The 137,634-nt window shown below is 41.2% G+C and overlaps 1 protein-coding gene across 1 annotated transcript; it reads right to left on the bottom strand.

The window, feature by feature from the left end:
* Window positions 1-22,587: 22,587 nt before the first annotated feature.
* Window positions 22,588-131,444, bottom strand: ZEB1 (zinc finger E-box binding homeobox 1). Its single transcript, XM_065731448.1, has 9 exons — window positions 131,356-131,444; window positions 43,253-43,453; window positions 39,385-39,444; window positions 38,576-38,737; window positions 35,684-35,886; window positions 32,118-32,223; window positions 28,790-30,600; window positions 26,766-26,946; window positions 22,588-25,069 (listed from the first exon to the last, which is right to left on the bottom strand). The coding sequence occupies exons 1-9, from the start codon at window positions 131,411-131,413 to the stop codon at window positions 24,501-24,503; spliced, it is 3,351 nt and encodes a 1,116-aa protein (XP_065587520.1). The 5' UTR covers window positions 131,414-131,444; the 3' UTR covers window positions 22,588-24,500.
* Between the last annotated feature and the right edge of the window lie 6,190 nt (window positions 131,445-137,634).

The raw sequence follows: 137,634 nt of genomic DNA, 5'->3' as shown, positions 1-137,634 counted from the left end.
ATCAGCATAAAGCTCCTTTGTGTGGACAGCAGAGCATTTTCAGGGGCTAATGTGCCGCAGTGGAGGGAACAGCCCTGGACACCAGGCAGCATCAGGCTTTCACAATCTCCCTTTCCCACTGTGAGGAGTTTTTCTCTGACATTGCTTCCTTTGCACCAAACACACAGCTGCACTGAGGTTGGAGAAACAAGCTACCAAAAGATGCCTCCTTGTGCATCCACTTCTTCTGCCAAGGCATGGCAGGAGAACCTCCATCGCCTCCTGTCAGGACACTGCCGGTGAGGAGACCACCCAACTGTGTCACCTGCCCTTCTCCACAGTTGGTGGCATGTGATGAAAAATGTGATGACACCTTGTGATGTGTGCTCGTCTCTGAAAGAGGAAGGGCCAAGGGAGGCTGAGAACTATGGCTGCACACCCAGAGCTGTCCTGGGGGCTTTGGGCAAAGATGCCAGGTGTGGCTGGGACACCAGGAGCCTGTATCTCCTTCTCCTGAGACCTCCAGTGCCAATGTTGCAAGTCCACTCAAATGTTCTGACACTAGTCCATCTCGTGAGCTGAGGGAGCTTCTCCTGCTGCTCCTCTCCAGACCAACAGTGCTCTGTCAGGACAGGAGCACTTGTGAGGCCTGCACTCAAAACCACATCTAAATTCAGACCGTGTCAACAGAATATCAAACCAGACTCTGGTTGCCTCCAAAACCACATGTGAAGCCTGATTTTAAGCTGAATCTGCCAAAAGTGCATGGCCAAATAGCTCATGTGACCACATTTCCTGTTGTCCCTGGGAGCAGAGTGCTCCGGTGCCATGAAGCAGAGCATTCATGTGTCTGGAGGATGGAGCAGCCTTGGGCACCTCCAGCCGCTCCCAACGCGGTGGGGCAGCTGCTCCTTGGGGGTGTCCTGGCCTGCTCAGGGCACCTGGCTCATGAGGTGGGAGGTGCGGAGGTATGGTCCAAAGCAGGCAGTTTGGAGCAGCTGGAGCAGTTCAGCAGTGACCACCCGCCCTGTTGCCAGCCTTAGGGCACTGGGCACTGTGGGCATTTTGGCGTCTTGATGAGCAGCAGAGAAAGAGGAAAGGAGGTTCTGAGTGGCAGCACACGAGGCGAGGGAGGGAGGCTGCCATGCTGCTCTCTCCCTGCCGCTTCGAGCAGCGTTTCTTTTCTGCACATTTAATATGCAATTATTTAATGGGGTGTATTAGAGCATAACGGCCATAACTTAAGACCTTTCAGTCAAGATTAAACAGGTGCCAAGGCTTTCTTTTCAAGGCTGGGAACAGCTGTGAGCCTCCCCTTCTCATACGTGACTATAGTACACGCGGGGGCCTTCCCCTGCCCTCCCCCTCTGCATCGCACGCTCCCTCAAAGGCCCTTTTTTGTCTTCCTGCAAGACACCATCCAGGCAATTCACAGGGAGCAGGAGAAAAGAAGCGTGATTTATGAGCTCTGGCGTGGAGGGCAAGGTTTTGACCTCAGGTGTGAATCTGAGAAAAATATTATTTTCCTGACAGCCAGCTCTCTCCGAGCGAATTAAAACTGCTATTGTGAGGAAATGTATTAAAGCCATTTCAGCTTTTATGACAACATCAACGCGGCTGCTTTACGGAGCGCCTAGGATGTAGACTTGCCCCAAGGTGCTTTATAATCATCTGTTTAAAGGGAGAGAATTTGCCTGCAGAGGTGAATCAATGAGTGCATTTTATGAAACATTAATGACTGCTTTTGTAGATGTAAATTCCCGGGTATGTTCCCGCATCGCTCCATGCTGTCCTGCAGCTGCAGCTCAGGCCCATTTGCTGTTAGTGAGGATCATCATCCAGCAGCACAGTTTCACTGGAGGAGCTTTACATCATCTCCTAATGTAAACAATATTGTAAGAGAGTCCGACAGCCCCACAGGATTTTCATTGGGCGATGATTGATGTGGAAAGGGATGGAGCTACAGTGATTCTGCATCAGTCACAGCACTCGCTTGGCTCTCAAACTGACCCTGTTAGCACAGTCTGACTTGGATCATTTGTCTCAGAAGTACCAAGGGATTTTAAAACAGCTGTGGATTCAACCATTTCAAATGGGAACATATTTTTGGTTTGTGGTAAGAACAACATAAACCGTATGCGTTTCAGAGCCCGGGCCCCAGCATTCCTGGCTTGTTTTGTCAGTGTCTCTTTGCTCTCCTCTGCAACATTCGCACATGCGGCTCCACAGCTGCTTTTTTTTTTAAGTTTTGTTTTTCCACTTCAGGTCTTCCTTCCCTCCTCTCCAGTCCCCCCCATTCCCCCCCTTCAAAAATGAAAGACAGAAAGAAAACGAATCCCCTCTGCTTTTTATGGCTAGGCAAGCATTTAAACTCCAGCAATGCTTAAGCAAAGGAAGGATTTGTTTTCCAATCTTTGGTGTGCCTCCCATCTGATGTGTTTTCCCCTAATTGCTGTTGATCACACAAATGCCCGCTGGTAAAAGCAACTACAAGATGTCGTGGCCAGATCCTGTGCAGTTAACAGCTCACTGCCAGCCCTCTCTGTGTGTCCAGATGGGTATCCCATTTCACTAATGCGAAAGTACTCTGATTTTCTTCTCCTCTCTCCAGGCCCATCCCACTGCTCCTCCCCTCCTCCTTCTGCAGGTCCCTTCCCCAGCGACATCTGTTCCCAGGAACGATGAGACGAGATTTGGAGCAATTTCCATAGTTTGTGTTTCCTGACCCAGCTTGCTGTGTGCATGTCAAAAACAACTGAAAAATGAACAAGGTGTAGAAGGTAACACAGCCCCCCACCTCAAAGACAATGATATTTTGCTATATGCCTAAGAGATGTAGATCATAATTTTCTGGCTCCATTCTCAACTGTACAATTTTCAGCTATTGCCTAACAAAGCACACTTGGCTTCCATAATGTTGTGTTATATTATCTTCATGCTTTTGTTATAAAGCCTTATACTTCACCCCAAACACCTGTGGCTGCTACGCAAGAAGAAAATCTCTGATGTGCCAACTGAACTCCAATGTTGTGGCAGGACAAGGCAGACTTTGGAAACACTTCTCTGCCTTCCTCAGGGCCAAGCACAGCAGAGAGCATGGGGTGTCTGGTGCCTGAAGTGGAGGAAGGCAGGCTCCGTGCTGCAGGATGGATGTCACAGCGAGAGGCAGAGCCGAGTTATTTCCGCAATCCCTTCACATAATGGATGGGGATGTCAAGATGCCGCCATCTGAAGTATGAGCACCTTGGAACCGAACAAAAAATGACTGGCGGTGTCAGCTTTCAGGAATGTACGGGCAGAGGTGGTGGGGAGCTGCACATGCGGCACAGGCTTTCTCCAGCATCTTCCTTTCAGCACAAGGGATGACCTTGGCCCCCCTCTCCTCTTCCTCCACAGGCTGTCACGCACAGATCTCCTGGTCTGAACCCTGTGCACGCTTGCTGCAACGTGAGCGGCTCTCAGCAGGCCATGCCTCAGGCAGGAGCCCAGCTCAGGGAGGAGTTGTGGCTCCAATGTGCGGATCTGCCAGAGGGCTTTGAACAGATCTGAGCATCTGCAAATCCTGCCTGGCTTCTGATCCCCCCTCTTTGCTGTCGACTGCTCGTGTGGGATGTGATACACAGACACACCGGGCAGCACTCCCTGTACAAACCTCCATCATTTTGAGTAACTCTGACGGTGAGCTCTGAGTACACTGCAGAGCCGTCTGCTCTCCATCCATCACAATCCTTCTCTCTCGGAGTGTGGACTCAGGTGCAAAAAGCCTCATTGCTCACATCTTGGTCTTGGACAAGCCTCACCCCGAGGCTGTAGCAGTGCTATATGGCATTAGTAGGAAACTGCAACTCACATTTTCCCTAGAAAAATGCTATGGACTGCAGTGCATCATAGACATTCCCCAAACGATGCCCAAATGTTTTTTCAGTAAAGAACCTTCAAAGCCTGGACACTGCTCCTGTCTGTCCCAGCTGAGCCACAAGGATCACTGCTCGTTAAATCCTCCACGCAAAATGAACAATGGATCCTTGGATCAGCCCCCACCCACAGCCTGACAGGGTATTCCAGGTGCTGGAGAGCGGTTTCGATCTGCAGCCCCATGCCACCAACAACCCCATAATGTAATGGAAGTTTATTTCTAGGCGAGTGGGGCTGCTCTGGCATTCAGATCAGATTCTGATTTGAATTCAGTTTATTCCATCAAGGTAATAACAAGGTCTAAGATCACAGTCTGCTGGAATAACTTAGTAAGCCATGTGAGGTCACTATTGCTTCTTGAAAATATGGCTTAAACATAATTTACCTGGCAGTAACTTGACCTGGAAGAGAGAGGTTTATCTTCTTGGCATGCTGTGTCTGGGTAGCTTGACAACTTCTACATAAATCTGAGATCTTTCATTCTACAGCTGGTTGTTATTACTTATAATCTCTTAATGCAAAAAGTATTCCTTCCAGAGACCCCTCTCCTTTTCTTTCTTTCCTTTTATTCATTTATATATATATATATATATATTTATGATTTATTGCATGTTGTTTTGTTTTATGATCTCAGGTCCACACCCTTGCAGCCACTGTAATTTGATCATTACACTAAAAACCTTTGTTACGTTTTAGACAGTTCTTCACTTCTAAATGTTATGCTATGTTACAGCATAAAAAATTGGGGTATTTATGATCCATAGATTAAAGGCCCAATGTGGAAAACTTTTCCTCATGGACATATCCTGCATTATTGTTTGGAATCTCTTTTGCAGGGAGACTGCAAAAAGAAATAGGGGAAAACTGCTGTAGGGGACCCAGCATAAGGTCAATTTCTGCTCACGCTCCACCACTGCACTGCTCTTTCCAGGGCCTGGGGGCACCCTCCTGTCACTCCATAGTGCCAGAAGGGACTGAATGACCCCTCACACTCCTCAGCCACTCACCCCCAGGAACCAGGTGCTCCTTTCTGACATCTGAGATGCTGCCCCTGCTCCCACACCTACAGCTCTGGTTAGCACAGCATGGGGGATTTCTGCTGCCCTTTGAGCCTCGTCGGCTGCCAGAGCACGAAACACCCCCTCAGCATTTCCATGTTCTAGAAAGGGTGGTTTCACTTCTCTTTTGGATTTTTGGGTGTTTTGAGCACAGGAGAGCATCATGTTGCAGGCTGTATTTCCCACTCTGTCTCCATCATGATCCAGCATGGAAGAGCTGCCTTGTCCCTGTGACAAGTGCTGCGGGGAACGCTGCACTGCCTGTGTCATGGCCAAGGGAGCAAGGCAGAGGCTGAGGCCCCCTGGAAGCAAGCAGAGCTTCTGGTGAACCCACGGCTGGCACCATGATCTGACTGATGGCTGCACGAACTGACTGATGTGCCTCAGTCACCAATGGGCCCACAGCAAGTCTATCTGCTGAATGGACACAGCTCATCCATGACACAGTCACTCCCAAAGTACAGAAAAGCACTCTGGATGTGATACTATTCATTTTTCTTGACATAATGACTTTTAATGAAATGTTTTGCCATGCAAACCTTCTTTGCTGTTTGATGGAGTGATTAAGGCCGTTGGCTGGAGTTCTTTAGTCTTTCATCTTTTCTGTTACTATTATTTGGGCCCCAGTCACCATCAGTGTCTTCTTCCAGTGAACACTGAAACTCATTTTAGCAGTGTGACAAAATTAAATAACAGTTTTAAAGCCCGACTAAATCTCCACCCACACTTTTAAATTGGGACAGCTGAGAAAGAACTTATGTAAGATGATGCAGACTCTTACAGCCATCCCATTCATTGTATATTCTTTTCTTCTCCCTCCTTCCTTGCCTCAAGAAGCTGCCATTTCAACATATATTTGCTTTTTTCTGGCTTATGATTTTACTCCTTCTGGAAGACACAGCCCTGGAGCACGTGGCTGCAGATGCTGTACCACCAGCAAAGGCTGCCAGGGAGTAGATGGCACCTGAGCAGGAGCAGCTCAACTTTAATCAACTTTAAGTGACTTTTACTTTTAAACCATGGGGCAGTGTCACAAGACAGGAGCATAATTTCGTTCTGATGAGTGCTGCCCACGTACCGTCTGCGAGGGCCGAGCTTCCCCTGCAGGCTGCCGGGCACTGCGGGCTGATGCGCACTACCAGAGGCAGAAAGCAGAAATGAAACCGCTGCTCCCCAGCCCGCCCTGCTCAAAGCGCTGGGAGAAAGGGGTTCCTCCTAAAGGCCTGTTGCAGTCTGCCCTGCCACTGCCAGTGTTACAGCTGATGGTGAAAAATGGAGCGGGGTTTGTTAACGCCTGTCTCATTCGGTGGTCTCTGGTGGTGGCTGCAGGTGGCCTCTCCCTGCCCCATGTGTGAGCCCCCGGCACAGGCGGAGTGCCAGCAGATGGCAAAGAGCTCAGCTTGGCTCTGCGGAGCCCTCTGGCCACTCCCCTAACACAAACGGCTTTGCCTCCTGGCTGCTTCCTCCTCCCACTCTTCAGCTCTGCTCTTTGTGGTTTTTCAAGTCCTTTCCCACCGTCCCTGCAGCCCCCAGTCGTCCCCCGCTGACAGTCCCTGGGGATGTCCGTGTGCTCTGATCATAAAGACACCTCCGCCCCTCCGTCACGCACTGTGATGTGAGTGTCCTCTGCACCTGCCGGCATCACCCATACCTGCTGTACACATCTGCCTCCCACTGTCACTGTGTGACTCACACTGTCCACCATGCCCCTCAAACACAAGGCTGAAGGATGCCCAGATCTCACTCCCGTGACTGCCAGCGTTTCTGGGCAGAAGTCCCCAGCTTCCTCCCCCCTTTCTCTGTCTCAGGACCATCTGTGCTTCTCCATGGGGCAGACGGGGAGCAGCAGCACCGCTCTCCCAGCTGGCATCCTGGCATGTTCAGCACTGCCCAGGCGAGGGGGATCTGGGCAGGACAGTTGGACTGCACATAGGGTGGAGAGGGGGGCAGGGAAGAAAACCCAGAGCATGCTCAAATATGGTTAAGTAGGGTTCTGGCTGGGGCTGAGGGGGTGGGGGAAATCAGGTCTTGTAGGCTACATGTTCAGATATACTACTGTGCTGTAAGAAATGGCAGTGGTGGGGGACCCATAGGAGGAGGCTCTGACCTTAACACCTCTCGTGCTTTGTTGGTCAATGCAAGATTCACGATTAAGGTGGGAGGATGCTGCCAGGAAAATGGGGGTGGACTTGTCCCTGGTCCCAGACAATCTTTGACCTGCCAGGCTTTCCATTCCTTCTTTTCCACCTCCCCTCCCTCTGTCATAGATTTGGTGTGTCAGCATGCCTCACTTTGATTTTTCTGTCCCATCTGAGGGGTGCAGTTTAGTCTTCTTCTTGATCCAGACACATTTTGTTTCCTTGGGAACTTCTGCCCCTGTTAGAAACCTCCTCTGTTCGCCCTTGCTCTTCTGCCTGCCTCTGGGCCTGCCTCTCCGGGGACTCCTCCCTCTCTTTATTCCTCCTCCTCGCATCCTGTGCTCAAAGCCATATTTAGATGAGTCTTAGTGATGTTGTAACAGATTTATCTATCGCCTGGGAAACCATGGCTCCCCACCTGCCTTCTGGCCCTGCCTCAGCTGTGACATGCACTCAGAGGCGGCCAGGCTTGATGTAATTATTCCTTCACCACGTCTCCCTGGGGTTACTATTTATCCCAAGCGCAATCCATGCTCACCCTTTTATTCCTGATACCAACCACGTCTCTCCCCCCCATGCCTGCTCCTTTGCTCCCATGTCAGCATGTCACTCATTTCTTAGCAAAAATTATGCTTCTTCTTAGGCCTCTAGCATTGTGCTTCTCTTTCCAGTCAAAACAAAACAGAGCCAAAACGAAACTGAATTAGTTGGCTTGTTTCCTTTTACATATTTGTAGTTTCCTCCTGCAGAGTGCTTCAAGAAAGATATGAAATGCCGTGGTGACAAGCCCAGCACCGTCATGCAATTGGCACTGTGCTCATTTAGTGATCTTATTTGATGATGATTGCTGTGACATCAAGCAAAGCCAGCAGAGCTTCCCAGCAGCAACCGGCAGGACAGCAGCTCACCTCCCCGTCATTCGGCCCCTACCCACAGGTGAGCTGCTTTGCTTTCGTAGCGTGCCCCATCCAGGAGCTTTTCTCTGGTGCGTGCAGTGTTGGACGTGTCAGAAGTGCTTCCAAGCTCTGCTTACTTGAAACGAGGCAATTTTTTCCTATCTGTACCTGGCAATGAAGCTGTATGCTTAAGGAGGATTGCTGCTCGTGTCATTTTCCAGTCCCCAGCCTAACTACAGACACAAACCTCCCCGTTAGCAGCACAGGACTCCACCACTCGGCTCCGGTGGCAGCACAGGCTGTTGAGGCCTCCTCCCAGCACTCAGCTCTCCTCGTGGCTCCTGCAGTGTTGTCCTGATGCAGCAAGGCCGAAGCAGGAGCACAGAGCGGGCGTTCTGTGGGAAGGCATCTGTCGGCAGTGCGGTGCTGAGGGACCAGCTGGGACTGCAGCAGGAATGAAAGTGATTTTGTGTGCCGGGACTCTGCAGGAGAAACATATGCTGCAGCGACTACGGGGTCTGGAATAGCAGACACTAGGGGGAAATAAAAGCACGTTGGTGGGTCGGCTGCAAAGCCCACACAGCCAAATCCTGAGAGGTCCTAGGCCCTCATGAGCGATTCCTGTTGACTGCAGGAGGGCTTCAGGTGCTCCTCGCCCCTCAGGGTCTGCCCACAAGGCTTTTACTTAACAAATAGTAAATTTATTTTGCCTTCTGCGTGGGGAATGCAAGGGTTTGCAGGCCACGAAATAGATGTGTGCAGCAGGGACTGGGGTTCACAGCAGCAGCAGCTGCTGCCCCGCACACAGAGGTGCTTCCTGGGCTCGCACTGCCACACGTGCACTGGGGGGAGCAGCTCCTGCCTGGCGCTGTGGAGGGCACTGAGTCTCCCTGCTCCGGCTGGTCAGGGCTTCTGGCTCTCCAGCAAACTGTGCAGTGCACAGAACAGAACTTCAGCAAAAGAGACCTCTTTGTTTCCATGTGCCGCCTTATACAACTCCTCCCAGGGATGCAAGGCAATCGCTAACCAGAGAACATTTCAGTGCTTGTGAATCCCACAAAGGGCAAATCTTCACCACGAGCCTGTCCTAGCATTATTTTTATCTAAAGACATTGAGCAGACGTGCACTAACTCACAGCATTATTTCAGTAGTCGCAGAGATGTCTGCAGCACACCTGTTCGTGTGGACATTTCAAGCCAGCTCCCGCTTTGTTGTTGTTGGCTCTGTACCAAGAGCCAGCAAAGCAAAAATTTTTTCACTTAAGCCCAAACTTACTGTTCTCCTGTCAGCTTCCCTGTAATGTATTACTTCACTCTGCCCTTTGACCCCTCGCATTTCTTTGTAGAGAAATATAATTAATTGTGAGCCACGGCTTAGCTCTAGGGGGTTCAAAACTGTTTCATGTGTTTACTCAAAACATTAACTTTTTTTCTTCATTTTTAATTTCCAGGCAGAAAGGGCGATGAGGGTTAAACAAAGCATCTCCTTCCAAGAGCTCCAAATCCCAACAGGGCTGGAAGGACCTGATGGGAGGAGGGGAGGAAGGATGGATGGGGATGGGGGTCCTGAGCTGGAGCCCAACAGTCTAAACTGTGCCTGCAAGCTTGGATCCAGCAAGAGAAGGGCACATCTCTATGGCACTGATAGCTTCAGAGCAACCAGAAGGAAGATAATGGTGTTGTTCCATGAACGGCACAAACCAAGCTGTGGTCCTCTGGTCTCTAACTGCCAGGGCTCTGGCAGGACTGGAGATACAACACTGCAGCACTGCAGGAAGCTCTCACCACATAGGATGGACAGCGTGGTCTGAGGAGGCACAGAGAGGGCTGAGGGGCAGCCCCTGGATGAGGATGCTGCACCCTAGCTGCTGATTGTCCTTCTTTTTGCACTATGGGGTGCAGGAGATGGTGAAGCTCTGCAGACCTCTCTGTATTTTCAGGGGGTATTCCTTCACATGCGTGAAAAGCTACAGCTACCAACAGCAGCACCATAGCACGTCATTCTCACATGGGCTCCCTGGTGGGGGGAGCTCAGCTGCTTCAGTGATGTGTCCCAGGGAGCCAGGCAAACATCAGTGTGTTTGCTTTTCACTGAGGAATCAGGACACGGAGGAGGTGTTAAAGTGAACGCCCAGATCCCTTACTAAAGACTAATTCATAGGGATTTGTCTTTCAAATGATGTCAAATCACAATGCTGGGGAAAGTTCTTATTTACTGATCACACTGGTAGCACTATTATAGTGTGGAAGTTCTTCGCTCCTACATTACTATGAGGTCAATAGTTTCTCTGAAAGCACAGAAGGATCCAGTTAACTCACTTCTTCCATCCTTTTTCTGCTGGAGGCATGCTTTTTTTTGCAGGATGTTCTCAAAGCCCATCTGAGGGTGGATGCTGAAGGTCCAGCAGAAGGGTGCTGTTAATCCCACCTGAAACAGTGGAGGGGAGGGAAGAGGCACATGAGTACAGGAATAAAAACAAAACAAAACTCTCTCATAACATATTTGTATTTCTCAGGTACCTGAAGCTTTCCAGTACCATAAGCAAACAGTAACTGGAGAAGCAGACACTCAGCAATCATACAAGGTGATGCACTTGTGGTTATACCTTGAGAGGGATGTGAGGTACATAGTCCAGATGGACATAACAGTCCCGTAGCTGATACTCCTCAGAAAGCCCTGATAACACTGTGCAAGCCCAGCCAGCACCTTTGAAGTCTGTGACAACATTGTCACAGTAATAGCTCTGAAGAGCTGCATTGGCTCTTATGTTTCTGAAAGCCCATCTGTGTGATACTGCTCAGATTCATCAAACACAGATTCCCACCCTCACAGCACCCGAGATCTCTTATCATCATGTTTCTTTGCTTGCTTCTTACTGCCTTCCCCAGCAGTAAGAACTTTTCCTTCCTTCCTTTTCCTTCCTTTTCCTTCCTTCCTTCCTTCCTTCCTTTTCCTTCCTTCCAAAAAAATATATGTTCCATAATAAACTCCATGTCTAACTTTGTTGGAATGTTACACAAACAATCTTTCTGTGACTGAAGCAGCAACCAGGTTCATGTTTGCACATCCTCTTGCTTTAATTCCTTTTCCTCAGTGCAGGATGGAAAACAATCACACATGGAAACCGGGAGGGAAAGGTCTAGATTTCATATCAAAAAAGGGGCAAAACAAGTTGGAAAACAGACTGTATCTTCAGTGTGGTATTGAGAGGATTAAGTAGTGTCCCAGCAAGGTTTGTTACAAAGCTGGCATGAAGTAGGCATAGGCAGTGGCCAAATGCTGTTATAAAAGCCAAAGCTGGCACTGAACATTGTGCATCAGCTAAGAAAACAAGTAACCTTACAGCACAACTCTGATATAACAGTGGTACATCCAAGTTATTATAACTTCTAACAGGTAAGGAAAATCAAGAGTAATTTAGCTGAGGTATTACAGTCTTTTGTGTAAACCAATTCTCCCTGCCTCTCAAGAACAAGCTCATGCATTTTGGCATCTCTTTTAGTACCCAAACTAAGATAAATGATCACCTTGTCCGTGAATCATCCATACTGTTTCCCTTTGGAATACAAGAGCTGAATTCAAACTGATCCTGAAAAACCGAATGTATGTTCCAGACAGACATCAAATGGATGACAGTGGAAAGTGCTTCAGAAAGAAACCTCAAATGCAAAATGTCCCCAGCAAACGAGCCCAGCCTTGTCAACCTGCCAGGCAGCAGCGCACAGAGGCAGACCCACAGCCTGCAGAGATCCAGAAAATGTAGGAGTCCTTGGTATGCCATGTCCACAGCACAGGAAAAGGAAAACAATATCCTGGGACACACCTGCAAGAGTGTTTTTTGTGTGACACAGAAGAAATTATTGTGCTGTACTTGGCGCCGGTGCAGTCTCAGCTGCAGTTCGGTGTCCTGTCTGAGGCACCACGCTTCAAGGAAAATGCAAGTTGGACAAGGTCCAGAGGAGCTTATATGAAAGGCGAAAGGTTTTGAAGATGCAGCCTGAGACAAAATGCTGATGGAGTGGTTGTCTTCAGCATGGTAATGGGAGGACAGGGAAACATAACTGTACTGCATCAGGACAGCTAATGACTTCTTGCTTCAGGAAACCCAAACTGGACACACAGGACTCGAGTTATTTCCAATGTGGGCATCTCCAGTGGTGCAGCTGGCAGGCAGGACATAGGATGTGCAGAAGGCATATGCATTTCTGGACCCGCATGGCTTAGGTGGCACTTCCCAGGAGAAATGGTAACTGTCTGCACCCATGCAGCTGAATTGTGCCCACCATCTCAGCAGGAAAAGAAGTACTGGAGCAGCAGTGAGTTTTTAAAATCACTTATACTATGGGTACAGAGTCTCCCAGAGCAAAATTGGAGCACTCCCAAACACAGCTTGTGCAAAGCCCAGATGCAATGAGGTGCACAGCAAGGCTGGTGATGGGAAAGCCAGGGAGAAGAGAAGGACTGCAATGGAGGCTATTACCTCAGCACACTGCTGACTGCACGTATCCTGCAGGCCCTGCATGTCTTTCCCTTGCTAGGTCCATTGCTCCCAAGCCTACCTGGGGCATGGAGCTGGCACAGAATCACTTCAAACTCAGATCCTGTTTCTGGGTCACGCTGACTACGAGTGCAGTCATGCACACTTCCTTCCACATTTATGCAAAAAGCATCCACCCCACATGTATTTCCACTGTACTCAAGGGACTTGTGTAGTCTTGGCAGAAGTGGATGGATATTGCCCAGAATACTCAATCTAGTGCTAATTATCTCTTCCTGCTGAGCTTTAGAGCACAGAGCTTTCAGTTCAGGCACAACAGCTATGAGAGCTAATGGATGGCTCTGTTACCAGGAAGCAAACCCCTTTCAGAGCACAGCAAGCTCTGCCCCACCGTGAGTCCTGGGGAAAGCCCAGCTGAGCAACAATAGGGAAACAGAATTAGCTAACTCTTCAGGGATGGAGAACACATCACCAACATCATGATTGCCTTCCACTGATGCTGCTATGGGGAGACCCCAGCACAAAGGAGTATCTTGCCACTCCCCAGGGCACAGCAAATTATGCTGTGTAAGTAAGAAAAGGAAACTCCTCTCTTCAGGTCAGCAGGAGGTGTAGAGGAGAAGAGGATGGAACCACTGTGGCTTAGATTAATTTCCTTCCATGTCACATAGACTAAGAGTCTGTAGTTTCTGCTCTCATTTGGACTGAATGCACAGGACACAGATGAAGCTTTTCCTTCCAAATCTGACTTCTCATGTGATCTGATGTCCAAGATGGCCTACGGGCCTCTCTGCTGATGATCCACTGATGAAGCATCTCTTTTTTGGTGGTATTGCCTGAGATGAGTAAGAGATTTGCACCACTGCTGGCAATTCATCTGCAGGTAATGAATTAACAGCATATGGAGTTGTACTTGGAGCCAATAATAATTTAATTCACCTGCACTGGCACTTAACCATCCAGTAATAACTGTTGCAGAGCTGCTCTTTGCACAGCTAATTTAGCAGCTTTATAGATCTACATGTGGTGATCATTTGATTTCAATGCTGACATGTTACCTGAAGGACAGCCCAAAGTGCCTCCTGGAACAGCCAGTATTTTGGTGGCGCTGACCACATCTGAGCGCCTCTTTCGAACGCAGTCTCTTAGGTGTAGGTGCTCATCTACTTCAATATTCTTACAAGTGTAAAAAATAAAATGCTGAAATATATAGCAGATGCTTCAGTACCTTGGACTAGGTCCATTATTGACACAGGACCAACATTACACCCTTCTCAAAGACACTTTCTCACTTACTCATATGGTGTGCAGATGTAGACACTGGCAGTGATCTACAAGGCAACGAGGGCAACTTCCAGAATCTCAGCTAACCTTTGTCTCAGTTTCTTGTGCAAGATTTCAGGAGAGTTTATTCTCATTTGGGTCTCTGTAGTTATCAAGTGTGGACTGCTGTATTTTGTCTCTCTCCTGGAAACAGAGTTAGGAAACACAACTTGGTGAGTGGGACAACACCCAGTGCTGGAGGCAAGGGACAGTGTCCAGCCCCAGAGTTATTGCACTGAGGCCATCCCGTGCCAGCAGGAGGAGGTCTTGGTGGCAGCTCCTCTAGCAAGCACAGTGGAAAAGGTCTTCACAGAGCAAAATTATAACTGCTGGCACTGAGGAGCAAAAGGCTGTAAGGGGTGAGAATTTTTCTTCATGAATCAGTTAAGGAAACAGCTGCGCAAAGAGCGTGACGCTCTTTTGCCAAGGCGATCACAAGGGTGCTCCATCACTCTCAGATGCAGTTTCCTGCCTCTAGAACACGTTGTCCAGCACTGACTCACTGGGAAACACTGGAAGAAAAACGAGAAATATCAGGTTGATTCCAGGGGGGACTTTCATCTGCGAAGGGAAGGTAAATAACTGCTGCTTTGTGACCAGTGGCATTACCCTGATGTATTGCACAAGCTTAAATAATGCTGAAGTATGACTGCCTCCAGTTTTATCTGCTGTAATTTTTCTCCTTAGCTCATTGCTTCTCAAAAAGGTTAGTTAAGAAGCACAAAAGCCTTCCAGGGCTGCAATCCATGTGCATACAAGCATATGAAGTACATATTAAAGTAATTCTTTATGATGTTTTATCTCATAACACTTGAAATTGAAGTGAGCTTTTTACTTTTGCAAATAAATATCGAGCTAATTGCACTAATAAACAGGAATAAAGACTATATTTTGGAGAGTAAAATGACAGAACATTTTCTTCCCATCTCACATGTAGACAGTATGAGCGACTCCATGGGAAACTAGCAAGATGGCACAGCCCCACAGTGGGCCTGCAAATGTCCCACTCTGCCTTACCTCTCCCTGGTTGGCCTCCCATCCCTTCTATATATAAACAGGGTTTATAGTGGCCCTTTTCTACCCACACGGTCTTAATGCTGACCCAAGAGACCAGAGAGCAGTGTGCTGCCTGCTTTGGTAGAACAGGAGGGAGCCGTGGTAGCTGCTGCCTTTGGAAGAAAAGGGATGATTTTCCTCTAGTCACATAGTACTGAGGTCACTCCACTAACACTTTCCTCACACATCTCAAAGGGAAGCACAGATTTCTCTTCTCCCTTACACTTTTTTTGAGACAGATCAATTGAAAATCTGATCAGAGGCAAGTCTCCATGTAGAAAATACAGCATTTGTAAAAAATGACAGACACCTCAAAATGTATCTTGCTGGGGGAGAGCCAAGGAGATTTGTCAGGCTGTAGGCACTGCCCTGGCCCAGAGACATTCAAACTGCTTTTGTGCCAGCTCTTCCAATCTGATGTCTCTGGCTTGCTGTATCTGTGCATTAGAGTTGCAGTGCATGTGTGGAATTTAATGTGCTGCAGGAAAGCCATGCCCTGTGTTTCCTTCAGGACCAGGGATGTGTGCAATGAGTACAGAGGTGTTGGCATTGCACAGGGCATCTGTCAGCTGGGTGCCAGGTGACTTCTGTACTACAGGTGATGCTCCAGCTCCCTCCACACTGTGAGAGCTCTGCTCTTCTACAGCCCCTATGCTTCACTGGCCATGCAGTACTGAAATCCAGGCCCGCAGCATGCCTGTGGATAGTGATTTATATTTATCCTTCCTCTGTAGACAGGGAAACTGGAACAAAGACAGACTTTTCCTGCTGTAGAGACGTTTCTATTTTTTTCCACCCTTGAATGTGGTGTTTCTGATCCAGGATTTCTGCCTCCCCCCATTATTCCTGCACTTGAGTAGAAGACAGCCACTTTGCTGTCATCTGCTTTGAAAGCAAGGGACAAAGTAAGGCATGAATGCTTAGGTTAAGCTACGAGAAAGCCATGGTTATAGGGAGTTAACTTTTTCAGGGCTGCCCACTCAAAAGCCTCTGTTCATCTGAGAGCATCCTTCCTGCCTGCCTTGGCATTCATCCACAACCCAGCTGATGCAGAGATACAGTGGATTCCTTTGTGCAATACAGTGGATTTTGTTTTGTTTGCCCAGGTAATACAGCAGACAGCAGCAACACGTGTTACTTGAGGAGAGAGTGGCTACAGGTCCTGCTTTACAATTCTGCTTAGGGGCACAGCTCTGGTTCTTGTCATCTCCTGCTGCATTGTGGTCACTGAATGTCCATGATCTGGTCCTTGGGGCAGAGTGCACAGGGACGTCTCCACCAAGGGACTGCTCTGCCCACAGGGTCAGGGGAAGGTTCCCTCTGGTGCATAGCTTGCATATACATTTCCCATCTTCCCCATTCACCCAAGCCCCAACTTGGTGCCTAGAGGGACAAATCTTTCCCAAGGAAAGGAAAGAGAGCCCACCAGCCCTGCCCTAAAGCAGCCTGTTTCTGCTGAGTTTTCAGTTTTCACCACATGAGAGGATGGATGGTTTAAATGCAGTGTGGGCTTCCTCCTCCTGACACAAATAACTTTGCTTTTTGGATGTGGGCAGCAGAGGGGTCAGCAGGTCTGGGAAAAAAACCAAACACAGATTCCCAGGGAGAGACATGCTTTGGAGCACACATGGCCAGAGGGCTGCAAGCACCCCCCTGAGCCAAAGCAGTGCTGGTGTCAGTTCTGCTGCACCCAACTGTTCCTCTGCACTGTGGAGCCTCCCAGCAAAGATCCTCAGACTTTATTTCAGGGTCAAGTCCTCAAGTCCTTCATTACCCTGAATCTGTCACCTCACATGGTGCTGTCCTGCTGCTGGCGGCTCATCTGTGAGCAAGGCAAACCCAACCTATTCTCTATTTGAACATGCTAAGTGACTAACAGTGCTAATTGCGGCCTCTGCTCTTGTAACAGCTTGAAAGTAAGGCAGAGGGGATGCAATGGGGCAAAGGGCCTTTTCTGGCTCTGACACTCACTCAGCCCGGACTAAAGCAGCCCGGAGCATTTGCAGAGCTCTGACACAGATGCTGCGCTGCCAGCAGGCCGCTCCGTTCTTGCTCATTTTCACCGTGTACTTCAGCTTTTGTCTGTTAGTATAATCTTAAATACAAGCCCTTGACTTCACTCTTGTACCTCACCAGCACACACAGAAACCCTGTGAAGTAAAAACGGAGGAGGACAATGCCTGCAATTCACCTCCCCTTGCTCACTATTGTTGCCAAAAGCAGCAGCATGCAGAGCACCGACATTAAAGTAGGAGAGTGGGGAAGCACTGCTTTCAGTTAACCAGCCGAGGAGTGGCTCTTAGCTGCAGACCAAAATGACCTGCTTAGGTTACAGAATAAATGATGAAGAAGCTTTTTGCAGTAGATGAAAACCCACACAGCCACACATTTGGGGAACAAAGACACTAGTTGCACTGAGCATCAGAGCAACGGGTGGTGGTGCGGAACTAAGAGCAGAGAATGAGGTTTGGGATTTACCTGTGAGCTGTTAAAGCCACAGAGCTGTTTGTCAAACCAGCTTTAGCTTGATATGGAAAACATTTCAGGAGGACGTAATAAAAGCCAAGTAGAAGCTGACGACTCTTCCTAGTAAGTATGGAGCAGCTTTACCGAACATTTTGGCTAGATCCACAAACAGGATCACGGCCTTCCCCCAGGGCAGCGATGCTCTGAGCAGCTCAGGCTGCAGCCCAGCACTCACTCAGTGTCACTGCCCAAGCTGCTTCCCCTCTCATGGCCAAAGCTGGGTTCTTCCCTGCAGCAGCGCTCGTTAACACTGACTGCAAGTGGTTGTTAATTGCAGATCCAGTGCCTGGAAATACAGTCCTCAGGAGAATTAAACATCTGTTGCTGGACATTTCTAGGAGCCCACTGTCACCGGTTTGCGGGACAGTTCGACCCGGTACCGTGACAATTGAGGCAGGGGACCCACGGGCCCACACCCCGGGGAAGGGGAAGGGGAAAGGGAAAAAGGAGAAGGGAGATGGGCCCAGGAACAAAACAGTGGCAACGATCTGAGGAGGAAAGCTAATTTACTAAATAAGATATCAGAAAGGAAAATAACACAATATAATATAATATAATTGGAATTGAGGCAAATGAATCAAATAAAATGAGCAAGAGAGAGAGTGTCCGATAAACCGAAGGCCTTACGCTAACGCTGAAGGCGGACGGCTGCAACAAACACCCACTGCCGAGCTCGGTCCCGAAGGGAAGAGAGAGTCCCGTGACTGCAGACAGTTTTTATCTTTCCCTCTGAGCGTAAACACGTAAGAACGCAAAGCATCGCAAAGTCCTCTGGGGAATGGAGTTCTTCTTCTCTTCTGAGACAGGCATACCTGGAACTATCGATGGTCCACGGAGCTGGAACATTAACTCTTTAACTCTAAATGCACTACATGATGTTATGATGTGGAATACCAGTACCAAAAATCATAAAACCATGACACCCACCAGCACTGACATGATGGCCAATCCTTAGGGCCCACCACCAGGTCTTCCTTCACCTGCACCGCCTGGGGAGCACAGTGAAACAGGCTTACCCTCACAGACACTGCTTGGTCTGAGCTGCACACTGATGTGGGAATAACAGGGTAAGGTAGGTCCGTGTTACTGCACTGAGGAGCAGTATGTTGTACTCAGCTTTTCCACCTATCTGAGAAGGTTCAACACCAGTGTGCTCTGTTCTGGCCCTCCTGAATGACAAAGGCTGGGTTGTTGGGTTGGGTTATTTCTATTTTGCATGTCAGAATTCCATACGTACTTGTTTGGCTGGTTAGTGAACAAATTAATGTTATCCCATGATGGGGGTGAGGGTGTCAGACGTGTTGGCAATGACCCTGGTGAGTGGTGGCCCAACACTGAGCTGGGACCGTATTTCAAGTCCAGAGGTGTCGCATCAATCAAGCAGCACGCTGGGGGCAGGTCAGAACTGCACTGAGGATGGCAGCCACTGGACAGCAGCTGCCCCTGCATAGTGACAGTGCTCCTATGGTCCTCCTCCCAAGGTGGACAATTTTCAGAAGTCGCACAAGGACTTCCCATCTTCAACACGGAACCTTTTCTGTCAGTTTTGGCCTGGAATATGACCACAGACTGTGTGATGATGGAAGGGAGCGCAGGGCACAGGCTCACAAACCCCATTTGCTTGGAGACCAAGGGCAGCACCAAGTATATGGTTACAAGATAGATACAGAGAGCAAGGGAGCAGTATTGATCAAGGACACTTAAGTTTATTATTGTGTTGGTTTTTTTTAATAACGAATACATTATTGTCACAAATTCGGAGCACCTGAGAGGTTATGTAGGGCTATGTAGTAGCATTTTTTCAGCCCTTGCCACTGTTGGTGATCCAGTGCACGCACTTAGAAACTCCAACAGGGATAACATCACAGCTCTGAGCGGGGCTGGCCAGCAAGGAGAGCACAGTGCATATCCAAAGCTATGGAAGGTGCTCATTTAGTTGAATTACAAGAAAAACTTATTTGTGAAAGATGAAGATATTAAACATCAGAAATCCCACAGGAGATTAAAATTTGTGCTTAGAAGGAAGTGTATGATTATGCTATGTTCAATTAGATGCAATTATCTGGTTGACTGCAAAAGCCAGTTCTGCTGTGACGACGAAGTCGGGCTGCCTCTGCCTGGGAGCTGTCAAGGAGCTCCTTTCCAGCAGCAGAGCTCTGCACTCAGCACAGCTGCTGCCCGTGTGTAAGCTGATTTATCTCCAGCAGTGACAAAGGGTGCATATGCAGCTGGGTGCACTGGGCCTACAGGACAAAAGATGCATAAAAACGTTGGGAGCAGAAGGAGCAGAGGATGGACTTGAGCAGTGCTTTTCAATATACAGCTTTAAAAATTGGAAACGTAAATGGTCCTTGTCTCGTACATGGTTCTGGTCGTGAAATATCAGCATTTTCTGGCATCAGATTCTCTCATAATCCTACTGAAAAAACTGCACATTGAGGTTGAAGGCACACGGCTCGGTCAGGTTTGAGACCCAGTGCTGTCGCTAAGCATGCCCAAATAGCCTTGTGCAAGCTCCTAGCATCATCAGTGCTCTGTTTTTCCCTAAACTGGGAAAGTTGGCCTCATAATAAATGCTGGGATAATGAAACTAACAGGCACCATGAGTACATATACTAGAATCGCTTGCTCCTTGGTTTTTGCTAAGCTGCGGGACATTTTAAGAGCATCTGACACATCAAATCACCCTGGAGATCAAAACACCTGTAACAAAGACAAATAAATGAATAATAACAACATAAAAAGGCAGTGCCATGTTTTGGGGCACATGAGCCACTCATTTCAGGAATGTGTAATGCACACACCAAGGGGTGGCTGCTCTGCTGGTCCATGTAACAGGAGCTGGCAGCTCCTCTGAAGCATGGTGGCAGCTCCTGCTGGAGGAACTCCTTGGAGCATCTGCAACAGCGCTCCGGCTAAAAGAGGACAGGAACTCCCAAGGAACGACACAAAGTCACCGTAGGATTATTTCATTTTTAAAGGATTTAACTCATTTATCCCTTTAATTCCTGAATTAACATGTGATGCAAAGCTCATAATTAGAGATCCCAGCTGACAGGAAGATGAGAAAAAGACATGGCCATTACAGAATGGTTGAAATCTAAAAGCTGAATCAGAATTTAAGACTCACCAAAAAAAATAAGTCCAAAATGGCATTGTTAGAGTTCTCACTTTATTTATTTTATTTGTATTGTATCCCGTTGTCCTCACATCTTTAAAGAGCTCCTGAGGGATCTCAAGCCGTGGAGAACAGTGCCCAGGTGCGGGTGAGCACCACCTGATGCTCACACACAGCACGGTACGGGACCAAAGCTTGCCGCCCAAGGGCTCCATGTGTCAGTGCACTTCTTGTAGAATCCCAACTGCAAGTTGATTTTCTAATCACAGTTTTAAGGGTTATTTTAGGTGAAACAATGAAATATATCATAGCGCATTGTTTCCCCCAGAGACAGCATCCATACAATGTATATGAGATCTAATAAGCACAATAAAGGCTGTGTGACAGATGTCTATCATCAAGGAGCACAGGGGTAAAGCAGAAGTAGTAAATGTTTGTTTACATTCAAGAATTATTTCCATCATAACACCCCTGCTGTATTCATTTTCAAACCATGTGAATATGAGAACAATCACCCATGAGGAACACAAGGAATAAATGATAAGATGCAGCTCCAAAGGAGATACTGAAATACTGAAGCTTCATTTGCACTGCAGAGACTTTTATAGTGAGAATCAAACAAGCCATTCTGTTGAGGAAAAAGGTGAATGAAGTTGTATGTAAGAAGCAGAGTGTGAATGGCAAGACACAACAAAATCTCCCTCTCAACGAAGAATCCTTACTAAGACGTACTAATTGTTAGTAACCAAATCAAAAAGACCAGCTCAGGTCGGCAGAAATCAGCTCTTCCCTGTTTCCTCCTTCACTTTCATTCACCTGATTACTTGTAATTCAATCCTGTTTCCAAGAAAGCTCAAATCAGTGATGTTTCCCAAATCAAACTGCTCAGGTTTCATCCTCTCCCCAAGCACAGTTCTCTCTCACATCATTTAAGGCAGGAACTCACAGCCATGGAGGGCCCTTCACGTGCAGCCTTCACCAGCAACCTCACATTTATTCAAACTCTTTGCCCTATTACTAAAGACAGGACAAGTGCTCTTTCCATTTCACTTTCAACAAATGTCTGGATTTATTGCTACAGACAAGTAATGTGCTCTTGAATTATGAATTAGCCAAAAATCTCCATCTTAACACATTTAAGAGGGTGCATTCCATTATTGATAGCAGAGCCCATCGGACCTGCAAGGAATCTCAGACTGCCCAATTCATTTCTGTTATAATAATGATTTCAAGGCAACACTATCGATGTAATACAAGCAGAAATTGTTTTCAAAACAGCTTTCTTATGTTGATCCGATCGACATACCACTGAGTTAGGAGCAGCCAGTTACTCCACTGAAAAGTACAATATTTTGCATACTGTATGGAAAACACAGAGCGAAACACTGAATATGTCACTCTTCCAGATGCATCAGTGCCGAGATATTAAGACTGAAAACTATTCAGCAGTTTAATATGTGAATATTAAATAACTTAGATAACATTTGTGCACACACACAAAAACAAAACAAACAAAAAAAACAACAAAAAAAAAACCACAACAGAAATCCCCCTTTAGGAACCACTAAGAGCAGAAATTTGCTTAAATAGCACTATCTCAACTTTGCAAAGACTGCAAAATGCTGTACAAATGAAGATTTAGATCTAGATCCAACCTTTCATAATTAGGTGGTGACTTCTGTCATGTTGGTGCTGTACCTTTAGACAACTCAGCAGCTATGCATAGCATCAACTCTCTCAGTGGCTTAGTGCTAAATCAAGAAAACAGCCACAGACCTATGTCATTTCAAAGCAGCCTTGTTTAAATAGAGCATTAAGACGTGTATTAGATAGATTAAGGAGGAAAAAATGACAGAAACATATGGCTCGTTTGGAAAACTTGGTTTCTCTACTTAAAGCTGAGGAATTGACAGCGTAACAGAGCAATCCCTTCCCTGCACAGAGTGAAACATTCCCTTCCTTCCACACTCCTTACGGAAGCAGAGCCCAGCAGCTATGCTGACACAGCCCGCGTCCGAACACGGGGTGCAGACAACTTCCAACAGCCACGTGAAGTCAGTGCAATAATGACATAAGTCAGACTTGTTGACGCATTTTATTGTGAGATGGGGAGTCTGGTAAAAAACTAGAAAATGACCATGATGTAACAAGGAACTTAAAAATGAAGTTTCAGATTTGTAACATACATACATGAATACAGGAACAAATTGGCACAAAAATGTTAAACGTTGTTCCCAACACTGTTTATAAGATTATTCTAATTTGGCTTACTAAGGAAATGAGAGTTTTATGGTTAGGCTAATCTCTTAATAAAACTGCAGAGCATCATGCTATTAGTCACACAGTGAATTTCAAAATTTAAGAGCTTTATATTAAAAACTGGGTAAAGGTAAAATGAATGGATTGCAATTGTAAAATTAATACATTCCCATTTTAATTCATCTGTTCTACAGTCCAAGGCAAGTATAAATGTTAACATAACACTGTTAAATCAAATCTCAATGCAAGAGAACCGATTGCATCTCTACTTTAAATCTTATCAACTTTCCAAATTTTCATACTAAAATATATTATTGTATTAATACAAACTACAGTATTATACACTACACTGTGTAATAAATAAAGAAATATAAAAATAAGACACATAAATATAAAAGTTTTCTAAAACTAAAAAGGTACATATGTCAGTAAGAAGGGTATTAATACTGCCAGGTTTGGAGACATACAGTACAAAATGTTGCACAGACCTATAAACTAAAAGAAATAAAATAATACTGATAGGTAAAAATCAGCTAACATTGTTAATAAATGGGGTCCATAATAACTAACATTTGAAAATACTTATGAGCCAGATAACATGTCATGTATGTGTCTGAAATTAAAGTAAACCGATAAAGCAATAAAGCAGATTAGAAAATTTCCCTTGTAATTATCGTAGAGAAATTCTGCAAGTCAGGCATTAACCCAAAATACCACCAAATAATTAAATAATGAAAGATACCAGTGTTCTTACTTCTCTGATGGCTGAGTGTTTTTTCCCCCATGATTAGATTAGAAGTTTGATACAAATCAACAAATGCTAGTTATTGTAGGCCACGCACTGGAGAAAGGCTGGTGAGAGCCTTCGTAATACTGATAAATGGCACTTACAGCACACAGGTCTTGCATAAGGCCAAAGGAGATACAAAGCTTCATATCATATCCTTCATATTGTTACTACATACTCAAAACACAATTACAAACACTGATTTTGACGACTTTGCTGTCCTTACCGGTATTAACACTGTTAGTCCCTGCAATCAGAACTCAACAACAATCTTTTCAACTACATTTTTAACCACATGAGTAAGAAACTGCAGTTCCTCTATCATCTGCTTTCTTAAGGCTAACAATACACTTTAAATGATAATATGCTCTACTACAACATCTAATGTTATAACTGCTACCTTCTAGGTCGAATTTACAAAGGTAGCCAAGCACTGTTATAGGTTTCTGCAAAAGGGAATTCTGTAGTGCAGAAGTTCTCACATTTTAAAAACATAATAAAATACTGAAGCGGATTTAGGAAATGTTTTGCCATTAAAAAAAAAAACAACATATAAATCTCTCCCAATTGTACAGCTTAAAAATTAATCAACATAAGAATGAAAATTAATACTGATGAAACAAAACAATGCCAGATGCTTGTCTAATAAATCAGGTTTCCTACAACCTGTTAAACCTTTGCTTCCAGAGTCACTGTATTTTTCTAATCTGCTTCATGTTACAAACTTGTTCCTAACTTTGAAAACTGTGTGAAAAATTACTAAGTTTGAGGTTCAGGCACACCTGGATTTCTTTTTTTTTTTCTTTTTTCTTTTTTTATATATATATTTTTTTACACAGTAGTGAACAGAAATCACAGTATGCAGGCTACCGTGTTTCCATGAAAAGCATGTATAATATAGAACGAACTCATTATCGACTTTTTTCCATATAGAAAAAACTATCATTTAAGCTTTATTTGTTTTTTCTTCTGACACCTGCCCGTTGCTCTGTATAACTTCTGCTTCTGCATTGCTTGCTTGATTTACAGCATCATCGTTCTTGTTACCTTCACTTTTCCCTTCCTCCTCCTCCTCCTCTTCTTCTTCTTCTGCTTCTTCTTCCTCCTCTACATCTTGTAGTTTTCTACTTTCTTTTTCTTCCTGAAGTCCTTCTATCTCCTTTTCTTCCTCCTCCTCTTCCTCTTTTTCGCTGTCTTCCTCTTCTTCCCTGGTTAGACTCTCTCTCTCGTCGGAGTCGATCTGTGATGGGGATGCCCTGGCACCAGCGTGCTCGCTGCTGAGCACCTCCTGTCCCACCTCCTCCTGCTCCGTGCTGTCACGCTCCTCTGCCTCTCTTTTGCAATAGGAGTAGCGATGATTCATGTGTTGAGAGTATGACCCCGAGTGAGAAAAGCGCTTTCCACATTTGTCACATTGGTAGGGTTTCTCCCCAGAATGAAGTCGCATGTGTTCGATCAAATGGTGTTTGTGTTTGAAGGCTTTTTTACAGATTCCACACTCGTGAGGTCTTTTACCTAGGAAATAAAGCACAAAAAACCTTAATACCTTAAAAATCTGTGCTGCTGCTTTCATTACAAAATGCTGCTGGTGACTGTGCTACCAACAATGAGTAACTGCATTTAACACCAGTATGCTCCTGGCATTATCAGCCTGGTTTTCTTGCACAGGGATCTAAGGTGCAAGGGCACGTTGTTAAACTATAAAGGTAATTTGTATTGTAACTTTCTTAGGAAAAATGAACACAAAGAGATAAACAGATTCATAGAAACAACTCAAAGCACAAAAAGCTTGAATACAAACAGATTAGAAAAGGGGGCATTTTTCTTGCCGTAAAAGTTATTCAAACTCAAAACCATTTCAGCTCTTCTACACTGATGAAAATTCAAAATCAACTGAGGCTTCTCATTAGTTTTTGTGCACAAGTACTTATATCACGTCACAGGTAAAAGGAAAATCATTCCAAAATACTGCCCGGGACAGGTGGGTATCTAATGTACCAAACTTGCTGACTATATGTATATCAACTGGAAAAATCCACTCTGTTTCATCTACTCCTCCTCTTGCTCTTCTTTCCAGCTTTCCACCTGCCTCTTTACTACTTGCCTTCCTGCTGCTGTGTTTAGAGACTCTTATAAAGATAGGGTGGACCCAGCTATGTAATCTTGATTCCAACACTCAAAGCTCTTAGGGAAAACAAACCGTACAGCCTCCGCCCAGACATAAAAGACCCAAACAATGAGACAGCGGCTCGCTGGTCGCGCTCCACACCACACTATGTCAAACAAGCAGCATTTCTGGACACTGCACTTCATTTAAGAGCGGAATGGAAAGCACAACTGTGTTATGAAAAGGAGGATTAGAGAGTCTTGGAGCAGAAAGGTATGAAAATAGAAGCCATTCGTCATGAACACAAGTCAGGAAGTTTAAACAAATGGTAAAAACAAAGGGGAGCCTTCTACCTTTTCAGTTCTATATTTAAGTAAAATGAAATAAAATCATTAACATGCAGAAACATAATGTAGGCAGTTAATAAGAAAAGACATTTTTTAAGAGACCACTGAAGAAATAAGAGAGTAACAGTTATTAAAAAAAAGACAAGGATACCAGAACTGGAACTAAAAGTAACAGTTATGAAAAATTAGAAAATCCAAACATTATGAAAAATATATGAAAAATTGATATATTGAAAAATATATGAAAATATATGAAAAATTAGAATATCCAAAAGGATATTACTTTGAGATTAGATTCCATGTTCAATGAATGTCTAGTGAGTTCAGATAACTACAAATTTGGCTCAATTGGAGAACCCTTCATATTAGATACACTTGCTTTCATGTAAATTATGATACATACACACGGTCCTTTTTTATAATTTGTAATTTTTCTTTATTTAAAACCAGGAACGTAAACAATAGATCCTCAATTGCATACTGTAGCACACACATGACTGTTCATGGGCCAGATGGAAGAAAATCCCTGTATTTCTATTTAGGGTTTAGATCTTACAAATTTAAACACAGAATTGCAGTTCTGTCAAATAAGTTTATAAACATGGGTTCTGAGCAAGACTGGGCACAGACAATAATAAGGACTATTACACTTCCCCCTGTTCCTACAATTCTTTCTGGTAACTGAATTACAGTTGAGCTTATCAGTTACTCAGTATCAGCAAAACAAAGATCTGAAACTGTGTTTCCCAGTACATACCTGTGTGTTCATACTTATGTCTCAATAATGAGCTGCTCTTCTGGAATATTTTGTCGCACAAATCACATGCATACATCCCATTTTCTGTCTTTCTCATCTTTTTCTTTGGGGGTGTTGAATCAGAATCATTTTGATCTTCTACATTCGATACTCCTTCTGAGCTAGTGTCCTGCCTCTCGTCCTTCAGAAAGAATACAAAAAAGGTTGGGTTCAAGAAAAAAAAACACGGATACAGTACACAATTTATAAAACAAAGCTAAAGTTGCAGTTATTTTCATTCCATTCACTAAATGGGCAAATGATATTGTCTGGACTTACATAGCCAACAAAATCTTTCACTATACCTACCTGCCATCATACTGATGCCCAATCCTCAGTAGGACTGAATGTAATCATATTCACAGAATCATCAAGGTTGGAAAAAACCTCCAAGATCATCCAGTCCAACCATCCACCTACCACCAATGTTTCCCCACTAAAACATATCCCTTAGTACCACATCTATAAATTTAACTTGGCCAGGGCTAAGCTACATTGGCATACTGTTTTAAGACTCCTAAAATAAATGTAATGTTAGGAAGGAAAATAAGGTTATATAGTTGTCAAGTACCTTAACCAGTGTTAGGAAGTTAAAAAGAGCCTATTAGATAACTGAACGCATTTCTGGATGAATGTTTGTCACCTACATTTTGCTACTTCATGACCTAATGGAAGATTTTTTAGACTAGGTTACCACAAAAAAGCTATCCATCATTCCTATTTGCACAATTGACCACCCTCCTCCTAAAAAATCTACCAAAATCCTAGTTCAAGCAAACTTTGGGGATTTCAAACACTTTATTAATAATTTTTTTTCCATATTTTGTAACTGTCTATTTCTGAGCATTTCAAGTGATGAAGCTCACTTCTAAGTAGCACAGTAATTTCTACTGACATTAGCGGTATCAGACAGAATTAATTTTGTCGTACACTATCAGGCCTGAACATAAAAATGTATGTATTAGCTACCTGAAATTTTGTCTGTCTCATAAACTTTAACATACAAGCAACCTCATAAATCTTCAAGTTTCCTCAGTTTCTGGCTATACAGAAGCCTGAATAAAACGCTGAACAGACAATTTTTAGGATTTAATTAGAAATATTAAGTCTTTATGTGATCCACTTCTGTTCTGCTATGTCCCTGCTTCCATATGCATGGGTAATGCTCTGCAGGACTGAGTCTGGTTAGGTAACATCTGGAGGCACTCAGAGAGGAAGAGAACATGGTACAGGAACAGAATACGATGAAGAAAGATAAATACCCGCCCTAGTTCCAATTTAAAATACTTCTGAATTTTGTTTAAAGTGCCATTATGGTTTAGGACAAATTCTGATACTCTGCTAGCTAAGGAGCACAGCAGAGTGAAGACTGTAGCAAGAATTTAGAGTTCATTTTCTGGATGTGGGGAAAGAAGTGATAAGGAGCCACCAATAAACATATGCCATGACTTTTCCTTGTTTTTTCATCCAGAGAACTAAGCTATCTTTAAAATATTGAGCACTGATGCTCTAGAAAACCCTTCTGAATGGTGGAATTTAGTGAAGAACTAACTTGTTCATGCACAGAACTAGACTGCTGCTGTCAGTCTTGACATGCACTATTTGAGCTGAGGAGCTCTGCAGAGGCATTAATGGTGACGTCTATTACCCCTAAACAATCACGAATAATATTCAGGATAGTTTGTGCTTACATTGTCGCAGTCATAGAACTACAGAATGGTTTGGGTTGGAAGAAGTCCTAAAGATTACCCAGTTTCAGCCCCCCTGCTGTGGGCAGGGTTCCCCAGCAGCTCAGGCTGCCCAGGTCTCCGTCCACCTGGCCTTGAACACCTCTACAGATAGGGCATCCATAGCTTCTCTGCACAGCCTGTTCCAGCACTTCACCACCCTAAATATTATTTATATTGACAATTTTCTGTAAATGTAATAAGGATACACCATGAACACATCGTATACAATGCATGGGAACACAGAGACTTCAGTACCTGACTTCCATTGGCTTGGGTCTGTTTTGGTGGTGTTTCCTGAACTGCAGGACTAACTGTAGTAGAGTACGTATAAGCCACCTGGGGAATCAAAATGGTTTGCTTATTGGCAGCAAGAGCTCTCAAGCATGGAACGCTGTTCTGGTCAGCAATGGCAACAATTGTAGGTAACTGGGCAGTGACTGTAGGTATAGCAATATTTATGGGATTGGCACTTGGTGGGATTACATTTACAATAGGATCAGAGTCTGTAATACTGTTGTCCTTTTGTGGTTCTTTTTTTGCACAAGTTAAGTTCAAAGGTTCTTCCTGGACAGAATAAACACTGTTCTGGTAAACACTAGTTATGGTAGATCTTTCCAACAGTTCTCCATGTTGCTTTGGTAGCGAAAGGTCAAGAGGTTCAATTTGTGGCTCTTCTTGTACACCCTCTGCTGTGTACGTATAACCCTGTGAATTTCTTGATGAGGAAAGGTTTAGTGGTGATGGGGATGGCGTGCTACTGCGTGAACCATTCTGAGTTGATCCTCCTGATGAAGTCTGAGATTTAGTTGTACTGGCTGGATTCTGAGAGTTGTTTGTGCTGTTCTGGGGTTCGCTCTCATTTGTAGTTGCTGCTTGATCGTCGTTATCTGTGGGACTGTTTAATTTAACTTGTTCAGGAGAAGATGGTCCAGAAGACTGCACAGAAATTTGTCCGGCTTGCATTTTTTCAAACCACTTTTTTACCACATCCAGTGGTAGGTTGACGGAGTCGGCTATTTTTGAAAGCTCTTCTGCGCTTGGCTGTGCATTTAATGCATAATATGCTTTAAGGAGCGATAAAAGGTTCTTTAAAGGCGGCTGACCAGGAGATAAGTTGCTCTCCCCAGTTTCTGATGGGGCAGGGGAGCTGGGCTTCTCAGCTTCTGTTCCACTGGACTGAGGAAGCTGAGGAGGATTTTTTGTTTCATAGTGCTTTAATTCTTGAAGTGCATTAAGATCTCCTGGACAGTCATCACAAAGAAGACAAGTGCTATCATTGGTCTCTCCTTCAAAGTTTTTATCTTTCTCAGACTTTACTGTAAGATCTTCTGGTAACTTTTCATTTTTGCAACTGTTTGTAGGAACAGAATGTTCTTTTTTTAGATTCTGGGGAACAACCTGAAGTTGACTTGGCTGCTCCAAGCTGTAGTTGATGATAATTTTGGTTGTCCCATCTTGGTCAACCAAAGGAAGACTGATAGCTGAAATGAGGGAATGGCCAGCTTGCTGTATAGATGCATTGCTGATTGTTTCTTGTTCTTTGGATGCAAGGTTAGCGTGATTGTTTTCCAATACTTGCCTTATTACATTACCATCCACTGCCACTTTAAGTACATTTTGAATGTCACTTAAGTTGATGCTTATGGGAGACACCAGACCCACTGTTGGCAGAACAACAGCTTGCACCACACCCTGAGGAGAACTGGTTGCCTGCAATGGGCTACCACCACTAAAAACCCCATTCTGCAAAGGGGTTGAACAATTAATTCCTGAAGCAACCACTATGGGCTTGAATTCATAATCCACAGGTTCAGTTTTAATTTGGTTAACGGGAAGTTGCTCTTGCAAGGGTTTGTTTTCTATCTTTTGTCGTATCTGTGGTCTTGCTGGGCTACCGGGCGATGCAGAAAGGGAAGGGGAGGAGCACTGAGACGTCTTGAGCCCTGACCGAGCTCGACCATTCACGGGCATCAAACCAATACACTTCTTACTGCTTATGTGTGAGCTGTATGAACCAGAATGGGAAAAACGTTTCTTGCAGTTTGGGCACTCATATGGCTTCTCTCCTAAAGATCAAAAAAAACCAACCAACCAAACAAACAAAAAAACAGAAAAAAAAAGGAAAGAAAGAAAGAGAAAAAATGCATATGCAATAGTTTGCTAGGTTACAATACAGCTTTATCAAACAATAGTAACTAGAAAAGAATATATTAAAATTATCCCTCAGAGTTCCAGGGGAAGAAATCCTTTACAGTGAATTGAACACCAAGAACAATTATATCATCTATAGCTCTGATCCCAGGGACCTGTGATAAGTTTCACTGTGACCCACCAGTACACACGGAATGGTACCCATGTGATCATTATACATTCTAGTGGCTACATATCACATAAATGAGTCTTATTCTACTTGCAAATTTCATTAAACTCCACTCCCAAAGTAATGCTACAAATGTCAGAAGCAGCATAAGCCACTTCAGAAAAGAAAAATACACAGAATATGTTTAACCAATGATAAAAATAGAAATGGCATAAATGCAAATCATAATTAGAATAAAGAGCTATATACATTTTTTTGGATCAAACTCAAATACAGTATATCTGCATCATCCTACAACACTCATCAGCTAAACAAAAACAAGCAAAGTTTAAGTAAAGGAAAACTAGACACATGCATAAGACAGACGAATATTTGCCTTCAGAGATGTACCCCAGCTTAAATGGTTGGCAAGATGCATACGAGGATGCAATCATGACACCCACAGACAGAGGTGACTTTTCAGGGGACCTGGGTTACAGAGGACTAAGAAAGAAAAGAAGGAAAGAACAGCTGGCCTGCATCAATTGAAAAGGCTGTTGGCTGAGGCTTTCCCATGCACAGTAGCAGATGCCACTGCTCTGTGGAAATGAAATGAAGATGAGGTTTGCTGAGGAAAGGCTTCTAAGTGCACTTAATTGGTATGATCATGGCTGAGCAACCAATATGAAAGGAAAAGATGGCCTAATGCCTTGTTTTCAGACTTACTGTTAGTGAGTAAAATAGGGTCAAATAGAGAAAATGAAGTATAATTATTATATAAAAATATATAACATTATAGGTTATTTATAAATTGCATCTGTAGTGAAAGGGTATGACAACCTCACATTTGTGCCCTGAGGCTATTTTAATCATCGTGTACTGGAGAAAATAGCAGCCACAGTAGGAAGTACGGTTGCTATATTCTGATTGCTATCAATTAAAGTTTTCTAGCTCGGCTCACAACAGCTAAGTGGTCTGTAAGCACTGAGAAAAACAGACAAGCAAGAAGGACTGGAAGGGTGTCCCGTTTCTTCTGCCACATGTGAAGCTTCCTTAACTGCTAGAGCTCAAGCTGCAAACGTAAATCTTCTTGATTTATCCTACATACTTTCTGTGCACAGTTGAAGGCTGCAGTCAGGTACAGAGGTAGGTACAGAGTCTTAGAGAGAGAAAGAGGAAAGCTCCAGTATTTTAAACTTAGACTTACAAGACTGATATTGCATCAAAGTTATACAGAGTAGGAATGGTAGCATTAGTACATAATTCAGTGCTTGTTTTATTTACCACTGTGGATTCGTAGGTGCTCCTTTAGATGATGTTTATATTTAAAAGCTTTTCCACATTCAGTGCACTTGAATTTTCGATTTCCACTGGACTGCGTCACATGCCTCTGCAAGAAAGGATTTGTAATTACTGCAAAGAACAGCATACTGGAAAAAAAGCCTTTATTTTCACACAGAGAAAACACAATAAAAAATTGAAAATTGTCACAGTTTTAGGAGACTGAAATTGGCAAGTGTATGCATGAAAAAGAAGCAAATTAGAAGTCAGGTTAAAACTGAACCCTGTGCAACTTCTGAATAAATATGGTACAGTAAAAGGGAATGAGAAGTATTTGCTCCTTCTCCTAACTTCAGGTGAAACTTGCACTGACCTGTTACGTGAGTAGGAAGTTCCAACATATACACAGGCTTAATGTGTGAAAGCAGAAACCCAACAAAAACCTAACAAAGCAAGCCCACCAGCCACAGAATATGTCACAAAAGACAGAGAAACACTGAAGCATATAAAAGCCTGTTTAAAGTTTAATCAGTTGACTTGATTTTTCCATTTATGTGCTTCCAGTACTTCCAGTTGGCCTGGGATTCCTTTACGTAACAGTGCTGCAGGATTGCTCAAGAGAAGATGTCTCAGTGACAGCAAAGGCACTCTGTCACAATTAATTCTCAAAATAAATGCAAAAAACCCCATCTAAATTAAAATAAATAACAGCATGGAAGGAGTTCCTCGGTACGCAACATCACAGTTCTTCATTGTTTGCACTGAAGCTCTGTAATTATTTTTTATATATTTCACCTTTTGAGAACATTTATTATCAAGTACTTTAAACTTTTAATCCAATGACATTTAATTTAGCTTTATCACTGCACTAGCTTCAAAGAAGCAGAAGTGAAGAAAGATGTGTAAATGTGTACAGTACGTGTGACATATGTATATGCTAGCTATAATTTTATTACAAACTTTATAAATCTATTAATGTGCACTTTTTATGACAAGAATATCATGTGCACTAAAGCTTGGAGCTACTTAATTACTGACATGAAATAGAGGAATTGGAGCTTTTATCTGTTCAAAGCAACTGCTTATTTAAAAAGCAGCAGCTGCTTTCAGGCAGCGTAGAGGAGCACTGGGCCATCTGGGTGAGCTGAGGGTAAGGAGGATGCCCAGGAGCTGCCCAACAGTGCCATGCCTGCACTGGGTGCTGCCAGCATCCACGCATCTTTGGGGTTCTGTTCAAGCATCTGGAAGGAGGTGCTCTGGGGGACTGCAGCTGACTTGCTAAATTTTATTGAGCCAACTCCCCTGAGTACACAGAACCGTGTCATGATTTACTTAAGACTGTAGAGAATCAGTTACTGCTGTTTGACTCGAGATTCAGCTAGTTAAAGGATCTCAGCACGCAAACAGCTACTGCAGATGCTGGATGACATTCTAATGCTTTTATTTTTTTTGTAAATCTGGAACATCCTCAAGAGTTACTCTCCTGAATCTTCTCAAGAACTGAGAAATCATGACTCCTCTCGAAATTACCATCTCTGATACTTTCACCTTCATTTTCTCAGATCCAAATGCTTTCTTCTCACTTTGGTACTGTTACATTTACATTTTTGTCCCTCTATTGTGTGATATATTGTATAATGCACTGCACATAACTGTCTTCTCTTCATTACAGAATGAACCTCTGCATTCAGAGAATAATCCTCTGTATTCATTTTAGTAATGAAAGAAGAAGCATCAGCATTAAGTAGCCACTAACACGGCTCTTTGTCAAATATTTACTACATTCTGAACATAAGTGCACTCTCTTCACATCAGAGAACTGGCACGGAATATAGGAATCACAGGTAGGTGGAGTATGTTCATAAAACCTCCTTGTTTTTGCATAAAGGATTTGAGCAGGATGTATCCAACTGTCTTCACGAGTTCTGCTGAACTCCTTATTTTACATCCCTTTATGAACAAAAAGAAAACAGTAAACAGTTTTGACGATGCTGCTGTTTAAGACGCACAGCCAGGAGGTCTATACTTTACTATAGCTGAAATTCAATTTTCCATTGCAGAAATGATGTAATCATGTATATAAAAATGTAGGCGAGCTGAAGACATGACAGCATCATGACAATAACACAAACAAATCAGCATTTCAACTTTACCAAGTATCTCAACTGTTATTGTTTTGACGCTGGGTATGTCTCTAGACAAAGTTACATATAAGCTGGTGTAATATTGAGTTCCAGAGACTTCATAGAAACAACATTCCTGCTTACCATATGCAGCCATATGCTTTCAAAAGTATAAGCCTATTAAAATATATCTAAAACTTTTCCTTCAGTGATACAATTTAAGTTTCCCTTTCTACTAATTCTTGTAAGGTTGGTTGTTCACCTGATGATTTTTTTTTTCTCTTTTCATTACAACTAGGTGCAAAAATGGGAAGTCCTCTTTTCTTCCGCTTGCAGGTTTCTAATTGGAAAAACTGGAAATAAATATGGTAGCTGGCAGCAACTAAATTTTATAATTCATGGGTTTTACAGGCATAGATATCAGCCATATATAAGATGATAGTACCTTTAAAGTGGAAGCTGAGGCAGTAAGAGAGCAAGGCAGAAATTAATTGTTCATAGGAAATACTTCTGAATAAATCAGAACCACTCTGCCAGAATATGCTGGTGAGGTTATTCCAAGCCCTGCAGAACAGCAAAACCCTTGGGCAGGATTGCCCATACTTCTTGCAATAATGTTTTCTGAAAGTATTCACTCAGGGATGAAGGACAATGCACTTTTAACCCTGATAAATTCTTTGAATTGGTGATAGTTTGCAGAACAATAATTAACATGCAATATGTAAAAGATCATCTTTTTTTTTTTGTTAATTTTATGTCAGAACATTTCAGTTTAATGAAAATACCGTTGTTTTGGAGCTGTAAGAAATAAATTCTCTTCACTATTCATGGTTTTTGGTTTTCTGCAACATTTTCCTCCCCCTTCAGATCCAAGGAGTACCAGTCTTTGCAGTCTGCACTCAGAAGGAAGAGTTCCCAAGCCCCTCTCTAACCTGGCTGTAAAAAATCTTTATCTGTTTTCTTGGCTAATTCCTGACTATTTCACTGAGCTTCACCTGGTTTAGTGAGCTTCAGTGCCTCTGGTATGCTATGGAACCATGTAACTGGGGCTGGGCGATGGGAAATTCTAGGGATAAAAGAAAAATCAAAAAGCAGGGAGAGGGGAAGCTCAGGCCACTCAGCAATAATGGGGTGGTTAACTCATCACGGGCATTCCAAAGAACTGTGTCCTCAGGCCAACAAATGAACAACAGAAAATGAGCTCAGAATATCATTAGCATTTTTGAGAACTAAAATTCAGACCCAACCATATTGCCTGGATGAATGGAAGTACAGCAACTCAGTTCACACCCTTTGCTAGCTAAGGAAGAACTTTGACTTCAAAGGCAGGCTTAAGTGCTCCAGAATTGGCACTTCAGCCTTCAAGACTGTAAGATGAATGTCCAGCATGCTCTGTACGTCTGTGCTCACAGAGGACAGCAGGGTCTCCACCCAACTGCCACTGACCTGATCTCGTCCTGACTTGTGTGACGTCATGTGGCGGTCCAGCTGTGTTCTGTACGCGAACGTGTAACTGCACAGGGAGCAGCTGAAGTTATCCTCGTTCTTTTCATGGCGGTATTTAATGTGTTCCTTCAGAGAGGTAAAACGCTTGTACCCTCTATCACAGTATGGGCAGGTAAGCAGCTGGGAAAATGCATCAGGTGTTCCTGCACAGGAGACAGAAAATAGCGTATTTAAATAAGATGTCAACTCTCAACCAACATTGACAGACACAATTTACATTCATATATTTGACTGTAAGAAAACGTGCAGCTGCTGGAAGGCTCCGTCTGGCTTAGAAAAGGAACAACCGTTTATATTTTTTCTTTAGGTATTATATTACTGACTGCAGCACAGCTGTCCCAGCGTGTGCAGGAGGATGTCAGCACAGTGACGTGCCCCAGAACCATACCTCTGTCCCCAGACAGCACCAGAGCCTCTGCACATGTCTCTGATGAGAAAGTGCTCTGACCACTGCAATACACGTTTTAGACCCAGCAACCTCTGTAGGCCTGGTTAGCCCTACCACTGGCAACACTGGAATCATGTTCACAAAATAAGTCTAGCACTGAAACACTTAACAGTCATCCTACTTGCAGATCCTTAGGAATTAGCAGTATTTTTAGGCTGCAGAGAATGATTTTCTTGTCTCTTAACAAAAAATCGTAAGAGAAAGGAGAACTGAAACACAGCTGATATTCTTTATAGTTATGCACAGCTATGTAGCACATATGATATGCAGGAGAAGCAGATGAGTGACAGAGAGATATCAGGTGTGATGCCATAAATACTATTCTAGTGCAACTTATGGGATTTATTCTATTGGCTTTCATGAAGTTACTTCTGTACCAGCAAAGAGTGAAATCAGATTGAAGCTGAATATTAATTTGACAAGAATATTTCTGAGAAGTTATCATTTACGAAGCTTTAACTTCATTTCTTCTTATCAGCATTTAGTTATCCCCATATATAGTAACTTATTCTATGCTAGGAAAGATTCTTTCATTGAGATTTATAAACATTCTACTTTACAGATTAATGAAAAAGAGCTCACAGAAATTCAGGGTTTGCTGTATTGGATCAAACTATCTGTTTATGAGGTCTGGTAACCTCCAGTGACCATGCTTAAGGGGAAATAGAAAGTGAATTATGCAACAAAGCATCTCTCCACTGAGCTGAGTGACAGCACGAGAGGAAAGTGGAACATCTGTACAGATTATTACTTAAAACAATCTGAAACATGAGGTGCAAATCAGGCTACAGATTGTCATTTGAAGTTGCTGAACTATAAGCAATTATTAATACTTATAAAATTAACCAGTAGTTTTTAAAGTAGTTCTCAATTATCTATCTTCATGCCCTCTTCCAGCACTTACTGCCATAGACTGAACATGTGCCCTATACAGAAGCAATCCCTATTTGTGTGGAATTTCCTGCCATTTTCACTGAACATGTTACTGCTTTTGCACCAGTGGAAAAGTCAGATCAGTTTTCATTAATACACAAAAATAACGACTTTTCTGTCATACAGGATCTTCTTCCTCCCTCATGTGAACAAACTGCTAACACTTCTACTTCTCTGTTTTTTGTGTTGTTCTAACCAGTTAAGTTTCTGTTTCTCCAAGACTAAGGAAAGTGAACATATGCCCATGTGTGGATACAGCATGCTTCCCTTCCATTCATTTTTTATATCTACAATTCAATTCACATGACATCAGGAATACTGCATTTCAGCACAAATACAAGTCAGTGGAAATGTCAAAAGCATAACTTAAATTCTGTTTCCATTGGAGCAAATGCCAAAGAGGCAGAGGTTTCACAAAGCCCAGTACCCAATGCTCTGATTCTGTTGCCCCACTTGTCCAGTCCCCTGCTTTGGAGGAATCAATCTTGACCAAATATCACCACAATTCTGTCATTTTCTCTTCCAAATTATTAAAACACCGACCATCATTGTTGAGCATCGTGACTTCCAGAGCACTACCTACTGAACCTACTGAGTTAGGTACAATTTCAATTATTAATGCAAAAGTGTATTTTTACTGATTACATGGAAACCATTGCATGTCTGTAAAATAAACCTGACAAGCTGTGCCACTGCAACTACAGATTAAAATTTTAAATTAATTCTTTAAAATGCTACTGTTGAGTATATATCTTAATAGAAGTTTACAAAACATGTAAAGTAAATCACAAGATATTAGAAATTCATGTCCTACTTATGTAATATATAGGCATGTACCCAGTTTACATTTCTTAAATATATATATTGCTAAAATGCCTAGTAGCATAAGAACTCTGAGAGAGTAGGACAAGTTTATCAGCAACACCTCTTTCACTGCTCTCCCTTAGACTCCAGTAAACTAGCACAGCCACAGTGACATCTTTTGTTCAAATATGTACATTTTTAATAAACAACTGGAACAGAACATCTCCAAACTATTTAGGTAGGGTGTTATTTTTAATTAAGTGTTTCACGAAGAATTAACTAAGAACAAAAACAAGTCATAACAAAATAAAAACTTTCTTATTCCAATATGAAACAATATTTTCAAAGTTTACTGGAAAGACAGTATTTCTCAATGACTCTGCTGAGAATCATACAAATATTTTGTATATATAATGTTTCAATTTTCTCTACTCTTGTCTTATTGGGAAAATAATCCCAATGGATTTATGACAGCTTGATTTTACTTCCAACTACCACTTAGGTACCTGTACAACTGACTCCCAGTGCATGTTTTGCTTCACAAAATCAAGTATCATGTGTTGTTGTCTTTCAAAACACAACAGAACTTTGGGGTCAAGTGCTTAATACCATCTATTTTGTATGAACTGAACTTGTGGCATATTTACCATTTTCATCCTGACCACTAGCTTCTGGTGTGCCTTGTCTCTGGTCCTCCTCGGGTGCTTCAGGGTAAATAACAGCTGTATCTTCTTGTTGAAGGAATTCTTCAACATTAGGGTCATGGTTCTGTTCATTTTCTGCATCAGAATCACATTCATCTTCTTTTACTAAGAGCAAAACAACAACATATGTCAAATGAAAACTTATAAAAAAAAGGAAAAGGAGAAGAGATCAATAACACACACTTCCAAATCAACCTCTGTCCGAAGACTTCACAGTTCCTTACAAATACTAGCATAGGTTAAGCTCTTTGAGGTACAGGAACATGCAAAGTTTTAACATAAAGAAACAGAGGCATAATGACAATTTAAAAAATGACTAAAAGCACAGTTCGCATTCTTTACAAACTTTGCAAAAATGCATTCTTTAATCGAATGCATTTTTACACCTTCCGTTTATCTCCCCTCAACTTCCCTAAAATTCTTAAATGATATCATGATTTAGGCCTTGTAGTTTGAAAGACAGCTTAACATCCTGCTTCCTACATTTGAAAAAGTCTGTCCTAGTTTGATTCTGAAACTGAAGATCCACATTTGATTTTGCTTTCTGTATAATCAGTACAAATAGAGGAGTGGAAAAGGAGACACTTACCAGCTTAAGTTTATTTTGGTATATTCTTTATTAATTTAAAACATGATCTACTGGTCTGCAGTTGTATTCTACCAATAAGACCAGTGTTATTCCCTCCCTAGTTCTCATTGCTGAAGCTCTGGCAGACAAGCAACAAGAATAAAGGATGCAGATAAATAAATACCTGTACATCCAACTTCATCTGACTGAGCTTCAGGCCCCAGGATTTCCTTTGTTTCTTTTCCTGCAGAAAAATTACATTTCAGAAAAAAAGCCATGAATATTCCACAAAAACCCCAAACCAACACCCCCAAACAAGAACAACAACAACCACAACAAAACCACATATACACACCAATGTAATGTAATTGAGGATCTATTTCTTCAGCATCTTTTTCCAGTCCTTTAATGGAATTAGAGAACAACATACTTTCAAAAATATGGATTCCACATTACTCCTGCTTAACTGGTTGAACCGCAGAGATATTTTACAGTGAAAGAAATTAAATTTTCAAAGGAAGCCATACTACACACTAGCCATTAAGGCATCATTTGAAGACAGGTAAAGACAGGTAAAGACTAAGACAGTGTGTTTTTCCAACAAATACAGAATGAGCTAACTGATACACTGGGACATAATTTCCAGAACACATAAATTTACTCCATTTTTTTTCAATTAGCAGTTTTTGGAAACAGTTGATGATTTGTAGGTCATGCCTGCAAAGCTACACGCTGCTTTCTCTTTCTTCAGAGAATCATAAAATGGCTTTGGAGTGTATAGTGAAGCTATACCATATTTCCACTCCATTATTTATGAGTACACTATGTTACTGTATGTAAATACCATAGCAGTCAATAGCAGCCAATAGACATAGCTTTATTTTGGGATGGTGCATGCTTCAGAACTATAGTGTAAAGAATGACTCTTATGTGATTTAAGATGCCAGAATATATGACTGGCAGGATCCAAAATTGCAACTGTTATATTTTTATTTACATTACTTCAGTCTAATTCAGTTCAGGGAAGATTTTTTTGCATGTCTAGTCACAACTGCAGAATGCGTTGAATTTAAATACAAGAAAAAACAATTCCTCCTTTATATCTGAGATGTTAAATCACAGGTCAAGTTTGATTTAAAGATACAAATGGCTTCCTCAAAGGAAAAGACTCTTAATTTGGTCTACCTTGACAAAACCCACCAGACTTATAAAGTGGAAGGAAGAACAGAAGCTCTATCTGCAGATATTCACAAACAAACAAAAAAAAAGGTAAAAAGGAAACTTAAGACATAAATCTTTCACTGACTTGAATTAGCATCTGAAAAAAACCACCACCACAGTACATAAAATATTAGTCAATACCCAACTGTAAAGTAATTGTATTTTTGGCTCCTGACACCACTGGCTTTGTTCAGAATTTGTATGGCAGTTGATGGCAGACAATGAAAATTCAAATCCAAAATTTCATTTCTTAAAAATATTTATGACACCAACTACACTATTCTTCATCCTAAAAAGGTTTGCGATTTTTCCCCATTATGAAATAGGCTATGAGGAAGACAGCTACTATCAGTAAGTTATTACCTATATATAGGGGCTTAAATTATAGTATCCCTACCAAGTTCCATTGTACTGCTGGCAAGCAGCTGAGGGGATGAGCAAGCTCCTTGCACTAGGTGGGAATAAGGACACAGCCACACTCTTACACATCTCTACAGCACTTGGTTGAGCCATCAAATTGGATCTAGTCAGCCACTCAGGAACCAGAACCAGGTGAAAAATGGCTTCTTTAAGGTCTCTGAGCATTGCCTGGCCCTGCCACAGCCACCTCAGCATGGCAGCACTACTAGGCTCTGCTCTGCATGGCATCCAACTATTTAACTATTTCTCATGAACCGCTGCTAAGGGATACACAGAACTTCCAGAGCTAAATGCTGCTAATTCCAGGTCACAAGCATGCTACCACAGTGCCACAAGCTGACCATAAACATCCAAAGATGGATAAGATAACTCACTAGAAAAATGGAAAATTTGGTCGTAAGCAAAAAACTTGAACGAGTTGATGCTACAAACATTTAATCTCCCATCGAATGTAACTGTAACAAAATAGTGCAGCAACCTTCAGCAGCAACCCATCACACTGAGAGAACACAATCCATCTTACTGTACATAAGCTCAACCTAACATGATATATATTAAATGTATTTTTTATTTCCAGAAGGACCTTACATGTAAAACATAATTAACACTAGTTTTTAAAGTTCATTTCACTGTTGGTCTAATTTTTTTTTTAGATGTTATATTTTTCAATCCTATCTTAGTTCTGGGCCTGAGCTCTCTAGATTTCCTACATATTCAAATACATAACTCATATTTTTTCAAGTTTATTGATATAATGAGTCAATAGAGTTTGACATTTCCTTTCTTAATTGAAGCACAGGGTTTAGTTGAACCTAAAGCAAAAGGAGCTTACATTATAGGATCATTGCACACACGAATGCTGGCACCCTGCCAGCAACTGGTGCCGGATACACGTGGTTCACTTCTGCAAACCGGTGTGACTGCTTCAGTTAAACCTCTGGAGATACACACCTTATATTTAAACCACCTGTTCTGAAGGCCCTGTAGAAGTTCGGTTAGAATGACTGGAAACGGAAGGAAACTAATCTGATAAAGAAATGTTACGTGTGTTGCTTCTAGTGCATTTGCAAACTGAATAAATGTGTAAAAAAAAATCCATTCTGACAAGTCTAACTAAAACTAGGGACTTACAGTACTAATTCAGTGACGAAACACAACTTAGTAAACTGCCACAGTGTATGTTTTCTAAATACAACTGCCACTCTCAGTGACGGTGTCGGCGTTGCACAGACACTACCTCAGCACTGCTTCCTTTGAGATGAAGATCACGTATTCAATACCCTACTCTTAGGATTTCTAATGTACAACCAAGACTGATTATGTGATTTTCAGCCTGCACCTTTCTTGATATGAAAGCCATAAAAAAGAAAATAGAGTTTTACCATAGCAAATCAAAGCTCCATGAAACATAATTTAGCCCTCATTTTTCTCACACAGCCTTTGCCAGAAGTTCAAACAATCTATTTTAAAAAATCTTACTATCAAATAAAAAATCCTTCTGGCTGCTACAAAAGAGGCTTCAGAACTCGAGAACATAAGAAATAACATAAGAAACATAAGAACATAAGAAATTTACAGTAATTTTAGTAAGCCCGTATGGCAATCGTCTGTCTGATGTAAGCCTGGCTGAGTAACAACTGACCAAGGCAGAGAGAATACCATCTGATTCTCACAACACAATTACAGTAGAGTTTGGTTGAAATGAAATCTTACCTAAAATGGCACATTTTAAATAGGAAGTTAAAAAAATTGTCATTATATATCTAGAGCTCAGAGACTCTCCAGAGGAAGCCTGAGGTAAGATATTGGGTGTAACTACCTGCAGGTGTAACCCCGAGAAACATCTGGTCCACATCTGAGCCCAGCCTCAGTCCATACCCCAGGCTTCCTACACCCATGCTTGAGTGGGTCAAGAAATAGTCTCCATGCAGCCCATTTTTATGTAACTGCAGTTCACTATATATATATATATAAAACAGCACAGGAGAACAAAGATTTTGCAGAACTAAGACAACTATCTACCTAATCATTTAGATTTGAATTCCTCAATTCACTGCACAGCACACCTGGCAAGGGCAGCTACATAAAAGCTGGACCACATTTAGTGGCCATATGAGTGCTTTCAGTTCGTTCAGATGTGAGGTCACACAACTATTCTAAAGCTGTAAGTTTTAGCAAAGTGGATGCTAAAGGATTATGGCTGGAATTAAGGTGCACACAGGGCTATATCTCAAATACTGAATAATGAAAAAGAAGTACAGCACAATAAATGTTACAAAATCTAATTATTTTTCAATTGTGAATATTACATGTCCACCACTTCTAACCATTTCAGTAACAAAGTGACCAAAAATTCTGTCAGGTCTTGGAAGCACTACTCTGCAGAGCATCATCAGTGAGAATGACCATACCTTCATCTTCCCAGCAGCTGTTTGTGCTCCCTTCCCTTTCGCTGTTTTCTGGTAATACTGTGTGGTCGGTTGGCAAGTCATCTTCTGGCACACTTGCATCACAGTCTGCAGCATCCGCTATACTTTCTTCTTCCACTATATGCAATTTATCTTCGTCATCTGAATCTGAGTTTGCTTCTATCACGTTATTGTAATTGGTGACTGTGGACAGACAAAAAGCAAAATACTGATCAATATACTCTTAATTTACTGCAAAAACAACTCCAAAGCTTTCAGTACTGTAGCCAGATGCTATATCTAGGGCATCTCTGTGGAGTCACATCTTTAATTCTTTCCCCATGTGGATGGCAGCAGCTTGAGAGCAACCTGAACATAATGGCGGCACAGGAGAAGGCACCCGCAGACTGCTGGGCTTCTGCCATGGCCAGGAACCAGATCGCTCCACTTGCAGCCCAGCATGAGGTTGCTCCAGGTCATTTGGATTTGGATGACAGAAGCGCTATACATTTCCTTTAAGAACATGACAGCCTACTCTATGAAATACTCAATAGGAGCACTAAGTGAGAACAACAGGGAGACTGCACTCCAAAGTGCTAAAGTGCTTCTGCTCCAGGCTAAAGTGCTCTTGCAGGTACACCCAGAGCACACTGGAGGCTCAGCAGTATAGATGAGAACGCAAAAACTCTCAGAGATGACTTAGGAAACATTTTCAGCGCTATGTCATAAAGAGGTAATAGCTATTCTTTGTAATCATGGAGACCATATGTTAAGAGTCTTGCAAACACAGGATCACACAGTGATACACACATTTCTGATGTATAGGAGCAGATTATTATTAAAATGCCTTACTATGAGCACAAAAGATCAGCTACGACTGATTTAAACTTAGACCGTACAGATTATGTATTAAGAAAAAATATCTTTTCACTATCTGTTGAAATGTGTTGAAAGTTAAAAAACTATTAAACATTTACGGAACCTCTGTGTATGTATTAATTATCCACCGCCAGGTTTGAGCTTCCTATTGCAATGCTTCAAAATACAGTTTAATAAAGAGAGTATACATATCAGTGACCAAACCAGAAGACTTCCCTGGCTGCAGAAGCACTTCAGTGGTTGCAGAACCTCTTCTGAGGTGCAGGACTTTGCAGCTCCTGCCTACTGGCACTGTCAGCACACTACAAGACAGACTGATTCTTTCATGGGAACCCTGCTTATTAATGTAGATAAATAGGAGATTCAACTCCAGCTTTTCTGAATTTAGTTCTTCTTTCTTTCTTTTTTTATAGATATTCTAGTCATTTAAAAATGCATTTAAGCAGGGAAAGTGAGTAACATTATGAATGGACAAGCTGCTATTTCATTTCCTTCCCATTTGGGAGAAGAATGTCCCATCTAAAATATGCATAAGCATGACAAAAGAGCCTTCTGAATCTAAAATAATCATGTTTTCATATTTTATACATGTAGCATTATTTGAAAAATGTAGTATGTGCCATAATTCATGGTATCAAGCTATTCTAAGGTAACAAATTTAGATAAAATTGCCTAAATACTATATTTGACCCATTTCTATCAATAAATTGATTCTCACTTAACATTCTGTAACAGATTTTGCAAGGTAAAACAAGTACTGAGGTAACATTGTGTGAAAGATAAGACATGCATAGATACCCTCACCACAGCAGAAGAGATTTATGAATTTCCTTGCCTGGAAAGTGGTAAATGCAAGTTTTAAAAAGGTCAGGAACAGACAAAAAATACAAGGAGGACATGGAAAAATCATTTTGTCCTGTTGGCAGTGAAGCTTAGATGCAGAAGACTGTGAATATAAAACCCCAACATATAGATTTTTGCCACAGGCAAAGGAGGTACCAGTAAAGATGAAAATTCAGACACAATATATATTCAGATATATAGCCAAATGTTCAGATTTCACAGTTACTCAGATAACTGATTCTTGAATTTCTAAAATTTCCCTGTTTGGTTTGGGAAACTAAGTAGAACTCTTTACATTGTCGGAAGTGTTCTGCAGGGAAGGCAAACAGCTAATGAGAATTAGGGCACGCTGTGACTGCAGCTGCTAGGACCCGGCCTCCTTGTCTCAGATCACAATGATCCTGCATGTTCTTTTTAGTCCCATCAGCCAGTGGTGTTCCCAAAGCCTCTTTATAGGAAGCTTGCGAGAATCAGAGTCCTTGTTACATGTGTGGTGTTTCCCTCTGAAGCATTCAGCACAAATGCTTTAAAGCTTTTAATTAATTTTGCTGTATCTGGGAGATGGCGTTTCCATTTTACAGATAAGAAACTGACTACTTAGAACTGAGAGGATTCTGTCAGCAATTCTGGTTCAGGTCAGTCTAAGGCCTTTGGGGTCTCACTTTCCAGAAGACATCACGTTTCTATAGCGATTCACATACCCAAAGCACAGAGGTGCTCAACTCAGATGCAGTGCATGCTCTGAGCCCAGGTAGCTGGGGTGGCACCTGGGATCAGATCACCTCCAGAATATGAAACCTTCCAAACCTCCTAACTGCTCCGTGAAAGAGAGAATGACAACCAGCTTCCCAGTGGTGCCTTCAGACCCTCAGAGAGCCTGTGTTTGACTCCTGCAGCCCTCCACTTCAATTACTGAGCTTTGCAGCAATTAAGGCGAGGGTTCTGGAGACAAGGGTTTCCTTTAATAAACATCCCTGATTCATTCTCCGGGCACCATTCCTCTTGTGAAAAATTTATGTGATCACATAATTAAAGATCTTATCATTATGCATACATGCAAGGGACAAATTAAAACCCTTTGAACAATCTCCATTCTGACATTTTCCAACTTTTTGAGAATGCTTGACTTTCAAAGTCAAGTGTTTGATTTCAAAGAATACATTAATAGAAATGATGGCTTAAAAACAATCAAACTCTGTAATTTACCGTATTTTTAGCTAATTGAAATTAAAATCCCATTACCTTGTAGCACACTGATGCATGCATGGTATTCCCTCCCTGGAGGACAGAGAGGCTTTGCAGAGAGATCTTGACAAACTGTAGGGCTGGGCAGTCACCAGTGCTCCATCTGGAACAAGGCAGCCCTGAGCATACACAGACTGGAGGATAAGAGGCTGGAGAGCAGCCCCATGGAAGGGGATCTGGGGGCTCTGACTGATGGCAAGGAGCATGTGAGCCAGCAGCGTGCCCTGGCAGCCAAAGAGCCAACCAAGCCCTGGGGTGTGCACCAGGCCCAGCACTGCCACCGGGCAAGGGAGGGGATGTCCTGTTCTGTGGCTCCACCTCCGGTACTGGGGGCAATTTGGGCACCACCATATCAAAAGGACATAAAATTAGTAAAGAGCATCCAGAGGAGGGCTGCAAAGATGAGGAAGGGCCTGGAATGGAAGACATGTGAGACACGGCTGAGGGCCCTTAAATAAATATTAATTATTATATAATTACTACTGCTGCAATAAAGATAAAATAATCATTAAAAACACATGAAAATACATCTTACAAAGCATATTTTTTTTCTGTTGATTGCCTTCTTGCTATACTATCCTGATTCTTAAACCATAAGTAAGTGTCTGCGGTTGAAGCTTTCATTGCTTCTTTTTCATTTTTATTGCAAACAACTGCAAAATGGATTGCAGAAAATGAGCTTTGCTTTCTGTATTTTTAGAGTCCTAAATGCTGAAAACACATGTGATGTTGCATCATTCTCATTGACAAAAAATACATTCAAATGGAATACTGGTCAAGGTGCTTAAACGGAGAAACGTTATTTGACTGGTTGAATATAGCTGTGAAACCACAATACACACGTGTAGTCAAATTCAAACATGGTACTTGAATGGAAAATAATCCTTAGTCCTCTGATTTAAAACTCACGTTCCTAGGAAATTTACGGTGAAGACCAACACTACAGTCATGAAAGACTACAGGACTGTCAGTGATGAAAGCCAATAGGACTCACTGTTTCCATAGCACATACTATATTGGGAGATTCCCCAAAACGGCAAGTACAGCTGTCAGTAGGAACCTGACCACCAATCACCAGATCAGAATTACTAGACAACATGAGTATTAACAGTCAGTTTACTTTACCATTCCCGGCAAGAACACCCCAGTTAAGTTAATAACACTCAAATTCTGATAGGACTTAAAATATTCCAACAAGAAAAACATGTATGTAGTGGAATATATACAGGAATAACGTGAAATCGGGTGGAAATGGCACAGAACAGCACTATAAACAGAAATGAATCCATAATCTCTAATCTGTATTTCACCTGGACATGGAAGCTACAGAGAGAAGGGCCTTGCCTTGTGGTCACCATCGTTTTACAGAGGCTGGCCCAACATTCTTACTACCTGCTTTTTGTATACCCCTTCATGCTTAATCTAAAATCCTATGTTTTCCCATAGAAAACAAAACCAAAAACAAGCCTTTTTGGGTTTTAGAAGTAATACAACCAACCTACATTTTTTAAAGGAGTTGGATACCTGTAATCAACACACTTAAGCTTCATGGGCTCAGTATCTCAGCACTGAAAAGGCTGGAGATCCAGAACAACTTGTGAGTGACTCTGATCTTTTACAAATCCCTACTTCTAAAAGCTCTTTCAAGTCTAATAATAAATTTTGAAAAGTTACTCAAGAGCACTGTCAGAAAAGAAACCTTTGATTCTACGAACCAGAACAGTTGCTGTGCTGTTCGAACAGCATTCTTGGATCACGGATTACTGCTCTGATGGCACACACTAATCCCTCAGAAACCATTTGCTGTCTACCAGTTCAACTGATAATCTGCACCTATGCATTCTTTTGCTCTAGCTCTAGAAATATTTTAAGAAAAATATACTGCAAAGGCAGAAACCTGCACTAGCATTCAGTATTTCAGGGTACACTACTATGTTTGTTATAACTGCTAAATGAAATGCTGTACTTTCACCACTTCGCTGATAAGCTGCCCAGTGTCTCTAGCACAGTGAGATCTTTCTGTTGTTGTCACATTTTTCCTCTCACTTTAACACACAGATTCAAAATTAGTAAGTACCTTCCACGCAATAAAATATACAGAACATTGTTACTACCTTATGTAGAAATACATGGAAAAGCTTAATGAAAGGGTAAGTGTATATTGATGCCTTTCCATTAATTCTCCACCGATTTACAGCAATCACTGTCTTTGGGATTCCTAAATGAGACACTGACCTCATGGCTATCAGCCTCATTTTCTATTAGTTTTTCTAGCAACTTTTCCAATTCACAAAAATGTTTGCACCCACAAACATACTCTGAGGCAAGCAGCTTCACAGCTACATGTTCTTCCTTGCACAGCCCTTCTTCCTGAGAGTTCTTGTCTACTTGTTGCTCATAGAGAAGCTGTTCAACATTTCTGTGCACCTCTTTGAATCTTCTCCTGTTTTGCTGCATCCCTGTTCACATGGGGACAGATGACTGCACGTAGTATTCAGGATGCAGATGCAAACAGGAATAGCAGGAGAACATACGCTGTTTTCTTCTCCATTCCTTGTCCAATGATGCAAGTAAAACGCTAAGACAGTGCACTGCACAGCACCCTCCACTCACATTGCTTTATCTACATAGATTTTTTTTCTGCTGTACAATCAGTTGGTTATTTAGAAACACTGCAATTATCTTCCCAACAAGTGCAGGATCCTTTTAGTGGAATTATTCTCTGCTTCCCAGCCCTGCCCTGGCCTCCCTGCAGAATTCCTACAGCACTGGGATATGCACTGGTGTTGCAGAGAACAGTAGGAGCTGCACAAAGCATCACCTGGGCAGCTCATTCAGCAGTAAAAAGACTTTAAAATGAGACCTCATTATGTAGAAAGTGTGAGGAAAATGTATTATGCTTTAAATTAAATCACTCAAGGAAAACTAAAAATAAAATCCCCCAAAACAGCCAGACTAGATCTTAAATTACCAATTTTAAATTTAATTTGAAAACCCACTTTCAATTTTCAGAAAAGTTATTCTGCTTTTAAAAGCAGTATATGCACTATAGCTGTGGAGAACAGAATTGTATGTTATATATAAAGGGTGACTCACTGCTTATTTATATACGTACACACATGTGAGCTGCTCGCACAGGAAAAAGGGAACTGGCTTCAGTTCCTTCCTCTGCCTGCAGGGATCAAACTTACATCTCCCACATGTGTTTACATAAACACATGAATATTTATACAAATGTAGGACTAAATATTTACACCTACTAAGCACAATTCTGATAATTTTGTTTAACTAATACAAGTCTGTTTCAAGATATTTTTACACCACTTAAATGAATGCCAATTCCCACTCAAATCCTGCCTGACACACATTCTGAGTGAATATTCTGACAAAACAGAAACCATCCTATCCAGTGCACTTAATGTGCACTATGGTTCATAAATCATCCCAAGACACATGGACTGAATTATCTGGTCTTTGGTTGATTCAAGGGAAGTTTAACACAGACACTTTGCAAAGGGACCACATACCACGTGCTCTACTGTGCACTACCAGGACACTATCAGTGTGCTACAAAGGGAGGCAGGGTGGTGGGGTTGTGCCTACACAACACACACTGTAGTCAATGGTGTAAATACAGATTTTCTGCTTGCCAATTATAAATCACAGATTTCAAATCAGACAGTATTTGAAGTTACAAATCCAAAGCTCTGCATTGAATTTCTTTACCAGCACTGCAAAGCCTGGAGCACAGCACGATGATGTGAGTCACGAACAGCTCCCCAGCATCATGCTAATGGCCACAGCTCTGGCATAAGGCTCTGCAATGCCATAAGCTACACTTGGAGCAAATGTGGTAAATATTCCAGCCTTGGTGATTACAGTTTTGCTGCTTGCCTTTGTTCATCCGATCATCGGTTTGATGTAGGTTTCCTCAGTCCCATAGGCACAATTACATCAAAGCAGGGCTGTCTGGTAGCACGCTGCTCAGAAGCCCAGCAGCAGCTAAAGTTCATCCCAGCGAGGTGGATGAATGCCAGGAGCAGTGACCAGGCAGCACTGCTGCCTCTGGCACAGGGCTTCAGCCAACGCCCTGCTTTGCCCATGACTAACATGAGCTCTGGGCACAAATATTCCCTCCATCCCCAGCTATTCAGCTACATACTTAAGGCATTAGATTTTACTTTTTTATCATTTTTTGGATGCTGAGCCCAACACTGAAACAGAGAAAGGATCTGAAAAGGAGTCTCACTGACTGTAAAGGCTTCGTAGGAATCTCTGCTGGTTCTGCTGGCCAGGGCAGCCAGGCTGTGCCCAAGTGAGCAGGCAGGGTGGGGGAACGCAGATGCAAATAGACAGTGAACTTGTTTCTGTGTGGTGTTTCAACAAAACTAGCTCTCCTCTGGTCTCGGGTTGATTGCCAGTGGCTGCAATGCACATGAGCGCTCTCAACTCAAAGCACAGTGAGGGCAATAAGCATTGGCCTGATCAGAACTAAGACCCTGAACAGTGTGCACCTGCAGACAAACATCTCTGGAAGGGACACACGGTTCTGTATGCAGAGACTCCAGGATAAAACTTCCTGAAAACTCATTCCTTTATAACATCAATCAAATGAAACTGGCACCAAAATCTATACCACCTATAGAGGGGAAGGACCTCTTGGGACACCTGTTTTCCTTCTCCTCTCTAGTACAATGTACCATGTAGCTCTTTACAATTTAATTATTGAAGGGATCAAGAAAATTCTTAACAGCTGCAGCTGGACACGATAGCACTGAAACATATGTGTGATCCTTTCATGTACCGCAAGAGTCAAGGGTTTGTGGTGACAGGATCCTGACAGAACCAGTAATAACCTTATACTGGAGATGAAGGTGGATGAGGACACGTGACAAGTTCTATGAACTGAAGCCCATCCTCAAAACTAATCTAGATCTGTAGTTCCAATTCACAACCTTACAGGAAAGCTGTAACACAGGAAAGCTGGCAATGCACTTCTGGGAGCCAGAAGGAGGACAGTGCAGATGCCACGGGTGCCAGGGAGTATCCAAATCACTCAGCACTGCACAAGGATAAAGATGTGTAGATGGCAATGGAGTTCTGAGACTGAGACCAAGTTGTTTCATGCAGTAGACACAACTCAGTACCAGTTCCTCTGTGATACACAGGCAGGCATCTCAGCACTGAGTACAGAGAGCAGCTGGGTCATCTAGTGGCAGAGCTTCCGGGGTACCCACACAGTTTTATCTATTCACCCATCACGCAAGCAAATAGACAAACACTGCAAGTACTCAGTTTTGGTACAATAATATGTTCTCCTGTATTTTAAAATTATGTTTATGTATCTTTGCATACCCAGGCTTGGCAACCTATAATTAGATTTGGAAATGTATAGCCCTACATATACCACTATACAAAAATATTAAATTTTGAAATATTTGACTTATTAGGGCTACTTTGGAAAAGTGACTGATGAAGAAACGTAATTTTCAGCCCTCTGCTTTGAGGCTTTGCATTACTCTGCAGTCCTTCCAGCTAAAAATGGAAGTTATACAGCTTTGCAAAATGAAGACCTTTGCTGAGACAGGGGGACGTGCAATGGTAATTTCTCCACTGTATCTTCAAAAGATGGTTCTTTCTCTAACAAAAAAAAAGCTAACTATTGAAGAAAGTCTCTCCTCATTGTCTCTGGATCCATGTAAATTCTACATGCAAATAAGAAAATTCTCAGTGGCAGCATAATTTGAAAAATAAAATTATTACAAGGTGCTTATGGGTTTGGAAATAGTAGAAAAGTTCTGAATGTTAATTTTTTTTTTAGTGAACAAGACAGACAAATGTACATGAGAAAATTAACAGTATCCTTTGCCTGTTACTGCAATTGTATAACCCAAGGTTGGAGAGCTTTCTACAAATGGGAACTTAAATCTCTATAATTCTGTGTCAACTCTTGCTGTCAGGAAGTTTTACATAAAGTATTAAATTTATTTAAGCTTAAGTATTCACAAAAACTGACAGTAGAGAACAGCAAGAATCAGATTGCTCTTCCTCCTCCCTCCCAGCATCTTTTTTTTTTTTTTTTTTTTTTTAAAGTTCAAGGGAGATTAAAGCAGTGCTCAATAATTTCAGCACAGCTTCAGACATTCATCAGGACAGAAAGCCTTGCCTTGGATCCTTTCTTTCACTCTCACCTCCCCCATTTCATCCCAGCTATGTTCACCTTTGCATTTCCAGTGCTGGTTTCACAGCCCACCGCTTTACTCAGAAGACTGGAAAGAAGAATCCTCCCCATCTGCCTGCTGTCTCTCCCAGCCAGGTACAGTACACAGCCTCAATGGTTTATGGCCCCAGAGGCAACTGAGCATGGTGAGCACTGAAGCTCAGCACGTATAGATGTACAGATACCTGGGAAGCCTTCCTTTTTCAGTACTTCTAATGACTGAAATAGCATAACAGTGAGCTAAAAGAAGGAAAGGCTGAGAGGAAGAAATATTTCAGAGTTGGAATGTTTTTACTCTTCAAAAAAAAAAATCTCTCCAACTGATGACTGTACCATGTTGCTGTATTTATATGACGACCATATTGTTTCTATGAGATTCCTATGTGAGATGCTTGACATTTTTCCCTTTATTAAACTCTTCACACAAAATAAACATTAACTACAAGAAGCATTTGATAGGTAAGATTATGAATTACCTTCCCAAAGACAGATTTTTAAAAATAGAAGATTACCACAGTAAAAAGTAACCCTTGAACACAGACAAATGTCACAAAGTTTAAGATGAGCAAAAAAGCCTGCCTCATCATTAACTGGTACTCAGTACTCATCTGGGAAAATGTGGTCAACGTCAAGAATTGATAGGATAGCAACAAGATGGAGAGACATATGGCATGTATCACAGTAGCATACATTCAAATTACCTACAAGTTCCTTCCTATTGACCATGGCACTAGGAAAACGTAGCACCTTATTTCTGTTCATAGGTGTAGCAAAAATAGAATAAAACTGCAATACATCTGCTTTAGGTTTATCCTCATTAAAACCAAGCCTGAATTACAGTTTGATAATTACCTTCATCCACACTCAAAAGCTGCATTTGTTTAATATAGAGCAGCTGGCCCATTTAGCATTACTCATGAAAACTCAGGTTAGTATAAATTATCAGTTGTAAACTCATTCCCTGATGCCAACTCAATTGCTGTATGAAATAATTCCACTCCTATGGAACCCCTACATGAGTATCACTTACAGACCATCCATCCATGCATGAGTTGATCTGAATCCAGTGGCATTAATTTGGATATCATTGGTTATCTTCACATGACACACGTCTGGAGAAAAGTGTATTTTGATAATACTGGTGATTTTATATAACACCATTACCTAGGCCTATATGCAGTAAATACTTCTTTACAGATACTAAAAAATATTGTAATAGGGGTTTATAAAGCTTTGAGATTCTCTTAGATGTGAAAGAGAAAAATGAAACTGCCAGTGACATGTTTTATAAACAAGAATAGTCTATTACAGCAATGTTCTCTAGCACCTGAAGTTTTATGACTGTCATAATGAGCTGTTAGTAAAGTCTTCAGCATTGACACAATCAAATACATGGTGGAGATATCACCATAATGAATCACACATCTTAGAAAGCTCTGACATTCTTCTTTACTCTCTCAATTCCTAAGTCAACAACAAATGTGCCACTCTGAACTGATGTTGCATAAATATAATCTGAATTTGAAGATTATCTATAAAAAGTATAGAAATACTTATTTCATTTCATGATGGTCTTCTGTAATCTCAACCTCAAATTAATTTCTTAAATGTACTTCTTGAAAGAGAGCTAATTAATCACACATAGGATGCTCAGCTGTTTACACTGATCCAACAATCAGTTTAAATACTCCAATATTCCAGTAGTTCCCCTGGCTAGAACTTGCTGCTTATGGCAAAAGAGAAGGGAATTTCCTTTTTTTTCCATTTTCCTTCAAATTTTCTCTTAAGTTGACATGCCACATTTTGGCTTTGCTTCGATTTCACATAATGACAGATGAACAATTTTAATGGTGTATTAGATTTCAGTTTCCAGAATATGGGTCCTGACTTTTAGATTAAGAATTCTAAATTGTAGATACTCTAAGTTATATAAAACATTTCTAGTTTACTTCTGAAAACAAAGAACACAAAGAGATGCAGGATAATAAAAACTCTGAAGAATGCACTTTTAGTACATAGATTTTGGGCGATCTGGTCTGCTTCATATAGCACTGCAAATTGAATAATCTGAGTTTAATATGCATGTTAATAAATGACATTTGTTTTTTTTTGCATTTATACTCATAGCTAATCAACCAAAACATTGGTAATATAAAATTACTGTCTGGGAGTGGTAGGAAAAATTACAAGTTCCTCCAATGTTTAATTATTCACAACACTAATTTTTATCTTACAGATTTTTCACACTTTCACTGATTTACAGTTCTTTTTGAAATATTAAATCACAGACGATTTCTATCATTTATTTGCGTGAAGTAGAAAACACACTACAACTGTGGCTTGTTCATTTCACAAGATAATGAGCAGCTATCATTCCCAGAAACCTACTGCAGTATAAGAATGTGAATAAAGAGACAGTCAAAAAATATGTGAAGGATTTACAGTATTTTTACTAGACTTCAAGGACAGACATTCCCTGGTGTTCTATTTAAACGGGTGGATACATGACATGATGAAAGGTCTCATTTATCCTGCTTAAATAGAACAGTACAACGCTTAAGGAAAGGTTTAATACTCCAAAGACGCGTGTCATAAGGAAAATACACCTTCCTAAAACGACAATGGGAAATTACGTTAGGGAATTTTCACATTTAAATAAAACTATATATATTAAAAACACATCAGTATGAAACCTAATGGACATTTCTGACATTATAGTAAGGAAATAAAAATGTCTTGCCACACTAAGCTCTGAACTTCAAAGGGCTGTGACTGTAGCCCACAGCACACTTTAGTAAGACCTTCATATTCTCTGAAGATCAAGTAACTTATAATCCTGTTTCCAAAGGCAGCATTTTTAACTTTCAAAAAAACTGTAATCTGGATTTACTGTTACATTCCTGTGCACATATTGTTCACATATACCAACTGAGTCTACCAGCAAAGGCAATTACATCTAGATTTTTGGATGCTGGGGTGAACTTGAAAAACTAGCTCTCCAGCTCCCATGCTTAAGAATAACCCTCATCACGTTAAATCAAGTTAAAATAGCTCATGAACATAGTTAACACTATATTTCAACGTAAACCAGCCTTACAAAGGTCTGATGAAAGAACAGGGTGAACTCTCAAGGTTGAGCACCATGCTGACACAGCAAGAGTGCATCTGCTCTCCGTAAGAGCCTTGACAAAGTACTGCAGGGATGAATGGGAGAATATTCCAGATCTTCTTGTTGAATTCGTATGCACAAATGGACCATGACACAACAAAATACTGAATTTATGATGTAGCCTAAATTTATCATTCGATTCTCAACAGATTAACTATCTGCACAAGCTAGCAAACTACTTCAGTTAGTGTAACATTACAATAATGTCAGCAAAGAATGGCAGCTAATATCCTAATGCTAAAACCCATCTTAAGTATTCTTAATAAAGATTTACAGTATGCAGCTACACAATATGCTGAATTTCCAAGAAAGCAGGTACTTAAGTATGAAAAGGATCAACACAGCTCAGTAACACTTGTAAAAAGTTCCTAACAAATAAATAAGTTAAAAAAGAGACCAGATGAAACAAAGATGATTTAAAATGCCAGTGCATAAAGGATAACAACAAGATTTTAACTATGATACTAGAATTGATCATACAGCAGGTATGTCCCATGACTTTTTAATGATGATGAATAATGGTATTCAATTTAGTCCAACACTTTCAAATTCTCACTGTCTACACAGGGAAGGAGCTAGATATTTTGAGACTTTAATTTAAAAGAGCTTATCTGCTTCATTTGACATTGCAGTTTATATGTAAGGTGAACTAACTGTAATAAAGAAGAATCTAACAAGGTATCACCAAAGGGTAGCTTAAATAAAGAGACTGATTCACTAAAAAAGCAAAAAAAAAAATCCAAACTTGCATTTAGTCACATAAATGAGTAGACACACATTATAGGCATTCTTAAATGTAATCCTGCCAGCCTTTTGTAAGTGAATGGGAAAGACAGGAAGGAAGTTAGCAGATGAGCCTGACTTCATACGAATACTGAGGACAGAAAGAAGCACCTGTCAGCCACTTCAATACAGGGACTTTCTCTTGGGAAGGCTATTGCAAAAACAGCTGAGCACTAATAAGCCTTAGTAAAAGTGTTTGCCATACAAATAAAATGTTTTGTTTCAGAGGCAAACGATCATTCATCTTTCCATACACAGTGCTATTTTACTGAAACACTTGCTGAGGTTGCATGAGACAATAACACCAAGTAATCTGCCTCAAAAGGAAGCTGAACCTTCCTTCCCCTTCTACAGAAGTATTTTAATATTTTATATGATGTTCTCTCAGGTTGATCCCCTCATCTTACATTCTTCCATTGGCTCTCACATCATGAAGATGGAACTCAGGCCAAAGACAAGAAACAACCCAAAGAAACTATGTAGGCTTGGATCGAGTTACAAAGAGACAGAACTTCTACAAGGGGAGAAAAACTTTCAAACATCTCATTAATTGCCACTGCTTCATAGGCAGTATTTTGAACATTTCCCAAGAGCTAAAATTGCAAGTTACAGATATCAAAGATAAAGGCATGGTGTTACCTGTAGCTGCTCTAGCATATGCAAAACTTTGATTTTATATACAAATATTTATGTAATTAAATCCTTAAGAATCTTTTTGCTCTATCAGATCGAGCTAACTGCAAATCACTTCACAAAAAGAAATAAAGCTCATAACGAAGCATTGTAATCTAATTGTTCCATTCATGAACCATAATAACGGACAGCTATCTGTTGGTATCTCAGACAGTAAACATCTCTACACCTCTAGACCCTTTATTTTCTAAGGGAAAATGTGCAAGGAAACATGGTATTTAAAAAGTATGAAGCATTACAGTGTCATCAGATCTGATTCTCGGAACTTCTGAAACAGGAGGAATACTTTTTCCAACCTCTGACATTTTTTTTTTCCAAGAAGATACCCAAACCCATTCTGACAATTTATCTATTATTTTGTTTTTAGAATATTTTATAAATACTTGAGACATCTTCATGGTTACAAAAGTAACCAGAACGACAATGAGCTAAGATGATCAGGATCAGGAAGGAATTAAGTCATTCCCCGACTTCCTCTCAAGGGGAATCCCAATACTTGCAAGCCACAATGCCAGTAGTGGAAATGAGGTGCTAGAAGCCTATCAAGGGCAGGAACTCAACAAAAGGCTATGTGAGGTGTCCCTGAACAAAAAAATCAGTATACCTGTGAAAGACAAACAGCTAAAACAAAGGTGGAAGGATGGGAAAATCCAGAATTATGCAAGGTAGTCTGACAGAAGTAACACTTCTGGGAAAGGCAGAAGGGAAAAAGATCACTGTCTACCATAAGAATGGTATGGAAAGAGACCACAGCTCCCAACCACCCTGGCCTCCCACCACAGCTGAGGGTTGGGCTCTCACTGCAGCCAGCAAGGATCACTGCCTTGTATGTCTCATGAACCAGCTAAAAATACCATGGTAAGCACAGAAATAATCAAAATGCACCCACACTGCTCGTTGGATCTGATGCCAGATCAACAGCTTTACTCAGCCTCTGGGTTGCTGAGAAGGAGAAATTCCAGGACCGACATTGGTGGTGAAAGATGCTGCATACAAGTCTGAGACATCTGTTGTGGGCTGGGAAAACTCTTGGGTTTTTAAAGCCTAATGTGAGACATGTGAGGTGAAAAACTCATTTTCATGAGGGAGTATTAGTACACTCCCCCCATATTCAGAACATTGATCTTTTTGTTAAATGACATATTAGATCTTTTTGGAGGATGAGGAACACCATGAGATAAAGGGCAAAAAATTAAGAACAGACCCATGAGGCTTCATCTTACAGTTAGTACAGCATGACCTAAAATATTCTTCAGCGTAGAAGCGAAAATTAACTTTGTTGTGGCAGCCAAATTTAGACCAATTAGTAACCACTGCACTCTAATAGGAAGCAACTGGTTTGGGCACGGCAGGTAATCGCTGTACTCCGGAAAGCAGCAGCTGTAAAAGGTACTGTAACAATACATCATCTGGCTTGCTTATGAGGTCTGCTGATTAACAAACTCAAGGCCACACAAGTATTCAGTAAGGAAAGAAAAAAAAGTAAGAGGGAGCAGGGTGGGTAATGAAACTTTTCCAACCTCAGCATTACTGCGTCGTGCACAGAAACACATGTGAGTGTTCCCCATGCTGGCCCCAGTCCAGGCTTCTCCTCTGCCTTATTGCTGCCTCATGCCACCACTCCCATCAGCTTAAACCCATTAGCAGCTGCAAAAGGAACCGAACCTTCTTAACACAAATGTCATCTTAAACGAACTGTGATTAGGAGTTTGAATGACAGGTGACTACTGAGATTAAGGTATTTTTGTGACAATAAACCATATAGAAGTAATATGAACGCAATGTAAAGCATATAGATGCTAAGGAATAAATTCCAAAGTTCCAGAATTTTCTTATTACAGACATTATATTTTAAACTAAATCCTGTATATTTTGCAAACCCACATACTCTTTTCTTCATGACACACTGCAATCTGATTCCGTTCTTCCAGAGAATTAACTCCCAGCTGCTGGGCACTGCAATGGGCGAGGACAGCAGCTCTGGAATAACATCAGCCTTGCAGCTGCAAAGTTTTGAGGAAGATGAGTGTAGAGCTATCACCAACCAGACCACAGAAAGGATGTATCGTCAACATCCCAGCACAGCCTGAGAACTGCATCCCTACTCTGTGAACAGCACAATCTAGTTCTAGAGAGATAAGGAAGGTTATTTTTACACTGTATTTAGTTAAAAAATACCATCAACTCAGAGCACAAGTTCTGCACTCATTTTAGAGACTCATGCAGTAAAACCTGTGAAATGATGTTCCAGCTCTTACAGGGAGATATCTATACAACAGCATTTCATTTGTAGCCACTTGCTCTATTAAGAAAGTTACAAATTCCAACGGGATTTGTACCACTAAGAATGACAGCTCAGAAATATCGGTAACTTCCTTAGCAATAAGCAAATGCAAAAATACAAAATGAGATGAATTTTTGCACCACTTTGAATACACAGTTCTGATGTGACTGGTAAGGTCTGAATTATGTTCAGGTCACTGATAAAGAAAATACTGTAGTGAAGAAAAATGAGTAGTAATTTATTTGTTTAGAGAAACTCAAGATGCATATGAAAGCCCTTGCAAAGTTCTGACACAACCTCTCCAAAATCATTTTTAGTTTCTTAAGTTTATGCTATCACTAGGGTGTCTACAGACTTACAAGGAACCATGCATTCTTCTAAGTCAAGAAGAGTCTACAGGGGCTTTAATTACTGTTTACCTTCAGAATGAGATCACGAGGTCAAGTGAGACACCAGCAATAGCAGTATAAGCCGTATAGTTATTTGTGCTTATCAGCTAGATAGATAAACACTCAGTATTATCTGATTATCAGCCTTACCTACAAGCTTATTGATTTCTATTCATGTTGTTAACAAAAGCCCACATTACTTAAGCATGATTTGCAACCAAAAAAATCACAGCCCTTTTTTGCTTGAATCTTATTTTCAATAGCAGTGAGAAAGCACTTGATGTCCTTTCTGGAGATATTTAGGATGCTGATCTAGGATCAAAAGCATCAGAAATCAGTCTAAGAAGCACTGCACTCATCAGAAAGACAGACGTCTGATTGCTTGGTCAAATTCCTTTGGAGTATCTGCTTTTATTTGGAAAGAACAACACTAAGTTTTCCAAGTAAAAACACCGGGCTTTGTTTTCAGTCTTACTTTAACAATATACTACAGAGAGATCATGAGACATAGGTAAGCAATTAATTAACCATATGTAGTTAAAGAAACGGAGGCAGAATTTCTTTAAATAATAAAAATGTCAGCCACATATCCCTGTTCTAAGCACTTGTCAAAATGCAGCCTCCCCTTAGAAAAATGAGGTACAACTGAGCAGCAGAAACGTTCTAGCAGAGGTTTAGCAAACAAGGAGCTGTCAACTTCCAATAAGCTATTATTCACACCTCTTTAATCACTGCCACAGAGTCGATTATAAATAGCCTCATACATTTTTAAATAAGGTCATTCTGAAATGAAACAACAAAGAAGGTAGTAAATATTCCAGTACATAAGCAATTTAAATTCTACAGCGTAACAGAACTGTGCATTCTCAAATACTCCATTTAAAGAAAGCCAACAAAGCCTTTTATTAACTGGTGCAAATAGTGTCAGATGCGTAATCTCTGCGAGATCAATAAACCAGCTCAATTACGTGATAGTTTGTAAACAGATTTGAAAGAAATGAAACTATTAAAACTTGCTCATAAAATCCAGCTCCGACAGCATTATTTAAAAGCATACAGTAATACAAATGAAGTTAATACAACGCATGCATTACAAGAGCCAATCTACTATACAGAGACTTTATATGAATATGAAACAGCTCCTCTGTGCTTTCCCAGAAGCAGAACACAAATAAAAGACTTAAGTAGGATCCTGACTCACAGCAAACCCTGGTTTCTACTTTTCTTGAGATTTAAAGCATTCAAAATGAACACAGAAAGAAAAAAACAGAACAGAATTACATAAATAGGAGTGAGTTCTTACTTTTCCTCTCCTCTCTCAAGTTCAAGAACATTTGATAAGCATATGACAAAATAATGGTAATTTCCAATCTTTACAAACTAGCTTAGGAAAAAAAGACAAACATTAGACATTTATAGTTACGTTGGCATTTTGTCCAGAAATGTTGTAATATACACAGGCATGAAACTGATGGTAATTTAAAGTTAATTTAGCAATATGAAAGAAAGAATTAGAAGTAAAAAGTAATGAAACAGTATCAATTTTACTGACACTCTACAGGCTTGTTATGGGGAAAGGGAGCAGAACGCACATTCCCATTACAGTTTTTGCTTTTCTAATTTGATACCCTCTTTTGTAGAAAGACACAGTTTTTCAAAGTCCTACTTCAGCACAAACTCATCACTCCTCAGTGCTCTACATTGGCCAGCTCATTTTGGAACATGTGTTCCCTTGACAGGGAAAGGAGAACCCTTGATTCTTAAAAAGCTAGTCATGCACATGGCAGCCAGCACTCCTACCTCTTCCTGTCCAGGAACAGACCTCAGTACTTGGTGTAATAGTTCCATGTTGAAGTTCCTATGTACTAGGATGGATGTGGGCAGGTGGGAGCTGTGCCTTCATGCCTTTTTGTGTTCTCTCTATGGAACCAGAGAGACCTCCCAGATAAAGGGCATTCAGGCCAGCTAGGAACTACATAACTGTCAAAGCATTTACCAACATCCCAAAACAGCCCAGAAATCAGCATAGAGGATCCACTGTCTTATTGTGGGAATAAATGAAAATGTATGACAGTATCCCTAAAAATACCAGAATTTGGTTCGTGCCTCCACGGCCTGAAAACTCCATTGTCGTAGATGTATGCATTCTGCCTACCTTGAGTTCCCTGCTTTTTTTTCCTTATAGAACAATACTTTTGATACCTTTAAGCTTCATTAATGGATTTAATTTTTTCTTTTTTTTTTTTTACCTGCATCAGGAAAACTGATGACTGTGAAACTTTTCTCCAAAAAACCTGAGCTATCACATGTTCTGAGAGTATCATTGTCTGTTGGCATCCTTCTTTGATTCTCCATTTATTTTACAAAAGAAATTTTTCATGCTGCCATCCCAACAACTTTTCATAATCCTCTCATGTACTGTTTACAAGATGTTTCTGGAAGAAGTACAGAGGCTATACAGCATTTTTCACCTGTAGGAGCATTTTGGGAGGAGGGGTTCAGACACTTGGTAATACTGAGAATGCATCTTCTTTGAACTATCAGCAGTGAAACAGAAATCTTACTTGTTGAACACAGAACTAGATTTGCATCCTTGCAATTGAGAGAAGTCTGGCACACGGTGGTTTCAGTGGTTGCTGTGAGTCTCACAGTAGTCTGCTTTCAGAACCTTGGAGAAGCCACAGAGTTCCAATAGATGAAATAAAAATAGTGATGCTTACCGACACTGTGATAAGAGTACAGTTGAGATCCACAAAGCCCAGTGAGCTGGAGAGCTGACAGGTTTGAAATGAAGATCTGCCGGCACACAGCTACTGAGCACTGCCACCAGAGACCAAGAAGCCTGCAGCCCTGCTGTGGCACTCCACCACAGAGGGTGAAAGGATCATGCAAAGAAAATGGATCAAACCACATGACCTCTGGGTACCAAGAGTGATGTTCCATGTTCTCAGCAGTACTCAAAGTGAGCACACCCCAAACTACAGGGAAGTCTAGAACAGAACAGGCCCCCAAACCAATAAAACAAGTAAAAGGTAAGACATAAAACACAATAAAACTATACCTGTTGTTTGTATTTGTATCAGAGGTGACCTCTATGAAAAAAGAATATATAGTTTGAGTTTTAAAAACTATATAGAAAGGACACACACATATGTACATATAATTTTTTTTCTATAAAATTCAGCCTTGAAAACTACTACAACCCATCTGACAGTGAGGTAAAGAAGAGAGGGCACCTTACTGTACATCCTGCACCCCTCCTTGTGGTGCTTCTATTCTATCCGAGTGGAGGGCAGAAGCAGGAGTGGAAGAAGGAACAACGTAACAGAAAGGGTCCATCTCAGCTAAGAACCAGGGTTTAAAATAAACTGACTCTGCTGAACAGCCCTCATATAACAAGAGTATTCCCAACTCAGTAGGTTGGGAACATGATACAAAGTGTAGCAGAGAAGTCAATGAACATGCACAGACACAAGTAGCACACTGGCTATGTATATGCAAATGGAATTGAGAATGAAAGACCAGTGCAGAGATACACAATGAAGAACACACCCAGGAGAGGATCCCCATGCATCACTTGAAGCAAACTTAACTTTTAGGGTTAAGGTGTACTTAAGCCTCTGCCCAGACTCTCACAAGTAAATGCGTTATTAGGTTATAACATCTCTTACACAAAATCCATGCAGTTCCCAGCTTTTTTGCCTTTCTGACTTGCTGGAGGATAACACAATTACAGCACTTCCATGGGAACATACTAAACACAGACACCTATCTTGATAAAAGGCACTGCCACATGTATGTAATTTCCAGGCTAGTCCTAACATTTTAATTTAAAAATATTTAGGAACAGATACCTAAGCTCCTCTATTTCTGCAGGGAACAAGTCATGCCTGCAGAAAGCACAAAGGAGGACAATGCTGCTGGAGCACAATGCTGGCCTCACCTAAGTTTTCAAGCTAGGTACACTGCAAAGAAAGACCTGTGCTAGTGTGTAGACTGCTTTACAAGCAGATGCAAGCTCCACCTGCCTGGATCCCAGACAATGGCAAGCCAGATGGTGATGCACCCTTGTGCCCCATGTAAACAAATCTAACCCTGCAGCCTAACCCCTCTTATTGGGTCAGGTGTGCCACCACACAGACAGGCAGGTACAGACAATGCTTTATCAAATCCCTGGAGAAACAGATCAGGATAATGATAATTTCAAGGCATATTCTTATTTTATGAGAACTTGTCACTAGATAAAACAGGTGGCACCTAACTCTTCAGTTCGGAGCTTTACTCCAAGCTTTGACAGAACAGTGGCTGATGGGGAGGTCAAATGCCATCCCATAAATCAGGCTGTGCTGTGCACATGAGTCTGTGCTCAGCATCCCAGCAGAGCTTGCTCAGCTTATCAGCAGGGTATTTCCAGGAGAATTTGGAGGTTTTCCTGCTGAGCAAAGGAATTAAGCCGATGAAGAAAGGACCAGTGACAGCATGGCTTAATGTGGTTCTTGCCAATAATCTGAAAAGATGAGCCACTTGTCAGAAAGTATCTCTGGAAAGGTCCATTTTGCTTCCTGAAGTCATCCTGAATTAGCCACACACTGGTGCAGCTGGTACGTCTGCAGAGAAGGAATATGACAAGACAATTTCTTCCTACTCTCTGTCTTAGAATTTATGCATGCCCAGATCCATATTTCAATCATCCTCAATTCACAAGACAAAAATACATCAAAGGATGATTCCTGTACTCATCTTAATTTTTTAAAATCACGATTAGCTCAAACACTGAAGATAGACCATGAAAAGCTTATTATTTGCAGGAAAACATTATTGAACTAATGCAATACTCAAATTTAACATAAAGCCTGGAAAAAAAGTGAACAGTTATCAAATGTTTTAGGATATGTACAATGTGATTATAAGGGAAGTAAAAAAACATTGCTGTTAAAAATACAAAAGCACTTTATTGTATATTAAATACTGGAGTAAGCTCTTGTAGTTTATGGATCACTTTTATACCTGTGCAAGAGATTCAACTCTGTGAACGTATACTTATATTTACTTTTCTAATTAGCATCTCAGAGTTTGGTCTGTATGCATTTGGTAGCCTTCTTATTTGAGTCTAAAAATTGTTCTCAAGGCTTTTACTTCCTCTGGAGGAATTTTGCCTGGAAGTTGCATGGCAGCTCCTCCTCCCCGAGATATTTCAAATCTGTGCAGAGAAAAATATCTTTTAAAATGTTCTGTAAGAGCATATTTAGAACAGTTCCACTTAAACATATGACAACTAGGTGTGAAGGTGAGAAAAAATCCTCATAATACAAAAGTGACTTTAAACTTAGAACTAAAAGGCGATCTTAGAGATTAGTAAAGAAGTGAAAAGGGAAAGCTGGTTTTGCATTGCATCATGTGAAATTAATTTCTAAGCATTTCTTTAACCTTTAACTTCAGCTCTTTACAAGTATTTGCTAACTACAGAAAACTATAGCGTCCAGTTCTGGGCTCCCTGGTAAGAAAAAGACTGCGATCTCCTTGAAGAGTCTAGTGGGGCACCACAAAGATGCTAGCGGACATCTTAAGAGGAAGGCCTGAAAGATCTGGGTCTGTTCAGCCTTGTAAAAGAAGACCCAGGAGGGATCTGATCCACGCCTATATATCTAAGGTTCAGGAGGCAAAGGAATGAGGCCGAACTCTTCCCAGCAGTGTATGGCAATAGGACAAGAGGAAATGGCCACAAACTGAGACATAGTAAGTTCTGCACAAATATGCATGGGAACTTCTTCACAGTGCAGTGACGGAGCACTGGCACAGCTGCACACAGAGGTGGTGGAGTCTCCTTCTCTGGAGACGTTCAAGGACTGCCTGGACACCTACCTGTGCAACCTGGGCTAGGGAGCTGCTCTGGCAGGGGGTTGGACTCAATGATTCTAGAGGTCCCTTCCAACCCCTACAGTTCTGTGATTCTGTGAAAAATCTCTGAAGACAGTTTAACAGTAGCAAATGCCAACAAATGAACTCCTCCTCTAGAATCAAGTAACAAGCAGCTAACAGATCAGCAGCCAGACATGTGCCATCTGTGAGCTGTACTAATTAGATTATTTCAAGGGAAGTAATAGCCTCTACACCCCAATCACTTGATCTTTCTAATTTCATCCAACTTTGAACAGTATCTCAGTAGGTAGCAACTCAGTAACACACTGCAGTCACAAATCAGCATTAATTCCATCCTCAGGAGCATCCTTGCTCACCACTTTGTGTTGGAAAACAAATTCCTGGTCTTGAAAGGAATTAATGTTACAGAAATCTTACACCTTTTGTCATAACGTTAAATTGTGAAAGACATGTTAATGTATACACTAATTTCAGAGGTTCAATACGTTTCAATGTGATGCCCTTGAGACAACTGCATAACATCATCTGACAAGGGGGAGGAGGGAGATGAGGTTACCACAGGCACCCTTAACAACACGGAGGAGGCTTTGGGACTGAAAGAATCTAAGGCAGATGACAATCTATCTGCTACAGCAGTCAAGTAAGACTTTCCCCTGCATGATAACTTCCATAAAACAAAAAGGGTGTGTTACTTACGGTCATACATTACTCCCTTCTGAGGGGGACAGTGGGCCAGATGCGACAATCAGACCCATGAGGTTGGAGCTTCCTTAAGGACTGGGTTGAAAATATTACAGGAAATGTTCTAGGCTGGTACAGCCCTCAGATTTATTATCTGCTCTTCCTTTTTCACGTGACTAGTGACAAAGCCCAAGAGAGTGACTGACTTTGGGGCCCTAGATTGGTAAAGGGATGAGGAGCACTGGTGATACTCTCTTCTCTCTCTCCATTTGCAGGGAGAGATATTGAAAGAAACAGATGGGCCCAGCTTATCGATAGCTGGTTCAGGCTGGTGATACCAGCAGAATTTGGGAATTCTTTTGATCATGGAATTATGTATGTGGTTTCACCTTTCTCAAAGTGGGAAAAATAATTTTAGTCATGTGTTAGTGGAGCTGATGCAAGAGTTTAAAGTTATATTTGAAAGGGAAAAGGGATAAGATGGCTTAACAGTCAGGTTTACTAATGATAAGTTATAGGATAGCGTAACAGTCACTTTCAATCTGCTCCACCACATTGTAAGTGCAATGAAACACACTTGAAATGTCATGGGTCCCTTCTGTCTCAGGCTGCTCTACTCTATAGTTCCATTCTGTGATCCTATGAGATAGCTTGTTGATTGTCCTCCACTGCAAAGATTGGTACAAGCATGCTGAAATATCATGCAGCTTTTTGTGTGGCAGTACTACCTCCCTATTAGCAGATTAAGGAAAGATTAAGGTTTAAATGGTAATATTTGATTCCAACAAACAGATCCAAGCGATGGATCAAAAAGCTAGAAGATTCTAATTGTCATCAGTTAAGGATTTTAACTGGTGAGAATTAAGTTAGATCTAATGAAGTTAAAAAGTAAAAGAAATTGTTGGATAATTCTGCATCCTACCTGCTATATGCACTTTTGAGAAGCTCTCTTGATGCAATACCTGCTCCTACTGTTTGCTTAATATCTTAGTCCTAAAAATCATCACAAAACAATCTGAAAATAATGCTGCATTAGAGACTTATGAATAAGAAACCATTTGATCACCCAAGTACCAAATGCTAAAGTTCAGAGAAGTGACAGTACTCAACTAGCATCAAGGTCAAGGGGTTTCTTGTAGCACAGCTTCCACCAATGTGTCAGCTTCCCAACACTGGCAGCACAGGACTCTACTTGTCTCAATGCCATCAGTGAATCTCATTTGCCTTTCTTGAAAAACAGTGGTGTCTACACACCTCCTCCATGACTTCATTTTGTCTCAAACTTCTTTCTATGATCGTTAAAGGTTTAGGGTCTCATTAGTTCTTAGTTTTCACTATCAGAAGGGAAAACTGTTGCCACTTGAATGAAGGCTGAGATAGGTTACTCCCCTTCAAAGGGGAAAGAAACAGAAATTATGGGTAAAGACATGGCTGGACAAATCAGTGACTACAGAGTAGGCACTATGAAAGTATGAAGAAAGTACAGCACTCTTTACTTTGTCTTTTCTCAGCTTCTGGACCTTTGACTGAACACCTCCTTCAAGGCACCAAACTGCACTTAACGTGGATAACAACTTCAAATGCAAACAGCTTTTCCACTGTTTCAGTATTAACTCAATGAAGTGCAATTGTCCTGCCCATAAATATTCTGTCCATTTCTATTTTTTTTCTTTATTAAAGACTATTTTTAGAATCAATTGCATAAAACAAGACCAAAAAAAAACAGCCTTTGCTTTGCCAACAACATCTCTACAAATACCACTCTTCATCTTAGGAATAAATCAGTGTCAGAACAAACCAAAAACATGGTCCTGCTCCAAAGAGTACTTGACAAAAATGTTCCTGGAGTTTTAAACATTATTATTTCAAAGCAGCAATACACAGTTCTTATTTTGTTCCTTTTCACACAGAAAGCTATTTTAATACTTTCTAGCTTATTACAGCAATGCATTGAAGTTCTTGATACGTACAGAAAGCAAAATCATGAAACCACTTTGCAATTCCGTAGCCGTTAGGTGAGCAAGCTGTACCTCAGAATCGTATGAAGAGATTTGAAATTTCAGAAGCTAAAAAAGCAGTTGGCAGCTTACAAGAAAAACTGGATATTAATAAACAATCTTAAATGTGCAAAGAAAAGTGTCATATCTGGAAACACTTCATTTTAATATCGATACTGTGCTAAATTCCAAAGTTCAGAAGGCTTGATGTAGCTGCTAGTTATGGAGCTGAAAACTCAGAAAATCATGCATATGAACAGAATGTTAAAGGAGGACTCAGATTTTGCTTTTTTTTTTTTATTATTATTAAAAAAAAGACTTAACTTTTCTTTAGGCCAAGGCACCATTTCCCTGATTTAATTAAGATCCTTCTAAATGCTGAATTTCTAAGGTTTTCTGCAGGACAAATTAAACTAGAATTTCCAATGAAAGAAAACTGTTGCTACAAGTTTAGAATTTCCTGAGTGAACAGGGTGGAAACAAGATAACTACAAGGAGCAAAATCATTAGTTTTTATATAAGATTGGTAACATTGACTGCCAATAGTATCTAAGAAAATACATTGATGAACTTGAATTGATAATACTGTCACCTGCATAGTGCCCAGAAAAGTTTTAGGATCTACAAATTGAACACCAAAACCCACTAGTAGCTGTGTGCTGAACAGCACAGGGCACATTAAAGTGTTCTGACTGAAACACACTTGTATACAGTAACACCAAAAGCATCGAGACTTGTGGAAGAGGAGAACACTCAGTGTATGAAGATAACTTAGCATAGATTATGCACAAAAACATAATTGGAAATTATATAAAGACGACTGCACAAGTGGGTTAGCCAATGAGAAAATCACAGCTGCTTCTGCAATGCCAGCTAGAATCCCCAATGGTCATCACTACAGAGGTTTCACTTCAACAACCACCTGCCCATGCTGCACAACTCCAGTCTCACTCAGAGCACAGGCCAGGCCATGCTCTCATTAGGCAGCTGGTCACTTTTCTTTTTCACAGGTATCACTGAGGGACTGATCATCCACTTCAGCTATTCCTTATTGGCATCCATGTACTTACAGAATATTCTTCACAACATCTCCCTGGCAGTTAGGAAGAACTAGCTCAGTATTTCGGAGAAATTAAGACTAAATTTCAAAAATCAAATCAAGAGCTCACTAAATCAAAAGTTAAATTTGAAGTAGTTTTAAAAACTTTGACCTAAATATTTGTCATTCTGACAGCCATATAAATATTCCAAATTTCAATAGAGGACAGTTACTCCTGAGAACAGTGCTCCTTCACAAGTGACCTACAGCTACACGGCCAGAGCAACCCCTGCCTGCTGACCATCGAATGGCTAACAGATGTGATTAAAGACCATCACAATCACCTCTGTCCCAAGTACGGGGAGGCCACACTTCAAGTTTCTTGCATGCTCTTCTCCTAGAGTTGTGACCAGATGGGTTCACTGGATCTTGTCTGCTCTGGGAAATGAGTGGAGTAACACGGCTCTCCTTTCCTCTCAGCACCGCCTGTAGTGTTAGCAATTTTATTTTGGCTTTCAACTATTTCCAGTTAGACACCTCAAATAATTTTGTACTGATGTCTTCAAAAGACACTACTAGCAAACCTCGAGAGATATGTGAGCAAAGGCAAAGCTTTACCTGCATTGGATTTCCTGGAACCTCAAAAACATTTTGCAAACATTTATGGCCCTCCTGCCCACCTGAGCTGGCACAGCAACAACATCCTGCTCCTTGATCGCTTCCTTAGAGCCTGAGGTTTGCCTGCCATTAATCCACGTGATTCCTTCTTATAACTGCTTTTCAGTTAAACCATAGAATTCACACAAGTTAGCGTAATACCAAAAATTAAAGAAGTAACATGACTGACTGTAGGGTAAATAACCTGAAAGAATAGTATTCACAGAAAATAACGAGGTGGACAGTATATTTTGCTTAGCTTATCTGGATGGTAAGCAGACAACCAGTAAATAAAGAAAGGCTCACCTTTTGCAGATGGTCAAGGCTTGCCAGTAACTCCACAGGGGAGGGATCTCTAACAAGAGATCCTTCCCCAGTAATGCTCAGCCCTTAAATGGGGTCTGGGAGGGGTGGAGCCAGACTCCACCCCTTCCAATCACACAGGTGAGTTGCCTTCACCTGTGCTCCTGCAGCTGACTCAGTGCACGCCTCAGGTGATCAGTGGTTCAGGTTGTGATTCAACAGTTCCCATACACTAGCATACAAAGTTTAGTATTAAAGAGTATTTTGCAAAGCTTTTTCTCAAGTACACACATCACCTGGCTGAATGAAGGTTTTGCAGGCAGCTATCCACAATCTTTAAAACTGTCCATGTTTTATCATTTTTCCTTTTAGATGCTATCCCAGGATTATAAGCAGATAAGGAAATTATGCTCAGCGGAACCACACTCATCTCTAAGGGTCAGCAGCAAGACCCTGCTGAGTGGACTGTTCTGTCAGCTGTTGACTGGACTTGAGAGATACAAAGGACACCTAAAAAGGATCATTTTAGGGGTACTTGTAACTATGAGAACTACTCTAAACAGTGGCAAAAATTTCTATCATTTAACTGTTTAACATGAACCATACTCCAGTTAACAGAACTCTGACGATAACTAAATCTTAACTATATATATATTTAAATTGCAGTTGAGAACGCTGAGTTTCAAAAACCAATGCATCAAGGGTGCATTCTCCCAGCCATATCAGTGCCATCTTTCCTAATCTTGCATCTACCCTCTTTTAAGAATGTATTTACATATTTTTTTAGTTAAAAGCAAATTAATATCCTTAATCAAATGGCAGAGAGCATTGCGTTTGGAGTGTAAGAAAAAAGATTTGCTCAAATTTCACTACAATGAACTTTGCAAAGTTCTTCTCAAGGAAGGAGGAACCTTTAGTAGTGAGACATTCACACGAGTGTGGAAACGTGGCACAGACATTATACAGAATAGGGAACTTTTTGTAAAAATGTAATATGCAACCAAAAAAGAAAAAAATATATCTTGTTTTCATGAGGTCAGGTGTTATCCAGGTGCTGCATCTATTTAACACATATTTTAAACTATTGGTCAGATTTTGGTTGTAGGATTAGACCATAGCTCAAAATGTCACTGACTGAACCACGCTGTTAGGAAGAAAAGCCAGTAAAGCAGATGTTTAAGAATTGAAAGGAAAGAACAGATGAGGGCAGTATAGATTTTTGTCAATTAATGCATGAGAAGATAAGGAAACATTTACAGCTATTTTTAGCTGCTGCTTCCTGCTGTTTTCCAGACTTACAGTGTTCAAATCTAAGTGCCACTTGCAGGGTGATGCTGAAGTTATGACAACTTTCCCAAGTTGAAGTTGTTCCAAGAAAAAGAAACACAAACAAAACAAAACCAAACCACTCAGGATTCTTCTGACTCCTTTTGCCTAAGTGATCTATGTCATGTCAGCTTATGTTAGTCAGGAAGGATCTCAAAGGGTCATTAAAGGGTCATGGGTGCCGTATTATAAAACCAAGCATCAAGAAACAGGGGAAGGGAATATCACTTTGTGCAGATAAATGAGGAGCAGTCAAAAATGAATAAATAAGCTGAGTTAAGAAAAATATAACCTAGAAAAATTCCCAAGTAGAACAGTTTAAGCTGACCAGTCATCAGCTAGAAGTGCACTGAAGTGCAGGTGTACAGGTGTAGTTAATTTAAAACAGCATGAAACTAGTAAATAGGCAAATTCAAACAGTCAATTTCATCAAGATAGTTTGTTATACCGACTGTCATTTCCAATTACAGTTGGTGTGCCATGTTAGGAAATCCTAAATTACCACCATAAAGACAAATTTAATTACTTTCTAGACTTGGTGAAATCATAAAAAGCTAATAGTTACGTTTTTCATTGTAGAGTTTTAAGAAGGAAGCAGAGAAATCCAGAAAGCAAACTGTTTTTACATATCAAAGGTGGGAGATACAAAATTTTCCTAAAGTACTCTAGGTTATGGTATGATTTACCTCTGCCACAAGGTAATTCTTTTACTTATTGAAATTAGATATCTAAAGAGCCATAATTACAAAAAATGTATATATACACACATGCAAACATACATGCATGCATGCATTTTAGAGGATACAATCAGCACACTGAAATGCTAGATTAGTTTTACACATAGTGAAACTTGGGTAAAAGCAACTGTCATTCCAGTAAGGGCACATAGAAACAACCACATCAAATGCCTTCTCACTACTGATTTGCTCCATTGGTAAAAAGCAAAACTGTGTTAACCAAGTTTCTAAAACACAAAAGGTTAGATGTGGAAATCAATTTTCATACATTCACATTAATTCAGAAAATGAAGATCTTTCCAAGCACCCACATATTCAATGCTTTCAGAATTTTTTAAGTTGATTTCATAATAGCTGTCACACTTTACAGAGCTGTAAGTGAAAACAGATGGGAAAATCACTGCTTACTTTTACACACTAAAACCAATTTGTTTTCTGTGTGACAGTTCAGGTAGAAATAACTGCTGGTACCCATTAAAAACAAAGTAAGTGGCATTTCAGTTAATTTATTACTATACAAAATAGCTGTTATTACTGTTGTTCTGCCACTACGCATTCTCTCTCTGCAATCAAAATCCCAACACTTTAGGAAAAGCAGAGTAAAACGTAGAGAGAAAATCAGAACATCAAAATAAAAAGCAAACACTCCCATACAGGGACAATGAGAAAACCTGGTAGAGTGACACAGCATGTCACATCACACAGTAGTCATTTCATAGAGCAGACATACATAAATCTTTCTGTTGCGACTTCTAATGAACATAGATATTTTTCCTCAGGAAGCTGGTGGAGCCACACAGCTGAATTCGGTCAGTTTGCAGTTTTCCTTTTAAATACTGTTCCCTTAGCTTTTGTGTCAGTATCTAATTTTCATGTTCTTCTCTTCTACAGTGGGGTATTAGTCCAACTTTAGCAAAATCAAACAGCCCAAATGATGCAGAGGAACACTGACTGAAATAATCAACAAGGGTCTGCAGGCTGGAAGGGAACTGGACAGAGACATCCGTAGAGCAGCCCTGACAATACCCTCTGGTCCTTAAAGATGTCCAGGGAGACGGTGGATGATGCCTGGTGGCAATCTGCCCAGAAATGTGAAAGAATGGCAAGAGGCCCAAACGTTGCCAAGATTCCCGTGTAAGGCTGCTTCTCCCAGAGGAAATGAGCAGCTGGCTCAGCCAGGGCCAGGAGAAGACCTTGTGAGCTTAAGAGACTTAAGGTGGAAAGGACAAAAACAACAAGCTAAGTGAAAAAGTACACTTACAAGCTCAGTGAGAGACAACAGAAGAAGACAAGCCACCAGTTGATGCATGTTAAATACACACCTGCCTTTGGGTCTTCTCACCAGAAAGGGAACATGACTCTGAGGACCCTGAGAGGTACACTGTGAGCACACTTACATCCACTTGGCCTCTGAAACCATCTTGGAGAGTTTTCAGGTTCTGAACAGATTTTGGTAAAGGCTGTCAGCTTAAAGTAGTGTTGTAAAAGAACTTTCAATGCAATAGTATCTATAGCTGCCTGTCACATTGCAGCCCTCAAAGATGACAGCCTCCAGTCTATGGTAGAATGCTCCAGGAGAGCACGTGCCATACAGGTGTCCCTGGTGAGACTGAAACTAGAAGGCAAAAACAGGCACAGACCACATCCTGTTCGCACTTTCAGGAAGAGGCTCAAAAATCACACAGAGAACCAGTGCAGGACACTCATTAAACCCTCACTCTGACTCAACACAGCCCTGAAGAAAAGATTTGATGATTAAGTTGAAGAAAAAGAGGGAATAATTTTGATGAATATGTTTTTAACGAGACACTAAAAATCTGAGTTCTAGAGCAGACTATTCCTTTGGCTCAGGTTGAACTGCATTCTTACCACTAAGAGTGAAAGAATAAGGGGAAAGCTGAGGCCAAGAGGCAAAAGAGAGGCTTCAATTATCCTGTCACCATGGTTTAAGGATATCTCCCTCTTCTAACTGACCACTGTGGAACCAAAGCACTTGTTGACATTCCAAGAGAACTGTTTATAATTATGCAAGATAAATTGAAATTTAAAGATTGCTCAATACTCAGGTTGCTGCTGAAATACTGTATTTTCAGTTGCTCATAATAGTAACATCAGTTAACTCTGTTTTGGTATATAATCTGAGTGCTCAACAGGGAGGCTATCCATCATAGAGCTCCAAACAGTTCAAGAAATGTAGATGAAAAAATTTTAAATCTAAGCAGAGCAAATGAACATACAAGTAGCCCTTCATACAAGGGCTACTCTGAAAGTACTGTTTCCTATTTCTTTATGTTGGCCCATGACATAATAAGTAGATGGTGGTTGTAAGGCAGTAGAGGCTGAAACCTCCCAGCCACATTCCTTGTTGTTGCTGTGACTGATGGGAGCAGAGGGACAGTCTGAAAAAATGGCATCTGACATAGAAGCGCATATGAAGCAAAGCTGTATCACTGCATTCCCCCATGAAGAAAAAATGGCACCTACTGGCATTCACTGACACTTGCTGACTGTTGATGGAGATCAACCAGTAGGTGGGGGCACAGCGAGGCAGTGGGTGGTGCATTTCATCAGTGGTGACTGTGGGACACCTCTACTGGTACAGATTTCAACAACCATGGTGCGCAGGCTCCAGTTTATTGCTGGTGAAAATGCATAGCTAGTGGTGGTGACTGTGTTAAAAAATAACATTTTGTAGCTGAGAATTTGCTCTATCAAGTAGAGTTGCTGTGCTCACTGCATCTCCTGTAGTTTCCATGGAAATAAATACAAGGCATTACTTTCAGAGCAATCTGTATTTGAGCATGGTGGCACTTCTACTTTCAGAGGGAACCTGATAACAGTGTGCAACTTATATGGTAGGAAATTGCCTTTGTTTTCTTTGTCCCTCACAACTGACTTAAAATACATCTTCAGGGGAATGCGGGAATATCAAGTTTGTGTATGTTAATCACATGAAAAAAAATCCTGAGATCCACAATATTCCATAGCAAGGCCCAGTGTTTTTTGGACTTTAAAAGCTAAGATTTCCAAAAACTGCAGATAGCTCCCACTAACGTTAAGGATTGTTATGCTTCATCTTTTTTCCCAGAGTAAAAATTCCCGAAGTTACCACACCCAAATGATTTCAGTATTAACATACAGGCACTGTCCCAACAAACAGATATCTTCTGTGCATTGGCATTATCTGGATGAGTACAGCCATCGTGGCACTACAAAAAGATTTAGAACTTGGCTTGGAACAAGTTCTACAATCCTATGTTAATAAAGTTGACTCTAAGGGTAAAGTTGGCCTTTTTAAAAAATGAATTTCCCCCATGGTTTCAGCCTGTTGGTGAGGTAAGCACTGAAAATACAATCCAGGGACCAGAAAGTTTCTTTTATGCTCTCAGCTATTCTGTGCTGACACCTAGGCAACATCGAAGGGAAAATGTGACTGGAATGTAAAGGGCATAAATGAAGCAAGGAAAACGAAAAAAGTAGATTGTGTCAGATCTAGTGAGTGGGAAGCTACAGGAAGTTGGCAAGGGAGGAATTTGAGCCTACTTGGCAAGCAGAGTGGGAACTGGAGGGAAGGTCGGTGGAAAGCCGCATTATTTGGGCAAAGAGGATGGAAGACAGAAGAGGCAAATGACTAAAAGTCAGCAAGAAAAGCAGCAGATAAAAGACCAGCAAGCAGTTGGATAGAGAGTGAGAATGGGCACTGAGAAGGTGGGAAACGAAGGGCAGAAGGAGGGGCACAAAAAGGGACTACTGCCAGAGATGGGAAACCCTGAAAACACAAGGAAGGAACAAGGAGGTAATGCCACTGGTGCTGGACACACAGCTCTGTTCCAGCACTCCCGACAGATGCATCTGAGGTGGGGACAAGACATGAAAGAATACACCAAAAGGAAAAAGAAAAAAAAAAAGTCAAAATAAATAAATAAATAAAATTAGAAAGAGCTCTAGGGAAGGAAATAAAGAATGGTAGCCAGAAAAAGGGAAAAGGGAATTGGGTAAGCTTTCATCATGGAGGTATTGGTACAGATTGAGCAAAAAGAACATTACTGATATAAGCTGTATGAATAATGCAACTGTGTAATCATGAACAAGACTAACACAAGGCCCCTAAGATGGAGCTCAGGTAGGGAGATCGAAGGGTGGAGAAGGAGGAACAATTTCCACAGTTGGAGTTGCAGACAAAAGCAAAGCATCTGTGTTTCTAATAAGCACTTCTCCAAAACTTCTACTGCAACATGTAACTCCCAAGCCTTACTTTTTTTCTATTAGTAAACACTGTACACCTTGCTAGCAAAACACGTCTTCTTCTATTCTAGGATAACCAATGCAAAGAGTAGCCATAGCACAAGCACTATCACCTCTTGTGAAATGTATGGGTTCCCAACTTGCTGATAAACTGTATACAGGCTGACAGTATGAATTTGCTTAGGAACTCCACTTTCCCAAACACATGAAAATAATGTGAAGCCATTACTTATATAACCCTTTCCACCAAACCTATATTACCATTTAGTGTAGAGAATGCACTTTCACTGCAAAAGAACAAGAATTTGCATGTGCCACCAGCATCTTTGGCTTGTTTACTGCAAAATTTGGGAGGTGAAGTTGTGAATGACACAAAGTGCCTGAAGTCTCTCAGCCAATATAACTGCATGCCACAGAGTCTGATAAGGCCAAGTTGGGCATTCAGATCATAATTCTTGAACCTTACTATTTATCTTTTTTCCATTTTTCAGATATCCATCTTAATTTTGCTTTTTTTTTTTTTTTAAGAGTTTCTAAAGCAAACAGCTACAGTCAGTGGGATTTGATCCTGGCATTACATACTATTTCTGTGCTTAAGTCACAAGTTAAGAATCTAGGAATGTTAAAAGCCACCCAAAATTGGTAGAAAAACTTCCTTTTAAAATCTCATTTCAAAGAAACACTGCAAAAAGAGACAAGAATTTTGACATCCTATGATAAACTACTTCAAAACAATTCCTATTTTGGAATAACATTGAGCAATATACTTTTAAGACACAAAGCAACCCATTGAACAACGCTATGGAAAACAGTTGTGACAAGCTTCCTATGAAATATATACCACACATCTTGCATTGCAGCTGGAGCCCTACGGAAGAAGTGAACACAATCAGGAAATTAATCAGAATTATACATACCCATTTAAAGAACGATAGGAGCATCTGTGCATGGGGGAGAAAGAACAGAGGGTAAAAGTGGTGGGATGCAACTTAGCCAGGCAGTCCGTTGTTTTGGACCTCTGAATGCTCTCTCTGTATCACCTAGAGAGCACACGCAAAGGACAGGAGTCTAGAGAGGGCATGCTTAAAGCGTTCTTTTCTCTTTTCAATAGGGTATGCCTTTTGAGCCCTAGAATACAATCTCCAGGTATTCCATTTGCTGCAGTGTTTCTTTCAAAGGAAATTACATTTGACAAGATTTGGATATCAACAATTAATTAAATCAGAAGTGGCAAATTATGTTCACAGCGCACTTAAAACATTAAAAGCTTTTTTTATTGCTAAAGTTTAATAAGTAAAATTAAGAGGAAAATGCCACAGATTTTGAAAGCAACTCTTTTCTTTGGTGCAAGCTTCCATTCCTTGGTTAGGAAGACACACAAATCTGCCAAAGACTGAGAACTAATCCTACGCAGGGAATAGGTCATCTGCTCTACCTCTCTGCTATGAATAAATAACAGGTGATAGTGACTCACTTTATATGCACATTGAAGGTATGACCAAGGATGAATCGCCCTGTAAAATACAGTAATCCTTTGTCCAAAATAAACTTGAATACCTGTCAATCACTTCTGGAGAATAAATATAAATTAGGAGAACTGTTGACAAGTTCATGCATTCTTCTCAACAGTACTGGCAAAGCCTGCTCTTAAAGGCCTTAACTAGCATAAAAAAGAAATCCAAAGACAGACTGGAATCCAACTTACAGTGCACAGTTACAGTGGGTGTGCTTCCTTTAAAACAAGAATTTCCATTCCCATTTGAAGGCCAAACAGAGAATATATTTAATAATAGTCATCTTGTATAAAAGTTATCAGAAAAGTGAACACTGAGGAAAAGTATGCCTCTTACCACTCCAGAAAAAAATAGATTTTATGGGAACTAGATGGACTCTCTGGAGTCTGCAGCACTCTCTGGTTCATATGAAGAGTTGCTAAAAACCCACTGTTCTCATTTCAGATGGTATGTGTAGTCTCAAGAGGAAAATTTGATTTGACAGTGAATTAATCTGTTCTTTTGGCTCTTGTAAGAAAAGTAATTCCGTGAAGCAGTAACTGTGTAAAGCACCTATACCCCAGGCTTTTTTTTTATCTTAGATCATCATTTTTTCCTTTTACTGCTCTTTCCCATTTTGTTTTTTTTCTTTTTTTACTTTTTAATATCACTTTTTTTGTTTGTTTGTTTAATATCATGCTCTTTTAAAAGTAGATTATGCTGGATACCAACTTAAAAAGTTGTTGGTACTTTCTCTTTATGCGACTCAGGAAACATGATCATTCAATACATAATGAAGCATAAAAACCTTCTCCTCACACAATGCATTACCATATCCATACAGTGGAGATGGAGACTAATCACAATCATTTGCCTAAATATATGCTTAAAACATAAATTGAGACTCTATAAGAAGACAGAAGTTTTCCTAATAGAATTTCTACCACATTTCTCTCCAGGTCCCTTTTCTCAGCCGTTCTCACTTTCTGTGCTTATGGAATTTTTCTTACAGCTGGCAGCAGTTACACAGCTCACATCAGCCAATTTCATACTCCAGAAAAATGCATTTTACGTACCTGATCTCACATTTAACTAGTAGAAAGTACTAATACCTAGTTTCAAAAATTAAAGCAAGAGGAAAATAGCTGAAAGTACAATTTCACTTGGGTCTAACTCCACCCGTTCTACATTCTGCTTTTCTGTATCTCTGGCATTTTGACTATTTGGATTCACGCTCCACCTTTTTTAAACCACAATTCTGCTTTTCCTACTCATCTTGCTTAAAACAGTACCTAATTTGCATAAAGATAAAAGTAGTTGTAACAGAACATTTATTTTCTTAATGTAGCTGCTACAACACTTGCTTCTCTGTTCTTTTAATTTCTTAGCAGGCCCATAGAGAAGTGGGTTTTCTTCTTGCCAGATTCTAGCACTAGAAAGATGAGACAGGTACTTGTTCTTTTGATACACGTATTACAAATTGCAAAGTGGTGAGTTTGTTTGTTTGTTTCCTTTTTACTTAATTTTCACATACCTTGTAAATTGTTCCCCAAGTTGTTGGGTTTTTTTTGGCCTAATCTCCTGTGCTTTTAAAGAGTGCTTGCCAGAACCAAAGATACTTTCTACTCCCTATACTGGGCAGCATTTCAACTTTATCAAAGAAGGGTATGTTCCTGCGCCTGTACTTCCATTTATTGCACCATCTAAGCACGTAAGCTTGTGTTTTAGTCTTTCACAGAAGTAAACCACTTGCAGGTTACATGAAGATTTTGAGGCTCAGAAAATACATATTGGATCTTTTAATTCCTCATAGGATTTAAGGAACATCCTCAAATAGATTTCTCATTTGGGGAGGACTTTGACACAATAAAAAGGACTTGGTCTACAGAGTTTCAGTACCTCTGCAGAACCGGAGCACGGTGTGATCACTGACTGAGAAGTTCTTCAATAGCAGCATTTAAAATATCAGCTCCAGTTCGGTACACTATTCAGGGCAAGTCTGTTACCCTGCAACCTCCCCAGCAAATTGGCCTATGGTGCTTACTGCAGCTTAATGTTAGAAGTGTCAAACTGGGTACACGGATACTGACAACTTCTTGTACCAACTTATCACTGCCTTCTCTAGAAAAAGATTGGATATCTGCAAGACTGCTAGATTCCAGAAAGACTGCAACACAATTTAAGTAAGGCCACTTCAGAGCACTCAAATCCTATTACTTATGTATAACATGGATATAACATTTCTGCAGGCAAATGATTTTTATTGAGGCCTCAATGGGGTAAAGTTCAACTGGGGCCAATGATATTGTGCATATAGTTACAAGTTCATGGCAGAGCATGACAGCGGCCTGAACAGAAAGCTCCATCACTCCCCTTCAGCAATCACTGCTTTATTTGCTCGCTTCTGCAGCTTATGTGTATGCTGCTCTCTCTGCTGCAAGTACCTAATTAAATATGTAGTAATTCCCCCCCACACTATGCTAGAACAAGAGTGCTGAAAGATTTTCCTCTTTGAGATCACAACAATGTTTACAGCCAAATTAAACATCCCTTCCAAAAACAAATTGCTTTGGGTTAAGTTTGGGTGTTAGTAATTTACTCTTATTTAACAAAAGCACAGAAAAATGTAAGAATTAAGTGACTCAAATTTTCTTATTGAATTATTTTATTTCCTTTAAAATATCTCCTATCAAGGCAGGCAACTACATTTAGCCTTCATATCAGAAGTTACACACAAGCCTTCCACGTACACATTACAAACATTCTTTAGGGACAGCTGCCAGCTGTATTAAACAAGAATCTGAGCAACAGACAGTCACAAAACAAGAATTGCTTGTAGGTGTCACAACAGCACTCACAGAGGTTAAAACTAAATTACACATACCAATTTTCATTAAATAAATTAATAACTATAATTTCCACATGGCTCTGTTTTCAGATTTTTGTTACTCCAGCACTTATTTTCTTTGATTTCTCCAAGATATGAGGTAAAATTTGAAGGGATTAGTTATATTAAATAAATAACACCACAACAAGAAATAATTCACCCAAATCTAAGCAACTTTAAGTTAAATAGAAACTAAAATTAAAGTTATTCACATGCAATTTTAAGAGCCTTATACACTAAAGTAGTATACATACAATTACTTTGTGCTCATTTTTAAAAGATATCATTAAACTAAAGAAACTCTGAATATCACCTTTTTAAGTATGCGATGTGAATCACAAAGGCCTGAATACGGTACTGAACTCTGAAAGAGAAGTAATTTTCAAGAGCCATATAAACAAGGAGGAAAATGTTGTATTCATTAACCTCTGTATACCTCATCAGAACTACTAGTATTCAGCAGTCCCATATTAGTAGCCGGAAATGTTTATCACAGAGAAAACAGTAATACGATTTCCAAGTGAAGAAAATTATTTTCTTCATTATCTAGTGAAAAGGTTAGCAGAACATTATTAGATTAGATCTTTCAAGTGGCCTTAATTCTGCCAAATCACACTACCTCCCTCCTTCCCCCCCTTTTCTGAAGTGTGTGTTTTCAATTAGGGCATCTCTAAATTTCATACTGGTTAAAAAAAGACTCCTGTCGACTTGCTGCTAAGTTATTTAATAAGGAAGCCGGCCGTGCTTGATGACAAACACTGGTAGTTACATCAACTTCGGCAGAAACTATGGACACAATGCTCTACAGCCACAGAAATTGAAGCGTAGCTTTAGAGAAAATAAAAAGTGTACCAAGGCTACCTGAAGTGATCAAGTTTGTTTTAAGTGTACATTTGCTTTTGTAGGATCTGGCGACTAGTGTCTTTTCATAGCTATATAAAGAGTTATTTCTTTCTGTTTATTTATTTTCCTCTTTATTTTACAGGTAGACTCATCTTCATCCAAGTCCACAATGCATTTTTCAAACACTGCATCCAAAAATTCACTAACTACTGATGTGATATTATTATTATTATTTTTTAAACATAAATTTGTTATTTATTCTTCCTCTGTGCATACATTTGATTTTCATTTATTAACCATATAATTGCATTGATATATCAGAACATGCTGAAAATATATGCCCCAACTTCAGGATATAGTTCTTTACTACTATAGTATGCTTGATAGCTATTTATGTACACAAATAAGTAGTATTTAGTAATACTTTACTCACTGCCATGAACACCTAGTCCCTTCGGCATTAGTTTCCCAAATGCTGTTGATTCCTATCTAAATACTTGGAAGTCATCACTACACCATAGCTGTGCAAAGTTACTTTTCACCTTTAATCTGAAAGCAAGAAGGAAATAACACTGGTTAAAAATGAAGCTGATAGTTCTCAGGATTTGCTGTGAATGAATTTGAAGGAAGAAGAGGAAAAATAAGAAAGAATGATTGTGTAGACTCTATTTTGTGGTGTTTTTCCTTTCATCTTGCATGGAAGGAAGGTCTTTTGCTAGAATTCCAAGTAGTAACTGGACTTTTTATAAAGCTTTTTATTAAGATGTAAAAAACCAAAGTTTAACTACTTTGCATCCAGACGTTTGAAACAGCTTTAGAAAGGGCACAGGAGGGAAGGAGAAGGACAGAAAAAGTAAGTAATGCTTTAAGAAGAAATGCATTTAGCTAAGAGGCCTAAAAAACATCCATGTGCCACAGTGATATCCACACCTTCACAAATGCATAATGGGATTTTCAGCGAGCTAGCATTCTTTACCTACAATGTCTGGTACGCTCCTTTTTCTGTTTGACCTTTCTAATTCTCTTGGAACTGTCTTATTTAAGTTTCTGTAGTTTCTGTAGAAGTGTGCGTGCAGTAAGTATGTAGGTCACTGAAACAGACTGAAGTATAACACATATTCAAGTATTTTACTTGTCTTTACTAATAAAGATGTAGGACAACACTTAATTAGAATAAAATCTACTCTTACTCCACACAGATATGTGATTATTAAAAGCTGAGTACAACATGTACATAGAACATTTACTCTTCCTACAAGATTCTATGTTTGGTGTCTATAACACATAGCAAGCAACAATTCATAAGAAAATGAGAATATGCAAACTGTGTCTACAGGGTTCTAGGCGCAGAACCTCAAACTGCAGTCTCTGTAAGTTTTATAGAAATTCAGAAAAAGAGTAGAGACATCACCCGTGACACCTGTAACATGGCACTTACTGTCTGTGACGGTGGAAGCCCTGCACGTTGCTCTGTAAGGTACTGGGTACTGTCCTCAAGAGCCATGCTCCTGAAGCTGCATTATACAAACAATAACACGTGTTTCCAAGAAGCTGCAGTCTTAGAAGGTGGTGTTTTTGTTTAATTTACAAATTATAAGAAGTTTGCTTCAAAAATAATGCTGCTTATTTATTTCCATGGATTGCTACAGCAGATACAAAGAGCACAATCACGCTACTTAATAAAGCAAATTCTCAGCTACAAAGCATTATTTTTCAACACAATCACTACCATGAGCTATACAATTTCACTACCATGAGCTATACAATTTCACCAGCAATGAACAAGAGTCTGCATGCCATACTTGTCCAAATCTGCACCAGCAGAGGCAGCCCACTGTTGCCACTGCTGAAGTCCACCATCCACTTCCTCTCTGAGCTCATCTCCACAGCTTGCTCTACACCAGTATTCAGCAAGCACTGATGAACGTCAACGAGTGCAATTTTCTCACCTGGAGGACTTCAATGACACACCCTTGCTTCATACACACTTTAATGTCAGGCGCCATTTTGTTAGACCGCTGCGTGACAGATGGCAGCAGATAGGGACAAAATGTCATGGAATATGGCTGGGAAGCTTCCACCTCTACTGCCATACCACCAACATCTGCCTCCAACACCATGCGCCAACATAAGGAAATAGGAGGTGTTACTTTCAGAGCAGCCAAGCATCAGAAAGAATGAATGTACTCAGCATGCACTGAGATGGACCAATGTAGGAAAGACAGAAGTTGCAGAGTGACATTCACAGAAAGCAGCTCTAGGACAGACACAAGCACGTACAGCGGCAAAGTTTGCACAGGCTGAGGAAACACTTGCATATGCATTTCCATACAATCCTGTAAGTAGGTCAAGACAAAACAGTTCAGTACAGTTACTCTTGGAAACAGCTTGGAACTTCCTGAAGAATCAGAGCAGATTTTTTTTCCCATAAGTACCTTAGAACAATAAATATAACTTGTGCTAAATAGATTTTAATCTCAGATTAAAATACATCCAAATACATGCCAGTGTTTAGAGTAGTAACATATAGGCAAGCTGCTGACTGACAAACCCAAGCCCTCCCTCTGCACCTAAGTGGGATGTTAACAGTGCCACAGCCCTGCCCCTGCCCACAGGGGTATGCTCTCTCCCTCCTCTCCCTGCAGCCCATACTCATCTCCACAGTCAATCGTTGGCAAAGAGCTACAACCACAGCGTTTAAAGGTTAAAAAACTGTTTACAGAAATCCCCTCTACTGAAGAGGTGATGTGGGAGATATTTTGGTTTTAATCTTTAGTACGCCTACAATAGCCCACAAAGGTCTGAAACTCTGTTTCAAACATGTTGCCAAGTTCTCTCTATAGTTAAGAAATGGTTTTGAACTTGGCAAGTACAAGAAGGTATGTATCAAGCGTATTCAAGATTCATCACTACAGATAAGTTTGCAGGTCTTGAAAAACAGGATTTTTAGAAAAGTCTTCGAAACTATATTTTGAAGCAGCAGAAAAAGAGTAGGAGCTTGCTGTCTGGAGAGCCTGAGTATTTTACAGTCATTTAATGTGGCCCAGCTCTTTGCTGCACGGGACTTCCACACCTCCTGCTGGGATACCTGAAAACAGACCGTAAGAGTCAGCAATGACTCTGCAGAGGAAGTTCCTGCGACACGTCTGCAGCTGAAGGTCCCATCCCTGCAGAGATGGCTCTGTCTGCATGCCGTTATATCACACCAACATCAGACAAGAGAGTCTGATCAGCAGGAGAGAGAACGTCTTCCCTTACAATGGAACGAGCAAAGAAACAGCATTATGCTCCAGCAGTTCGACTGCAAGCAGCACTCCCTACTGTCTATCCCAGTTTCAATTCTTCTTCCCAAGCTCTGCGTTAGGTATTATTGCCTCGATCAAGTTTGCTGCCATTAATTCAGACTTGTAAGAAAATGCATTATGAAGCTGTAAAGACTTACTTAGGGATTAAAGTAGAAACTAAGGTAGCACAATTTGAACATGAAGGTGCTCATTACAGAGTTAAAAGGCTGGTAAAGCACCACACCATCTTTTAAATTATACCCCAAAATGTTATTCCTTCACATAAGCCTATCCCTCAGTAATTTTCCTTTCACAAAAAGGACAGAGTATGCCAAGTATTGCACTATCTGTGCAACACCAGAAGAAACTCTGTATGGAGTACATATATGCAGGAAGGCTTAACATAATAACAAATAAGAACCCATGCAGTGCCTCTCTCAGTACAAGTGGCAAACCATCAGTTTGGTATCTGCCAGCAGCACACCCTGCCTCATCCCTGCTGCCAGCCCGCCTCCCCAGAGGCAGCTGATGGCAGGAGTACTGACTCTGCCTGTACCTGCTCACCCAACACAGCTGGAAGCCTCCTGGCATGTTCCTTCCAGAAAGGAACAGGTGAGATTCTACTGATTTATGATGCTTAAGTCTAGACAGTTGTAAGAGCATTAACGCTGAGGCTAAACATGACCCAACTGATAATTTTGGCACTGTTAGCTGACTTCTCAGTCTAAAGCTGTTTTCAGTTTGAAATACTAAAAACACCACTGAGCATAAAGATTCAAGACCTGCACTTTCTTGCTTTTAGCTCCCACTTCTGAAAGAATCCTGGTGTACTTTGGTTCTTAGAGCACAGGGCAGCTAACAGCGGCAGGATGGCCTGAAAGGAGCGCAGCATGTTTTCAGCCCACACCAACGAGATGCACACAGACCTGGGGCTAGAAAGCTGTGCACTGAAAACCTCACAGGGTGCACACAAACCTCATTCACAGGGATGCTGCATCCCACAAGGAGAGGGCAGAAAGCAAGTCATTCTATAGCTCCTTTTTGGACAGCTGCATTATAAAACATTAGGGAAAAATGATATTCCCTTACAAGATACCACAGATGAAGTGAAAGTGAACAAATGGGAGAAACAAGAAGAATTACACTGACAGTTTGTAGCAGAAAGCCCTCCACTGACTGACAGGTTTGACTGACAGGTTTAAGGCGTCTCAGAAGTCAATCCAGGCACCAGCAGAGCCCTTCTCATCCAGGGAACCTCGTGTGCACACTGCCCCACAGCACCCAGCTCCACTGACACACGCAGTCTGCTGGCAGTGCCGTTTATTCTGCCTGTGTACAAGCTTTAGAAATATCTCATGTTCAGTAACACTGCTCTATCCACAACATTACCTACTAAGTTTTCAGACTCAGAGAGCAAAAACCACCTCCTGAACACCCAGTTCACAAGTTTCACTTGAAGGTTTCTTAGAAATACTGTATGCTTCTTAAGAATGTGAACTGTGTACACACATGCATATACATGTCTGCATTTTGTGAATTATGTGACTGGAAAAAGCATGTGGCCCTTGTTAAGGTCACAAATCACTCTGTGAGGAAGGCTAGAATGACACCTTGCACTATGATCCAGAACTGCAGGCTTTCAGCACAGCAGTAGAGAAGAGATGAGAACACACTGGTTATGCTCGAGTTACACACCCTGCAAAGCAGAACCTGTACAGAGGCAGGGCACTGCTCCTGGAACACACATTTCTGGCTGCACACTGAGTGCACTGAGCACTTAACTGCTTCCAGCAAGATGCACTGCCTGCTATTTGTATGGCAGCACTGCTGCTGCTGTGCTGTTCCCAACCCAGAGAAATCCATCTGTGGTTGGAAGACGCAGATAAAAGGAGTCAAAAGGAAGAAGGATGTTGAGGATATACCATAACAACCACCCCGTTCTTTTTCAAATTGCTTTCCCTAGTCAAATCACTGAAAACTTTAACCTGCACCAATACTGGTTCTAATCTTTTTATAAAGTTATCAGGTTACCAACTAAGGCTGCTATTTGGGCAAAAAGGAGGTGTCATGAAAGCAATGCTGAGGTAGGATTAGAGCTTTAGATGCAGCTGTTGGGTTTAAGTGTTCAATACTCAATACGAAGAGTCTCCAGGACCATAAAACACAAAAGTTAACTTGCTGACCTGCTTCTGCGTAACTTAACATTACTACACAGCAACACAAAGCAACAAAAGCCACCTATTTCTCTTTCATAAGGACTCACTTTGCATTTCTTAGCAGGCTCAATAAATATCACAAACAGGACTGGAAAGATATGCTCACAGGCTGACATTCCTCCCCACCCTGCTGTCCCTCCCAAGCAGAGGGATTGGCAGGGTTTATTGTTGTTCTGCTGAGTAGAGTAATAGGAATTAATGCCATCACCACACTGGACTTGGACAGCTTTATTTCTGCATGCTTTCTAACCTCAGTATGACAATAGCATTACAGAGATGCTTTACTTAGTGTACAAAAAGCCAAATACTCTTGTTAATTACCATCAGATATTTTTAACTATAAGCCACAATTATTTCCCTGTTAACAGTGAATTCAGAACACATCTCACTTCCTACAGGTTTACACATTAAGTAATTCTATACACCAAACAAGTGCAATAGAAGCCTTCCCACCTGTTCCATAGGTGGAAGGATCTGCTACAAACGTTAAGAAGTTAAACTAAAAACAAACAGGCTTTGTAAGATTCATTACATATTGGCAGTGGTGTGAATTTAAGATAATCCAGAGTAGCATGTATTCAGACTGCCTTCTTGGTCCATTCCCAGCCAGCAGCCAACAGTTCTGCAGCAACCTGGTCGTGGGGAAGTCCTGCAGCAGCAGCCATTACGCAGCAAAAGCCCTGGACTGCTGCCACAGGCAATGCGGGGCGGGAAGCATGATGCAGCAGTTTCCATCAGCACCAATGCCTGCACAAGCCTAACAAGAACACAGCCTCTTTAAATAGTTCACGAGGACATTCTGTAACTGGTTCAGCAGAGACACATCCAGCTTCCTTTCCTCCTCCCTGCTGCTGCCCTACCCACTGAGAGGGAGAAGCAAAAAAGGGACTGGAGGATAGGGCAAAGGCTGGGAGCTTACACTCACGAGTACAGCTCAGTCCTAAAGGATTTTATTTATATCCCCTCATACTACCAAACTGACAGTAAACATGGACGGTACGATCTAAAATCACTCATTCCCAGCTCAGAGCAATAGCTGTTGTACGCAACTGAGTGGCATAAAGGAAGATGTTTATGGAAATGAAAGACAGCGCTTTCATCGGGCCCAGCAGCTTCACACACTATGGGTTTGTATTCGTCAGAGAAAAAAAAAAGCATTCACCATTTAACTCTACATTAACTCTTACACTAGATAACTGTTTGTGCTCCTTACAGGGAAGGACAGGAAGCTAGAAGCAAGCAGAAAAATGTGTGCCATTTCTTTGTCTTTTTTCAGTTTCTTCCTTATCCTAAGCCAAACTATTTAACTGTAAGCACTTTCGCTTCTTTAAGTTCACCTCTTACGTGTTCTTCTAAAAATCTGTTTGTGGCAGCTGCTCATCAGAACTACACTGATGGGAAGTGTCACAGGTGATGAGTAATTTGAAAGAAGCACGAACATGCATTTGAGGAAGGACAACAGAGATAACTGAAGAGTGAAGAGGGAGAGTGACTTAAAATGGTGAGGAAAAAAACACCCCACCGAATCCCAAATGCAGGATTTTTCCCACAGGAGAAACTCAACAAGACACGGGGCAAGCTATTATACAAAATGTTCGTGCCATTGAAATCTTTGCTTCATGTTGTGCTTTATCACCCGGACCAATAAGCCCTACTGAAAACAAAGCAATCCATGTAAAGTTTTAGCTATAGTCTGTTACAGTCATAAAAACCCTACTTTTTTAATGTAGTTTCAATTAATTTCAGCTTATTCACTATTCAGGTAAGAGAACTACAAGAACATTTGCTTGTTGCTTATGTGCAGCAGGCACGAGGGCTTGGGAAGGATACCAAGGTACTAAAGCACGTGCTGCTCTGTGCTCTGTGTCTTCTGCTCTTAAAAAGACAAACACTTCTTGCAGCTGGTGATACATTCTTCAGGGACCTGGTGTGCAGCTGCTATCTGTGACGAATATATATAGTTGTGCACTTCCCTCTGCAAGGACAGCTGTCTTTTTAAGAGAATTCCTGAAGTAGGCAGGAAAGAGACAGTTCTCCTAACGATGTTCATGACTGCAAAATGACTGCAAAGTGTGTAACACTTTTCAAGCAACACAGAGAAAAGCTATATGCTCAGAGATACAAGCATAGGCTACCTAAAGTCAATAGATGCCCAGATAAACACTGAAAGGCAGCAAACATTACATGAATAATCCAATGACACTCCCCTCAAACATGAGCAGCCTCCCCAAACACAGTGTATATTTAGCTTTATTCACTGAAATTAGACGCAATGAATGCCATTCTCTTGAAGATCAAAATTCTATTCTGAGAAGATTAATTTTGGAAGGATCACCTCCTCTAGCATTAATTCCAAGCCTCCCTGTGAACCCTGCAACTTCGCTGATATCTTGATCGCTACTTGTAAATACACCAATGGGCATACCAGGTTAGATACTCACGGACCTTCACTGCAAGAGAAATATCACAGAAATGTGGAAACAAACTAACTTAAAGAATAAAATGCTGACATTATATTATCTTTCATCCTACCCTCTCATTTCTGCATCTCATCTAAATTAGGACAGATGGATCATCGCTATTTAAAATGGAGCTATGGAGCCTCAAACCAGTTAATTGGTTCAAACTGACAAACACATGCTCTTCTTTGCTAACAAAACACCAGCAGGACACACCTGCTGGCGCCCGCACACGGCCCTATCAGTCACCGTGCCCCTCCGCTGCATGCCTGCACAGCCCATTACAGACCAAGGTCAGTTCCACATGCGATGCTGCTGAGCTGCTGCTGCAGTTACACTTCCACACACTGAGTCGCAAATTTCTCTCACTTCCAGTATGGAGTAAAATACACACAGCCCATGGCCAACAAGGGTCTAATGAATGGCATTAAAGTGTTTTCAGGTATGGGGGCAGATCTTGGTGGGTTTGGACCACTGAAGGGAAGCAAGGACAGCAAGAGCTACATTAGTATTGCTGGAAAGTACTTCTTTTAACAGGACCCCTGCAACAGAATGACAACCTCATCAATACGGCTTCAAGTCAGCTCCCTCCCCCTCCATGAGTTTCCTTGAGGAATACTGCAAGAAATATGGAAAGCTGTTTTCATAGCAGGCTAGTCTTCCCAGTAGGTAAACAAGGATCCTCTTGTCTGTTAGAACAGACTGGTGCAATTGGTGCAGAAGCTGCTGTACCCTCCCAGAACAGGGATGTGTGTGGCTGGCCACGCAACTCCACTCCATCCCACACAGGCAACTTTGTGCCCTTTCTCCCAAGAGCAAACTGCTCCATGGGTTGCCTTTCACCTGGAATTTCAAAAGCAGACTCCTAAGCACTATAGCAAGTGCAGGGGACCTCCACTGGTACTGCTGCGAACAGTATAGCACAGGAGTACAGTTCTGCCATCAGACTGCACAACCCACTGTGGAAGAGTTTTTCTTTCACATATTGAAGTGCCTTAGTATGGTACTTGAAAGCTTGACAAACATAACTACTATGCTTGAAGAACTCACATAAGCCGATTATTCCCTCAACTTTCTAAACAACTATACTGCTCAGCTCTTAATGACCTTTACACGTACTTACAGCTCTATAGCTGCCAGACTTGATAGCACAAGTACCTAAATTTGTTCAGTATTATTTCAATAGTTTGAGTATGCTGTCATTATTTGTTGTCCTGCACAGTGTGAGAGGAGGTTAAAACGCAGATACATTAAGGTTCAGGTGTTTCCGCAGATGGACATTCCTACATTGCTCAAAACAGAGCACTTCTGGATGTGGTCTTGCTAAGGTCTAGATTTAAAAGCTGAACAGGTGTGATTTAGATGTTTAGATGTATTAATACCATAAAAACCTTAATTATACTGACAAAAACTGCCACTCCAAGTCAGATTTACTTCATTCAGGAATTCCTACAACTTGCACTACCATAAAATATTCTGTAATATTTTATAGAATATAAGATGACTTTGAATTAGAACCATGGCTTCGCAGGTGCTAATGGAACCACTTCTACTTAGGTCTGCAATGTACCATTTCTCTCCATCAGGAACATTACTTCAGAGTTCCACAGTACTTCCCTAAGACTTCAACAAAACATACAGAAACGCACTGCAGCTCAGTGCTTAGTCAAACCATCAACACAAGCCGTGTCAGCTTCTTTCCCAAAGCTGCAGGTAGCTGATGTGTGCCCAGGTAGCTCACATCCCTGCTGCATCCCCAGCATCACTGCTGGATTTGATACTGGCAAAGACTATTGTTCAAATTCCTACTCTGTGTTTCATTTGGTAAAAACCTCCCTCAAATGCTTTAGTCTTCGTTTTATTTAGGTCAATAAAATGAATTAAGAGCAGTCATGGCAAAGAGCTAAAAATAATCATAATCAAATTTTAAAAGGCTGTGCTGGAGGGAAAGCTTGCAGTGCATCCAGTCCTTCACCATCCTTAAACCACCAGCAACTGCAAGATTAAATTCCTCCACCAATTTATGACAGCTCCCACTGAACCTAACCATACACTTACTGCATGCAGCCAGCACTTTCTCTACAACCACAGAAGATTCTGCCTTTTACACGTTTGCTTAAGCAGATTAAAGTTGAAACACATCCATCAGCTGTGCTCTGAACCACTGGCTGAGATATCTATACCCTGAGAAGGAATCAGGCTAGCCTGAAAAACACAGTACACCAAAAGCCAATCAATTCCTGATCTTGTATTTATCTAAAAGGTGTTTGACACCAGAAACTATAGAAGTTATCAAGAGATGAGTGCTGCTCAGAAGTTTCAGAGACTTCACAGAAAGCTATTTGCTCCATCATTCTTCTTAAAATGGCATAGTACTAATTACCATCTTAACCCATAGAACAACTGCCAGAGACAAGACCAATGAGCTACTGATGTTGATACTGAACGCACATTAGCAGAAGGACACACTTTGGATCAAGCATTACAACTCCGTACAATTCTGGTGAAGTCTCCAAATCTGACCTTAAGCAGACCATATCAAACTTCCTCTGTCATCTACTGCAATGCAAGAAGCCAGTGTCCATCTTTGTGTACCAACAAAACAAGAAGCGAGTCCGCGTTAACCTAGTTGGTACCTCTAAAGATCACAGATAAGGCAGTCAAAAACAGTAACATCCTAAAAATCAGATGGGTATGTTCTTGGTGAGTGCAGAAAGCACACTGTTATGAAGGCACAGAGTTCTGCAGTGACACAATGCCCAACAGCTTCCTGCTGTACAGGGGCAATGCTCAGGGCTGTGAAGTATACATGCAACTACATTATTATGATATCAGAAGACACATCAATTGGGAGTTTACTCTATACAAGGTGAAGGCAAAATAACACACTCCTCAGTCACCATCAAGCTGGTATCTCTAAATCACTAAAAACCAGCATCTACTATTTTGCTGAAAAGTTTTTCTGAAGAGAAAGACTCCAATCACTAATTACTGGACTTGGATACCACAGAAAACTTACCCAAACTACTCTGAACCTGATAACACCACAGAAGTCAAAAGCATTAAGAAATGTGAAGAAAAAATAAATCTAATCCTTTTCTTCATAGGTAGAATCATTTTTTTCCTCCCTACTTTTCCATCAGGGCAGCAAAGAAGAGTAAGTATATAATCTGGGAGGAAACCATGACTGTTTATTATGAAAAGGACACACACCAAACCCTTAACTCCTTCAAATTAGACAGTGCCAGCAAGGTTAACAGCAGCCACTGGTTTCACATTGTCAGCAAGTCCTTTACCCACACTCAACACGAATGGGGGAAGTGGGGGGGAAGAGGGAAAAATGACTACAAGACACAGTAGTGAGATTCAGTGCAGGAATACTGAAGTGGTTAGCTAGAAAAAGCCTAACTTCCTTACAGCTAACTGAGTTCAACTTTTGCACCTTGTATTACTTACTGCAAGGAATTTCACAAGATACGAATGCCTATCTTTGACTGTGTAGATCAAGGTTATTCAGATTTTGGTACAGTACAAAGAATGCTCATTCTTCAACTCCTAGAGTCAGGATTACAAAACAGGAAGAACGCCTGCTTTAAGCTCTCCACATGATTTGGTTATGCACTACATTTTTGCTTTTATGAAACTGAGGCCATGGCACACTTCATCCTTGAACTACACTTTTCACTGTCAGCTAGTGTATGAATCACCCCTTCTATCATCAAAAGAGCAACTTACTTCTTTCAAACTGAGAACAAAGGTAACCAAGTTTTGAGACATGTCCACTTCCATCACATATTATATCCACATATCTCTGCTCTGCTTAGTGCATTTGAAATAGAGTTGTAAACCACCGCAAACCTCAACTCACGTGTAGATGGCTTCTGTGCAAAGCAAAGGTTTACTAGCAATAGGAACACTTTCTCAGGAGCTTACAACAAGCAGACACAATCTAGCCAGCCTAATGACAAGTAGCCCAGAGGAGTGTACAAACAGATGACAGCAAAACCAGCCCCCTCCTAGAGGGATTCACACACAGCCCTACCACCATACCAAAACCTAACATATGAAGTCTTCAGGCTGCACTGGGTCAGACCCAGAAACACCTGCTGGACAACAAAGGTATGTAAGGAGAGACAATATTTCTTTCCTCAGAGTTTTTGAGTCTTATCTGGACCAACCTTTCTAAGCAATCTTAAAACCACTCTAACAGATATCCCAGAGCGGTACATTCTACATTCATGCATGTAATAGAAGTGGTTAACAGACTGTGTACTTCAGTTATTAACTAGAACATCTATCTAGTCCAAATACTCAGATAAATTGTATTACTTAAAATATTTCACACATTGTACAGAAAGGAAGGAGTTTCAGACTGGTAGGAGCACTGCACCTGTCCCCCTCTAACGCACATGCAGACACTGCACAGGGAATTCCTACCCTCAGTACACGTTAGTGTATTCACACAATATGTGCACATGCTACCTCAAACCGCACAGAAGACAGATAGAAGCTGAAACTGTTCCACTTCTTTATACTAAAATAGAAGAGACTCAGAATTTCAAGTTCAAAAATGTAAGGCAAGAGTCCAATTACTAGCTACAGGAAAGAAATGCTGTGCATCTTACTCTTAAATAGAGGTCCTGTGGTTTAGTACTCTATTTCTCATAATCTAGAAATCCATCTATCAGTTTTCCTCTGTTGAAAAAATAAAATATTGGATAGAAACAAAAAAAAAAATCAACATGAGTTCTCTGAAGGTGCTGGTCTGTGCCTGCTAGATGGTTAAGTTAAATTTCTTCCTCCAGCAAGTTCATTTAGATGAATTCCAGGAGACAAAGATGGAGTCACTATAAAAAAAGACAAAAAGTTTAATTGTTTCCGGATTCCTCATTCATGGCCTCTTGTGAAACTTTAAACAAGTCTATTTCTTCAAGAAATAGTGTAACTCAGCACAGGCAGAAGTGGTTCTGGATGCAGCCCACCCCCTTCCCAGGCATCCCTGCACAGAAGCAGTGGATAACCAGCGATCCCTCTAAAGTTTCCAACAGAAAACAATGCAGCAGTGGCCACCAGAACGCTTACAACATCTAACAAATTGCTTCACATATCAAATTTAAGCACAATGTCAGAAGTATTCTGGGACTTTTCCACCTACCCCTCTTGTTTCCACCCCCCCCCACCCACAACACTATGTCTTGTAAATCCACAGCATAGTTCCTAGATCTTAAGTGATTAAAAATATACACACACTGAAGAATTAAAGGAGTAAGTTTCAACTTCTTTGAGGTGTGAAGCTATCTCAGGTTAAAATTGTCAGGCAAACCTTCAGAGTTTAAAGCATGGTGGGAGCAGGAGAGAAAAAAAAAAAAAAGGAAAAACCCACAACAGTCCTTCAGAAATTTTCACATCATTGTCTTCTGCTAACCTAGCTAACAAGGCTGATATCTAACAATGATGATATCTCTGTGTTGATATTCAGCCTCACAAATAATTTCCTCTTCCACCCCTTGCTCCCAAATCTTTCGATGCTTTGGATGGCTTTGCTCATAGATAGAGGGACTTCACTCCCCAGCACACACAAGGAAGCAGCATGCTTTTCTGGATTCTGGAGCTCCCAGGATACTGGGAAGTCACAAAGGGTACAAGTACTCCATATACTTAATTTTCCTGGCATGATTTATTTTGCCATACAAGGATCCTCAGTGAAATGGAAAATACAAAAGTCCTTTGTGCAGAGGGCAAGTGTAGCTGAAATGGTGCCAAAAACACTGACATGCTTTTTGCTCCATCTGCCTGCTGAGGAACACATGAGCAATCAGCCAGCTGTCTCTGCTGTTGGTCTCTAACACACAGAAGCTCCTGAAAGACACACAATAGTCACCAAACCCCTACCTACACACAAAGCTGCACCAGAAAGAATGCGATGCTAACCAATACTAACCTCCAGAAGAGACTGGAAGATGGAAAACTTAACAAGCAGCCTGCAAGAACCTCCAGTAACTGTGTTTTTGTTGTCCAGAAGGAGTGCTGTGCCACAGCATAGCAGTCACTAACAGTCACAGCTGCAGCGTTGGTAGAAGTAGTGATCTTACACTAAGATACAGCTTAGCTCTACTACAACCCTAAGAAAACAATGCATACAAGTTATTTACTAAGAAAGCAGTAACCTCATGGCCTCTGCTGCTGTCAGTCAGCCCTACAACTACAAATGTCAGTAGCTGGAGGGAGATGCCCACTACAGAAACCCTATTGCCCACATTTCCTTTGGCAATGCAACAGGGCAAAAACCAAGAAAAAAGACCAAGCAGACAAAGAGAAGGAAACTCCTACAAGCATATTCAATCCCACCACCAAGAGAATACTTACGTTTTCCAAACTTACATTCACTTATTGGCAGAAGATTTCAAATGGTATATTGAGATATAACTTAATCTGTTACCTATGTAGTGGCTTCAGACTTTGCCACCAGGCTATGGGAAATCAGATTTTTGACAGTGTGCTGTATGTTCCAGAACATAGAACAACTGGCAAGCAGAGGCCTGCCCTGATGATTAGAATTGACTCTAATACTTCTTCCAGACAGGTAAGTTAGAAAAACCATAGGACCCTCATTGGAAATTAAACAGGCCTTATAACAGGGAAAGACAACTCAAGACACCCTTGATTTTGATACAATTAACTTCCACTCTTAGTAGGCAAAAGGAAATAACACCATTTTTATGTTAAAAAATGGTAAGTATTTATTTCATACCACTCATGCACAGCTTGTAAACCTGATCAGTGTAAGAAATAAGCCAAAATATAATTCAAAGTAAGTGAAAGTGCCAGCTGTGATTTCAAGTTAGACAATAACATTTCATTTACTTTTTGCTAAAAATCAAATACCTTCTAACCACCAGATATGATGAAAAATCTTGGTTCAGCTGAAGAACAGCACACTCTTAACTAGCAGCTCAATATGACATTTTACATTTATTTCTCCTCTTTTCTACCTTTTTAGATAATGACTGGGTTGGGGACAGGGGAAAGTCTTATTTGTGACCCATCAACCAAATATTTTCAGTAAAAATTCTTCTGAGCTTCAATAGTACAGTTATTCAATACTTAATGGATATACTTCTAATTCTGTGTTTAAACCAGTCAAGCACAACTCTCAGATTCACAGCTTTGGAACAAGCATGACTAACTAAATCCTTTTCAGAGAAATCACATCATAGATGTTTTGTACTTCTGCATTTATGTAACACTGAGTTGTTTTCAGTATTGGGCTCCTGACTGTAGGTTATGCGTGATAATTTTACTTGGATATGAATTAGGGAGCAGCAATGTTTCAGAGCAGAAGCATATACTTCTCATGTGCTACTGCCGTTCCTCCCATAGCAGAACATAAAGTCTCCTATTGTGACTGACTGCCCCTGAGTAATGAAATAAAGGAAAGTAGAGAGTACTGGTGTCATGCTCACAATGCAGATGTTTTCTGTTGCTTTGATTTGTTTTTGCACTCTTTCTGAAGGAGACTGAAGTCTAACTGAAGCAGCCCAGTCTTTGAATAACAACAACAAAAAAAGTTCAAAGTCAAAACTCACAAGTTGCTCCCAGTAAGCATGTCACATTAATTAGTTTTAAACAGGTCATAAAAGAGTCATAGTTCACATACAGAGCATTTAAGCGCTCACTAGAATCTCATTCAATAGGCAATGAAGCTTAACAAAGTGCTTCTTCCAGAGGTCTAGTAAAGACAAGTTCCAAACACTCTTGAAGTGATAATCTACACCTTGACCTTTGTTATCAAAACAGATCCAACATGGAAACCAGTCTGGCTGCAAGTTCCCCCTTTGGCTGCCCCCTCTTCCCAGTTAAATGGAGCATTACAAATCACTTTCACAAAACTTAAGTGAAATTTCCAACAGATTGTGCAACCGTAAGGTGCGTTTCCAGGTGGAGGAAAAAGCCACCATTAAGAGTTAACATTTACAAGACATTACTGAAAAATCTACTTATATTAGATACATAAGACATGCATTGCTTCCCTTCCACCAGTGTCCCATCCCTCTTCCCCCTTCACAAAACAAGGGAATAAAGCAGATTGAAAATGGAAAGGTGCAAGTATAAAAGGTACACAGAAGTGTTATCCAGTACTTAGATTTGAATAAAACAAATCCAGTGGTGTAATAAAGCTGACTGTAGTAACTGTTGCCTTAAATATTGAATTTGTCCACTCACATTAATATTTTATTCTGTTATATAATAATTCATTTACACAAAACTACGTCCCCAAATCTTACAACTTTATGCAATATAGCACTTACAATCCCTCTCCACAACTTTCTCCCACACTTCACAATGAATTAAAATAAAACCAATGCACTTCCATCCCTTATTTCACAGGACAGCATCTATCATGCCTCCTCTCATGCACACCTCTCTGAGCACCAGACTCACCTTCCCAAAGCCACAGGAGCTCTGGAACACAACTTGAGATCATCCCTGGCTGAACCTACTCAAAACTCTGAAGACATGAAAAGAAGATGAGTAGTTGAGGAATAAAAAAGTCTACTTTGGATGGAAAAAGGATATACTCCAGTTGTGTCAACAAAAAGTTTGCAGCCAGCAGAAGTGTAAGGGAAGTGATTGTAAAAATGCACATAAAAAGTAGTTTGGAGAACACTGATCCTTCCTTCAGTGCTTGTGTGGTCACAACATGCTGAGATCAGCCACTTCCCTGCTCTTTGATCAGCATGATGGCAAACAATGCTGTTAGAGGAAACCAGACTTTTAATGAAGCCTTCAGTATCTCAAAACAGCATTTAATGACACTTAGACACACATCACCTTTAGGTTTTCCTTTTGCCACAACACCTGCGGTCATTCCTTCAAATGGAACATGAACGTGAATCATCTTGGCCTGAATTTGTTTCGCTATCAGCTGAAACTTAATGTCATTATTCAACTATTCAGGGTTGTTTTTCCACATTCAGTCTTTAAAGTACATGCTCAAACACATTATGAGTTCCACCATTTGTCTGATAGTGCTTTCATTCTGCTTTTATCAGCTACTAATCCCTCAGAAAAAAAATCCCTGTACTCAGAGTACAATTTTCTGAATATTTTCCTTAAGCTAATTTTACAAACGTAGTATGCATTTTCTCCCGTTCAATTAAAGAAGGGCCTCAAGTCACACCAGCCCTCCCAAAACCAGGCAAGTCTCCAAAAGGCCAAAGCCTCAGGCCTGGAACACTTCAACTCCCCAAGCCACCTTATGCTAGCTATGCATGCCAGATGCCCTTCTCTTTTCATACATAAAATAATCTTTAAGCAACATATGGCCTCGACTATGCATGTATGTCCTGGCAGGTTCAGTCTAAAAGGGTTACAGTCCATTTGTCAAGCCATATCACATTTCCTCCACACCCTTCCTCTCACAAGTAACCCAACACTGCCAACAGCCAACTAGAATTAGCTACAGAAACACAACCACAACAGAGTGAAGACGATTGTTTTAACCTGGCAAAATAGGTTGCTGCACAGATAGTGAATCATAGCTATTAGAATAAAGGGCATGACACAGCAGAAGCTGAACTGATGAGAAGTTCAACAGTCTTGAGGAGAAAAGCCTGTTTCTCCAAAATGGAATTTTATCAGCATACTGCCCTTGCTTCTCACAATCTGAGCAGACATACAACACGTGCACCACTGTGTCAGCACAAGAAGGGAGGTTACACTGTGCTGTCCTTCAGGCTGCTGGACAAGGAGCCTTTGGCGATTCCATCCCACTCTGGGCAGTGTAAGATTTATAACCAAAAGGCATTGACAGTATCACACAGGCAGCCAAGTGTGGAACTATACAGTCCACTTAAGGAAAGAGCTGTTCTAATAATATTTACTGGCATAACTTAACACCGCTGAATTTCTTATGCTAAAATCAGAGTTTTGCCAATATAAGCTCACAGGTCACTAAGAGAAGTCTTACCACCATAGCTGTATCAGTCACAAGTCACACTGCCAGAACTCCTACCAACACAGTTGGAACCAACTCAGCTTGGGTGTCCGACTTTCACTCTGGTGCTACTATGTTCCATGATGAGGCACCAATGGATGGCTGGAGCACCGACTTTGCTTACACCATCCACAGCTCCACAAACGAGCTCTCTGTACTCCACAATAAACATCCACTTCACATCCACTGTGTCAAGCTTCTTCCTTTCTAGACAGTGCACTTTGAGTTAGTCTCATAGAACAGCAGAAGTCTTTTTTTTACTCAAGAATATCCAACACGCACAATATAAAGACTTATTGTGCATGTGATTTATAACCAGAACAGAGATGAAAAAAATCACGAGGGATGACACCAAAAGCTTTACCGAAACAGACATTTTGTTCTACCCGGGGAAGCTTACAGGTGCTTTACAGTGCCCACTTCAGTATAAGGACCTTCCCTGCCCTGCCTGTGGAGAACAGTGAATTCCTTCTTAGTATACGTAATTACAGTTAAGGAAAGTCCACAGTCATCTTTACTGAGAAAAAGGCCAATATGATTCAGAATGTGAAATTTACAGGTATTGCAACACTACAGGAATGAGGATACTCAACTTGTTTACTTAATGTCTCTGAATCTGGCAATTCCTAGAGATGAACTGCAGGAATCCTGACTGAATTCCAAGTTAATCATATTAAGTGCCTCACAATGCAAGAATAGGCTGTATAAATCTGTTTAGATCTGCACGTAAATATGAAATACTGTTTCTATAAAGAAACTTGGGAGCAGGTAACAGCATTTCAAAGCTTTTTGTATAAATACAATGGTGGCCTGATGCCTGAAAGACAGAGCTTGCTGCACTATGCAAACGTCCTCAGAACACCTATTTGAAACCATAAAGCTTATGGCAACAGGCAGGAAATGAGACAGCAACACGTAGCAGAACTCAAATGGGAGAGAGGGAAAGGCTCTAATCATGCTGCTGCTCACCAAACTCTGCTGCCAGAAATCAGTATTTACAGCCTATTCCACCAACTCATTATTTCTTATTCCAAATGACTGCATGATGTGACTTAAGACAATGAGGACATCAGTGTTTGCTTTCCTGGTCTCACCGCTGAGATTCCCCACCTGATAAGACCAAGCAGTTGTCCCTAGAAAATGACTTTCAGCTTGAGACACAACTACTCTTGGAATTGCTTACTCTATTTCTAATTGGAAGGTCTAAGCTTAAAAGCAGCAGCGAGTTACAGGACTTGGCTTCTGAAGACAATCCCGTATGGAAAGTTTGGCCCAAATCACTAAGCACTCCATTAAAAGCAGTTAGAGCACAGCAGAAGAACCACAGAAGTGTCCACTCAAGATAAGGCTAAGTGCCATCTCTCCATCTCAAGAAGCTGAAAGTTCAACAGTTAAAACACACCAAACTTTGCTTCATGCAGTCCACTCTCTTTCTTCCACAAACATCTGTAAAAACAGAGTAAGTTGTGGGAAGAGCAGACAATATCTGAGTGCCCTCACATCCAGATGAACATCCACTTGAAAACACAGCCCTTCCATACTTTTTGTCTATGTAGAAAATATATCCATACAAATTCTACAGAAGTATCAGACTAGTACCATCTCAACTTTTCAATACTGTAATTAGCACTACAGGAGTCCTACCTGGTAAGGCTATTCAAAGGCAGAGTACCGTGGAAAGATGATTACTGGCCCTACCCATCTCACCTCAGAGGAAGACTTAAGAGGTCAGGGAGGAGGCTGCAGAAAACATTTGTACAGTGCAACAGAGTATGAGCATTACTTTGTTACGAGGTTTGGTCATTTTCAACAGAATTTGTTAGCAAGCTGCACTGCAGTCCCACAAAACTGCTAACTCAACAGGCTACCAGCTTTCAGGTTTGGACTGCCAAAAGTAGAGCAGCGATGTTGTGTTCTCAGCTTGGGTTCTGAAGTGGAGCTCTTTTTTAATGTCTCATCTCCACGGATAACAATGGAAGCAGTTAATAGCACCTCCTGCCATACCTAATATACTTTGTTGGCTGTGCTATTTGTTAATATAACAATAGCATGTGGCAACCTGGAATCGGAAATAGCAAAACTAATACCAGTGACATTTATTTCTAAATGTAAACACCTCGATCTTGAAACCCTAAATTGGAGTCTGAACAGCTTCTTACTATCAGCTAAATACCACACATTTTGCCTGAAAATGAGCTGCAAAACTGAATGTCAGCTATCTCTGCACCAGTTTGCTTGATGGTTTGTTTCATCTGTCCCAACCACATTTTAAATTGGGAAGTCATTTTCAGAGCTTGAAGAAATATAAATGCTCATAACAGGATTTTTTTTCCCCAAACTACACTGTATTTTAAGTGTAGGGCAAAAGCTCTATTTGTTGCATGCTCATTACTCTAGTTACAAGTCAAGCTGAACCTACGATAATACTAATAGTTTTAAGGATGGAGCATTTTAATCAGATAATTTCATCTTTTTTTCTCCCCCTTGATGTCCATTAGCTTTCCAAACCACACCTGGTAGTTACCTGTATTCTACATTAAGAAAATTTTACAGCTCAGGATATCAAAATGCATCACTAAGCATTCAAAAAACATTTCTTATGGGTGTTCTTCAGAAGAGATTCAAATCTGTCCAAAATCTGGTTGCCCTGTTTGAAGCTGCTTCACTTGATTAAACAGCTCGATTCAATGTGCTTCCCTAATCTATTCAAAGTAATGAGGACTTACCTAGCTCACAGGAACTTTCCTTATACAAACAGCTATTTAGCACAAAGGTCCTTGTCCTCAGCCCTTCACAAATACAGTCTAATCCCATATGTTCCTTACAGGACCATTTCACATCACTACTGACATTAACCAAACTTATAAGTTTAACTCCTAAGTTTTAAAACAAAACAAAAACAAAGGCTGAACTTGTTACCTGTCTATATCAGTACAATCACCACCCTTAGCACTTGACACAGATCTCCCACATTCACATGGTTAACCGAAGATTTTCCCCATGTCACCAAAGAACATGTTATACCACTGCTAAACCTAAATATAACCTAAATAGAAAAAGAGCAGAAGTGCACTGTAACGATGCAAGAAGTGAGGGGGGAAGGAAAAAGATAGGTAACTACTTAATAAACTCATGAAAACGTTTGGGCTGAATTTTGTACAACCTAGTCTAAATTCCAATTAATTGGAACTGAGTTGCTCTATAGCACTGGATCAACTTCTCAAAACGCTGCAAAGCTACAACAAGAGACTGTGGGCATACTCCTGTCTCCCCACTGATACATTCAAAGCACAGCAACTGCAATTCCTCCCCTCTGGAAGGTGCAGTCTCATGTCAATGCAGAGCTTTTTGTTTTGAAAAAAAGAATACTAGATCCACACAGTGAGAAGTGGCAGGGCAGCATATCTCAGTAATGGCAGCTGCTTAGAGGTGCACTGGCACAGGAGAGTGAATCAATCACCTGCATCATTTATACACTGAATAAACAGCAGAAAAGATGACTGGCAGTATTAGCAATGCATGCTTTCCCTTCCAGTCAACAGCACATCATGTTTAAAATTGGTTTAAAATGTATAGTCAAACATCTTGGGGAAAATAAATTAAAAATATTAAAGAATCTTTCAGCAGAGGGACATTAACATACTCATTCCTTGCTGAGTTTTTAAAGCAGGTAACAGTCACAAATGCAATTTTGCTAAGAACTGTACAGCAAGACTATTTTTCTTTCCAATACTGCAATCTGGTTGAAAGAAATCTGAGGTACCAGGTGTAGCCCAAGAGCATCAGCTTACTGCGGGCAGAATGCCGCACATGTGATCAGGAAAGTGAATCTGGCAGCATCTAATCCCCAGAGAAAGTATGGCCAGGTGCATTACTCAAGACTCAGAGATCCAAGATTTGAACAGATAAGTAATGCAAATACTCTGCACTTCTGCCAGAGCAGCAGCTTTATTTACTGTTCTGATGTAACCTAGAGAATCCAAACCACCTCCTGTAACACTTCAGGCACCATGCACAGTTCAGTTGCGGAAACAGAACCAGCTATTCATTGCCACTTTTCCTGGTGGGGAAAAATTGAGGTGAGAGGCAGGAGAGAGGGAAGGAAAGAACAGGAGAAGGCAACAGAAATTATGGTGATTTTTCTTCATAAATGACAGTTTTCTGAAAACAAAGGCACTGGCAGCTCACTAGTTCTCCCCTCACTGCCCGTGGAAGGCCACCATAGATACTAACACCACTCACCAACTCCTTCACAGTAAGACACTTGCCCTGAGGGAAGAATGCAAGTGTACTTACATTAAGGCAAGATATAATGCAGAATAGATACAACTAAGTTACCTAAAATAATATTTAAGGAAATGCTGTGTGTATTCTCCATGCTTTGAGAAGTGTACTACGTGCATTATCTTCACTAGCACCATTTTTTTTAAACAACTTCTCTAAAGCATCCAGTATCTCCTCAAACTTCTCTGAGCATAGATGCTGAAACATCTGTATCTAGACTGACAGAACAAATAGTGTTTTCCCCTCTGTGCCTGAGGAGAAGGCAGGTGCCACCATGATACCCAGTGTGATCCATAGTAGCACACATCACAGAAGCCTCATCCATCAGCTCGATAAAGCCACAGTTTCTAGTTAATCTGGAAGCATCTACTTAGAAAGGCATTTTGAGATGATGTAAGAAAGTCCCTCATGGACATTAGAAAACACTTCTCAGTAAATTGACTAATTGTAAGTGACTTTTGAAATCTACCAGACAGAAGCCATACTAAAAGTAACTACTGAGAAGCTATGCATATATGCACACACATACATATACACATGCACACTTTTGCCTGCCAAAACCACCTAGTTTTGGCTTTCAGATCTTCCTTCCTTTGAGCTCTTAGACTCCCACATCATTTCTCACCCTTGCTTTGGTGAAACTCAAAATACATTTATTTATTCTCAGCTCTAACAACTTCAGTAGAATTTTAATCTAAAGTTGTATTATTCAAAAAGAAACATTCAGAAAAGGTTGCGTGTCTATCACAGTATGTTGCAGCCAAGAGCTGCAACAAGAAGCTGAGATGATACTCCAGCTACAAGCTTCACTAGTGACATACACAACATAAAACCACTTTATTAGCATTTTCTTGCTTACAAACACACAGCCATTTCCAAGACCCCTTGAAGCTCACAGCCAGCCACCATGAACCTCAATGACAGCCTGACGAAGAGAGGCTGAGAGCTAGGGTTGTTCACCCTGGAAAAGAGAACTCCAGGGAGATCTCGCTGCAGCCTTCTAGTACCTAAAGATGAAGAGGGACACTTTGTTAGGAAGCACAGGGACAGGATAAGGGATAACCATTTCAAACTGCAAGAGTGTTCATTTAGATCAGATATAAAGAAGAAATTCTTCACCATGAGTGCCGCAAGCATTGACATGCTGCTCAGATAAGATGCCCCATTTCTGGAAGTGTTGAAGGCCAGGCTGGAGGGGGGTCTTAGGCAAACTGGTTTAGTGTTCCTGCCCACAGGGGAGGAGTTGGGACTACATGGCCTTTAGAAGTCCCTACCAACCCAAGCCATTCTGTAATTTTATGATCTTTCAAGACCACTCTTTTGTCTAAGCAATGCACATAAGCAACTACAGTCTAAAGAACTATTTTTTTTTTCTTTCTGTAGTTACACTCTAGCCAAAAGTTCAAGATCAAAGTCCCCAAAAAGTGAATATGATAAACATGAGTAAATACAGAGTTCTCACTTATTCAATGCTACACACTGGACAGATTATTTTCAAGCCACTAGTTTCTATTGAATCACAATTTGTGACTTTAGCTATTTTATATATAAAATTATACTTCAATAAAATGTAAGTATACTTAGAACAGCAAAGAAAATGTAAAAGCATTTCCTTCAAGCTTAGAATTTACTCTGACATAAGCAAGATCTGAAGAGAACATCACGTAAGACTTTTCCCACTCCAACATCACATTTGTAGAATACCGAAGAAGTGTGGTGACTAACAGATCTTCTCATATAATAAATCTAATTTCTACAGAGACAAATATAATGTTCAGTCCATGAAATTAAGCCTCATCTCTTTTCAGTTGTGATTTGGAGAAATGAAATCTTCTAATACAGAAAGATTTAGCTCCTTTTAGGCCACTGGAGAATTCTCCAACAGAACCTCAAAACAAACATACAAAGGGCTGTTTGAAAGTAGAGAGGGATTTCTTTGAGACAGTTTGGAGAAGTACAGAGATATTTGTCACTCTGCACAGCAAGCACCTGCTGAACAAAGCATTGAAGAAAAAAAAGCATGAAGTTTGAGAGGGAGGTAAGGGAGTCACAGTCACCATTTAGTACTCCCTGAACTCTACACCTGTAGGGATGCTTCAAACATTCAATCGCCTCAGAATCTGAAATTTAACAACTGACAGTTACAGACTGAATTCCTACAGGACACCCGTTGTGTATTTCACCGATCACCAATCTACTGCAGTAGTACGAACAAGCCCTGTCCTAACCTAAGTATCTTCTCCATAAATAAAGTTACAAAGGCTGTAAAAATGTCCATTCCTCAACGTGTTAATATGGAAGAATTTATCTGGGAGCTCTGCACAGTGTGCAATGCTTAACTAAAGACATCAGTTTGGTTAAGCATCACGCTTTAGGTTTTTGTTCTCTCTCCAGTCACTTCACTAATTAAGTATAGAATGTATCCTGTAGTTAGCAAGCACCCTCAATACTGAGAATGTAGCAAAATCCAAGAGGTCTGCATATCCAGAAAGATACTTTCTGGCTCTGAGGAAACCATTAAAAAAACCAACCACATAATATGAAGAAAAGGGAGTAAGAAAAGACACTTAGTCTCTCAGTGATGCAACTGACCCTTCCTTGATCCCACATAACCAGCAATTACTCTAACCGCACTGATCTCAGGGCCACTGCACTGAAGAACTCTCTGCTGTTCAAGAAGTTATCCCAGTTCTTCGGTGACATTTCACACTTCCAAGCAGCTTTTCCTGTTGCCAAACATCCCCCCATCTACAGCACCACACACCCGTTTCAGTTGCACTAATCAGTTTAGCAGGAAAACACTATTTATGGAAGCAAACAAATGTTAGCTTCAGTAGAAATTAACACATTAAGTTAAAAGCTAGTTGTGACCAACTGACAGCACATGCTGTCATGCAGTTCACAGTTAACAAAACCTTGACTTAGGAAGTTATGAATCACCCAGTTGCCTAAGATCCTCCTATAACCAAGGATAAAGAACGATTGCGCTCACACTAAAGTAGATACCTACGTTTAGTCAGCTGAGCAGCTCTTCAGGTCCACTGATGAGGTCTCCGCAGACTATAATGGGAGCGCAGGCAATGAGCTCACACCCTGGCATCTATATTTAGGTGCTTTAGTCTGCGAGCCAGCCCTACAGTTTATGCAGCCAAGGTACAAGACATGCTGATAGGCTGCACAAACGTGTGCTGTAAGCAACTGCAGGGAGAACAGCCCTTCAAAATCCCTTTTCCAAACATGGACTCTCAGGACAAAATAAGCCAGTGTAAGAAAGCTTGCTTGGAGAGCACTGGTTGAATTCCTCAGCTAAGTTCCATACAAGTTTCAGTTTGCTTGAAAAGCAAATGGTTTCTAGATATACTTGAGGGAGGGATTCTGCCCTACAAAGGCTGTCATTAAAAATAGCAACATATCTGAACAATTTCCAGCACACAAGTGGGCAGGAAGAATATCCCTCATTCATGAGCTCTGTGAGCAGGGAAGGGCTGACAAGGAATTGCATTAGAATCGTGCTACATTGTTCCACTGCTGCCATTGGTACATATACAACTCTGAACTTACAAATTAAAGCTAAGGAAAAATTAGAAGAAAAATTCTTTAACAAAACAAAAAGAGACCCATATAGCAGAATCCGGGAAAGCTTGTTTGGGGCACGCACAGACAACAAGACAGCCTCCAAACCAGGCACCACAACCCTGAACTGCTGCACAGACCTTAATCTGTCCCAGCTGTCAGATGAAATAAACACAGCGGATAATCTCCACATCCTGTACCTTCTACAGACCTACCTGATCAGAGTCAATTGTTTGTTCACAAAGTAATGCTGGGACCATGCGTTCAATGACTATGCAGCCTAATATCTTTCTGTATCAGCCATACAACATCGCTCCACCTCAGTAAAGGACAACAGACCAAAATCACAGGCTGCATTGCTGATTCTTGATAGGTCAATAGTTGTCTATCCAGTGCCCAACTGCACTCAGCTTTCTCAGTGTTCAGGGTCTTCCAGTGTAACCAGCACACCTTTCTTAACAGTTGATTAACTCCATGTTGGGTTGCCTGCAAACTTGACTAGGGATTATTTTTAAACAACGATTAAAATGAAGATGTGAAAATACAAATTCAAGAAGCCATTACAGAGTTTGAGTGAAGTACTGTTGTAAGTGGCATTAAAGCATGTGACACTGATTCTACATTATTCTGTCTTGCTAAAGTCTCACACAAGTTGTTGTTTCCACAGTTTTACTTTCATTGAGCCCACCAGACATTCTGTCCTTAAACCTTTGCTTAAAAGAATTACATTTCCTTCATTTAAGACTTTTTCAAGTCATTCTCAGTAGCAACCATCATTAGTTTACCGCACAGAAATTCATGATTGTTTAGACTGTATTTAATTTCCTATTAACTACTCATATTATATTATACCCCATCCCTAAAAAACAAACAAACACCACACATCTCCAAAACTGCCCCACAGTTAACAGTGCAGAGCTCAGTCAGCTTAAGCCTTTAGTAGTTGCTACTTGAATAGGACCAAAGTCACATAAATAAACAGATCCGGTAACTTACAGTTTTACTTTCAGAAGTTTTCATGAGATAACAAAATTATAGTATTTAGCAAAAACTCAAAATAAGAACTTAGCACTATTAGTGGCCACATGTAGCAGTGTTCAATTCCAATGTTCAAAGACAAAGGGAAACCTCTTCACATTGTAAGATTAGATTATTAGCATGTTCAACTATTTTCTTCAATAGCTCAAAACCACAGCAGGAGGACAGTGGCTTTCCACAAATATAGACTTCACTGCAGACTAAATGAACACTTCAAACCTGTCAGTTTCAGGTCTAGGAAGACAATCTTTCAAAAGTAGAACAAAGACTCTGATGTGGCAAGATGCAGGGGCTCCTGGTCACCTGTGCTCAAGGAGCTTCTGTTTTGAACACATTTCTGTTCATGACTTTATACTCTAAATTAAATTACTCTGAATCAGACCAAAGCCTTTAAGGTACATTAGAGTTCATTTACTCCCCTTAGCATTTTTTATTTTTTAAGACAGTAAATGGAATATAAGATCAGATATGTTAAATATACATTCATGACTGGTCAAATGTTAGTAGTACTAAAGCATTTAGCTGCCTGTTTCAACTGCATTCTTGATCAACCATTAAATTACATTAACAGCACACAGCTAGACTGTCTTACTGTTTCTAAGATTTTTTTTAGCATTGTATACAAATGAGACCTGTTACTCCTTTCACATTCAAAATACTTAAAGAAAACGTTGCTTAGTAAGTACACTTGTTCTCTCATCTACTACTAGTTTCCTTCACAGATTCATCTCTCCACTGCACATTCCACCTGAAGCTGGCAGAACAACAGTTACTTCAACAGTCCTTGGAAGGCCCAGAAAGCAACTAATAACAAACTGCTAAGCACTAGATATCTAACAGCAGCTTTGTTTCCTCCATTATTACCCCTCTATGTATGATCTATATGATGCAACTAAACTTATTGCAGGCTTAAAGCACGACACTGAGTATACACCTGCAAACAGTTTTGTGACATTCACAAACAAAAATGCAAGATCCAAAGGAGCAGAGAATGGCAGGTTGTGATGGGAAGCGCAAGGGTGAAAAGCAGGAGAAAAAACTACAACAAACCACACTGCTCAGCCTGAGATACTGAGCAAAATCATCTTGACAGTGTTTAACAAAGAGGCTAAACTTATTCCTTAGAGTAGCCAGAGTCGATCATTACACCAGGTTCCCAGGAATTGCTTTTCTGAAGTAGTTATTAGCAGCCCTATGCAGGTTGGAGGCTGGAAATCCCTCCAACACACACACACAGACACGATTTGAAAGGATGCAGCTAACAGGGAACGAAAGCTGCGACCAAAACCCGGTCAGGCTGCCTCCCAATCCACAGACCTGCTTTGCTCTCCTGCCAGCAGCTGCCTCCTCCACGGCACACACAGCTTAGGTGGCCGCAGCCCCAGTCCTCAGCCGTTTCCTTTTAGCAGCATTCAGCTGGGCTGGAGCCCGTTAATCACAGCTCGCAGCCAGGCTGCCAGGCCTTGCCGAGGGCTCCGATCTGTCGCTGCCGTGCTAGGTGCTGACACCACGGCTCCGCTCCGCACCAAACAAAGCGGCTCATCTGCCAGCCTAAGGAAAAGGAGCTTTAAATCCGAAAACAGGGTGCTGAGCAAACCAAAGTGCATGTTTGTGTGGCAAAGGGCTTTCTAAGCACTTATCCACTGAGACAGAGAAGAGAAAGTGAATGGTGAGACGTGTGGAAGGAACGAAAGCAACAGCACGTTTAGCCCAGAACATCAAAGTTTTCAAGACTAGTTTAAAAAAATAAAAAGCACACTAATGTGTTCAGAATCAGCCTTATTAGACTGAATTAAGTAAAAAAAAAAACAAAAAAACTTGTTGCTTAATGTGGCTTTTAAGCTCTTAAATGAGAAGGCCAAGTTACCTCCAAGCTTGGAATAAAAAAAAAAAACACAAAAAAACAAATCACTCAGAAATCAATTTGAAAAAAGTAAACAGAAAAGCCCCAAGGAAGCGCGCATGCAAGTTGGAAAATACTGATTAAGTGTCAGATTAGAAAAAGCTCACCCCAGAGGTGTGGTTTGTGCTTTTTCTTCTCCCATACAGAAATGCTACGCTGTTCTGGGCTGTCTCTGAACGTGCAAGGTAAATCTAGACAAGCTGAAAACCCACAAGCGGGAGAGAAATTTCCCACAAGCCCTGTGTGAAAGACTGCCTCCTTATATGAGTCTTTCAATAGTGCTTTTCTTCTGAAACAAAGTGCATGAGGTACGTTGGACAAACGTAAAGGTAACTGGGCCTTTTGTCATCTGGCTCCTCCACCCACTCGTACTTTGCAGCACAATAGCTCGTTTACAGATTCAGATAACGCCAGCTGCGTGCAGAAACAAACCTTTACTGTGAAGTGAATCTACTGCAGGAGTAAAACCTAAAAATACTGCAAAAAAAGTCCATAACAACAGTTGAGCAGAACTCTACAATTCTTCCCTTAGAGACAAAGGCTTCCCCAACCTGACTGTATGATAAAAGACTTAGTCACTCCTTTCTTGAGTATGACTAACAACTTGCAAGAGGCAAAAATATGTATGTACTGTACAGTAAGCTATATTAAGCTGTTCATCTCTTAAAATATGAAGATTATTTGCACTGAAGCAAAAGTAGCTGTAGTATAAAAATCCATGTTATCTCCCCTCCCCATCTCTACTGAGGATAACAAAGCACTATGTGATAGAGATCTGTGTCTGCACGTGTTATCCAAGAGGAGCTGTACGTGTTTGTTTACATCAGCCAATAGGTGCAGCAGCCACAAAATAGCTGCACTCAGAACAAATAGTGGATCACATGGATCAACCAGCAGCCTGCCCAGTCAGCCGTACATTAACGGGAGTAAATCATGGGAGACCAGCCGAGCTGTTGGGAAAGTCTGGAAGAAAAGATGGATAGCCTACCTACACTCTACTTGCACTTTCACCTCGGAGAAAATAGTTACTCCATCCCCCACAAGCCACTATAATAGAATAAAGATAAACGCAGGGATTACGCCAAGTTGACCTCAGGCTTTGTTCTTCCCCTCCAAGCACATTCAGTGAAAAGGTCTAAACACACATCTGATTTGACAAGCATTCAGATTCACAAAGAACGTGGGGAAAGTGAAATCATACTTGGGGCCTTCATGGGTCCCTATGTCAAAGGTCATTTAGCAGTATTTCAGCTGCTGCTTGCTAAGGTTTAAAATGAACCAGTTTAAACCCCTACCGCCACAGACACTGACGTATAGCTTGTTCCAGACAAAAATATTTCTTAGCATCTTTCACAAAGCTTAGTTTAGACACCATACAATTTCTCGTCGAACATTCAAACCTCATAACTAGCACCACCTCACCTCTACAACTCACCAGAGGAGATAAGTAGTTTTCACTTCTAGCCAGATTCCTGTTGCTAAATCATGTAATTAATCTGCAGAATATTTAATTATTATTAGAAAGAATGTCCAAACAAAGCACTTACATGGCTTCCCCCTCTACAAGAAGCTGTGGTTTTTTGCAATGTGCTGTTGGTTTTTCAAACTAACTATAAGTTGATTGGTTGATTCAAGTACTTTAAAACACCACATTTAAGTTACTTACTGAACCAGAACACACAAGAAGTTCTATTTAATAACTTTTCATTGATTTTCTCAGTTTACCAAATATCAGGGTCTTTGAGCACTTATCATGGATATTTAAAGATATAAGTTAGAAAATAATTCTCAACAGTAGCAAGCTGGACAGCTTCAAGGCTAACAGAAGTGGGGCAGTAGCAACTGAAAACTGAGAAACAACAGGGCAGGAAAAAAAAAATGTATTTTTTCAAAGCTTTTGTGAACATGCTCTAGGTTCTGAGCTGTTGACTGAGAAAGATGCAAGTCTGTCACTCCAAAACAGGTCACAGTGGAGCATACAGATTATTTGTACTACAGATGAAGAGTTCTACTACCTAAGAAACAGTTACTGAGGCAGTGCTTTCTTTAAAGAAAATATATGGCTTTACATATTAATGTATAATAGTCTGCTCATGGCAAGGCACAGTGTCAGTATTCTTTACCGGAGATAATCTCAAACCTCTCTACTACAGAAGGCAGTTTCACATAAGGAAGCTGGTTTGCCATAGCTGGCAAACAGACAGGTTTCTGACTTTGTCAGCAAGCCCAAATTCCCCAAATCTGAATGATGCCAGATGTTGAAGGGCATCATCATCCCCTACCACTACCCTTAGCCCCACACTGAGGCATTAAGCGCATCTGCCAAAAGGAAGGCTCTGCTTCTTGAGGTTTCCTTTTGGATTTGGGCACAGGATTTGGTAACACCATACACAGAACTCACAACCAGCAGCTCCTCAAGGAAACAGCAGGACAGCACATGTATAATAGGATGTGCTCCATTAGATCAGATGAAAGTTGCATTTCATTTCTTTAGCTCCTACACCCAAACATCAATTTTAATAACCTTTGGGCAGAAGACATAACCTTCCTCTTTTTGTCAAATGAGAAGAAAAACTCAAGGAAGCACAAAGCTTGCTCTTCCTTTTTACTAAGGAAATAGATCCTCAAGAAGACTTCATCTACACCCTTCCTCCATGAACACTAAACCAATTTGAATAGAAAACTTAAGTAATCACAAATGGATTAGTTTGTTCTAAGGCCCTCATGTTTAAATGGAAATCAATGTTACAAGCCTTCTATGAGTGTCATACTTGCTGCAGAAATGGAGAAAAACGTTAAAAATAAGGACATGATTCTAAAAAGCCCAGAATAGGAGACTTACAAAGCCTTGTCCTTTCTTATGTGATGCTACTATGATGACAACACAGACATCATAAGGTCCAAATCCCTTCATCCCCCAGTGAGAACAAAGCACATGGCTTTTCTAATGACTGCCAGATCAAGTTCAGGACACTATGAGAATCCCTCCTATTCTACCATGCTGTGCAAGAGAACAGATTCATCACATCGGCTGACTAATTTTAAAATACTCTGAGTTCTGTAACAGAGTATGATGGCTGCAAGATGGTTTAGGAATCAGGGAGGTAAGAGGAATAAGATTTAATATAAATAACATCACAGGTATTGATTAGACATCACAAATAGTATCTGAGGCAGGAATATCAAGATGTTTTGGCTGTGTGGTTTTCCAGAACACCCTTACCTTACAAACAGAAAGAAATCTATGGGAAAATAATGAATTAATCTAAAAAATTATGAAGGTGACAAGTTTCCTCTGAGACAGTCTGACACTCCTTGTTTCCATGAAGTAGACTGTTCTCCTATGGATTACAGTTCAGCCTTTGCAAGCGAAACAAACTAAAGCATTCCTGGGTACAACATACAAAGTATTCACTGAAGTACACTGCAGAATTCACGTAAGTCTTGTAGACTACGCAAATTATTTCAAGAAATCTAAACCACCTATTATTACAGCAGATATAATCATAAGCCTTATTTAAGCTCAAAAGCTTTGTTCTCTTGTTTTTTGTTGTTTCCATTCCCCCCCCCCCCCCCCCCCCCCCTTCTTTCCTGAAATAGTCTTGGGAGAGAAGTAGAGAAGAAAAGGGGATCAAAACATAGCATAGCTCTGTGCATCTTAAAGCTCTCTTCCAGTCCAGCATGAAAAAGGATTTTATGGATAGGTTAGTCTGTACACAGATAAATTCCCTTCACATCATTTCCATATCCTGGACTTCTTGCAAAGCTGCAACTGATAAGTATTTTGCTTCCACAGACATTAAGGAGACCCACAACAAGCTGCTAGAACAACCATTTGAGACGCCTTTACATCCATAACACAAGTGCAAGAACACAAGCTACATACATGCCTTTAGGGCAGCAGCTATAGGTGATGTGTATTTGGATTTTCTCACTGCAAACAAATGCTCAGAAAGTGAACTAAGCCTCTCACTTTATTTGACTTATTAGCTTCAATTGTAATTATATTGTATTATATTGTGTTATTTTGTACTCTGATCTCTTATATAGAGAATTCTGATCTCTTATATAGAGAATTAGCCTTCCTCCTCAGATCATTGCTGTCTGTTTGTCTTGAGGCCTACCTCCCTGCCCTTTTCCCAGGGTGTGGGTCTGTGGGTCCCCCTGCCCCATTTGTCACAGAACTGGGCCGAATGGGCCTGTAAACTGACATTTTTGGCTCATGTTTCTGACTGCATCTGGCAGCAGCCACCTGAGCTTTGGAGCAGACTGTCTCCTGGCAAACCCCAGGATGGCCTCATTAACAGAAGCATCTTCCTGGCAAAACAGCATAGAGTGTGACTTAAGTTACCAGAACTCACAGCTGATGGATAGAGAGCACTTGATAATTAATTTCTTCATGTTGTTGGTCATCTGGATAAAACAACATGAGAGCTCACTAGCTCACTTTAGCTTCTCATAAGAACCATTGCTATAGGATAAAAATATGAAAGCCTCATATTTATCTGAATCAGTGAGTTCAAGAAAATCTTTCTACACACACTAAAGAAATCCTACAAATTGGAGTCACTGGGACTCACACAGGCCCTACAACACACAGCAGAAGTGGAAACAGAATATCAGTTAGATGACAAAAACAATCAGAAAGCCAACAACAAATCAGTATCTCAAACAAAGCAGAAGACCTCTCAGGATTAAAAGAGATACAGATTCATTTCCAATCTGTGAGTCTGAAGAGAAGTGAGCACTCCAGGTTTAAATCAGACTACAGGTTATACGCTTACATATGAACACCTAAGCTTAACTGAAGCCAAGAGGGATCTGAATTTCCAAAAATGCTATTCTGAATAGATGTTTTAGATTCTGAAATGGACAGGAAGAACATTTAATGAAAAAGTGGAAGAGTAACTTGTACCTTAATCAAATCTGGGACCCATGGCCTACTGTTCAGAAGCAGATGACCCACCCAAGAAGTGTTATTACACGCCACCCACAAACAGGGAGACACTAATGATGTTCCTCACTCTTTGTTAAAAATCCAATAAATAGTAACCACACAGAGAAACAATCTTATCCTGTACTGTAGTGGTACCAAAGACAAAAACACTAATACATTTATTTTGCAGGCATAGTACTTAAGTAATTGGAACACTAGACAATTTTAAGTAGTGCATCTGAATATTGACATTAGAAGTGAAAATAAGTGAGCTGGGATTTTAGTTATTCCCTGCACAGCAGAGCTCAAGAAAGAACAAGCCTACTGGAAAATAAGCATTTTCCTTCTCAGTGAGAACTAGCTCCCAAGACCTCATTTCTACACAAGATTAAAATCACTTTTTTTATATTGCGTGCTCCAAAAGTAATGCCTCCTGTTTTATTATGTTGTCCCAAAACATCAGAGGTGGATGTTGGTGGTATGGCAGTATAGGCTGGCTGTTCTCACCAATATTCTATTTCATGTTAATGCTGTGTGACGCCAGCAGAGGGGCAGTCTGACAAAGGGACATCAGGCATAGGAGAGCAGACCAAGCATAAGTGCGGAACTGAGGAGAAAATGGCACTCATTGGCACTCATTGTGGCTCACTGCACAATGGTGGAGACCAACCAGTGGATATGAGCACAGTGAGACACTGGGTGGTACCTTTCAGTAGTAACAACCTCTACTGGTGCAGTTTGTTTTTAAATATAAACACTGCATCCAGACTTTTTTTTTCCCCTCCTCCATTGCTGGCAAAAATCCACAGCTAATGGTGGTGACTATGCCTTGAGATAGCATTCTGTATCTGAGAACTTGCTCTGTCAAACAGTATTATTTTGCACTTTGTTGTCATATCCATGGAAATAAATGAGGCATTATTTTCAGAGCAAACTAAGCAGCTTTTAATCAGAGAATACCTAGAACCTAAGAAAAAAAATTATCTATATCAGCCATCGTTCACATTCAACTACAAATGACACCTGCCAGTACAGCCTACTACCTACAAAGGATATATACAACAGCTAACCAGGACCTTGGCCTCAAAACCTTCAGGAGATTGCTGTTAAGCCACAGTAACATTTGATCACCTCTTATAACGAAGCTTCCAAGTAGCAGTCTGCTTATTAGTCTGTTTTTCTCTATCTTTCAGACAACATGAAGCTAACACGTGCAGTTAATGAAATGTAGAAAATACTAATTTTGTTAACAGGTGGAGGGCTTTTTTTGTTTGTTTGTTTTCTTTGGTGTTTTTTTTAATGGTTCCCTTTAGTGTCTCTGTACACAGAATTATTGTCTCACGTCTCACAGACATCTCAGAAAAAAAGTACATCTTTGCTTCAGTAAATAAAGACACTTCTCAAGGAGATCATAAATTTCATCATTCGTCAAACTTACCCCTATAAACATCACTTATTTGTAGTGTGCAAGGTTTCAAGTTAGACTAGAAGAACAAGACTTACTCTTCATAGAGTAAAACTGCATCCATCCTGTTTGTAAGGAATGTTGGGACCTAATGCATGGCTTTGGAGGAAAGAAGCATAAGGACATTACTTACTCTCTCCTCATCTCCTGCCAGACAGCATGCAGTAGTAGTTCTACTACAGAAACACCTGTGTTCTACTTATGGAGAATAACAGACAAATCAAACAAACTTTATTACCTGGTTCTAGACTTACCTAGGGATCAACAGCACAATCATAAAACCTGAGTTTCTATGTGTTAACAGCAGTACATTTGTCAATAGGAAACGCAAGGGTTGGCCATTGGGATTTCACATACAGAACTGGAATGCACAATAGCAAGGTATGAAAGCCCCTAACAGTAAGAATGCTTTTAAAAGGAATCTTTTAACAGGAATAAAAAAAAAGAAATAAAACACAGAACAAAACTGACATGAAGACATAATGGGTGGTGTGCTCTGGGACTGTATTTTCTCAGTGCTTTTTAAAACACTTGATGAGTGTGGATGAGGTTCTGTAATTGCTTATTTCCCAACTAGCAGGTACAAACCCAGATAAGTCTCTCAAACATTCCTTGCTGCAGTGAATGTCTGAAAGGGACATTTGGCAGTGGTCCATAGCTTGGCCAGACAGCCTGAAACACCATATCACTTACTGAACATTAAAGGTACAACTTTAAGGAACAAGATGACTGTTTGCTCCCCACACAAGGTAAAGCCCTTCACAAAACTTTTGGAATGCTTTGAATAATTTAGCATGAAGAGGTTTATTAAACAGATCCTCTCATACATAGTTTTCATAGACAGTACTTCACCCAGCTACTCCACTGTAGCAACCTAAATACTAGGGAACTGAGGTTAAACTATCTGCCAAAGAAATACCTTCTTTCTCCATAACCTAAATACTGCTCAGACAACAAGAACCATATTTCCTATTTCTCCCTGTGGCTAAGTTGAGCTTTCAACTGCTTTACTCGTCTTCAGTACCCTGTAACTTTCCCAAACCTACCCTGCAAAGCTGGCACAGCTCAATGTCATAGCTGTGGCAGGCCAGGTCAGCCCAAGGCAGCAATACCTTTCTCAGTTGGACATGTGATTATGAAAGACAAAAACAGTTCTAGAGTTTCTATTCATATTCATTAAGGCATTAGGGAAGCTGCATTTATGCACAACTCACTGCTTTCAGTAACACTAACTAAATCACAGATGACAGAGGATTTTCAAGATACGTTGTTATCTCAGCCCCCACAACAGATATCATTCCCATATTTTAAATGAAAAGCCAGTATCACCCACCAGCAACCAACCTCTTGCCCACGGGGGACTGAAAGACCTTCACTGCCCACTGCCAGCACAGCAGTCACAGGGACACAGGGGAACGCAGTGGAGACATCTCACAGATCCTCTCTGAACACAATGACCTGGAATTTATTGTAGCTGTCTCCATCTACAGACTACCCAATGTTAGAGATAGATAACTAAGCTTTTGTTTTAACACCAGCTTCTTTCATAAGCAGCTAGAACGTACAGTGCTATAAAAAGCTCATATGATCATAGGAATGATTTTGAATTGTGAAATAAAAATGTATTTTATGCAAATTAATGCTGCCATGAATGGAACAGCAAATGTGGAATAATCACTCTTCAATTCACACTCAGTTTGTTCCTTTCAGGGTGGAGGGGCTTAAGCACTACACTGCTGAAAAGGAAGAGAGACTAAAAGAAAACAACAACAACACAGAATACCTTGAGGATGGGATGTCCCTAAAGGAAAGGGAGTCCATGAGGAAAGAACTGGTGTTAAACAAAAGAGCAACTAAAAGGAGTTTTCCAAAGGACAGAGTCCACAGAACACGCATCCACAGCAGTCAACAGGAAGACGGGGCAGAAGCTGGCAGAACACAAAAAGTAACACAAAAGTTACTCAACTAGTATTAAATGGGAACACAAGTTGTAATTTGTACATTGTGTTGGTAGAAGTACTTCTCTCCAGGTTGTATCCACGGTGACATACTCAAAAGACACCAACAAGCAAGACAGACTGAAGAAAAAAAAAAGTCAAATGTCTTAAACTTAAGTTCTTAAGGACAAGTATCTTCCTGTTGTAACAATTACTCTATATGCTGAATTATCTTTAAGTTAGTTTGCCAGTTAGTTTAGCAGCTCACATTCAACAGAAGTTGTCCTTTTTATTTGAAGGAGAGTATTACTTAATTGCACAGGAAAAAAATAAAAATAACAAAATCACAGCAGTACACTTTTTTAACGTAGAACACCTCTTAGAGCATGCATGCCACAGCATCCAGAAAAACTTCTTGAAAATTGTAATTGGAAGTTAGGAGGGCAACAGCAGCCACTACAGCTTATTCATACAGGAAACTGTAAAAAAAAAAATTTACTTAACTGCAGATTCTTAGAGCAGGTAAGCATAGTTGTCAAAGCCCTGATATTATTCCTAGCTATTTTTCCTGCTACTGTGCTCCTGCACACAGACTTGTACCTCTCCTCTCTTCAGCTCACTACAGTTTTATTGTTTACATCCTCCAACATCTGGATTCCCTCTGCCTCAGTCAGCCCAGTTTCCTTCAAACTTGTATTAGCACATCTTCCAGAAGACTTAAGCTGAGCACACTTCTGCAGGGCAGATTAGATAATCTGTAACTAATCAAAACACTAGAAACAAAGATTAACAAGAAAGGAGAAGGAAGACACCTGCCCAGTGAAAATGAAACTGAACCATCACCCCGCTACAGCCAGCCTTCCCCCACGTGTACACACCAAGCAGTACACCATCCACTCGCTCGTCGGTATTTTCTTGCTGGAAGGATCTTCAGCACCTGTCTGCAAAGCACCTAGGAATACTTTTGACAGCTGAAAAAATTAAGTTTATTTTACACCCATTAACGTGATCATAAACCAAAGGCTATTCTCTCCATCTCCGCAGTACAGATATCCTCCATGGCAGCCTTGTCATTTTTTGCTTTCTAATGGACTCATTTTATTGTACGCAAGAAGCCCCAGGCATTCTGTGCCGCCTATTACTCTTTGCTGCCCACATTCACATGGCTAATCTGCTATCAGCCAGGAGCTTGACAGACAAAAGGAAGGGCAGGAAAACAGCACACATGGCTGTGCACGCGCACACACACTTCAGCTGCAAAATACTTCGACGGTGGACTCCAGGACCGAGACAGACATTGGACTGCTCCTGCAGTAAAAAGAAGATGCATGATTTCTTCAGAGATAGATGGGCTGGGGAGACAAAAAAAGTTGAACTAGAATTCACCTCCAGACACACCAAGGCACAAACCTGTAAGCGCATCTTAACTTGAGAAGTCAAATATCTTTATTTCAAGGATTTGTTTCACAGCAACTTCATCATGTTTACAAATATTGGTTATAATCAGGAAGATTGAAGAAGTGCTAAATATAAGCCACAGTAAATCACCAGAACAAGACATTTGACAAGTTTTCAATTTTATCACTTCTGTATTTTTTACCTGCTTGAAGAATAACTTATTTAAAGTAATAGTTTAAATAATGAGAAATTTAACATTATATGCACATGCAAATAATTTGCCCATCTTTGTTTCTGTATACCATATTGCATAACAATTTTTTTTCCCCTTTTGAAGTTGGCATAAGTTAAATGGAGGCTTGCAATTTCACACCAAAATGAAGAAACCACTCATGTTTGATGGAATTTTAAGCGTCCAGCAGTTTTTTCCTTTCTGAAGGGATGCATCCCAGCAGAATCAGAGGTAGTATTGGTTAAAGTAATACTGGACTATTTCTGGAGTGTGAGATCTACAGATGACAGTTTGCATCAAACCTTGCAAGAACTGTCAGGATCATAACAATCTCAACTGCAATAGAGGTTTGTTCAACTACACCTACTCACATACTTTGCTACAGAAACAAGAACTCTGCCACTAGCTTTAGCTGGTTACACAGGTATGCTTTATCACACACAGTGAAATGTGGAGAACTACGACACGTTACGCTGCATTTTGTCAGGGGAACAATCCTCCTTTCCCATGCTACACCTACCAATTCATGTTGCTTCTTGTTTAATACTTTCCATGTTGGGGCTATAAGAATGCTGACTGCAGTATATTAACCATTTCCAGCTTAGCTCTAGTATTAGTTAGAAATATTTAGTTTCAGGAATACAGTATGTCAGACAATGTTAAAATCTACAAGAAGCACAAGCCTTATCACAAAAGTGTAGATTGTCAGAACAGCCTTCTCCACAGATCAGTCTCCACACTTCATAGAATCACTTCTTAGTTTACCTTGTGTTACCCGCAGGAAGCATTCAAGCCAGACCAATAAATTAAGGTTCTGGATATAATATACACATGAATGTAAAAAGAAATTGCTATTGCAAACAAATTCACTCTCAGCACTCAAAACAGCTAGAATGTGTCAAAATGCTGTTAATACAAGTGACCCAAAGTGCTCCTGTCTAAAAGATAAGGCTGGCAAGAACAGTGCTTTCTTGTTGCCTTTGAGTCAAAGAAGCTCTGAACCCCAGCACATGGCAAGCCCCAAGGAAGGAAATTTCCCCACTTCTACAGAAGCTCCATCCCCAGTGGTACTCTGCAACCTTATCTTTCTCTCCCACATGTACAAGGTAAGAATAAAAAAATACACTGCATTTGCATATGTAATTAAGGTCTAGTTCCGCAGTGAGCTTAAAAATTACTGGAAGTTGAGAACAGATATGCCTGATGACCACACCTTAGCTTTCAAATGAAAATGCTCTGCAAGGAAGGGGAAGGGACAGCAGCAGGGAAGGAAGCCAGTCATTAAAACGCCAAACCTGCTTCAAAGTCCTTGCTCACCACCTCATGCTCCTTGAAAAGCCAAATGTACCTAGGTCTTTCCTGCAAATAATACTCCAAGAACAAACCCACTAGTAAGCTAATTGCATTTTGCCTGAATTCCCAATAGTTACCCAGTAAATGCTAGAAACAAAGCAAAGACATACAAAATTGGATGGAAGACTAAACGTTACCAATTCCGAATCCCATCTCCTTTCCCAGCACAGAACTTGATTGGACAGACACTATATATCATTCTGGAACATAAGTAAAATAATACATTGAATTTTCCTTCTTTCCACATCCTGCTTCATCGTATGTTTGAAAGGAGAAGGCAAAAATTTTCAAAACATTGAGGGGAAAAGAAACCTGTTCAAATACAAACACAAAAAGACAACTCCGCTCTCTTATGTTTTCAGACATTCTTCTTCTTAACATTACACACTGGCAGTGAGGGGAGCTGTTAGAAGCAACAAACAAGAAAACTCAATCTTCAGGTCAAGGACACCAGTTTAGGAAAAGGCAGCCTAAGCCCTGTAATTAAGGTATTATTTGCTGTTCTTTAGATCACACTTTTTCAGAGGGATTAGATTTCTCCAGGCCTTTTGCAATCATGCCACATTTGTGATGTTCTGTAATTTCATTTTGCCTTCTCCCATAGATACTCTGCAGACAGATGTCTCTACAAAACAGAAAATTGCCCTCAGTATCTGTCAGTTGTCTGTCAGAAAATGAACGTTGGCTGAAATAATGAAAATGTTTCATATCACAGTAACTGGAAGTACTATCTAGCACCACTGGCCCAAGTAGCGTTTGATCCTAATAAGGCCAGGCAGACTGGTTCATAGGTAAAAATCCTCTACCACATCAGATTATTAACCCCTTTACTTCAAGCATTGCCCATGGAAGTCTCTCAGGAGCACGGTGCAGAGCCAGCGATAGAATGCATTGCCTCTGGCACTCTTGCTGGCTCCTCCAACATAGCCTACACTGGACTCAAGAAGAGAGGAAAAAAAGCCACGAAGGCACACAGGAAGAGAGGGTATTTGCATCAAATACAAAACATTTAAAATATGTACTTAAGAGGCAGTTAGAGAAGAGTTGCTTCTTTTTCTTCCAATACACTCTACACCATTTTCTCATGACAAAAATCACAAGCTCCTTAGGACTTAAAGTAGTTTCATGAGTACTTCTGCTCATACTGCTAATTGTATCCAGAGACCCTAGCTGGATAGAATGGAGAGTAACTTCAGCACAGAACAGAATTTTCTTCTTGTTCTTTCACGACTGAGCCTCTAAACAGATCCAGAAGAATGCACTGATCACTACATGTCTTCATCTGCTTGGTGTAATTCTCCAAACATAGGATACATGGAGAATAAGGGAGAGAGTACCAAACAGAAAGCAAGTATGTGTAATGAAAACAAATGATGCCAGTTTTCAGGTTTTAACCTTTGGGTGACAGCAGTTGTTAACCAGACTGCTTTGCAACAACAGGAGTAAAATCCTCACATTAAGAAATTGTGGCAGCTGGGAATGACAGCTGAAAAAGAGCGAGCTGAAGCAAGCTGCTTTCAAGTAGTATTGACTCCTCAAGGATGAGAAAGCATATTTTTAGTTAACTTCTGTTGCTCTTCAAAAATAAAAAGATAATGTTACATTCCAATAATGGCATCATAAACAAGTACAATTGAAGAGAAAGTTTAAAAAAAATCCACACAATCAAAAAAAACCTCTGTTAGGGTTTCCTCAGGGGACAAACTTGCAAGCCTAAAGGACCCTGGTTAACATGTTTAGCACTAACCAAGTGAAACATTTGAATCACTGCCCAGCTGCTCCATATGTAAAGATCCAACCTTAACAGGTTTCTTCTTTCTGCTCTACCACCTACCCTCACAGGATGTGAAAGGAAGCTGTCATGCAAGACATTTGCACAAGGAATCAGATGTACAGGCACAGTTACTGAGAAGACTTTGTACATTTATTTTTACTATCTGAAAGGCACTTACATGATGGTGACGAGGACAGTATTTTTCCCAAGAATATTCAAACAGATTTATAAAGCCACGCTGTGTTTAACTGTGATCAGTATTTTATAAGCCTCACTCTTGAGCGCGCTTTCCATCCCCTGAGCTGTCACACAGGAATTTTTCCTGATCTACACAAAAAAGAGCCAAATAAGTTATTAAGTAAACACATTGAGGCTCATCACAAGAAGAGAGCTTAAAATAAGCCCAGTCTGTCTTCATAAGAGGAAGGCAAGCAAAGATTAAAAGCTGTAACTGAACAGTTTAAATATCCGCTTGTTACTTTTTCCAATAACTTAAAAATAAGACATCAGACAGCCAGAAAAGCAAACCAAGGTCCATGAGAAATATTTGTGCCTTTGATAGCTAGCAGGAGAAATTGACTATATCACAGGCAATGGCTTAGTGAGAGTTTTTTTTATGTGAGAAAACACCATTCTTGCTAACCTACTACTAAAGCAGAAAGCATAAAACCACACATATAAGAACGGCAACATGAATCCCTCAACAATTCCAGTGTTTTAATGCATAATCTGGTCAACTGATGTCAAAGCTGCTTTGCACTGTGACCTCCTGCTTCAGCCAGCCAGTAACCAGACCCAGATTCATCTCTCCCTGAAAGGCCAGCACAGTGTCAGGCGCAAGGCACCAGACTTTAAGTACAAATCAGACTATTCCCTCCACATGTTTCACCTTCCCTCCTTACCACACGTGCTCTTTGCCTTGCCCACACAGCCCTGTCCACTTACACCCATACCCTGTTGCTCTGTGGAGAGTTCTTTCACACAGCATTTCCCTAAACAAGAATAATCCCTACCAAAACCCATCTACAGCAGTGTCCTGTGACCACAGCACATGTTGGTATATATCCCCCCTCCAATCCCCTCCCCTCCAAGCTCCTGGGACAGGAAGCAAGCCCTATGCAAGCCCCTCTCCATGCTCCTCTGCTTGCACCTGCAGCAGTGGTGAAACTCAGACTTGGCATGGGTTTGCTCCAGCAAATAAGCTTTTGAAGTCTGATGTTTCGGTACCCTGGGGGAACTTATTTTAAGGAGGAGTTATGCTTTTTTTAAAAACAAAACAAAATCTGGCAATCACTTTCAAATGTTAGAAATAACAGCCACATGACAAGACTGTGTTAGTCATCACTGTCCCAACAAAACCAGAATCTGGACAAGCTGTCAGTCCAGATGTTAACCTCCCAGAAAACAGCCTTCTGAACACCCCACACATCAGAGTAGGGATTCTTATTCATAGGTATTAAGTCAATTCTCTGTTTCATTTTGCATTTGTCCATCTGCACATCACTGAGCTCAAATTAATAAAAAAAACAACAACTAAAACATTCAAAATACAAATTCTAATTCTCTGGCGCATCATCAGTATCTTTACTAGTGATGCTTTGTCTGTAAAGAATGAAGAATGTTGATATCCCTTAATATCACTTGACAATGACTATAGAGAACTGAGTTCTGCACATTGTCTTTTGCTCATTGAAAGTACAAGCACTTCAAGATAATAAATATGAAAAAGTTTTAACACTTAAACTGAGTAATAGCAACTGCTAAACGGTCTCTCATTAAGTCTCTAGATCAAGCCTCATGCAAGTGTAGCTCCATGGAGTAAAAATGGACTGAGATTCAGTCTTGCCATAGACTTCCTGTGTGACCCTGGGCAAGTCACTTGAGACTTCAGTTCTTAAAAACAACAACCCTCTTGTAGCTGCCAGAATGAAGGCACCAATGTTTTTGAGACCATAGCTGCAAGCCAAATCCTGCTGTTCTGCTGTAACTGGGAAGATCCTTTTGAAAAACATAAGTAGGAACAGAACTTCAGGAATTTGGCTGTCCTCTTTGACATTAAGTACTTAATGTTCATCCAGAACTGTACACGCTAAATTGGTACAAAAGTCTATGTAAAGAAAGAATTCAGTTTAGATTTCATACATGTACAAAAGCTTAAAAACCACTACAGGTAGAATCCCTCAGACACCCACAGATGCAGCATGCAGCACTAAGTACTGGCTTTACACTCAACAAAGCACACCACGCACTCATCCGCTTGCAATACCAATTAGCTAGAGTTTTTGAAGTGACTATGAACAGCAAATGAGTTAAAACCAGTGAACTCACATTTTTTGTGAAATAATGGCTCAGTTTAGAAGTACAGCTCCTCTAGAGCCATGTGGCCACATATTGTAGTTCTAGCAGTTTCCCTGCCCTAGAGAGCAGTTGCTCAAAAGGAAAAAAAAAAGTTATAAAAGCACAACCCAAGCTTCACAGAACCAAGGCTTTACTTCTCTAACACAGTAATACAGTCCCATCCCCATGCACATCTGAAATCCTTGCCATCCCTCCCTGGCATTTTAAACCTTATGAAAACCATGTTTCCACATGAGGAAAGGCATCACACAGAAAACTTCACTTTATGTTATTCCCACCTCCCTCCTTCTCTACCCTGTGCTGTAAAACTTCTGTAAGAAGCTATATGACTCAAATAGCCCAAATGGATAGGAGGCAGAGCTAATGGAGCCCTCCTCTCTGCACTGCCAGGACAAGAGCTCAGTGACATGGCCAAGACCTAACCCTAGAGCAGTACTGTTGACAGCAACAGCCATGTTACAGGTCCAGGGCCAAAGCCTAACCCCAGAGCAGCACTGCTGGCAGCAAAGGAGCCAGCACAGGCCCAGGGCAGGCACCAGGAAGATTCAGCAGAAGGAGTGTCTGCTACAATATGAGGCTCTCCACAGAACACTTTAGCTGAATTCATGAGCCAAATCCTCAGACTTTTAACTGAAAAAGTTAAAAAAATAACTGAAAAATAGCTCTAGTACGGCCGCACCTCGAGTACTGTGTTCAGTTTTGGGCCCCTCACTACAAGAAGGACATTGAGGCCCTGGAGCGTGTTCAGAGAAGGGCAACAAAACTGGTGAGGGGCCTGGAGCACAAGTCTTATGAGGAGCGGCTGAGGGAGCTGGGATTGTTCAGTCTGGAGAAGAGGAGGCTCAGAGGAGACCTTATTGCACTCTACCACTTCCTGAAGGGGGGTTGTGGTGAGGAGGGGGTAGGCCTCTTCTCCCTGATAAGTAATGACAGGACGAGAGGGAATGGCCACAAGTTGCGCCAGGGAAGATTTAGATTAGACCTCAGGAAGCATTTCTTTTCTGAAAGAGTGGTCAGGCACTGGAATGGCCTGCCTAGGGAGGTGGTTGAGGCACCATCCCTAGCGCTGTTCAAGAAGCGTTTAGATGAGGTGCTAAAGGACTTAATTTAGTAGTTGGGTAGAGATAGTGATAGGAGGATGGTTGGACTAGATGATCTTATAGGTCCTTTCCAACCTTATGAACTTATGAACTTATGAAAAACTAATCTGGAAGATCTATGATTTGTAAGACCATGTCCCAGCTGTAAGTTTCATCTACTTACTACTTCTCATCTGCTGCTTCAGCAACATATTTACCATGGCTCTGCAAGCATGGAAAAGTGTTTCAGACAGCTAATCACCTTAAACACACCTGTTTCAGGTAGCCAGTTACCTCAAAGCACTGCTTCACAACCATTAAAATAACAAGCACTGATCACTGAAAAAAAATTAAAAAAAAAAAATTACAACCCAAATGCATACCCATTGCATTTCAGTAGCTAATTAGTTAAATTAAATTTAGTTTTAAATTAGAACTATTACTGGTTCGTATGAGAGAAGACTTCCTTTGTTCCAAACAGTTAATTCAGTTGTCCATATAGATTTGTTCACTGTGCTTGGAATTTCAACTTGGGCTGCATTCCTCAACTCTCCAAACACTAATTTAAATTAATGCTGAAGTGAAAGTGTGATATCTAGAGAGAATGAAAGGAAGGGGGCAAGAGAAGCAAGGCACAGTAAGGAGCACTGCATCCCCAGCATCACCAAGACCTGACATCCAGCCAGCAGCTGACTCCTTGCAGTTAGCAGAAACACACCATGCTTCTGGCTTATCCAAAGGCACTGAAGGGCTTCTCAGATGCTGCAGCTTTGCAAAACAAAACACAAACCATGATGAGATTATATAATAGAAAATAAGAGGGAAAAAAATAAAAATCAAACAACTAAAAACAGCACTCTAACAAATCAACCTACACAAGATTTTATTAACTTACTGTTACCAGGAGGGAGAGAGAAAAACAAAAACCTTGCCTCGTGCATTCCCACATCTAACCAACAGCGTACAGAATTTACTCAGTTTCACCTATCTTTCTTTTTACTGCTGTAAATGCATACGAAGAACTGAAGGTATATCTACAGAGTTTCAGTACAACATGAAAGGCTGATAATATCTTTTCACAATGTCTTGTAAGGGAAGCTCCAAAGGTTTTACCTTCCTCAGTAACGCTAAATAAAAAGATGTACTACTTTTGCTTTTTAATAGGAATTAAGACATTCACAACATACAATAGAAATGCTAAGAAAGCAACTAATCTGACCCTGCAAGCTCAGTCTTAACAGAAAAAAAAAACCCAAGAAAACTTCTGCTGATATTGAATTTGAGTGTGCAGCACACTAGCAGAATGTGACAGTGCAGATGACTGGCAAAATCCCGTCCCTCTTCTCTCCTCCCACTCTCTCAATCAAAAAAGGGGGAGAAGGTAGATAGGATGAGAGACTCCCAACCAGCACTACGTTTCTGCTTTATCAGAATACTGCTGTTATCTTAACACTTCACTAACTGCTTCAGTGCAGATGTTTTCATGTTCTGGACAGAAGTAAGGACAGTGATGCAGAATAGTTTTCCCTCAGGTACAAGAGCTGCCAGATCTTGTTGCTTTAAGGCTTTAATGGAAGCACGGATCAAGCAGCTCTTCGGCTGATCTCCAGTAGTGGTCAATAAAGAAGGCAGCACAGGGACCAGCTCCACGGTTCAGATTAGACTGTTTCAGCCGCAATTAACACATCAGGATGGCAGCCATAAGTTCTGGCTCACAAACGCACAGACAAAAAAATAAAAGTTTTCAGTATGAGAATAACTATGTCAAGTTTGTTAACAAATAAACAGAAGGGAAGTTTACAGTATTCAAACGATGTCATACCCAGAGTTATTAAATGGCACATAGGATCTTAAGAACAGTTTCCCTCTAATAGGGTCCCACTCTGTGGGAAAGGAAGAAAAAAAGATCACTGGAACAGCACAACATTGATTTAGTGCATGCTATGAACAAGACTGAAGCATCCCCTGTACATCAAGCTTGGATTAACAGAAGATACTAATCCGTAAGAGCAAAGTACGCTTAAAGATGTAGAAGAAAAAAAGTAAGCCTCACACCTATTTTGAAGGTTAAAGGGTTAACGTTTGTCTAGTCGTTTTCTTTAGTAAACATTTGCAAGTCAAACATAAACCCACTGCTGAGAAATCTCTATTATCCAGAATCTATTATCTAACCGATCCTGATGCTTCAGTGCACAATGACTGAAGTTGGTTCTAATTCCTAAAAAAATAAAAATAAAAAAATCAGTAAGAGCCTAAAACAAGACATATTCTACACGGTAGAAGTACTCAGTAAAGATGCAAAGACATTTCGTAATAAGAACGGTGCAATTACAAGGTCTGAAAGTGACGAAGATGAAAGGTACCTGGAACAGCACCACGTCTCCTACACCTTTTGTTTTCTGTGAGCAATACACACTGCAGACAAAACGTTTTGCGCTTAAACAGCCTCAAATCTGTTTTTCTAATATTAAGCACAAAGGAAAAACACTGACAGCAAGCATGGTAAATAAATCCCTCCCCTGAGAACCAGAGCAGCAGGCAGGAGGGGGCTGACATGCATGCAGGAGAAAACTAAACACCATCTTTTTTTCTACCTGCACAAGTTGCCATTTGCTGCAGCAATCAGGAATCTCTTTTTTCCCACTGATTTCAAAAGCTACGCTTCCAGAGAATTTCCGTCTCGAGTCATCTGTTGATACGCTTTAAGAGCATGCTATCCGTAACAGTGGATCGCTAGGAGAAAAATCCATTTTCTTTCCTGTTCAGGTAAACATGTTTACAGCTCCTGCACAGACGCTGGGTGGTTCAGGCTCACATGTCACACACATGTCGTCAGCAGCAAGAAAAGCCCCTTTTTCTGATCAGCAACATTTTAAATAAGGTAAAGAGAGAAGCACTTTCCAAACTTACCTTTCGCAGAACCAAATCATGAGGGAAATACAAACATTTACACCAGAGCAAGGAATTAATAATGTGATCGTGTCAACAAAAATACACGTAATTAAACGCACACAGAAAATAAAAGCCCCATCCCCCCAAGTTCAAAGCGACCCAAGGAGCCCGCCAGCCCCGGACAGGCCACGGTGCACGGGCGCCTGACGCCCAGCACGGCTGGGATCGCGGAGAGGGCACGAGCAGTGCCTCTCGTGCATTGCAGAGCGCGTCCGCCGCGCACGGAAACATCTCGGATCGCGGGCGAGAGCCTTCCTATCTGTGACCCTGCACAGGAAATGCCACATAAAACCCAAAATTGCCAAGGAAGGTTACAAAACCTCCTGCTGCACACCCCGTTACGCAGAGCCGCGACGACAAACTCGACTACTTCTCTATTTTCCAGAAAATAAGTACGGAGTGGGTGTTATGAGCGTGTGTTCCCCCGGCCGTGTACCTTCAACACGCATCTTAAAGTAACACACGTACCCAAAAAAAAAAAAAAAAAAAAGCCACAGCAGCCCTTAAGTCTGAAATGTAAATGTAATTCCTTATATAGACTGCAGCAGTGGTCACGTAGCGGAGAGTAGCGGGGGCCCCCGGCCGGGCCGCTGCCACCCCGCCCGAGCCGGGCAGGTACCGCTCCGGGAGGGGGGGAACCGGCAGCAAACTTCACCGCCCCCCCCAGCCCGGCCCGGCTGCGGCAGGAAGGCGGCCCCCCCGCGGCAGCAACAGGGCCCCCCCGGAAAGAGAAATGTAAATAAATCAATGGCAGAGAAATATATATATATATATATATATATATATATACACACACACACACACATATATATATATATATATATATATAAAAGTGGTCTTAAATCAAGCAACGCCGAGCGGGGGCTCGGACCGCACCGGGCGGGGGGAGCGCGGGGCTCGGGCAGCGCGGGGCACCGTACAGCGCCCGATCCCGCGCCGGGGTCCCGCAGGTACCAAGTTCGGAGTTGGCGCTGCCGGCGCTCGGCGCTCCCCGCCCGGCACGGCACAGCACGGCACTGCCCGGGGCCGCGGTCCCGCTGCGGGCAGGGCAGGCGGGAGGCAGCGCCTAACGGTCCCGGCCGGGCGGCACCGCTAGGCGGAGGAGGGCGCCAGGTAGCGGATATAACGGTGCGGGGCGAGCCCGCTGCCGGCGGGGAGCGGCGGGGAAATTACTTTCTACTTCTCCCCACCTCCCCCCCGCCGCGCTCCCGGCGGCCCGACCCGGCCCGCGGCCTCCGGCCCGCCCCGCGGCCCACCGGCCCGCCGCTCACTGACCGTTGTTGCGCCTCGGGTTCGCCTGCTTCCTGCGCTTACACCTGGGGCCATCCGCCATGATCCTCTCGCTTGTGTCTAAATGCTCCAGTCACCTCCTCCCCCGCCCTCCCCCGCCCGCCCTCCCCTCCCCCCCGGACCTGGTTTACGACACTGGGTGGTTTTACTTTTACATCACCTTCCTACACCTAGTGCTCGGCCGGAACCTTGTTGCCAGGGGAGACGGGCGCTTTACGGCAGCGCGTTTGAACGGCGGCGGGGGAACAGGCTCTGCCCCAGGTACCGGGCGCGGGGACGGACGCGGCTTTCCGGCACCGGGGGGCGCGGGCGGGCGGGAGGGGGGGCGCTGAGGGCGGGACCGGGGGCGGACGGGCGGGGAGTGCGGCGCGAAGGGGAGCTCCGCCGGGAGCGGCCAGGTACACCCAGCGGGGCGGGGAGCGGCGCTGCGCCCGGTGCTGCCCGCGGGAAGCCGACGGATCGCGGGCTGCGTCGCTACCGGTGTGCCCGACCGAGCTGCTCCTGCCCCTCTGCTCTGCGAGACCTCACCTGCAGCACCGCGTCCGGGTGCGGAGTGCTCGGTACTGGAGAGATGTGGACCCGTTGGAGCGCGTCCTGAGGAGGGCCACAAAAATGACCCATGGGATGGAACAGCTCTCCTACGAGGACAGGATGAGAGCCGGGGCTGTGCAGCCTCGAGAAGAGAAAGCTGCGGGGAGACCTGAGAGTGGCCTGTCAGTACTGCAGGGGGCTCTAAGAAAGATGGGGATGCTTTAGCAGGGTCTACTGTGACAGAACAAGGGAAATTGGCTTCAGACTAAAAGAAGGAGATTTAGGCTGGATATAGGAAAAAAGGTTTTTTTAACATTTAAGAGTGGGAGGCAGTGGCGCAGGTTGCTCAGTCCCTGGTGCCCTGTCCCTGGACACACCCAAGGTCAGGCAGGACAGGTCTGTTGACAGGTCTCTGAGCACTGGTCTGTTGTACGTGTCCCTCTTGATCGCAGGGGGGTTGGACCAGATGGTCTTTAGGGGTCCCTTCCAACTTGAAATGATTCTAAGGTTCTATGCTTGTACTTTATTTATTTCTTTTTGTGTTTCAGTTAGGCAATAAAATAATTTAGCATGTTTCAATTTGTCTCCAGGTTTTCTTATTTTCTTTCTTATTATTATTCCTACCTTGCTACATTTACAATTCCATGCTTTGGGAGAATGCTTTGATCCAAACAAATTAGATTTCAGTGAAACCATTTTTCTTAGTATTATCTCTTTAGTAAGTGTTCGGTGCTCTGGTAAACTTGAGGCCTCAGCTCTCCTGTGTTGCATTTCTGCTCCATGCCACCAACGTGTCCCCTCATCTCATGGATGCAACACTGCCTATCTCCAGAACAGAGCCACTCAGTGCCAGCAGCATGCAGTTATGCCTGCACCTAGAGCTTCAGCACAATCAGAAATGCCTGGATCCGAAAGGAGAGTAGAGCTGAAGAAAGAGTTAGGTCAGGATCCCAAGGGATTTTTTTCAGTCATCAGTTTGAGTATTCACTTGAAAGCTTGCTTTTCTTTACAGGAATAAGTGATTTGTTTACTGTTTTCCGAGATTCAATGGTATTTGTTTAGTGGTTTGGCAAATTTGTCTCCAGTGGGTGTGAATTGCCTGTTGGCTTCACCACTGCAAGGAGGATCTACCTGAGAATGCTTAAGGAAGGCTGACAAATCAAACAGTGTGAAGTGTTCCCTGGGACACTTGCAGAAGGGACTTGCAAAAGGTGCTTTGAAGGATTTGCCTTGGCATTAGGAGATCGGAACTCCAGACACAAGGGCACCTGAGTCACCAAAATGGCATGTACAAGTTTTCGTGCTAAGTTTCCAATTCCTTAAAACTTGTCACGTTTTAGAAGGTAATTGCAAAACCAAAGATAATAACTTACTTGTAAGAATACTGGTAGATCTGTAGCCCCGTACTCTGTTAGCATGGACAAAATTCCAGGCCCCTCTAATGTTCAGGTCACCTGTTTGCATTCCATTCTGTCCCTCTTCACCGCTGTCCAGGAGTCCCTGTCTATTTGTTCTAAGCAAGCTGTGCTTCCTAAGAGCATGAGGAGGGGAGCAGCTTCCTGGTGCTTGTTGCTCCTTCACACACGGCCATAGTGTCAGTGCAACACGGGTCCCTGAAGTCCCTGAGCTGCTGGGAGAAACCATGCTGTGCCTGGCAGAATTATGCTGTGCCCTGAGAGCAGAACTGAAGCTTGCAGGAGCACATGTACCCTGGCAGGAGTATTCCTACCTCTGTGCCACTGCACCTGGGTAAGTGAGGAAAGAAAATCAAAACAATCCCTGAATACTGTATCTTTGATATCAAGGAGGTCTAGAAACTACAAAACAGCGCACAGTGTTTTGCATCAAGTTATCAGTTAACAATCATTGGGGAAAGCTTTTTGTTCAGAGCTTGGGGGAGTGGGGTTAGTTGTGGCTTTTTTTTCTAAACTAGAACAACAACACTTGGATATGTTTAATTCCAAAAACTGGGCATCTCACCTCTTTCTATACAAAGTTTTCTTTATTTACTCTGCTAAAAAATATCACAGTTAAGGAAGCAGCCGTTGTGAAAGACAGTGCTTTGGCCTAATAAATTCTTCTAATCCTGGACGCAAATCCACTAGTTAAAATTCCTGCTATTTCTGTAGTGTTCTGCAATATCTGAGCATAATTTAAATTATATATACACCCTGCAAGTAAGAACGAAAATCCTTTTCATGGAGTATAGCTTTCGATCTGACTTTTTAGTCAATGCAGGACTTAACTGATGTACTTGTTTGTAAAATTGAAGCAAAGCAGCATGTTTTCTGCATCCTCCGGGATGGCACAGGCTTGGAAAGATATTTATCTGTAGGAAGGGGTCTAAGGCAGTGGCTGTTCATAGTTTGTCTCTGGCAACATAACTGTGGCGTGTTTAAGCTGCCTGAATAGGAGTAGTATCACTGAAATGTTAGGGCTGATTCACCTGAAAGTTTTTTGCTTCATCTGAAGACAAAAGTTATTAGAGCTCAAGAACCCTGCTGGAATACTGATGCTTGGAAACCACAGCATCTTGGAATATCATCAGCTGATGATTATTACAGGCTGCTTTTGCCAACATAATGTAAGCTGAATATATATTATTAAGTAAAAACAATCAGTCCTCTATTTGTAAGCCTACTCATTGTTCATGTTTATGAAATGAAGTTTCCCATCCTATCCCAAGTATTCTGGATTCAATGTTCACTTTGTTGAATCAGTTTAGAATTACAGTGGAAAATGTCTCAGTGAGTAGATGCTTGTTTCATTTCTGGTTTGTGGATATATATATATATATATATATATTCTGATTTATATCAGTGAAACTTTATTTTCACTTCCATATATTTTCTTGGAATTTCAGTTCTAACATTTACTTTTTTATGGATTATATATGGTTTTTTTTTCTTTTAATACGTTTTTAGTCTTCTAAAGCAATTGTATCTGAAAGATTTACTATAACAATGACCCAGAAATATGCAACTCAACTACAGCTAGCTGAGGAACTGATCCCAAATAAAAAGTGAATTTTAGAGATATCAGCATGTGGTTTTAATGCCTTCCCAGATGGTCTCTTGATTTCCAGTTTTGCTTTCAAGTGAATCAAATACATTTTGAAGGTGTACAATACAGGCTGGGGGCTGACCTACTGGAGAAGCTCTGCAGAGAAGGAGCTGGGGGTCCTGATGGCCAACAGGTTGGCCATGAGCAGCAGGGTGACTTGGTGGCCAAGAAGGCCGATTGGGTCCTGGAGTGCATTAAAAAGAGTGTGTCCAGCAGGTTGAGGGAGGTGATCCTCCCCCACTACTGTGCCCTGGTGAGACCACATCTGCAATACTGAGTTCAGTGCTGGGCTCCTCTGTTCAAAAAAGACAGAACTTTTGGAGAGAGTCCTGCAGAGGGACCCAGAGATGATGAGGGAGCTGGAGCATCTCCCATCCAAAGAAAGGCTGAGACCTAGGGCTCTTCAGCTGGAAAAGTGAAGGCTGAGAGGGGATCTCATCACTCTTTAGAAAGATCTGAAGTGCAGGAGTCAAATGGGTGGGGCCAGGCTCTTTGCAGTGGTGTGAAGTGACAGAACAATGGGTAAAAGGCAAAAACTGGAATAGAGCAAGTTCCAGCTGAACAAGAGAAAGAACTTCCTTACTGCAAGGGTGACAGAGCACTGGAACAAGCTGCCAGAGTGGTTGTGGAGTCTCTTCTGGAGATATTCAAAATCCACCTGGACACATTCCTGTGCAACCTGCTGTGGGGAGCTGGCTTAGCGGAGGCTTGGACTCGGTGTTCCCCAGAGGCCCCTTCCAGCCACCACAGTTCTGTGGTTCTGTGATTCTGATAGCCCTGGGATGTTATGCAGTCTCAAAAAACACGTTAAAGCCAAATGAAATTTGCACATTTGTTTAAACTGTAGTTCATATATACTTATAATGAGAAATCATCCTTTGGCACTCTTCTCATCTTCTATTTTTTATTATTTCTATACTTTCCCATATTGTATTTATTCATTTAAAGCTTGAAGCTGTGACTCCTAATAAATCATCTTGTCTTGCACATCTTGAAAAGACTGCTCCTGCTTGAAAGACGTAAGTATGTAAGCTGCCACCAAACATCGGTGTGTATGCAGCTATATATAACTATAATGACTTGCACATATGTGATTGACTTCAGAAATCATCCTCATTCAGAAGTGTTTGTGAAGATCACAAAGGCCTTCAAAACCATTTTGTTTTTCTTGCTCTTCCTTTGCTCTGTTTGTTGCCTACTGTTACTCTCTCAGAATCAATTAACCTGTGCTGTTACCTATGTCAGATCAGTGTGCTGTATAAAGTAATGCATGAGAACAAATCTAGGGCCTACAGGTTCATTTCCTATGCTAATATTAACTTCAGACATAATCTCTGTTTTAGGGCCTTCACGCGATTAAATCATATTTTGTAAGAGGAAGAAATTTGGAAGGGCTGGTCCATACTATTCATCCAAAAGGCACCTCGTGTGTGTTCAAGATAAAATGGGAATGCCAATTGGGGTACAAGTGTTAGATTGCAAGCAGTTGTGACTTTTTTTGTTTGCTTTTGAAGTACCTGTAACCCCAGATGAGAATGCCTGCTTCTGTGCTTCCTTTTCTACAACTAAATGCAGTAGCAAAATACTGTATCAAAATATTATTTTTATTTTAAATTTGTGACTGATCAAATTACAGTTGTAGCACAGTTGGATTACCCACTTTTATTAGTAGCACATTTTCCATTCATCTTTGTTTATGATGACGCTGCAGAAGTGTCCTTATCCATTATATTATCTAATTAAACACTAATGTGTTGTGAATATTCCTCCATATGGTTCACGTTTATTTCCTTCTGTAACATGCTCTCTGTTTCTGATTTAGTTCTGCTCCCCACCCCTCGTGCAGTTTGCTGCCTTGCAGTTTTGTGCTATTGCTCATTTGGCTCTCGTGTGGAGCTATCTTCTTCATTTTGATATCTGTGCAGCTGGCTCACTCTGCTCTTTAAATCCCAAGTTAAAAATTCATTTCTAAGTTATAATAGTGCATGCTCTTCTCACTTGCATATATATACACTTATTTTTAATGCATGGTAATGTTGGATGCCGTTCATTTGTTATGTCTTATTTGTCGTTTGTTTTCTCTCACTACAAAGCATGCAGTACTTCTGCAGGGATTGTTTACCAGTACATACAGGAAAGCTGTTGTTTTGGAACTCTAACGGTTTTGGATCTTGCAGCATGTATTCTGAATATACAGAATTAACTTAAGGAAATCAAAAAAGAACACATTACATCTACTAAATCAAACAAAGAAATACAAGTCTAATTTTGCTTAGAAGCTCTCAACAAATTGTCATTAATGGAAAGGAACGTGGGAAAGGTAGTTCAAATCCATCTAAATAATTATGGTTGTTTTTTTTTTGTTTTGTTTTGTTTTGTTTTGTTTTTTCCCTCATGGAAATAAAAGTCTAAAAGATTTTATATGGGATCAATCTGAAAATGTATTACTAACCCAAGTACTGAAAGCTTAGATCAGAGCACCCAGAGGTGGTCCTGCGGTTTCCAAGATTCCAATGGTTTGAAAATTCCCTTTATCAAGTTCCTTCTTATTGGGAAGGTTTGAATGGAAATGTCTGTGGTGGGCAAGTACCCTTCAGCACTGGGCCTTAGGTATTCTGAAGAACTCTCGTTCTCACACACTGGTGTGGTCTAACAGTGTAAGTACAAGGA

Source organism: Cyrtonyx montezumae, unplaced genomic scaffold (genome assembly GCF_038088225.1).
Source record: "Cyrtonyx montezumae isolate F1298 unplaced genomic scaffold, pur_monq_1.0 scaffold_14, whole genome shotgun sequence".
Classification (NCBI taxonomy): Eukaryota; Metazoa; Chordata; class Aves; order Galliformes; family Odontophoridae; genus Cyrtonyx; species Cyrtonyx montezumae.
The sequence above is the reverse complement of the archived record's forward strand: the minus strand, read 5'-3'. Positions and strand labels throughout refer to the sequence as shown.

Bases quoted from the DNA above. Each gene is read 5' to 3' on its own strand.
- ZEB1 (XM_065731448.1), bottom strand. From the start codon at position 131,413: ATGGCGGATGGCCCCAGGTGTAAGCGCAGGAAGCAGGCGAACCCGAGG. The intron at 35,887-38,575 runs GTAAATATGCCA...TCTCCTGTGCAG, and splicing joins TAGTGGTCAGGATGAAAATG to GAACACCTGATGCATTTTCC. The intron at 30,601-32,117 runs GTAAATAAAACA...TTTGATCTTTAG, and splicing joins GCACCTACGAATCCACAGTG to GAGAGAAGCCATATGAGTGC.